The 144,179-nt window shown below is 42.1% G+C and overlaps 2 protein-coding genes and 2 long non-coding RNA genes across 5 annotated transcripts; 2 read left to right on the forward strand and 2 right to left on the reverse strand.

Moving 5' to 3' along the window:
• Positions 1-4,531: 4,531 nt before the first annotated feature.
• LOC144327958 (uncharacterized) lies at positions 4,532-5,706 on the reverse strand. The gene is made up of 2 exons (XR_013393134.1): positions 5,596-5,706; positions 4,532-5,343 (listed from the first exon to the last, which is right to left on the reverse strand). It is a non-coding gene; the product is annotated as an uncharacterized LOC144327958 (long non-coding RNA).
• Positions 5,707-5,992: 286 nt separating this feature from the next.
• Positions 5,993-33,166, forward strand: DHX36 (DEAH-box helicase 36). Its single transcript, XM_028731339.2, has 25 exons — positions 5,993-6,341; positions 8,446-8,564; positions 9,459-9,675; positions 10,464-10,502; positions 10,788-10,958; positions 11,043-11,122; positions 12,081-12,155; positions 12,331-12,497; positions 13,264-13,345; positions 13,499-13,639; positions 14,083-14,185; positions 16,164-16,251; positions 17,566-17,621; positions 18,497-18,561; positions 20,120-20,263; positions 22,505-22,622; positions 24,380-24,478; positions 26,406-26,579; positions 26,805-26,891; positions 28,284-28,367; positions 28,470-28,569; positions 28,657-28,747; positions 29,854-29,974; positions 30,723-30,875; positions 32,147-33,166. Exons 1-25 carry the CDS (start codon positions 6,117-6,119, stop codon positions 32,330-32,332), a joined length of 2,985 nt encoding a protein of 994 aa, XP_028587172.2. The 5' UTR covers positions 5,993-6,116; the 3' UTR covers positions 32,333-33,166.
• A 2,704-nt stretch (positions 33,167-35,870) lies between these two features.
• Positions 35,871-104,948, reverse strand: ARHGEF26 (Rho guanine nucleotide exchange factor 26). 2 transcript variants are annotated; one of them, XM_028731341.2, is made up of 16 exons: positions 104,734-104,948; positions 103,687-103,833; positions 101,590-102,703; positions 98,249-98,288; positions 91,925-92,070; positions 85,134-85,190; positions 80,476-80,636; positions 68,755-68,907; positions 66,751-66,880; positions 63,637-63,711; positions 58,297-58,386; positions 56,570-56,724; positions 48,516-48,725; positions 42,367-42,434; positions 41,624-41,728; positions 35,871-40,957 (listed from the first exon to the last, which is right to left on the reverse strand). In XM_028731341.2, exons 3-16 carry the CDS (start codon positions 102,652-102,654, stop codon positions 40,815-40,817), a joined length of 2,598 nt encoding a protein of 865 aa, XP_028587174.2. In that variant the 5' UTR covers positions 102,655-102,703; positions 103,687-103,833; positions 104,734-104,948; the 3' UTR covers positions 35,871-40,814. The 2 variants fall into 2 exon arrangements, with proteins under 2 accessions (XP_028587174.2, XP_028587173.2); XM_028731340.2 differs by lacking the exon at positions 103,687-103,833 and having other exon boundaries at positions 104,734-104,947.
• On the forward strand, positions 62,777-63,432 carry LOC144327957 (uncharacterized). Its single transcript, XR_013393133.1, has 2 exons — positions 62,777-62,915; positions 63,282-63,432. It is a non-coding gene; the product is annotated as an uncharacterized LOC144327957 (long non-coding RNA).
• Positions 104,949-144,179: the final 39,231 nt, after the last annotated feature.

Below are 144,179 nucleotides of genomic sequence, written 5' to 3' on the forward strand. Positions count from 1 at the left end.
TATAAGCAGTCTTCAGTAAATGCTGGACATTCAACAAGGACGAATCTCAACTGGAAGGGACTTCCATAAAATTGAGCCCACAATACTACACACATGGTTCCTGGCAATTCCCATCAGGGAACTTCTGTCAGGCCAAGCCAGCATGAAACTCCTCCTCCTCTTCTTCTTCTTTCTTCATACTTTTAAAATTCCCTATCCAAATATTCAATACTTTTTTACAGACCTTTTTTAAGCACTTTTTTACAGACCTGCCGATGCAAACCTATGCAGATAATGCACATAATCAGGAAATGTTTAAAATTCAATTACATTTGAAATTCAGTCATTAAATTTCAGTTTGCTGCATTTAGCACTTGACAGCCAATCTAGCCAGATGTTTAATTACATCAATGGGTCCTTGTAGTTTCAAAGGGAGATTTGTTAAACGTAGAGCTTTTGCTAACTGCCTCGTCTGAAAAGTCAGCAACCACTATGCCATTAATCAATTTAAGAGACTAAGAAAGAACAACATTACCATGGAAATGTAACTGTGTTCCTCTAACCACTGTTGTAATCATGAACTGAATCCAACATTTGCAGCTAAAACAACCTTTGGTGACAGATGCTAAGCAATGGAGGGAAAGGGAGACATTTGGCCTTCACGGAAATTGTCTTGAGAAAAGGACACTGCAATTTTGAGAGCTATTTGTGAAAATCTTTTGAAGAGCATCTTCAATTTACATAAGCAGAAGTGATGGCATAAATAACTAAAGCTGGATAGATAATATGTTATGGTTACCTAGGCAGCAAAAACATCTCTTGTGTTCTTCCCGGCATGGAAAAAGGACTTGGAAGAACAGCCCCAAAAGGCAGAAATTAACAATGAGTTCTACATCAAATTATTTCCAATATCACAAATTCTGTGGACACTCCCCTACCGCTTATTCGAAACACACACCAGATCACCTACATCTAGACTTGTGAAGAACACATTGAACTCCACATTCTGGGATTTACATGTTTCTAACGGGCATGTGTGTGTGCTACAGTCCCAGCACCAGTCTTCATTGGCATTTTCAGCATTAAATTAAACTGGTTGCCAATCTACTTGCCAATGCAAGGTTTTTGGGCAGCTTCTACAATCACCACACTATACATTTAAAGCATACAGCTTTCTCCAAAGACTCCTGGAAACTGTAGCTCATTAAGGTGCTGGGAATTGTAGCTCTGACGGATAAACTATGGTTTCCAGGAATTTTTGGAAGAAACCCTGTGCTATGATGTATGGTGTGGATGTAACTAGAACAGCAACAGGAAACACCTTACTCCATCCAGATACAGGTAAATTGAGCTCCACCTAGTGATTAAACTACAGTGGTACCTCTGGTTATGAACTTAATTCATTCTGGAGGTCGTTCTTAAGCTGAAACCGTTATTATCCTGAGGCGCGCTTTCGCTAATGGGGCTTCTCGCTGCGCACGTGCCTCTGGTGTGCAATTTCCATTTGCATCCTGGAGCAAAGTTCGCAACCAGGAGCAGCGGAGCTCGTAACCAGAAACGTTCGTAACCAGAGGTACCACTGCACATAATGACACTACCCACCACTCTGCTTCCATTTCCCAAGTAAAAACTTATGTCATGTAGTACAGTTTAATTTCTATATAAGAAGTATGGAGTCAATCTTGTCTGAAAATCATATTTGGGTTCTCTTACATGAAAGCTCTTTCTCGTCCACAAATGTATATAAATTATTATTATTATTATTATTTTATTTTTGGGTTTTCTGGCTTACAAACAATCACAAAGGAAACAGATAAGATGTAAATAAATCCCCTTTGATTTCCTTCCTCCCCTTTTGTGGGTCCTTATGTCAACCTTTTCTCCTGCATCTCATCTGTTAGTCCAGTTTCTATCAAATCTTTAATTAATCCATAGTCCAGCTTTTAACTACAAGTGTCATTATCAACCCTACTAATAATTTTACTTGTTTACAATAATTTTTAATAGACTATATATTTTCCCCATTCCTTATTAACATTTTGTTCTTCCTGATTCCCAATTCTTCTGGTCAATTTTGCCATTTCATCTTAGTACATTAGTTTAATCTGCAATTCTTCCCTGGTAGGGACTGTACTTTCTTTCCATCTCTGAGCTAACAAAGTCCAGGCAGCTTAGAATATTATTTTTAGTGAGGAGACAAATGACATTCTGCAGATTTGTAATGGCACACTTTCCTAAAGAAGTGTTACACAAGCTCTATTGTAATGAAAGCAGCATGGTGAAAATTGAAGGTGCTGGGAATTATAGCTTTGTGAGGGATAGACAACAGTTTCCAGGATTCCTGGGTGTGTATTTAAAATGTATGGTATGTATGTATGTATGTATGTATGTATGTATGTGTGAACAGACTGCAAAGTGGATTAAAATGTGCATACAGGGATGCAGTGAACACATATAAACACATGAGTATAATTTCCTGATAAGAAGCTGCTGAAATAATTAACTTAATCTGTTTTGTTATTTAAAGATTTATTTTTTTTACTCTTTCAGTTGAAGCCGAGAATGAGGAGATGAAGTCAGGATACTAGACAACAGGATATTACTACAAAGACTTCCAGCTTCTTTCTTCATGCCTCCCTTCTCACTGCCCCCCCCCCCCAATTCCTCTGGGGGATCAATCAGTGGTTTGAAAGTAGGGAAATGAAACAGTAGAAAAATATATTCAGAGCAATGCAAATATTGAATGATAAAACGGAGCCTTGTGCAATAAATGCTATTCAGCAGCCACTTACCAGCATCACAACATTAATCCCCAACACAACAAAAGGAGCACTAATTGCCATTAAAGCCCAGTAATTCCACTAATGATTTCAGAAAGAAAAACAAGACCATTTTTGGTATCTCACAGAGCTGGAATGAAATAAGCTGGATGAGATAGCAACTCAAGCAGTGCATAAAAGTCACAAAGATGTATATATAAAAGCAAAATAGGAAAAATATTCTTACTCTCCACCAGGTATCTTTGAAATATTTCAAATTCAACATTAAGCTGAAATTTAGATTCAGTGCTGTTTCCTTATGGACTGAAGTGTACAGACTTAAAATATTTTTTCATCTATGTATTTATTATTTACATAATTTATTTGCTGATAATAATCACAACAATAAAGTATAAAAACTAATATAGCAAATTATAACTGCAAAACAGCAAAAGCCAATTACAGTATTTACCACTCACCTGTCACAGCGGTGGGCGTGGGCTTCCCAAGGCTGGGTGACACCCCCCCCCATCGTTGTCTGCCCGCCCCCTTCCAGCTGGCCAATGGGCGGCTGGCAGGGCGAGGGGCGAGGGCCAGGTAGGGCAGGCTCCTGCCATCGTCCCAGTCGGTCTCTGGAGCGTCACCCATCCCTCCCTCTAATTTAATGCGTTTTCTTGCCGGCTAACCTTTCTTCCTAGGTCCGTGGACATTGCTACGGTCGCACGGTGGTTGGTGTTTCCCAGAGCTGGGAAGGAATTTTTCCCTGCTCTGCAGGTTTTGCCTTCCCCATAGCAACTGTCACAACTTTGGCAGTTTTAGGCCTTGGGCGGTATCCTATAGTCTATCTTTGGAATGGAGGGTGGCATTATTATGCATCCCCCATGTGGCGGCGTATGCAGGTTGGGGTGCTATATTGTCAACCCCTCTAGGGCTCATTAAAGACTAAAGGTTTTACCATAGCAGGTACTTTCATAGAAGAGAGAGAACTTTCTCAGACACATTAAGTTTTGTTCTATAGATGGGGTATAGAGATAAGCAGTGCATTTAGTAGTCTTACATAACCAAATGTGTACACTCCCCCATTTTAATCATGTGCGCCACTGGGGACAATACTTTGGACCTGTTGGATTTGGCTCTGGTACATGGAAGATTCTCCCTGAGATCATTAACAGCACAATCCTATGCTTGAGTACTACTCAGGCTAAGACCCACAAACAAAGCTTCCTTGTGCCTTGGATCCTAGCCTAAAACCACAGGTCATGCACTGTGTGCGTGTGTGTGTAGTTTTGCTGCAACAATGGCTCAGCATGTCTGGCTCTTAAATCAGAAGGTTGGCGGTTTGAGCCCACGCAGAGACTGCTGCATTGCAGGGGGTCGGACTAGATGATCCTCTGCGCTCCTTCCCGACTCTACAATTCTACGAAACAGACTAACAGCTCAATCCTAACCACGTTTTACTGAAGTCCTACTGAATACAATGTGGATTATTCCAAAATAAGTAGGGTCACCACTGCAGTCTGACATACCCACTCTTTAATTTAATTTAATTTCCTAGCCTAAAACCACAAAATGGCTACAGCCTGTATTATTATGATTGCTGCTATTACTCTTAAATGTGTTATAGAAAAATATGAGTGGTTGGCTTTTACAGCCTATATTATTATTATTATTGCTGTTATTACTATTAAATGTGTTATAGAAAAATAGGGGTGGTTGGCTTTTGCTGCCCAACTCCCCAAGGGACTGAGTCCCCTAAGTCTGATCGGTCAAAGATGAATGGATGGAGGCTGCAGTGAAAGCAAGGAAGATCTTTATTTTTCTGTTGCAACAGAGTTCCCTCCCCTCCTTGCAAGGAGGCAAGAGAGACCCAGAACCAAGAAGAAACATCTCTTTTATGGGTTTGCATTTTGACATCTAGTGACAGCATCTGGGAGGGTGGATACCAGGTTATTTATGGGGTGAATTTTTTAGTTAAAACTATAGCCCCAGAGGGGGGATATTGTTACAATATAGGAATTCTAAGGTCTTAAAGTATTAGCAAGACCCAGAATTAATGGGAAATCCAGTTTTAAAGAGTTTGGAATCATTAGCCACACAGAATAGGGTGGGGTCCCAAAAATCCACATCTCAGGTGCCAAAGGGCAGGGTCGGGAAGTATAAAGGACGGCTACCGTTTGCTACGCATGTTGGGAACCTGGAGGTGCCACAGCTTCCCAACATCCCTGGGCTGCAGCCAGGGCCGGATTTAGGTTTGATGAGGCCCTAAGCTCCTGAAGGTAATGGGGCCCTTTATGTCCAGCTGTCCTTTGTCAGCAACAAATTGTCGCTGTTTTTTGTGTTGAATATGTGCCATATGGTAATTTAGGGACGTAATAGGTATCTAAAGCCATTTGCACATAACAAAATATGTATTTTATCGAAGTACAGTGGTACCTCGGGTTAAGTACTTAATTCGTTCCAGAGGTCTGTTCTTAACCTGAAACTGTTCTTAACCCGAAGCACCACTTTAGTTATGGGGCTTCCTGCTGCCGCTGCTGCACAATTTCTGTTCTGAAGCAAAGTTCTTAACCTGAGATAATATTTCTGGGTTAGCGGAGTCTGTAACCTGAAGCGTATGCAACCACTGTAATGGTTGAACTGAAATACAATTAAGAAGTATACTAATAGTGAAATACTATTAAGAAGAAGTATATTAATAGTGTTTTTTATCTTATATTTTGTAAATGTACATCCAGGGTTTTTTTCCCTTTAAATTTTTTGGGGGCCCCCAAGAGAGTGGGGCCTTAAGCTATAGCTTTTGTAGCTTATACGTAAATCCGGCCCTGGCCGCAGCAGCCCTCAAGCAAGAAGTGCCCACCTCAGTCAGGGGCTGGAAGTAAAACTGCATTGTTATTTGCTGTGTTTTCAGCTGCTGCCTTGAAACGTTCGCTCTGTGAGGCTTCACCGTACACTGACGAGGCCAGCCGCCCCGGGTGGGACCGAAGGAACAGACGGCGAGCGGGACACACAAAGCGAAACAAAGTTCTAGAACGTTGGCTGGCCGCGCGAGGCGACCGTTGGCCCCGCGGCCGCCGTTTCGCGCACGCGCTCCTCCTCCGAAAGGGAAGCGCCCCTCTGAGCGCCCCCCACTTCCCTTCCCCTCTTCTTCCAGCGGTAGAGGAGGGGAAGGGAAGTGGGCGGGGAAAGAGAGAGACAGAGAGACTTAGAAAGGGAGAGCCTCACTCCACGTCTGCGCCTGCGCGTCAGCCAGAACGGAAGTGATTACGATTCGGCCGGGCCGGCTCAAGAGCCTCTCGAGGATTCCGCTTCCGGTTCCCTCTTAGCGTCTGCCGGCTCGGGAGACTCTCAGTACCTGGAGGCGGCGGCGGCGGCAGCAAGATGAGCTACGAGCACCGCCGGGATAGGGGCCGCGGGGGCGGGCCCCGCGCTTCGCAGTCGTCGTCGTCGTCGTCTGGCCGCGGCGGAGCGGGAGGCGGCGGAAGAGGTGGTGGCGGTGGCGGCGGCGGCCGGGGCCGACCCCCTCCGCACCTGAAGGGCCGCGAGATTGGCCTGTGGTACGCGCGGCGGCAGGGCGAGAAGAGCAAAGAGGCCGAGAGGCAGCAGGTGGGTGAGGGGGGAAGACTTCAGGGTGTCCAGCCTAACCCTTTGCGCCCCCAGGATGTGTAGTTGCGGGACCCCTGAGGGGGGTGTCGCTTGAGAGAAGAGGCCTCCAGTGAAGCCCTTCGTTCCTGAGGAATTTACCTGTCGGCACGCTCCTTTTGAAGGTGCCCACATCCAAGAGCTCCTGCCAACCTAGCAGTTCGAAAGCACGTCAAAGTGCAAGTAGATACATAGGTACCGCTCCAGCGGGAAGGTAAATGGCTTTAACATGCGCTGCTCTGGTTCGCCAGAAGCGGCTTAGTCATGCTGGCCACATGACCCGGAAGCTGTACGCTGGCTCCCTCGGCCAATAAAGCGAGATGAGCGCCGCAACCCCAGAGTCGGCCACGACTGAACCTAATGGTCAGGGATCCCTTTACCTTTACATCCAAGAGGCCCTTTGAAAGCTGGTGCGGCATGCCTGCCTATCTCGTTCTTCCTGAGCGCACTGGGGAACAATAATAATAATTTATTATTTATACCCCGCCCATCTGGCTGAGTTTCCCCAGCCACTCTGGGCGGCTCCCAATCGAGTGTTAAAAACAGTACAGCATTAAATATTAAAAACTTCCCTGAACAGGGCTGCCTTCAGATGTCTTTTAAAGATAGGATAGCTGCTTATTTCCTTCACATCTGATGGGAGGGCGTTCCACAGGGCGGGTGCCACTGTCCTCTGCCTGGTTCCCTGTAACTTGGCTTCTTGCAGTGAGGGAACCGCCAGAAGGCCCTTGGCGCTGGACCTCAGTGTCCAGGCAGAACGATGGGAGTGGGGACGCTCCTTCAGGTACACAGGGCCGTTTAGGGAAATAACAATATCATCATCATTTTAGTTGTATGCCGCCTTTCCATAGTTAAAACAATGCTCAAGGCGGCTTACAGCATGACAAGATTTGCATACCATAATTACCAGCATAAGAAAAGTTACAAACAGTAAATAAAACACACCAGAAAGTACACAGCCAGATGGAAAACAATTTCCACATAATTCATAAAATCTAAAACTAAGAATACAGCATTAATATCAATCACCGTTTAAAATGATATAGATAAAAATAAAAGCAATTTTAAAAACAAAAACGCAACCCTCTCTGCCCAGCAGCAGCAGCCCTTTATGGAGCTGTCAGGCCCCGCCCCAAGCCAGGTGGAAAGAAGCAGGGCAGGGCCCTTCAGGCTCCCAGCAAAAATAGAAAGACAACTCTTCTGCCCAGTCCTGTCCTCTGTCAGTTGGAGTGACTGGCCCAAGACGGTGAATCTCACCCCACTTTTTGCGAGGTTGGGGGTGTTGGACATCCAATTTCCCATCCTATCTGCCAAATGTGCGCATCCCCCCCTAACGGTAGCAGTTTCTGAGTCAACAGCAAGGGAAGCCCACTATAGAGGGCATTGCAGTAATCCTACCAAGGGTTGTATCCACTGCTGCATGAGTGGTGTCCTACTTCTGCAGCAGGGCTTATTGTTTTTTTTTCTCTCCCCGTGTATGCTCCAAATCTGCTCCAGTGAGCCTCTCAACTCTCTAAGGCATATTTTGAGGATCGGGGGTTTGGCTACAAGTTGAGGGGAAGGGGATGGCAGGTCGGACTTTTAAAATAGGTTTGAAGAATGTCCCGCAAACATGCCCCACAAGGCACATTTGTTGTGGCTGATGCCTTTCTCATTTGCATGATGCTTAAAGGAACCTCTTTGAGCATTGAGTAGTTGTATCCATGTATATGCCACCCAGGTGGGTATAAAATAAACAATAGCATTCATTTTCCTCACATGTATGTATGAAAGGAAATGTTCTTCCATATGGAGAAGATTTGTGTGCTGGTGTCCTGTGGTGTATGCTGTCAGAGAATTTTACTATGTGTTTCTGTTAGGGATACTGAAGACTTTCTCAACTTTGTACAGAACATTAAATTTAAAGTATAGTAGTAACTTGACATATCCTTAGTATTTAGAATATGTAGTCCTCCTTTTACAATATTGAGGAGTGTACGTCATTGAGATAATTGGAGCAAGATTTTTGACCATGGAGTATGTTATACTTTAAGATTTTGTTAAAATCCATTGTTCTTTCCATATATAGAGAGCTGTGGTGCGTATGGATGAGCGCAGAGAAGAACAGATTGTGCAGTTGCTGAACACTGTCCAGAGCAAAAATGAAAAAGAACAAGAAGCCATGTCTTGGTGGTCTGATGAAGAAGGGTAATAATATTTTTTGTTTCATGTCAAATCTTAGCAGTATGTTAGCAGTATGCAAACCAACTGAAGGGTAGTTTGCATTATAAAATAGTTAAACATGCCATGCTATGTTCTGTTTTACTATCAAACACTATAATAATTTGTATTCAGTTTCATTTGTTTTCGTGCTTAATATTCTTATGAACATCACAACAGTATTTCTAAATTGGGAAATAATTGACCATTTGGAATAATAATGACTAAAATACAGGCAACCCCCATTTTAGGCGCAACCAATATGTGCACAGCGCCAAATCTGGAAGTAGCCCGGAAATGTAACAAAAGAAATCACTAAAAGGTGGGTTAGGGGTGGAGTGGGTTGTTTGCAGGCTATTTCAGTTGCACACAATTTCACAATGATCTGGAATGCACCCCCTACACAAATCGGGTGTTGCCTGTAGCTAGTGACATTTATTGAGCTACTTTCATCTCAGGTTTTTGTTTTATCTTGCAACTTTGTGGCCTCTTGGGGATTATACAGCACAGGGTATAATTGGGATAGTACTGTGGCAAAATATCAGTGGTGTGGGAGGGAGGAAAATCCAGGCAAGCAGAGCAGTGAGTTCTAATTGTAGAGTTGGAAGAGACCACTAGGGTCATCTAGTCCAACCTCCTGCAATGCAGGCATCTTTTGCTCAACACGGGGCTCAAACCCACAGCCCTGAAATTAAGAGTCTCATGCTTTACCGACTGAGCTATCTGCTTGCCAGCTGCCACCTAAGTTGTTTACAGGATGGGATCACCTATTTACTCATAGCTGGACACAGGACTGTAGATCAAAGCTATGAATACCAAATTTATCTACTGATGTGTGTTTCTTAGAGCTGGATGACTTATGCTTAACCACACCTTTTCCAGGTACACAAAGGAGACCCCTCCAAAACCAAAGCCTGTTGTGGAAAAACCTGTTGTTGAGAGGGCGCCTAAAAGAACTAGACCAATATTGGAAAAAACATTCCTTGATCAAGATTCAGAATATCTCTTAGAAGAAAATAAACCTGATGTTGATTTAGATGAGCAACTTAAAGAAGAATTGAAAAAGAAAAAAACTGATTCCAGATATATTGAAATGCAGGTAGCCTCCAGAGAAGATTTTGGGGCATGTTGAGGGCAGGAGGGGAAGATGAAGCTCTACTGCGCTAGTGTATTTCCATTTGTACTATGCTAGATCTCTAATTGTATCTATCTCAATAGAAGTTTGCATAAATGCTTTTGGCTAGAAATTATAGATATCATTTATGAATTAATATATGTGGAAACCCTGAGTGGGTTTTTTTATGCTGTATTTCATCTGGTAGCCAAGATGATGAATATAGTGTAATCAATTGTGATCCGAATTAAATTATTGGGTATAATGGGCAGCCCAGTCATGTGGGCTTGCTGTCAAGAGCTCTGCACCAGCTTCTTATTTAGGTTATGAAGATGAACCAGATATATTTTTGTACACTGCCTTGGAATCTTCTGATGAAGGGCAGCTAATCATTCCCCCCCCCCCAAATAAATAATATTTTCATTCCATTTTTATCCCTACTGCAGTGAGAGGCACAGGAACTTTAAAAACCTGACTTTCCTCAAGGAACTTGCTTAGGAACACAGTCAGTGGTTGATATAGTTCTAGTTCCTCTTCTCCTTTAGTGGAAAAGGCAAGCGTTAATGTTGTGTTACAGCTGAAAACATTTATTATTAATATATATGATTCACAGCGTCTTAGATGGAACATTAACATGCTTTTAAAAAAAAATAGGTTGGTGCTTCAGTTCATAGCTTAACAGCATCACTAATCGTATTCAATTTGCTAACCAAATTTATAAATAACTATTAAAAGTATACTCTATTTTCACTTAATTTTTCTTTACTTTGCAGAGATTTCGTGAGAAGCTGCCTTCTTATGGAATGAGAAAGGTAAATGCATACCTTGAATATGAGCCTTTTTGTCTTAACTCAGATGGGCATTAAGATTTGGAAAAGAAAAATATTTGATTAAATGTTAAAAGGCAATGAGAATTTAGTGGAAAATGTCCGTGTGTCCTACTGTGTAGAGAAACACCGTTGAACAATTTCAGTCCCTGGTGTATTTTTTATAGAGTGGGTGATGTTCAGTGCATAATTGAATGAGGGCATGGAAGCATATCTCCACACAACAGAGTGATTACTGTGTGTTTCATTTTTTTGTTTTGTTTTTAATAGGAGCTTGTAAACATCATAAATAGCAGTCGGGTAACTGTTATAAGTGGGGAAACTGGCTGCGGAAAGACAACTCAAGTTACTCAGTTCATCTTGGATGACTATATTGAGCGAGGGAAGGGGTCTTCCTGCAGGATTGTATGTACTCAGCCTAGAAGGATCAGTGCTATCTCTGTAAGTGACATTTATATCTGTTCTGGGATAAAGTAACCATATTTACAAAGAAGAAAACATTAACAGATTTTCTTTAATGTTAAGGTAGCAGAGAGAGTTGCGGCAGAAAGAGCTGAAGTATGTGGTAATGGGAAGAGTACAGGATATCAAATTCGGCTTGAAAGGTACATGAGTATTTTCTTATTAGTTTTTATACTTGAAGAATGTCTATGCACAGACTAGAGTGAGCATATGTTTTTAGCATCCCTGCTGTGCTGTTACTTACCTAGGGGGTTCTCCTTCCACAGATGCAGCAATGTAACTTTTGGTGACAAAATTAGTAACCTGTTCTGTGAATGATTGTGTCAGCGCAAATGCTTATTGGCTGGGCTGTAAGATTTCATATGAGGTATTTGTGCATACAGCCATGCAGACAGAGCTCCATCTGATAAGCTGCACCATGGGAATGGTATTTTCATGTATTTTCAGGTGTTAATTATTCCACCTGGAATTTTGCTGTCACAAATTGTGGGTGTTGCCACAAATAGGAACACCTTACCACAAATATTTTTGAGGAATTGTTACAAATACAATACATTACCAAGTAGAGCACCAACCTGAGTTGTGATGTAAGTGGCCACCCACTTGCCTTTGAATCGACTGTCCTCACAAGACTTACTTTTCGCTGCAACTTTTATTCTGCTAAGCTGCTGTCAAGTTAAGCCTTATGTTCCTCTAGAAGTAATGTGTATATATAAAACAGGTGAGCAACCAAGAAAGAAGCAGTGGCATTTGTGTGTGTTGTTTGGATTAGCAACAACTTGTAAAATGGGTTAATTAAGCATTGTTGTGTCATACCTTAGACATTCTGTTTGTTGGCTGCATGCTGAGCCATGGTATATGAAGCCAAACTATGCATGCTTTCTCAGAAGTCCAGTTGACTTCAACTAAGCTTACTTCCAAATAAGTGTGTATAGAACTGCAGCTTTTATTTTTATATTGCACAACCAGACATTGGATGCTTGAATTGAGTGCAGCTGAAGGTGTACTGACTGTCATTATAACACTTAAAAGTATCTTCTGGCTTTTTCAAAAGCAATATCAAGAGGAACTGAAGTATTGTTTTTAATGGCTATCTTTCAGCCGGTTGCCAAGGAAACAAGGCTCAATTTTGTACTGCACAACAGGAATTGTCCTACAGTGGCTCCAGTCAGATAAGTATGTGTTTCTCTGTTTCAAAAAAATTTTTTGAATGCGTTTCCTCAAAGCTTTATCAGCAGCTGCTAATAGTTGTATTTGCTGTACTCATTTCTATTTATTTCATATCTGCTGATTAACATTTTGTTTCTTATAAACATGGGGGGTTATCAGTTCTGTACTTCTTTTGCTGTAGGGAGTTGGCCAGTGTTAGTCATGTAATCCTTGATGAAATCCATGAGAGAAATCTCCAATCAGATGTTTTAATGACCATAATCAAAGATCTGCTAAGTGTACGACTCGACTTGAAAGTCATATTGATGAGTGCTACGCTGAATGCCGAGAAGTTCTCAGACTATTTTGGTGCGTGAAATTATCTACATTTTTACAAGTGTAATAATCCCCTGTATTTTGCTATGAATGTTGTAAGCATCATAGTATAACAAAATACAGGTGTCTTCCTCCTTATGTTGGGGTTACATTCAAGGCTGCCACTGCTTTCCCACTTGCCAGCTGTTAGGCAGGGAGGCTGAGCAGCATCAATAAACCCCTCTGGGCTCGCTTCCACCACTTGCGGGTTTCAGGTATCGCACATGTGCGCAGTTGTGCAGAAGTGTGGAGTTGCCTGTACTTCTGAAAATAAATAGACAAAATAGATGCTGTTTATTTTTTAAATTTATCTCTGCATGAAATGAAATGCTGAATACTTGGCATTTTCATGTAATAGTTCTATGACACCTTAAAAGACACATACATATTGTGGTATAACTATTCTTTGTCAGAGTCAGTTTGTCAGGTGAAGTATCATGTTCTCTGTGCAATAAACATTTTGCTTTGCAACTTCAGTGACCAATATCTTTGACAGCATTTTGAACACCAAGGACATGCCAAGGATAATTTATACTCCACCCATCTGGCTGGGTTCCCAACAGCATTTTAAAAATAGAATCAAACATTAAAAACTTCCCTAAACATTCTAAGCCACTTTGGTTTTTCTAATAATGTTTTATTTTGTATAAGCTTCATGCTTCTAGCTTTCTGTAAGTTGTGTCTTGTATCTTGTTTTCAAGCATGATGCAGTTTGCTAAAATGTAGGTGATGTAATATATATTTTCCCCTTTTTATACAGACAGTTGTCCTATGATCCATATTCCTGGATTCACCTATCCTGTCAAGGAGTACCTTTTGGAAGATGTAATTGAGAAGCTACGGTTAGTGTGAAGACAATTCCTCTTAATTCCTTTTTTCATTGTGACACCAAAACTCAATATGAAGACTATATTGAGATATTTAGAATGATTAAAAAAATTTTTTTTTACTTAATATGCAAACATTATTACTGAATGCTATATTTATTTCTGAAGATACATTCCAGAAAATACGGATCGCAGACCACATTGGAAAAAGAGGTTTATGCAGGGGCACGTAAGCAGGCCAGAAAAGGAAGAAAAAGAAGAAATTTATCATGAGCAGTGGCCAGATTATTTGAAGAAGCTGAGAGGACGGTAGGGTTATTTTTCACTTTTGTACAGCTTTCAGATTTTTGTTACATATGTGACAGACACTTTATGGCTGCAATCCGAGCACTTTCTAGGGAGCAAACCATATTTGATGTTTTAATTTGCTGGAAGCCACCCAGAGTGGCTGGGGCAACCCAGCCAGATTGGTGATATATAAATATATTACTATTATTAAACACAGTGGAACTTCTGAATAAACATGCAGTTTATCTGTTTAAGAGAGACTGAGATTTGTTCAGGGCTTAAAAGCAAATAGGATCCAGTCTGTTCTGTTGTCTTCTTTCAGCAGTTTCTTCTGTTGATCTGTGTTTATTTTAACCAGTCTCCTTTTTTGCTGTTTGTATAAAACAAGAGCCTGTGTACTTGTGCTAAACTTAACTATAGCACATACGGTTAAAGAATGCTTTTTATTTGTACGTGATTTCTAGGTATTCAGAAAGTACAATTGATGCATTGGGAATGATGGATGATGAGAAAGTTGACCTTGATTTGATTGCAGCACTGATCAAATACATTGCTCTTGAAGAAGAGGTGAGTTTCAACTTGGCTAAATATGACTTCACTTTTTAAATTATTTCCTCTTAATTAGATTAGGTCAACCTAATTAAACTTAATTGATTCTAAATCTGCTAGATTTCAAGAGAAGAGACTTAAGCACTTACTACACTTAACCCTTACTAAAATAAATGGAACTTAAAAAGGCTTAAATTTGACTCATGCTCATCATAATTAAAAAACAATATAAGTTGGTGTTGGCTCTACGCAATGATTGTAGAGGAAAATTATTTTGTAAGGAATTGTTTTCTTGGAATTTTTGTAGGCAACTGTGCACTTGTGATGTGAGGCATATGAAATCACAGGGATTAATATAAAGTTCTTCTCCCTGTATGTGTTAATACTAATACATAAAGTTGTTTTCACTGTCTTTTTTAAAAATGTTTTTTATATGTTACAAGAGTTGATTATATGATTGAAGAATTATTAAACTATTGTTTGTTGTTGGCCATGGTCCTGTATCTTTGGCTCTAGTAAAGAAATATTCTGATTACCAGGCACAATCACTGCAGCACCACAATACTGCAAACGGGCTATGCTAATGTTGTTGTATTCCAGTTACATCATAGTAAAAATTCAAGCGTAGACTGGAATCTTAACTACAGTGGTACCTCTAGTTACGAACTTAAATTTGTTCCAGAGCTCCATTTTTAACCTGAAACTGTTCTTAGCTAGAGGTGTGCTTTTGCTAATGGGGCCTCTTGCTGCCTCTGCGCCACCGGCACATGATTTCCGTTCTCATCCTGGGGCAAAGTTCTCAACTCGAGGTAACTCTTCCAGGTTAGCGGAGTTTGTAACCTGAAGTGTTTGTAACCTGAGGCTTTTGTAACTCGAGGTACCACTGTACTCTGTTGACAAACAAGCAAAGACAACAGCTACAAATGTTTTTCTGTGCTTGTATGTTAAACTCAATACTGCACTAATCTTAGAGAAAAAAATGAGTAAATGCTTTTCAGAACCAAATCACACATCCTTTGGCTTCAACCGGATATTTCAATGTCTCTTGCTCCCAAGCAAACATTTCAGGGACTATAATTTTTGTTTTGTACTAAGTTCTAGCTTAATCCCATTTTATTTAACACCATAAGTTTTGAAAATAGAAGATACTATTTTAAGATAGTTTTTGAGCAATAATGTCTTTCATGTTGGTTCACATAATCAAATCGAGCATACGCAGATAATACTGCCTTCACGATTACCAATGCTTTCAATGGTATTTTGGCGCTTTGCTCTATTCTCTGATAAAATTGTGATAGTGACAGTAGTGGTACTGGGGGACAAAAGTTACTCAGAATCAAGTGTTTCTGCTGCATATAATTTTCAAATTGCAAATAATATTAAGAATGTGATTGCAAGGTTTTAGAAATACAAAAAATAAAGTTTACAGGTTGAACTGGATACAATACTTAATCCCTGGTTTGCTTGCACATATGAATCTGCCCCAGTGGGATAATCATGGCTTGTTTTTGGCTAACAAATCATGTTCTGAAACCCCATGGTTTAAAATTGGTGCATGAATCTTGGCTTATGTTAACTGTAGTCTGTCATTACATCCAAGTTCAGTACCCTGGTTTAATTCTAATTCGTTGTGTTGCCCCTTCCCTGCAACCGATCTGAGTGCACGGATGCGAGACTCAAACAAAACTACTTGGGCAGCTAAGAGTTTCCTGCTGGCATTTTCACAGACCTCTGTACCCTCCTCATCCTACAAGGCAACAGACTGCTTGCACCACTCACTTTGTAAACAAGCTGACTATTCAAAGAGGAGGTGAGACCCTGTGGAGGGGGCACAAATCAACATTAGGTGAAACAAACTAAATTTGTGAGCGGGATCCAAACTTCCTATATTGTGGCTTAACAACATGTCTGAACTTGGCCATGATGTGTGCTTTATGGGTTGAACTATGCATCCATGTTGGATAATCGATTTCTCCATTTACCTGTGTTCATGCAGGATGGTGCAATACTTGTATTTCTCCCTGGATGGGACAACATTAGCACTCTAAATGACCTTCTGATGTCTCAAGTTATGTTTAAGTCAGGTAAATCATCTTCTTTGATTGTCTTAAAATATTCTGCTGTAAACTAGAGGTTTTCTTTATAAACTGTTACCCAAACCCTCCCAGCACCTTTTGGCAGCACTATCAACACAGCATCATAGTGCCAACATAGTGCCAACATAGCTGCTGATGTTCACCATCCTAAGCAGATGCAAGTTGGCAGACAAGTTCAGAATTCAGCTACCCTTTTCAAATGAATGTTGGCCTACATTAAATAGTCTTATATTAGGATGAGCAGTTAAATTAGCCCTGTCAAGATGCTTCAGTAACACTTGGAGGGCAGGGTTCTCTGTCCCTAAAGCCTACTTGAACTTCTCTAGCTGCCATTCTGAGCCTCTGCCCCCTTCCTGTTGCCCTGCATCTTTCTCCTTTGCATGACTGCCAGAACCATAATTCCCACTGTCTTTCGTAAAAATGCATTTGAATGCAATGCAATGGTTGAACTGGCATCCCAACAGCCACTGCAGGGGACCAGTAAGTGATAGCATCTGGTCAGTTACAGTGTTGGCTGGTAAATCCCCCTAACTCAGGCATGGCCAAACTTGGCCCTCCAGCTGTTTAGGGACATTAGTCCTCTTAGCTGGGAAGATGGGAGTTGTAGTCCCAAAATAGCTGGAGGGCCAAGTTTGGCCATGCCTGCGAATAAATTGGTTACTGTTTAATAATAATAATAATAATAATAATAATAATTAATAATAATAAATTTTATTTATATCCCGCCCACCCCAGCCAAAGCTGGGCTCAGGGCGGCTAACAACAATCAAATAATGCAACATTCTAAAAACATTTCATTATAAAAATTAATTAAAATCAAATTGATGGCAACCATTACGCAAAAATGTCAAGGATAGCAGTCTCCATCCTTAATGTGGTTTTGCATGATGACATCGCACAAACATAACCCGCTGTGAAACAAATCTTTCAAGGATGTTGAGCTTTGTATTTGCTTTCAGAGCAGATAAGTTTATTTGGGTGAATAAATTTAAAATATTCAAAGGTTTAATTTTAATTTTACCTAACAAGCTGCTGACCTCAAAGACTTTTTCAGTTTAATGCTACAAGGCAATATTTAAGGCAAAATATAGAAAGGTTAGGAATTTTCTTTGTTATTGGCAAAATAAAATGAATAAATTAACTAGTGTTTTCAAAAATATTATTTGTAATGAGAATCTGTGGCTTCTTGAAGATATAATAACTGTACCTCATTTATATTCTTAAATTTTTTTAGATTTTTAGTTTTTCTTTTAAACTGAATTTTACTTAGAGTAATACCATAATGCCAATTTTATTTTTCAGATAGGTTTGTTATTATACCTCTGCATTCGTTGATGCCTACTGTTAACCAGACCCAGGTAAGTTTTATAATTAGCAGTGGTCGTTATTTTGGTATAGAGTATTCTAAATCTGCTTTCAGTTTTTAAAACTAAAGTAGAATGACTGCAACAGCTGTGCCTTCACATTACTTACTTGGTTGGATCCAGAGAAATGCTGGTGGAAATAATGGGTAGAAGATAACAGAACAAATATGCCTCTGATTTTCAGTCCCCACCCCATAACCCACCTTGTTTAGCAGGGTCTCACAACCCTTTAGTGAGGTATTTGGGGTGACTAGCGCTAAGATGAGGGAGGCAAGGAGGTCATATTCCATCCTCCCCAGTTCCCCCTGTTGTTTCTCTGAATTCAAGTGCATATGTTTATTTGTTGCCCAATCGTATTTATTATTTTAAGTAACATTAAAAAACTGATTTCAGTCTTACTAAGCAACAAGTAAGGAATCAGTTTTTCATATTGTGGAATCTCCATGTCCTTGGAAATTGGGACCAGAGTGTGGGCTCATGTGTAATAATAATAGTAATTTATTTATACCCCACCCATCTGGCTGGGTTTACCCAGCCACTCCCTATGATATAGAACACAATGTCTCAACTGGACTGTGCCATGCCTGTTAAAACATGGGACGCTTCAATCCGCCTGCTTTTCAAGAGATAGTATCCTTTATTCCAAATAACTGTTTTCTTCTTGGATTGCTGTTGTAATAATACCTTAATAAAATGTTTCAACTATCCATTAATGCTTAGTTGCTCTGGTGTTTAAATTTAGTGATGAGTATGTGCATGTTTTGATGAAATGAAAGAAATTAAATTAAGTAAACAAATTTTAGGATGAGAAAGAAATTTCTGGAACAAACACTTTTTCTCTTTCTGATTTTGTTTTTGTTTTTCTTTAGGTTTTTAAAAGGACCCCCCCTGGAGTCCGTAAAATTGTAATTGCTACCAACATCGCTGAGACTAGGTAAATCTTTATGCTTCTAGCAATTCTTGAAATTAACTTGTTGGCAAAAAATATTTTCATTAAAAGTGTAAATTAAAATGTTTAATTCTTTTATGTGGTGGAACGAGCAATAAAATAAATTAAAAATATGTACAGTGAAACTGCTTTTCCACTTTGGATTCATCATGTGGAAATTAATGTAGAATGCATATAATGTACAAGGGAAAGCAACACATTCTCTCATGGATATCAGAGGTCTCTTGAGTGCTACCCAATTAATCCGTTGAGTTTCTTTTTGAACGCTGGCACTTTTAAGCACAATGCCTGCAATGTTCCCCCCCCCTTTTTTTTCTTTGAAAGCGAAAGAGTTTTCAATCCTGGAGCCCAGTAAAAAAAGGGGGGGGGATAAAGGCCGAGGTAAACAATGTTTTTGCATTTTCCTTTTTGGAGAGGAAGAATAACAGAAAATGCAAGCAGGTATGGAAAGTGGAGGGGAGGCAAAATTAGAAAAAAATGCCTCAGTGCAGAGCAAGAGATCATGAGAAGATGTGCTTAGAGTTTAGACAGGAAGCGGACTGTGCCTCAAGAGGAGAGGATCAACAGCAAAGCCTTGCCTTGAAACTTTGGCATTTCCTGACTTGGAGCTGCAGGGGGAGCTGTATTCATTAAGAAAAACTGTTTGCAATATGATCAGCGGTTCCTTTTCGGCTTTTATAAATTGGCTTCAGCATTAAGCAATATGTGATGGCCTGTGGAATAAGTTAGGTGTCTAAACTGACCCTCATCCCTAAAACAGTGCACATGAAGCTAGGCAAAAGAAGTTATAACCCAGACTCTTCCCTCCTCAATATCCATTACACTGACAGTTTGAGGATTAGATAGGAGTGCTGCCTAGACTGGATTGCTTGTTAGAAAACCCCAAGGGCTAACAGTTTCCATTAAGCATGCTTACTGCTGATTATCCTAAGGCTCCAACCCAAAACATGCTTGCTTAAAAATAGAACTTATTTCCAGATTAGTATGCTTAATGTTGTTTTATGTAGCTAGTACTAAAACTGAAGTTAGACAAGTACCTGCTGTCTTGATGATTAGATCTAAAAACTTTCCCTTAAGTATGACCCAGTCATCTTATGGGCTATTAATGGTATCAATGTAAAAATTGGTTTATTGTTAGTGTTATTTTTTGTGTATTTTACCTCCTTTATCTTTTTGCACACTACTGCAGTAGTTTGTGGCTGTGAAGTGGTTTATGAATCTGTAAAATAATAATAATAATAACATAAGCATGTCCGCCGATAGTCTTAGCTTCTGACATGTTCAGTTAGTCTTGCTTCAGTCTGAGCATTTTTAGCTTTTTGGTTTTCTTGAAGACTTCACTCCTTGGTGGATCTGTGCTTGTTTTATGTAAGAAATAGCAAAACTGTAGCAAGTGGTAGTCTCTGTTCATTACGATTGATTGCAGTACAATTTGTGTGTTTTGTAAGGGGCAATTTCTTTTACAGATTGACGTAATCAATGCAGATTGTCTCTATTTGATGTCCAAAAGCTAACCATTTCTTCCTGCTTCCCATTTCTGCAGCATCACCATAGACGATGTGGTATACGTTATAGATGGAGGAAAGATAAAGGAAACTAACTTTGATACACAGAACAACATTAGCACGATGGCTGCAGAGTGGGTTAGCAAAGCAAACGCTAAGCAGAGGAAAGGTAGAGCAGGAAGGTAAGAGTAATCTATGGTAACAGAATGGACAGAAGCAGGGAAACCTTGGCTATTGCAATAATGAACATTTTCAAATATTTAATAATAATAAATTTATTATTTAAAGTTTACTTTAAAGACATTAACTTCCCCCCTCACTTTGCTGACTTTATTGATTAATCTGAAGCTTTTCCTTTAGTGACTTTATTTGCTGGCTTAGTTTTTTGTTTTGTTTTTTGCCCCTTTGATATTTGATTTCTATAGACTGAATAGCCAAAGTGGTATGGTGGAGCCCAATGCATTTTAGATTGGAGCATGAAAAGATTGGAGCATCCTCTTGTATCATCAAACCTTTGATAAAGGAGGCTCTAACCTGCAAAACCTCATACCAGAATACTTCTGTTAGCCTTTAAGCAGTTACATGAATTTCTTAGGGTTCTTTTTTTTAACTTCCATAGTCCAACACGACTGTTCTTCAGGGATTTAAACTTAGTTTTAGAAGTTAAAGTAGTTCAGCAGCACGATCTCTCTATTACAGTCTAAAAATACCATATAGAAAAAAATTATTCACTATCTTGACATTTGCATCGTTTGTATTTGTTGAACTCCTTCAAATAAAACCTTAAGACATAGGACTATAGGCACAGCACATATGCCTAGTTGATACGTATAGGTCTTGAAGCCCAATTTCCTCGCTCCCTATGTGGAGATGCTGTGTGAGCGGAGGTTGGGCTTTTGAACACAAAGAATTGGTGGTGAGTTAATGTACATGTAGAGGAACGCGGGTGGCGCTGTGGTCTAAACCACAGAACCTAGCGCTTGCTGATCAGAAGGTTGGCGGTTTGAATCCCCGCGATGGGGTGAGCTCCCGTTGTTTGGTCCCAACTCCTGCCCACCTAGCAGTTCGAAAGCACATCAACGTGCAAGTACGTAAATAGGTACCGCTCCGGCGGGAAGGTAAATGGCATTTCTGTGCACTGCTCTGGTTTGCCAGAAGCGGCTTAGTCATGCTGGCCACATGACCTGGAAGCTGTCTGGACAAACGCCGGCTCCCTTGGTCTATAGAGTGAGATGAGCGCCGCAACCCCAGAGTCGTCTGCGACTGGACCTAACGTTCAGGGGTACCTTTACCTTTAATGTACATGTAGTACAAATAAATCATGTCCTGTAGATTACTCTCTTAGCATGTTTTACTTAGTGCATTTCTCTAGATATTATCTACTTACCAGATAGTACGTAAAGAAAAAGAAAGTTCAGCATCACTATCCTTGAAAGTTTTCCTCCACAGTATTGCTACCTGAAAATTACTCCCACTAACTGTGGGAGTACTTAATATCTTCCCACATAATCACTTGGAAATGAATTTGCTTAGAACTCTGGTATTCAAGAGCATTGGTGAATACAGAAAAATGTGTAATAGGTGCATAGCCGTTTAGCTGCACAAAGTTGCTTCACTCAACAGTTGCCATTCTATCCTTTGTGAGACCAATCAGGCATAACCTTTCACTGCATTGCAGATTTGGTGCAATCCCATCCTTTAAGGTTATTGTCTCATACTGATTAAAGGGGAGTGCATTGTGGTCCTTAGTTTTCTATTGACATATGTCAGACTGTCAGGTAGATACATCACCCCTGCCCACACCATATTTGCATTTATTATTCCCTGTGCCATATATAAAAGGAAGCTGGTGTTGGTTTGGTAACATTTTCTTCATTTTGTTGCACCAGGCTGCTGTCCTTGATCAGATATGGCGAACATTCTTTAGCTCAAGGGATGTGTTCCCTTCCAGGGTTTCATTCCAGTGGCAATATTGGTCAGAGCCAAAAAGGGTGGAGCAACAACCATGACTCTTACCTTCTAACAGTAGGCTACATTTCAGCCATGCAGGAGCCAGAGGTTTATGCACACACATATTTGTGCACCTCTTCCTCTATCTTGGCACAGAACTCTTAAAGGGACGCATTCCAGCCAGGCAAAAGCACTCAAGGGGCAGAGTAATGCTGATGAGAGGTGTGGTTTGAGGTCCATATTAAGAGGTCTGGAGGGTCTCATTTTGTGCCTGTGCCTGGGGTTCCCCACCCCTGTCCTAGATTATTGCTTCTCTTTATAATTGCTTCTTGATGGTACGCTGAGCCATGGGGTCAGCACCTAAGCTTGTCCTTCTTTCATTGCAAGTTTTGCATAAAAGGTATACTGCTAAGCTGCTTTTACTTATAACACATCAATGTTACTACAGTGTCAAAATATTTAACTTCCTGCAGAGTCCAGCCTGGTAACTGCTACCACTTGTACAATGGTCTGCGTGCCAGTTTGTTAGACGATTATCAGTTGCCAGAAATCCTGAGGACACCTTTGGAAGAACTTTGTTTGCAAATCAAGGTAATATACATATTATATATACCCTGTTAGGGTAGCCTTTCTGGTAAAGGATTTTGCATCAAGCATAAAGATTTGGAGTTTGCTCAAGTAGTATTGATCCAGATGATATTACTTTAGTGGTTTCTATTGCCGTCTGTGGCAGATGGGATTCTGAGCTCATAAAAGAGGCTTCTCTTCCATATCTAGCAATGGATCTACATGGCCATATGAGCCCTGCAGTTCAGCAGGTTGCACTTTTGTCCATGTGCTTCTATTGTATGAAGTGAGGCCACGTGTGGCAAGGAGCAGAGCTCTTGCAACTACGTTGAGGCTGTGGAATGACCTCAGTGAGGATTGGTGTCAATCTTGTATGTTAGTCTTTCAGAGAGAGTGCAAAACCTGCTAGTTCAGAAGGGTGCTGCAAAGCACCATCTTGTTTCCCATGCTGTTTAACATCTACCTGAAGCCATTGGGAACAGTTATTAGGAAATTTGGGATGAGATGTCATGAATATGCTGATGATACCCCGTTCTCTGAAACATCAGAATCAAGGGAGGTACTGTATCTGGGGCTGCCCCTGAACAGGCAACCCTGTTTAGGGAAGTTTTTAATGTTTGATGTTTTGTCGTGTTTTTAATATTCTGTTGGGAGCCGCCTAGAGTGGCTGGGGAAACCCAGCCAGATGGGTGGGGTATTACTACTACTACTACTACTACTACTACTACTGCTACTACTACTACTACTATTACTATTACAATTATTATTATGGCCCGGAAGTTGCATGTATGCAGAATGTGTGGCTTAACTGCTCATTGGGACACTGTATTAGCATCGTATTATGCTGCTGTTGTAAGAATTGCACTGGTTGCCAATAAGCTACCAGGCTAAGTTCAGAGTGGTGGCTCCCCATACAAATATTGTCTCATTCTTTCTATACCCAACCAATCTCTGTGCTCTGCATGGTGTTGTAATCTGGCTTTGAGTGTTAGTAGTATCTCCCCTTTGGAAATACAGTGGTACCTCCAGTTGCAAACGGGATCCGTTCTGGAGTCCCGTTCACAATGTGAAAAGCCTGCAGCGCCATATCTGCGCATGTGCGTGGTGCGATTTGGCACTTGTGTGCATGCGCAAAGTGCAATTTAGCGCTACCGCGCATGCGCGAGCAGCGAAACCTGGAAGTAACCCTTTCCGGTACTTCGGGTTGCCATGGGACACAACCTGAAAAAACATAACATGAAGCAGATGTAACATGAGGTATGGCTATAATAATAATAATAATAATAATAATAATAATAATAATAATAATAATAATAATTATTTATATATATATATCCCAGCCGAAGCCGGGCTCGTAACTCCTTTACATATCAAATGGACAACATCTCTTGTCTTTTCAGCATCAGTTGAAGACTTCTTTTTCAACATGTCTTCTAAGTGGACATTAATGTCCGAGTTTTTATCTGCAACTGATTTGAAATTGTTTTTATATGTGAAGTTATCTTGTATATGAATTTATTATTACATTGTGAAATTGCTTAGAGAAGCTTCATTGAAAGTGATGCGTAAAATGAAATAATAATTCTAATTAATAATAATAGGTAGTAATAATAATTAGCAATAGGAGTCTCTTTTCTGTGGAACGCTATTGAAAGTTCTGTTCCTAACTGTTCATGCTTTTAAAAAATGAGTCAGTGGGAAAGCATTTGATTGATAATTCTGAAGGTGTTTTGCAATTTAGTTTGAGTTTATAAACAAGGATGAACTTTTTTTTCTTCCAGATCTTAAAGCTTGGAGGAATTGCCCATTTTCTGAGCAAACTGATGGATCCACCATCACGTGATGCTGTGTTGTTATCCATAAAAAATCTCATGCAGCTGGTAATTTTTTATTTATTTCCTGTACTAATATTTTATTTTAAGTAACCAATTTGTATAGTAGCCTTCTTCCATAGAACTTGGGCAGTTCACAACTTGTTCAGGCTTGAGAATGTTCATTCATGGTACAGTGGTGCCCCGCAAGACGAAATTAATTCGTTCCGCAATTTTTGTCGTCTGGCGAATTTTTCGTCTTGCGAAGCACGAAATCCCATAGGAATGCATTGAAAATCAATTAATGCGTTCCTATGGTAAAAAAAAGTCCAAACAAAGCCAAATTTGGTACAACAACAGTTTATTAACTGCTCTTTAAAGTCACACATACTGTAAAGAGCAGTTCAAAAATTGAAGGGAAAATAAATTAACTTTATAAACAAAACATGTCTTTGTTTTTAGACAAAGAAAACAAAGTCGCGAGACGTTTTCGTCTTGCGAAGCAAGCCCATAGGGGAAATTCATCTTGCGAGGCAAATCGAAAACGGAAAAACCTTTCGTCTAGCGAGTTTTTTGTCTTGCGAGGCATTCGTCTAGCGAGGTACCACTGTACTTAGAAATCATTCAGAAAACTGAGCAATTACAAATGTTTACTGTAGATATTGTCTAAGCTTTATGCATGATTTTAGCATCTAAGGCAAGGAAAACATCAAACACTTGAAGTCTTAATTTAATAAACTTCTTTTTGCACTAAGAAGTGTAGTTTAAACCTTAGTGCAATTTAAAATTGAACTTCACCAACCCAAATCAAATAATATCTAGTTTTGACTTGGAAAGTACTGTTTTTATAATTTTTCTGATGACGGATGTAACTAGAAAAATAAGGGCATTGAAATGGAATAAGATAATGAATTTTTACACTAGTTAAAGCACAATGGGCAGTGCATGCTCATTTTCCTGCAGTTGTTCAGTTGGTATTTTATTAAAATTCAAATAAGCTTTGAGAACAACAGTAAAAATCACCTATTATTATCATTATCATCATTATTATTATTCCCTGTCTTCTTCCCTGATGGGACTCAAAGCAACTTACAGACAAAAAGGAAAACTTCTAAAATAGAAAAATCAATCATTCAAATATAATTAAAACTATATACATACATAAATATGTATATCTGTTTAAAACATACTAATAATTACATTAAAAACATCATGGCACCAGCCCTTTAATTAAAAGCAGTCAATTCCTAAAACTCTGTTGAAACAAGAAATTCTGGTGCTCAGAATTTTGTGTCTTGATGATTTGCTAATTTGTGTGTACGTTCATTAATTAGGAGTTGTACATGGCATCTGGGTACTTTCAAAGCAAGCATCTTGCTGAGTGATAGAAAACTGAGGCAATGAGTCTAAAGACTTAGGGAGATTCTAACCGTGGATGGGGTTTCAGCACCCTCATCCTAGATACCTATCTGAGTTGTCTTCATGATTATTGCTCACAGTTTTCCTCAACCCTGTTTATTCCAGTACATACGCTACTCTTCTCTGCTGTCCCAACCTTATTGCTGAACATTGTAATTACCGTATTTTTCGCTCTATAAGGCGCACCAGACCACAAGACTTTTTGGAGGAGGAAGACAAGGGGAAAAAATATTCTGAATCTCAGAAGCCAGAACAGCAAGAGGGATCACTGCACAGTGAAAGCAGCAATCCCTCTTGCTGTTCTGGCTTCTGTGATAGCTGCGCAGCCTGCATTCGCTCCATAAGACGCACACACATTTCCCCTTACTTTTTAGGAGGGAAAAAGTGAGTCTTATAGAGCAAAAAAATACGGTATGTAAGCAGGCTGTGCTATTCTAAATAAATGTGAAACTAAATTTCACTGTACCTTAAAACTTAAGGGACAGCATTTAGGCTTCTTTAACATGGATTTCAACCAAATTCTGCTACTCTTTTTCATTGTTTATGTTCTTCCTTTTTTGTGTCTTCCCTTTAACAGAATGCCTTGGATAGGCAAGAAGAATTGACTCCCCTTGGAGTCCATTTGGCACGATTACCAGTGGAGCCACACATAGGAAAAATGATTCTCTTTGGAGCTTTATTCTGTTGCTTAGATCCTGTTCTCACTATTGCTGCCAGCCTCAGCTTCAAGGACCCTTTTGTCATTCCCTTGGTAAAGTATTTATAGAGAGCGTTAAAAGTAATTTTTGTTTAAATTCAAATTTTTCTTCTTTGAAGATGAAGCTTTTAATTTCAGAAAGATTTCCCCCCCTTGTAATATGCTATGTTTTAGTCTTACAGCAAATTGCACTTAGTTTTTCTTGGTTATATCTCCTGAGTCTGTCTTTCTTCTTTTTAATACACAGATTAGTCCAACTTTGTGTGTTTTTCTCTTAAGGGTAAAGAAAAAGTAGCAGACGCAAGAAGAAAGGAACTGTCAAAGAGTTCTAAAAGTGATCACCTCACCATTGTGAATGCTTTCAAGGTAGATAACGTGATCCATTGACCACCAGTGGTCTTCAAGTTTCATGGTGGTTCCCTGGCATTCCTGGGTATTTGTTTGAAGATGTGAGACAGCACATCCATTGCATGGAATAGTCATTTTCATTGCTGCTTTTATTAATATATTGTACAGTGGTACCTCGGGTTAAGTACTTAATTCGTTCCGGAGGTCCGTACTTAACCTGAAACTGTTCTTAACCTGAAGCACCACTTTAGCTAATGGGGCCTCCTGCTGCCGCTGCGCCGCCGGAGCCCGATTTCTGTTCTTATCCTGAAGCAAAGTTCTTAACCTGAAGCGCTATTTCTGGCTTAGTGGAGTGTGTAACCTGAAGCGTATGTAACCCGAGGTACCACTGTATACTGTTGCATTACAATTTGAATTCTATGGAATTACAATTCTTGCAACAGGCAGAGAAGTCCTTTAATGATCTGCCAAGACCCTCAGCGATTTTCAAGTTCTCCACGACGGGGTGAAGTTTAGGAAGCACTGTTCTAGTTGACAGGTGGTGGATTCACAGGGGGAACATAGTTTATTAAATAAATAGTATAAAGAGGATTCAAATATTAGCATAAGCAGCTCACGTTGCACAGAGATGAAATCTTCACGGTCCATACTTGATTTACTCGTAGTGGTGACAAACTAGGATTAAACCCAAGTATGCATTTAGTATGGAGATCATAGAATAATGGAATTGTATAGTTGGAAAGGACCCTGAGCGTCATCTAAGTCCAACCTCCTGCAATTCAGGAATCTCAACACTCCCCTTCCCATCCAATTTGAAGCCATTCTGGACCCTGTAACTAGAATTCGGGACCCTGCTTAGCTTCGCAAATGTGCTAGCAGTTTAACTGATGCACCACTAGGAGGGGGTTACTAGTAGGTTAGCTTTTTATTCCAAGTTTCATTGTTTTCTGCTATGATTTGCTCTAAACAATTTTAATATATGGGTCTAATTTTAATCTTATATCTCCTCCAACTTGCAGTTCATGAAGTGTTTCTTCCTCTTGTATTGGAGACTAGGATTAATTATTGCCGTTCTAGAGCTTTTCCCTTTACACACAGTGGAATAAGGAAGTGATATGAATGGTAGCTTCCTTTTAGCTGCTGAATTAGTTTTAATCTGGATGTGTTGGCTTAATACAGCTCTGAAAGGAATGAATGCACTCCATATTATTTTTTTAGGTCACTCTTATTGTGCCACTTCATATTTAACTTCTTTACTACTCTATAAAATGCTTTCTAATTCCATCTGGCATTCAAATCAGGAAGATATAAAAATCAGATTCAGTTCAGTTCCAGTTTTCCTTTAAAAGGACCTATACTAAATAATAATAATAATAATAATAATAATAATAATAATAATTGTGCTTTCAGGGTTGGGAAGAAGCCCAGCGACGTGGCTTCAGGTGTGAGAAGGATTATTGCTGGGAGTATTTTCTTTCTTCAAATACTCTGCAGGTAATCGTTGTTTGTCTCTAGCGAGAAAACGTACACTTTTGAAACAGATTTAGTTTGACATTATCTGTAAGAACAAATTGATCGATTCATGCTGTTCTCTAGATGCTGCGTAACATGAAAGGGCAGTTTGCTGAACATCTCCTTGCAGCTGGGTTTGTGAATAGTAGAAGCCCCAGAGATCCCAAATCCAACACGAACTCAGGTAAATTCTGAAGAGGAGCAATGCACCAGATACGCTTTCGGTTCTCCCTTTGTGAATTGTGATTCACTTGGCTGTTTTCTTTTCTAGACAATGAGAAGCTGCTCAAAGCTGTTATTTGTGCTGGCTTATATCCAAAGGTTGCAAAGATCCGAGCAAACTTCAGCAAAAAGAGAAAAATGTAAGGCTTTTTCTTCTCCATGCTCTTTTACCAAGAATGTGTGTGTGAATATATTAAACAAGGGTTTCTGCGTAGTTGGAAGAAGGCTGGAATATATTTTTCCTTGTGTTGCTAACTATGTAGTCTAGGAATACTTGAGTTCTGGGAGAGCATGTGATTATTTTCCCCCTCCTCCCCCTCCACATACTCAGGTGAGACAACAGATTGGGCAGGTGATACTTGGGTTAATTTTGGGATCCTGCAGCTCCAGGTGAACAGAAATTTTGTGGAGATCATCCCAAGTGAGAACCACAAATTTATTTATTAATTTTTTACACTGCTCTTTTGGCTAGAAGAGTCCATTGTGTCTGAAATAGTGGTCCTTTCTGTAAGGCATGCTTAGTACAATAACCAGATTGCTCGTTCCTATTTGAATTGAGCAAAATGTAATAGCATAGTTTTGCCACTAGGTGGAGCCACAAATAAAAATTTAAGACTGAATAAGCAGAGTTCTCTTGATCCCATCTCCACAATCTATGTTTTATTCGGTAGATGGCTAGCAAAAATAAATTGATTATATTTTGCTTTGATGCTAAGCCCTGGACTGGATAAGTCACTAATAATGATGATAGAAAATGGCTTTCTGTATATCACTTATTTTTCTCTTGTTTTGAAAATGTGTTGGGTTTCAAAAGGGAAATTGAAATGAGGATAGCATCATAGATAGGACAGTATAATTTTGCTTTCCCCATCACTGGGATTATCCTTTATGCAAGCAATATCTATGCTCAGAATGAAAAAGGGAATAGAGCACACAAATTGCAATGAAGTTCAACTGATAACCTTATTATTCTTTAATTAATATAACACAAATCTTTAAAGTAATCTGATATTGTAGTCTGATTTTGAAATGGAACTTTTTAAAGTCTAGATGCTTAAAATCCTTCTTGCTTTTCCTTTCAGTTCTTGCCTAAATATCTTGCAGCAATATCTAATTTAGAAATTGCTGATAGCCCTAATGGCACATTACAAGTCTCTTTTTGAAGAGCAGTTATCTTAAATCTTTGAACGTATGTGCATGCTATTCCTTTGTAGCTGAATTATAAGTGATTTGTCTGTGTCTTAAGGGTTAAAGTTTCCACTAAAACAGATGGAACGGTTTACATTCATCCCAAGTCTGTCAATGTTGAAGAGACAGAGTTCCATTACAACTGGCTTGTTTACCATTTGAAGATGAGGACAAGCAGCGTAAGTGAAAATTTATTTTGTATTGTTTTAAGCATAAATGTGGGTGTATTTTAAGTCTCTCCACAGTCTGTTCTGTTGAAGCAATTGCAGTCTTAGTTAGCTTAACTAGCCTGGTCTGTACGCAGCCCCACTCACTGCAGTTATCACTGCACTTTACAAGGGGCCTTTAAATGACAACTCCTGGTTGAGAGATGGTGGTGTTGGTAGCTTTTAATGCTTCATTCCTGTTCTGTGCCCTCCCTTCTCCCTCCTGCTGCCTGCTGCTCAGAGTGGAATTCTTCAGATTCTCATGTCCTCCATGCTTCTTGTGATCTTACGACTGTCATTCCAGAAGGAAGGAGAGCACATTGAGAAGCACAGTCCATGGAATGCAAAAGGGTGTAGTGTTTTGTTTTTTACAGGCCTAGGGATATCACATATTTTAGCTCTGCCTTATGACTACTCTTGTTTCTAGTCAAGGAAGAACAGCAAATCTTTGCTCAGCACTTGTTTATATGTAATGCAGCTAACTATGGGAGTGAAACCTTTCACAATTAAAATAATAATTGTCTTGGCTTCGCAAAACCTTGAACCTGAAGTGTTTTCCAGTGATTGCCACATTATTAATATTTCACTTCATAGGAACTACACACAAGTTTAAAACCAAGTAACTTGAGATCCCATTTTCAGTATGCACTGGAACATTCTCGTGCCCTATTTTGAACATGGTAACATAGTTTATATGTGCTGAATGCATTCCTTGTTACAGATATACCTGTACGATTGCACAGAAGTCTCTCCATACTGCCTTTTGTTCTTTGGGGGAGATATTTCTATTCAGAAGGACAAAGATCAGGATACAATTGCTGTGGATGAGTGGATTGTTTTTCAGTCTCCAGCAAGAATAGCACAGCTAGTGAAGGTGAGTGGGCTGCCCATTTCATTTTCAGATTTTCTTCTACACAAACAACCGCCCTGCTCCTGGAACAGCTTATATAGTATGGTGTTACGAAAACATTTCTTTCTTTCTTTTCTTTTTTTCTAAAAGTTAACATCTGCTTAGATTACCGTGTTGTAATTCCCTATAAAGTATAAACTTGAAAGATCTTTTCAGGCATCAGTCCTTTTCAAGCATTTCATTTTGGAGAGAACTGTCATTTTAGGATTTCACGTGAAATATGCTCTCCTTCCTTGCTGGGGGGGGGGGGGTGAATTAATCAACCAACAGGGAGATACTGCATTTATTTCTATGTGATATTTTCCTGCTCCACCAGATCTGTTTCCAGAAAAAGGCACTTGAAGTGGAGTAATCAGAGAGAATCAATGTTTAGATAAGCAGTGTACAGCCCTGTTCATTCAATCCCCCACCTGTACCTTGAGATAGATGAAGTACAACCAAGCACCAGATTTTAATGCCAGATGGATAGCTTTTTTCTGAAAGGGGTTGGGGAAGAAGTACAATAGGATCTTAAGACTAAAACATTTCACTTATTTTTCAAATATCAACCACCTTATGTTAAATTAAGACTGAACTTATCTCATTGATGTTCAAAAATAATTGCCTTTTTATTGTGTTTTATCTCATTTTTTTCACATTAGTCTTTTCTTGGCCTATATCAGCTGTTTTTATTGTTACTGTTAAAAAGTGCTATCAAGAGTGAAGTTGTAAATTTGAACAAGATGTGAAAATAGGCAGTTTAACTGAACCACAACTTCAACTATTATTTCAGCTTGAAAATGGGATTCTTTTAAAGACGTTGGGTTGTATCCAAATTCATTATTAAAGCAGATGCATTGAAATTAAGGGACAATGCTAACTTCCTTCCATTAATTTCAGTGGGCTTCCTCTGCATATAACTTAAGTTGGATACAACCCATTGACTCCTTTGGCAATTCTTTTTTTAATCTTTATGAGAAACTTACTTTGTTTCAAAGTGCCTTATACAGTACAGTTCTTGAATAACTCGAAACAGATAAAGCTGAACCTAAAGTAAGTTACATTTAACTGGACAGAAAAGAGCTAGTTAAATTTCCAAGAGGTTTGACACACATTCTTAGCAAAATGCAGAATAATGAAATACATACTTTCATTTCCAAGTATGTATTAAGTTTTTGACACTATAGAAAAATTGAATGACTTTCGAAACTTTCTGCTCTTGGTTTCTTTCTGAACCAACATCCTTTTATCCACAGGATTTGAAAAAAGAATTGGATGACCTTCTACAAGAGAAAATAGAAAACCCACACCCTGTGGACTGGAACAATACTAAATCAACTGACACTGCACTGCTGACAGCCATTATAGACTTAATCACAACACAGGAGAATGAAACTGCCAGAAACTCTGCCCCCCGTTTCCAGAGCGAAGAATATAGTTAACACTGTTCCTTTTGGCCGCTGAAGAGATGGCAGCTCTACTGGTTCATTGTTGACAGTTTATCTTTGGGCATCTTGGAATTTCATTTTTAGTATCGGTAGTTCATAACGGCTGTGTATGGCGTTCATTGTATAAAGTAGCTGTTTATCTAGTTGCCAGTGCTGCATAGTTGTATTCTGCATGTATGACGCTGCTTCTTGAGGACTGTAATTGTCAGGTAAAAAGCTGGATGAAACTGAACACGAACTGATCTTTTTTTTTTTTTTTACATTCTTCTGGTGTTTACACTGTTTTTCTGCTAACTGTGGAATTGCCACTTTAAGAAAAGTGATTCACGTTAGTAGCTAGAAGCCCCTTTTTGTCCATTAGCCTTTTATTTACATTCTGGGGTTACTAGTAAGAGCATGCTGCTGAGAGTGAAACAACCAAAGTCATCACCCCAAAGAGATGTACGAGGGCTGCTGTGTCAAAAGCATTGTCACATTTTAAATAAATGCTTGATGTTTAGATCTTTCTAAACATATGTACTCCTATTCATCTATGGGTCATAGGGTATTTGATGATACAGAAGCTACAGCTGCACATGCCTAGAGACCTGGGTAGATACTCTAAATACCAGCAATCAGCTTTGGAATGGGAGCAGGATTTAGACTCCAACCTAGACAAATAATGTAGTTTTGAGACGGGAGCTTGCAATAGGCTCTTTCATTCCAGTGGAGCTTAAGTGTACATGAACTGTACACTGAGTAGCTGTTTCAGTGATGCAAAGATTTTTTTGAGTTTCTTTTGGAATACTTTTATCAACTCATGTGTCTTTATTAAATGCCTATATGCTAGTCATTTTCATATGCACATTATTACTGCGTGCGCCGCATTGCTGTTTAAAATCGCAGGAACCTTCTGCAGGATCTGGAACTGGCAGCTTCTAGTTGAAGATTTCAAATTAATATTGAATAGAAAACATAAGCAAATGCAGAGCATTTCGTAAAACTCACACAGACAATATGTGGCTCGCTCACAGGACTGTTCCTAAACCAGTTACAAAAATGGTTGTCACAACACTTCACTGCCACCCCAAAATGTTCCTATAGGTTGCAATGGAAGTTTTAAATTTAGTTGTAGAAATATAACCAATGATTGCAGGGGTGATGTATACCAGGTTTTGTTGCTGAACATGTATATCTCTGATTTCCCACAGAAAATCTCTATTTTGATTTTAATAGACTAATTACATCAAATTGTCAAATTGATTTTCCTTAAAAGCAATGGCAAAATCTTGGGAACCCCATTTTACTAAACACCCTAATTTAGAAATCCGTTTAGTGAGTGATTAAGAACTCCCATTGGAGTTCATTCACCCAGTTTGGACTATTCTCTGTATAATATATATGTGTTTCTCCACTGGAACTGCTGGCTTGTCCCCACCCCACCCCCAGTTACTGATTTTTCTACCATTTAAAAATTCTGATAAAATTGATGTATCTTGATTAATGAACACATTGGCATTAAGTAGAGCTAATGCAATTAAATCTTTTTTGTTAAGATCTTGCTAATGAAAGAGAAATGAGCCAATAATCAGAAAGTACAGTGTGAGGCTTTTATTCAGACCAATTATGAAAAGCTTGTGCAGGCTTCTAATTAGCCAGATGGACTGTTTGTCTCCAAGGGGCATGTATGGAAACCTCTGTAAATTGCTGGTAGTTTCCCCCACAGGCTGCTGAAGTGCCACTAATCAACTTAGGTACATGAGCTAGCCATTTTCTGTGGGCAAGTAACGCTTGCACTCAGTTGCCTGAACTTCTTTAATAAATATTATCTGTCCGTAAGTGGTCATGCAACTGCTCAAGGCTACATGATTTTTCTATATGGAGATGAAACTGTGTGTGCTCTCTGGCGGAAGAAGAGATGCACGAATGGGCTTTTTCTTTGCATTAGGTAAGAGCGCTGCTGGAACAGATCAAAGGCCTAGCTAAACCCAATACCCTGTTCTCCCAGTGGCCAACCAGATGACTATGGTAAGCCTTGAAGTAGAAGCCAACACATGTATCGGCTTTCCTGATAGGTAAGTTTCAACCCAAGCACTGACGGTTGCTTGATTTGTTTTTGGATACAGAGTGCTGCAACTGAAAATGAAAACATACTTAAGATGCAATGTCTAAAATGCTGTTACAGTTCTATGACATCATCTACTCTGCATAATTATATTACTATATTAATTACTATATCCAGGGCATCACCAGTAGGTTATCTGCATATCACTTCCCTCTATTACTCAAGGTAGTGGTTAAATTGAGAAAGCGACAGAAGGCTTTTGTTCATTTGCCCATGCTCTGTATTATGTTGTTGTTGTTTAGTCGTGTCCGACTCTTCGTGACCCCATGGACCAGAGCACGCCAGGCACTCCTGTCTTCCACCGCCTCCCACAGTTTGGTCAGGCTCATGTTTGTAGCTTCGAGAACACTATCCAACCATCTCATCCTCTGTCCCCTTCTCCTTGTGCCCTCCATCTTTCCCAACATCAGGGTCTTTTCCAGGGAGTCTTCTCTTCTCATGAGGTGGCCAAAGTATTGGAGCCTCAACTTCACGATCTGTCCTTCCAGTGAGCACTCAGGGCTGATTTCCTTAAGAATGGATGCGTTTGATCTTCTTGCAGTCCATGGGACTCTCAAGAGTCTCCTCCAGCACCATAATTCAAAAGCATCAATTCTTCGGCGATCAGCCTTCTTTATGGTCCAGCTCTCACGTCCATACATCACTACTGGGAAAACCATGGCTTTAACTATACGGACCTTTGTTGGTAAGGTGATGTCTCTACTTTTTAAGATGTTGTCTAGATTTGCCATCGCCTTTCTCCCAAGGAGCAGGCGTCTTTTAATTTCGTGACTGCTGTCACCATCTGCAGTGATCATGGAGCCCAAGAACATAAAACAGGTGTCACAGGATGTCTTACAAAATATTTCCCATTTCACAAAGGCTAGTGCAGTAAGGATGACTGGCAATATTCATTCTACTACTGTTTTTGTAGGTGTTCTCATGGTCCAATTGTGTTACTGGAGAGTAGAATGCATAGCTTCTTTTAAAGAGTATTACTGCTTTTAAATACATGTGATTCTAAGTTAGAAGATGATGACTGTACCTATGTTAGTGTAGTATTTTCCATTATCTTCTGTCTTACTTTTAAGCTCTCTGTCCAATGTATTTTGTTAAAAGAAAAACATCAGAAGCCACAGACAGGTCATAAAATATTTACGTAGGGCTGGATCAATGAAATAGAAAAAAAATCACACCAAACATTTCACAATGATCACACTAAGCTGTTAGTAACTTGGCAATAGTGTTGAATGTGAAATATCAAAGAAGATTGCCTCTGGGCAGTATCTTGTGTGATTTTATCTTCGAGATAAACGCTCCAGGACTCAGTGTGTGAATGTTGACAGGGAAGGGTTAGTCTTCCCACCAAAAAACCCGAAACACCATTTTGACAGTGATGCATGAAAACAATTTAGCTGCCTCTATTTGTATTTCGATGCCTTAGTGAGATTGTTTTAGAGGGCAATGGAAGGGTTTCATATGCAGTGTGGGAAATAATTATAGTGGTTGTTGCAGTACTATACAAAATGAAATATTAAAGCTTTTTAAAAAACAAACCCACACACTGCTTTCCAATAGTGTTAAGAGTATGTTGTAACAGCACACTTATTTGAGTCAAAAGCAGCTGAGTGTTCTACTCAAAAGTCAGGAGAAATGTAGAATTCAGAATGACTTTTCATATATTATCTAAGACCAATCCTGTTTAGAGTTGTTAAAAGTTTACATAATGGGTGGTATCCAGCTATGTAAATTATTAGATTATCTATTGATTTAAGTGGGGCTACAAAGTTTGAGTATTATTCTGTATCTCCCCCTTCCCCAAGCATCTTTAGATTTGTGTGGGCTCAGCATGCTATGGGCCCAGACTCAAATTCCAGCTTGACTACATTACAATGGTTCAGGAAGGACACAAAGAGCAGCCGCTGTCCCAGAGCAGTTCAGTGCTGCAGCTGTATGGCCCAGTGTGATTTAAAACCATTCTCTTCTATTGTGTTAAAAGTCACTTGTGCCCTTGCTAAGAAAGTTATACCAGCCAAGAGTTCTGGCTTGGCAGTAATGAATCCAGAACCCCAACCTTTTTTTTTTTTTCTTTCAAAAAGCAGTGAGTGAATTGTAAGAGTGGCATCTTTTCCTCCTGGAATGTGGAAATATGCTCACCTCTCATCACCATGAACAAAATAGTAATGAGGTGTACATGCCACTTGTGTACCCTTGTACATGCAAATAATAGTGATTATCATAGATTTGTAGCGATGGAAGGGACAAAGAGGGTCATCTAGTCCAACCCCCTGCAATGCAGGAATCTTGCCCAATTTGGGGGGGGGGGGCTTGAACCCATGATAGTATCATGCTCTACCAACTGAGCTATGATGTGGGACTGAAAATTAATTAGTAACAATGAATTGATGCTAGCATAAAATTAAGCAATGTTGGCAGTTTCAAAGTTGTGTTTCAGGTTTTTCCAGGTTATGGTGCTTTGGACGTGCATATACTTTATTGATTTATGAACTGTGTGTGAAACAACAACACCGTCGTCAAACAAAAAAATCAAGTTATGCCTTTAACTGAATTAAAGCCAAACTTAAATTTCAATGACTTGGGTTCACCTTTACCCACTTTGAATTGCAGTCAGTGTATAGATTATTCATTGTATGCAAATACTTGGTAGATAGGTAGAAAAAGCAAATCCGGGCGTGGGGACAATAAAAGCATTCCCCAATAAAAGAATTAGCGGTTACCTTGACTTGTTAAATGTCTATACAAGATTCAAAGTAGTCTCATTCATCTTTCATTGGCCCGTTACCTTGAAATGTATTTCCAGAGAATGTACAGAATGGCGCTTAGCAAGTCACTCATTGGGTCCTTTTGGGAACAAAGTTTAGCTCCTGTGCAACGAGCAGTTCAGGTGTGAATACTGCTTGTGCATAACTGAAACTTGAGTGGTTACTTGGGTTAGTAATAATTTCTGCATTACGAAGGAAAAGAACTGCAGTCTTATGGATGGGCGTAGAAGCAGATTTATTTGCATGCAAAGTGATTAATGTATTGAAAGTAGTGCAAAGAACCCTACACAGGTTCCCACTCACAGCATTGCTTAAAATAAAGGCAATCGCAAAAGGCCGTTTCATTTCCACAACTTTTCCAAAAATGTACATGATTCCTTTGTACCCTTAGATACAACACTTGCCTTTATAACAGGGGCTCCAGCGCTTGTAACTAATACATGCTTCAGTAGAAACTAATGTGCAGGTTTAAACACTATTTGAATTCATTGTCTGGTTATGTCATGAATATTACAGTACTATTTTCCATCCATCTGAAAAAATGTCAAAAGATTTTACCACTGTTTGATTCCTGTAAAGTGAGAAATTACAAAGTTCCTTATAATACAAATGTAGAAAATGCCATGCTTATTTACATAAAAAGGAAACGCATTGCAAATGAATTCCTATTTATAAATTAATTACAAATGCAATTACAAATTAACTCTTATTTACATCTTCGTTTCACAAGAAATTCCTGCCAAGACTCCTAAGTGGAGATTTATCATGAGACATTCAGCAGGCAATGAAATCATAACATTTCCCCCTCTCCAGAGGGGCAGGGGGAGACAGTATACTATGGCTACAGTCTAGTAGCCTGAATCATAGGTAGCTAGCTGTGATGATGGGAGCAAGACTGCTTAAATAAAAAGCAACTGAGTTGCTCTAAATTAGGCAACACTTTGGAACATGGTCCTTGTGTCCAGTCACTTTAAAATCAATTCCTTGACTGCTTTCACTTCCTATTTTTTGCTTCATCCATGTGTACTAGTGTACTAGTATCCATTTCATAACAGTGCACTTAGAACCGCTAAATCCAGGGAAGGCAAACCTTACCAAGTCCACAGGCAAACCTTGTTACATAATATCTTCTAATGCCTCCCTTCAACAGCTTTTTGGGTGGGAAGGAACTGCTAGAACACGTTTTCAGTGAGGACTGAACTTGTTCCTCTATATTAATTTTGGTCTAAACACTTACCTTGGACGTAACATGGAAGTCAACAGTATTTCTAGCCTTGTAAATGTGTTTCTAAGAAAATGCTACGAGAGATAGAGAGCTGACTCTCCAGTGCCTGCTCCTCAATCCAGTTAACACGTGAGATGCTCTCGTGCTGTGCATTTGCCTGTCTGCCAATGTTCTGAGGCAAGCTTGGTGTTAGGCATGGTACAAAAATGTCACGTAACCTGTTGGTTCAACAAGGTGTTATTAAAAAATGGGAGGCGGGGAGAGAGGAAACACCTGCTCTGAAACTAAAATCCAGCATGCATGCTGATGTAGCACTAAGACCCAGCTGCTCTTGAAGGCTTTTTAGAAGTAGAAACCCCATTTATTCAATGAATAGGTGTAAAGGTAAAGGGACCCCTGACCATTAGGTCCAGTCGTGGCCGACTCTGGGGTTGCAGCGCTCATCTCGCTTTATTGGCCGAGGGAGCTGGCGTACAGCTTCTGGGTCATGTGGCCAGCATGACTAAGCCGCTTCTGGCGAAGCAGAGCAGTGCACGGAAACACCGTTTACCTTCCTGCCGGAGTGGTACCTATTTATCTACTTGCACTTTGACGTGCTTTCGAACTGCTAGGTTGGCAGGAGCAGGGACCGAGCAACGGGAGCTTACCCCGTCGCGGGGATTCGAACCACTGACCTTCTGATCAGCAAGTCCTAGGCTCTGTGGTTTAACCCACAGCGCAACCCGCATCCCCTAATGAATAGGTAAGAAGGACTTAATGCAGGATCTGCCTTCTCAATGCATTTTCTGAAGGGAGGGTTACTGCAGAAGAGCCCTTTGTTGCTAGCATTGTGAAAACAAAACCACCTACCCATGAGTCTGTTGCCTGGTAAGAATCCCAACAGTTGTCTAGCTTATTGAAAGGGCAGGGAATCTCAGGCCCAGAAACTCCAGCCTTCTCTTTCTGACCCTCAGGCCTCTTCCTAGTTACAAATTCTCCCCAGGCCACACTTCTCACTGGTCTTGCTTTATGCCCTCCTTGACTGCTTCTGGCTGGCTGGAATGTTTCCCTGAACTCTGATATTGCCTCTTGCTTGTCGAAAGGAGGACACAGAGCTGTATGTGTACAGACACCTCTATAAGGAGTGGTGTGAAGCAGGGCTCTGTTCTTGCTCCAACTCTTTGGCATATTCTCCCTGTTGCTCTCCTATGCCATCCGCTCGACTGAAGATGGAGTGTACTTCCATTCAAGGAGTGATGGGAATCCATTCAACCTGGCACGTCTACACACCAGGACAAAACTCTGGCAAGTCCTTATCCGAGAGGTGATGTTTGCAGACGACAAAGCTGGACAGTGCACTCAGGAGAAGCTCTACAGAGATTTGCCCAAACCTGCAGGCTGTTCAGCTTTACCATCAACTTGGCAAAGACCAATATCCTGGGTCAGGATATCACCAGCACCTCACGCATCAACATTGATGACCACACGCTTGAGGTGGTAGACATTTTTGCCTACCTGGGTTCCAGCATAGCCATCAACACTGAGCTGGACTGAGCTATGGCTCACCTCTCCAGAAGGGTATGGGAGGATGTGATGCTAACACCCAGTACCAAGACGAAGGTCTACCAGGCTTGCATATTGAGCATAATGCTTTATGGCATCGAGACATGGGCAATTTATACCCGCCAGAAGCGGCACCTCAACGCCTTCCATGTGCACTGCATCAGGAAGATTTGGTGCATCACATGGCAAGATGGAGTCTCAGACTTGTGAACTGTAGTGAAATCAACAGAGTGGACATTTAGCTGCACCCGTCACCTATTTCAACAGGCTTTAGATCTAGGTAATGCTCTGTAGATTCTACTCAATGGCTCTATCTGGACATCAAAAGATGCACATATCCAGCTGATTGAATCAAGATGTGGACCCCCAGCTAACGCCTGCTTTTGCACATTGGCCTCCCTTGATGACTGAGAAAATTATACAGAAATCAAAAGGGTCTAGCAATGAATGTAAAAGGGAAGATAAATTGAGCAGGTTCTAGAGCTGGTCTGTAAAACAAAGGAGGTGCATTCAAATTGATTCAAGACTTGTTAGTCCACTGTGATAATCCAAGGAAGTCATAATTCTATTAGGAACTCTTTATAAGTGTAAAATCGGGTTTTAATTAAAAGTGACTATTGGTTATAAAAAAGAAATAAAAAGTTCGACCTGTTACTGCTTTGTACTGAACAGCCCCACCAGCATGCAATTGCTTTTATGGCTGCTTCCATTCCTAATGACGACACCTATCTGTGAGTGGTTATTTTTACACGCTTCAACTAGAAAATGGCCATCTGGATGAGACCAAGAAGCCCCAGATGTTCCTTAGTGCAAACCCTAGAGAACAGATATGGCAGTGAGGGTCTATACGTTTGTTTCTAGGCCCAGCAAGCGTCCCATTCTTTCCATGTTCTTCTCAATTGTGGCTTGGCAAGTGATCTCCTTGGCACATTCCATTGGGAACCAGCCTCTCTCTCCGTCCCGCAATCGCTCGCCTTCATACCAACCTGAAATGTATAATGAAGTACTAAATATGATGCTTCTTTAAAACAGAAGGTCCCTGCTGGATCAGATCAAAGCTCTACTGATCCTACTACACAGGCCCACTCAGAAGGAAGTCAAACCGATTTCAATATGGCTTTCTCCCAGGAAAGTGGGTATACACTTATAACATTGAGTCAGTATCCCGCTTCACAGAGTGGCCAGCCAAATGTTTTTGATGTGCCCCCTTGCAAGTGTATTCAGTGATATGCTGATAATTGTTTGCTTTCTGATATTGTGGCCAATTGAAGCTATGTCTTTCCTTTGCAGTAATCATACCAATATATCGTAAGCAGGATACCAGTTTACCTAGGGTATAGGTCTCCACCAAGTAATGTGTGCAGTACATTGAAATGTGCAGAAAAATGCTTTATATTAAACAAAGAAACCTTACAAAAATGTTTGTATTAGGAGAAATTTGTGTTAAAATGCTTATAAATTTCATTGAGGACTTTCTTTTTTAAAAAAACACCCAAAAAACTGCATACTGATGTGGAAAACTGAACTGGACCGATTCACCCACCCCCAGGTCTCCTGTGGTTTAGCTTTAAGGCAGATGCTAAGTATCCTTGTGATGGTATGAAATGACTGTTTCCATTTACGGCAGCTAAGCAATAGGCAATTCTACTCACCATCATTAACTTTCTGAGAGACCAGAACTACATCAGCAACTTGGAGAGATAACTCATCTGATTGCTTCGCAGTGTATGATCTGATGACTTCTACCTGGGTTAGTGCTGAGAAGAGAGAATATTTATTGATCCACATGGTAAATCTAAGGGTAAGCTCAGTTTAAGTGATAACAAAAGACAAGCTGATTGCTTCCCAGCTCACTTTCCAGGAACCAAATGATTTGATAAAAAGGCATTGGTCAACAGCAGACAAACTACAATGGCTCTTTGACACATTTATATATATATTTTTAAAAAAAGAACTGCATTAAATGGAAAACCAATTTCAATCATGCCCCATTGATTACAACGGGACTTGATGTACCTAGTTGTCTGGATCATGAGTTTTAGAATTATTTTGAATTAGAACTTCTATATCTCCTCTGCCTCTTCTTTTTTAAAGGATTCAAACAAACATTTTACCAAGTAGTACGATAGAAAGAGACATCTTGCAATCACCCTTATTGGAGCATGCCTCTTTAATTCACCCAATTTTCCAGAGAGCTAACATGCTTTCTTTTTTGATAACACAAAAGAAAATGGTTCAGAGAGAATTATTAGATGATTACAGTTATGGTCCATCTCTTCCTCTCCCCAACAACAACAAAATACTGAAAGGCAACAGATTTACTTCTATGTTTTAAGATCTGTATAAAGTGCATCTCGTGTCAAAGCCCCGAAGAACAGTTTCACTGCTCACTTACTTGTCCGGTCCACGGTTCCTCTATCGCTGCTCTTCCCAAGTGCAGTAATCCAGCGAGCACGCTCATTCCTGGAAAAGGAGATGAAAGGTTGAAGTGTGTTTTTCAGTCGGCTGATATATGGCCCTTGTTGCACTCCCTGAACTCAAAGCCTCCCTCACTGTTATGGGAAAGTATATTCATCTTCTCTGAAGGCCTCTTTGTGTCTGTCTGTTGGGAAATCCCATTTCTACATGCAAAGCAAATGTTCAGCCACTGAGCTATGGCCCTTCCCTAGTAGACAACTCATATATTAACCTTAGGAATATGTCTTCTGAACTAGCTGACAGGGATACTGGGTGAGGCTTCTGAAACATAAGTGTTTTTTCTGGGCAGCAGAAGGAAACAAGCAGAATCTCACAATCCAGCATTTTACAGAGCTCTCTGCAAGCAAAGACATTTCAAATCTATGCCAGAGAATGCCCATCTTATTGACAAGGGTATATTAAAGCCCTGCAGTGCTCCAAACCCATATATTGTTAACAGAACAGCAGGATGGAGAAAATCGGAGTTGAAATAATTATTTTAGTTGAAGTATATACCTTTCCAAAGCAAAAAAAAATATCTAGGAGGCATTTTGATAACTGATGAAATGGCCAAGAATAATTTCCCACCAAACCATTCATACAAACGGCTAAGCTACGGTCTGTTTCAAAAGAACAGATTTAAAGACCTAGGCATGTCGTTATGCACTGGTACCACACAAAGCTTTTTTTCAGTGAAATGTAATCTTCAGTGCGACCACTGTGAAAGGGATTCTCACTTAGGTCATTCAACAGGAGAATACCTTTTCAGGAAAGTTATAGCCGCTTTTAAAATCCTGGAATCCCAGTTATATATCTATGGTGGTTTATGATGCATGTGAGACAGCTTGAGGTTCATTTTTCAGACCGGAAAGGGTATGAATGAATCCAGCAAACTCTTCAAAAACGAGCTATCGAGTCATACAAAGTTTCAGTACATAAAGAAAAAATTACTGAAAGGAAGGAACGATGAGACCAGCAGGAGCTACGGCAGAGCAACGGGAGCTCACCCCCATCGCATGCAAACGCTTGCATCCACCGCTGGCTTAAAAGATCTGAGTAGTTATCAAATGGAACCAAGGCTTGTGAAGTAACTTTTCTTCTTGCAACAAATTCATTTTTTTCAACTGAAGGAAGACATTTACATATTTAAAGGTTGGGCAGTTGTAGGAGACAACTACTGTAGATTCTGGCGTATTAGGCGACTGGGCGTATAAGACGGCCCCTCAACTTTTGCTGTTAAATTATAGAGTTTGGCCGAATGGTGAGGCATTTGGTGGGCGGAACTCCCTCCAGGAAAAGGCTATGAGCGGCCGCCTCGGCTTCCGCTGCCCTCACCTGTGGGGATGCCCAGCTCTTTGGAGCCCTGGCCAAAGCCGTGCACCACCTCGCCGCGGCAGGCTCTTCATGGCGCCCACGAGCCGAGTGAAGCCCCGCATGGCCACGGCGGAGGCTCCCATGGCAGCAGCAGGCGGGCGGGTGAGCGCAGCGCTTGGAAGGACTTTCCGTGGTGAGAGAGTGGCAGCTACGTCCCCTTCTGTGGGGAGGGAGGAGGAGCGACGGCAGAAGGGGCGCCTCTGCTCACCGGCTCCCTCTCCTCCTTCCCAACAGGTGGCTCTGCGTATAAAGGTAAAGGGACCCCTGACCATTAGGTCCAGTCACGGACGACTCTGGGGTTGCGGCACTCATCTCGCTTTATTGGCCGAGGGAGCCGGCGTACAGCTTCCGGGTCATGTGGCCAGCATGACTAAGCCGCTTCTGGCGAACCAGAGCAGCGCACGGAAACGCCGTTTACCTTCCCACTGGAGCAGTACCTATTTATCTACTTGCACTTCGATGTGCTTTCGAACTGCTTGGTTGGCAGAAGCAGAGACCGAGCAAAGGGAGCTCACCCTGTTGCGGGAATTTGAACCGGCGACCTTCTGATCGACAAGCCCTAGGCTATGTGGTTTAATCCACAGTACCACCCGCGTCCCGGCTCCACGTATACCCGGCGTATAAGACAACCCCCGACTTTGGGGGTGATTTTCCAGGGATTAAAATTCGTCTTGTACACCGGAACATATGGTATTTCCAGCAACTATTGCTCATGGGTTTGGAAACTGACTTTACTCCTGGAACCACAGAATTGTTGTGTTGCAAGGTATCATCTAGTCATCTAGTCCAGCCCCACTGCAATGCAGGAATCATATCTAAATCATCCACATGCTGCATCATTACACTTGCTATTCTAATATTGTTGCAGTATATAAGTGGTTTAATGTTGTAAGAAACAAGTACAATAAGAAATTTCAGGGCTACTTTAATTTCTGGAAAGAAAAATACTGTAAAACATCTTCGGCAAGACTTCATTATGGGCCATTGTGTAGATAACCCCCCCCCCCCTTAACCCCACAGTTTCCATGGAGACAGATACAATCTTTTGAGTTTTGTGGAAAGCTACTTGGATGCTTATGGTATCCCAAGGAATTTTCTTGAGTCAGGATCTGTACCACAGCAAACAAGATGTTTCTTGTTGCTATCGTCTACAACTGAACAATCTTTGAAACTTGGCCAGAAGAAAAAGGCTGACCCTCTTCCCCCTGAACTCCAGAGTTTTCCCCCAGGCTGTATCAAATTTTGCTAGACAGTTTCCATGGTTTCATCAAATCCGCTATTGACTACATGAACTACAGTGCTTAGCTAAAATGAAATATATTGCAAACAACAAAGCCCCAGAACAGCAATAACAAAATCCTGTACATGTTACAATTTTTAGCAATACAGTAATGTCATTGCTTAAACTGGGTCTATGTGGGGAATCTTTACATGGAGCAAAACAGAACCAGAAATTCAAACTGTCGCAGGACCACATTTTTATGACCAGTTTCTGTCAGGCTGAACTGAAGGATGCAAACCGATAGCTATTGGCTTGGTTGGGTAAATGGTCTAATCTAGGATTGTTGCTGTCATCGTTGATTAATTAAATTTGTATACCACTCTATACCCCTCTTTTTAAATTTTGCTTTTTATTATTAGCTATTCAATAAAACCTGGTTTTATTTTAAAATGTGTGTGTGGGGGGGTGTTATTGGGTTGTTCTTGTTTTTATTTTGATTGTGTATTCTGTGTTTTTATATTGTGATTTTACCCTGTGAGCCGCCCTGAGACCTGCGGGTACAGAGTGGTATCTAAATTTAATAATAATAAAAGTTTTCATTTCAGAAAAACGCTTTTTCTCAGTACAGTGGTACCTTCGGTTAAGTACTTAATTCGTTCCGGAGGTCCTTTCTTAACCTGAAACTGTTCTTAACCTGAAGCACCACTTTAGCTAATGGGGCCTCCTGCTGCTGCGTCGCTGGAGCACGATTTCTGTTCTCATCCTGAAGCAAAGTTCTTAACCCGAGGTACTATTTCTGGGTTAGCAGAGTCTGTAACCTGAAGCGTCTGTAACCTGAGGTACCACTGTATATACACAAACACACGGACATATTGTGATCACCTGACTTAGCTCTTCTATGACAATTTAACAACAGAGATGTTCCGTATTCAAGTAAATTAGCACGTGATAGATCTCAGGTGGAGAGAAATATCTCTCAGATTTAAGCTTATTAGTATTTAATGTGAAACTGACCAAAACTTGAATACTTCTCTTTCCCCTGCCTCTCCTTTTGGGTACTTAGTAGAAGCCACCCACACATCTCACATATGGAGAGGATATGGGACCAAACCACACAGCAAAAAACAACAACAAAAAACCCCAACTATGTATATTCATCTCCACTTTCTGGGCCTCCCTAGGAATGGTTAGGTTCCCTCATCAATGTAAACAGTTCCATAACATGGCTTCCAGATGTTTCATCTTGTGTGACTTTAAAAACGCAAACCTAAATGATTAAAAATAGGTATTAAAAATAATAAAGGGTGCCACTAACCACTGACTGGCTTGATTACAGATGAAAATGCAACTCCACTGAACAGTTGCTAGCAATCAAGAGTCTCCCCCCCCCCCCCCCCCACACTTCCAACATCTGATTCTGTAAAGGCCTCAAGAGATTCTCCACTATCTACTTCCTTTTCTTGCATTTTTTTTGGACTCAAATGCTGTGTTCAAAGAGCCATTCTGGCCTGAGATGCTGTTTCTGCACAGTGCTGATGTGTGGAAGTATTCTTCTGAAATCTCCACAACATGGATAGTTTAACACTCTGTGTCCTCCAGATATTGCTGGGCTCCAACTCCCATAAGCCCCATTCAGCATGAACAGTGATCAAGGATGATGGGAATTACCGTCCAGAAACACCAGAGGCAGGGGCACCTTGGCTTAGGCTTGCGTTTTGTGAGATAGACTTGAACTAGAGAAACTACATTCAAATCCTTTCTCAGCCAAAATGCTCATTGGATGACTTGAGCCCCTTACTGTCTCTCCGCCAAACCTATTTTTCATCTAAAAGAATAGAGTGGCCACCCAGTCATGTGCCCTTTCATATAAATTGAACACTGCATTAAGATGCCACAAGATTCACTTCCCCATGGCAAGTCAGGTTCTCCACATTCCTGCTTCTCTTGAAAAGGTTTCTTTCTGCCTCTTCCTTTCTTGCTTTAACATTTCACTGGCACAGGCAAGCTCGCTGTGAAAAACCTCTGCATTACGGAAAGAATCCTAAGCATCCTAATGCTTACTGAAGCAAAAAATATGAATGATACTTTACTGGTTGGTTATCAACAACTGCCTTGTCTATATGCTACATTAAACCAAAGTTTAAAATAAACCATGGCTAAATGTGAACAAGCAGTGTGCTGGTACATGCTGCTCAATTATTCCCACAGTGTCCCCACCGTTCCTGACGCAGTCTTTTTTGTTGCCCAAACCTGGGTCCTTGGTTTGTTTCCTCCAAACAAATGACAAGTGGTAACCAAGATTTGTTCTCAACTTACCACTCAGGGTTTGTTTGGAGGAAACAAACCACAAATCTGAGCTGTGGTGACATGACAAGTCAGACCACGACTGTTTTCATTTCCAGCACACCCACATAATACACACACACACACACACACACACACACACACACTCACATACCCTGCCACTCTTGGCGGCTTCTAACACAAGATTAAAAATACATTAAAACATCAGTCATTAAAAAACTTCCCTAAACAGGGCTGCCTTCAGATGTCTTCTAAACGTCAGATAGTTGTTTTGTTTCTTTGACATCTGGTGGGAGGGCGTTCCACAGGGCGGGTGCCACTACTGAGAAGGCCCTCTACCTGGTTCACTGTAGCCTTACTTCTTGCAGTGAGGGAACCGCCAGAAGGCCCTCGGAGCTGGACCTCAGTGTCCAGGCAGAACGATGGGGGTGGAGACGCTCCTTCAGGTATACTGGGCTGAGGCCATTTAGGAGAGCGGGAGCAGAGCATCCTGGGAACTGGAGCAGTGGACACCACCTGCTCAACTATCAAACCATAGTTTACTATGGTCTAATGTAACATGCAAACAAGGCTACTATCTGACATTTATGTTTCCGAGCACAATTCAAATTGTTGGTGCTGACCTTGAAAGCCCTAAACGGCTTGAGTCCTGTATACCTGAAGGAGCGCCTCCACCCCCATCTTTCAGCCCGGACACTGAGGTCTAGCTCCGAGGGCCTTCTGGTGGTTCCCTCAGTGTGAGAAATGAAGGTTCAGGGAACCAGGCATAAGGCCTGTGGGACGCCTTGTCATCAGATGTCAAGGAAATAAACAACTATTTGACTTTTAGAAAAAGATCTGTAGGCAGCTCTGTATAGGGAAGTTTTTAATGTTTGATGTTTTACTGCACTCTTAATATTTTGTTGGGCGCCTCACAGAGTGGCTGGGGCAACCAAGTTAGATGAGCAGCATATAAAAACAACAGCGACAAGCAGTCTTATGAAGTGAGGAAAGAGTTCGTTATTAGCTTATCAAATTTGTGGTTTTTCTGGCCAATGAAAATTCAGGCATATTTTACTATTTTACATTTCCTAGACAAAGGCCAGCAGAATCTTTAAAGAGACTAATAGAATAACTATACGTTCCAGTCAAATATATAGATGACCCGAAGTGAAAGACAGGTTGAGAAAAATGTGTTATTTACTTACTGAGTTTCAGTTCCCAGCAGGAGTTCAATCTTCTCTCCTGCATGGTTGTTTAGGACAGTTAATCTGAAGAGGTGATTTGCAGAAGTCTGCCGAGAGTAAAGAATAGGTGTGCTGTTTTTTACAGGAGAGGAATTCAGCTCTTCGCTGTCACACTGTTCAACTAACAGTTGATCCCTTAAGGAATAGTCTGTGACATTGTAGCTCTCTTCACTGCAAATACAAAAAGCGGGTAGAAGAGACAGACAATTGCTTAGAGTCAAAACGCTACTAAATGCACCAGGAAGTCATGTTCTGCAATAAAGCCAATCTCAGATTACAGTCCATTGCACATCATTATTCAGACATTTTCAGCCTTTCGGTAAAGGAAGAAGGAATACACACATTTGAATATTTACAAAGCACCTGCTTGTCAAGAAGACAAATGAAGTTAATGCTTAAGCCCTGGGGGGGAATATGTTCAATGATGAAGTTTACATGTATTTGATATTCTTTTGGTGTCAAAGGTTTTCCTAACTTTAATTGTAGGAAAGGATGAGACTAAGCTAACGTAAAAAGAAAAAAAGGGGGGGGGGGTGAACCGTAAGTTTTCCTAAGTTATTATTTTATTCTATTCTCCATGTGCCTCTTCCATTTGAGGTGAGATAATCATTATATAAAGGGAGAGGGGGTTTTCAGCCAGGGGGCAGAAAGCAGATATGGAATGCCCTCCCAAGGAAGATTTGCCTGGCCAGAACACTGCTGTCATTTAGGCACTAGGCCAGGGGTCTGCAACCTTTAAGACAAAAAGAGCCACTTGGACCCATTTCCGAAGGAAAAAAAACTGGGAGCCACAAAACTCGTCATTATAAAAATAACTTTTTTGTCGCTTTTTTTTAAAATTATTTCTTTGTTTGACCCCTCAGAATTACTCCTCCTCATAGAAATAAATGTTAAATTAACAAGTTACCTTTTTGTGTGTGTGTGTTCTTCACTCCCCTTCAAAACAGTGACCAGCGTACATGCCCCTTACAATGTAGCGGGCGGGCAGGCGGGAAGGTGACGTCGGGACGGTGCGTGACTAATGCACGAACCGCCCCCATGCGACGTCACAGCCAGTACAGCGCCCGCCACAGTGGGGAGTGTCGGGGCGCACAATGCGCCTCCTCCCCTCGCTAGTATCCGCCCCGGAGCCGCGGCAAAGGTGTAAAAGAGCCACATGCGGCTCCGGAGCCGCGGGTTGCTGACCCCTGCACTAGGCAAAAACATTATTTATTTATCCAGGCACTTTAACTAGTTAAGGAATTGGGATTCTTTCTTGAGACTTTATCCACGGCTTTTCCATGCATGTGTGTTTATTATATTGTTTGTTTTATGCTTGCATACTGCCCAGAAATCTAATATGATGTGTAAATGTCTTAAAACAAAAACATAATTTTTCTAATACTCAAAGCAGAATTCATAATTCCAGATACAGGAGAAACAACATTCCTTTCTTACTACGCTCTCACAGGCAGCTGAATGCTGAAAAGCCTAATCAAGGTTTCCTAAACTTGTGTCTCCAGTTGTTCTTGGACTACAATTCCCATCATCCCTGACCACTGGTCCTGCTAGCTAGGGGTGATGGGAGTTGTAGTCCCAAAACAGCTGGAGACCTATGTTTGGGAAACCCTGCAATACATCTACAGAAAAGTCTCACTAAATTCAGTGGGGCTTACTTCTGAATGAATGTATACAGTGGTACCTCTGGTTACGAACTTAATTTGTTCCGGAGATCCGTTCTTAAGCTGAAACCGTTGTTATCCTGAGGTGCACTTTTGCTAATGGGGCCTCCCTCTGGCGCGCGATTTCTGTTCGCATCCTGGGGCAAAGTTCACAACCAGGAGCAGCTACCTCCGGGTTAGCAGAGCTCGTAACTGGAAGCGTTCGTAACCAGAGGTACCACCGTATTGGAAATATCGGCACTATCCAACTCAGAGGAAACCAATTAAAGCCAATACAGTGCCTTTACTTAGATTCACTGGGTATGGTATCCAAAGCATTCATCCTGTTAGACTCATTGAATTGCAGAACTGGAAGGGATCCCTAAGGGTCATCTAGTCCAGTGCAAAAAAATTTCAATTTGCACAACTGAATTTCCTCCCCGTGTGCATTCCCTTTCCAAATCTGCTCCAGGGAGTTGGAGGAACTCCCAGAACAGATTTAGCTGTTCCATCAGCGCAAGCATTTGAGGTTGCCAAATGGAGTGGTCCTGCTTCTCTCCCCCCCCCCCCCCAGCGTGCTGTTCTGAGGGTTTTCCTAATCCCCTCCAAGTCATTTTGGGGGGCACAGGGACATGCTGTGGGAAGGTGTACTGTGCTAGCAGAAGTCCTTGCACAGATTCATTAGTAATTTTGGCTGGGGATGAAGACCTCATTCTTTATGGAATACTATTCTTATAATTTATGTGATTTCTCCCATTTGCGATGATCTTCTATGATGAGACTCCATCAGCAAACCCGACACAGCCCACTAAGTATGTGCATGAAAGCATGTCTGCAGCTATAGATCTAGGCAGACAGGGCTTCTCAAAAGCTCCTACCAAATATGTGATAGAAAAGTTGTGTTCAAGCTTGGTGGCGGACAAATTTAGCACTGCAAGTTGAAGAATTTTGTTTTTGCTGTGTGTGTTTTTTCACTTGGGGGAGACTGAAGATCCCTGGAAAAGACCCTCAGACTACAATGGGGAACAGGATGTTCATCTCCAGAACCATGAACTCACACATACACAACAGGATGTGTCATGCCATGAAGCTGAACTGAAACAAATATGAAGAAATGCTTTTGATAAAGCTTCTTTTTAACCAGCGCAGACAAGAGCTGAACTATAATAGTCTATTTTTACACCAATGCAGAACTTGCTACTTGGCGAAGTCCAACATAAGTGTCCTTATTCATCTCTTACTGGAACTTGTGGATGAAAGAGATGAAGCAACTTCAAAATGGGCAGTAAAATGCAAGAAGACAACGAAAGAATGAAGTTCTTATTGGATTAATGGATGAACAGCCTTGCCGGCTTTATGTACTGATTGGCAAATGTATTGGCTCGGTTACAGACACTGCAATGATTATTCCCATACAGAAATAATACCAGCCGTTCACATGGTCTTCTACCTGTGACTTATATCTAGTCTTGCGTTTTGCCATAGAATATTCTAAGTCGGCTCTAAGAAATCATCAACAATATAAATACACAAGAACACACAAACCTGAACCATGCAGTCTCAATACATCTTATAGACTAAGTAACTATCCCATAATCTTTCCCTCTACAGTTCAATGTGGCATATTGATACCAAAGTCAGAGATATATTGTCCAAATATGCAAAAATAGATAGTGTATGTGCAGCTCTTCTATGTCCATTAGTTGTTAATTACAGTCAACTGTTCAATAACACAAAATGAAACCCATTGATTTTTACAGTGGTACCTTGGATTAAGTACTTAATTTGTTCCGGAGGTCTGTTCTTAACCTGAAACTGTTCTTAACCTGAAGCACCACTTTAGCTAATGGGGCCTCCTGCTGCCGCCACGCCGCCGGAGCCCGATTTCTGTCCTTATCCTGAAGCAAAGTTCTTAACCTGAAGCACTATTTCTGGGTTAGCAGAGTGTGTAACCTGAAGCGTATGTAACCTGAAGCGTATGTAACCCGAGGTACCACTGTATTCCCTTCTAACATACCCAAGACCTGTAATTTCCCCCAAGTCTTAAAGGTATGGTAGCTTCAAACACTTATTGTGAGGTTCACCCCATCCACCCTCCCTGTAATCGAACATACTGTAAATCAAACTGCACCACTTCCAATATAGAGATTCGCTGATTAGCCATAACAAGAAAAATGATCTGGATAAAACTGCATTCAAATGGTTATTTTTTTCTGAAGAAAGTCGATTTCCTTTGGAATGAGAGGGCCTAGTTTTCAGAGGGTGGAGTTAGACTGTGTATGCAATGTAAACAAATATATCTATATAATCAATGCCAACTCCCTACTCCCACCCCTCTCAATAACCACTATTATGGGAGTACCTCTGGAGAAGATGACTAGCAGATGTTGTATGAAAATGGATATGGAATGAGAATGAATTCAGTGAGGAGAAAAATATTCCACTTCACTGAAACAGAATACTTGCATTCTGATGTGCTCCTTATATTCCAGTTTTTATCCGCACACATGCCAAAGAATGCAAGAACAGCTTCTCAAATAAAACACCTTTCCATTTTATTTATCGTTTCCTGTTTGTTGGGAAGTTATTTCATCAATAGATGCAAGGATCTGAAATGCATTTTCGCTACAGATTATTATTTTAAAGTATTATTTTTTGTTGCTCTGTTAACTTGGCAAGTCAAACTTTTTTAAGAAATCCAGGCATCCTTTTAATTGGGAAAGGGCTTTTTAATTATTTCAAATCTCTTCCTGGCGAGTGTAGCAGAAGTTCAGTTTTAGCTGGTAACTGTGGACAGGTAACATTCCAAAGTATTATTTGACCTTTGGCTGGCTTCACATTTCAGAAGTCCAGCTGCATTCCATTGCCAGAATTATCTCAGGAACTGACAAGCCACTAGACAGAGAGAGAATTTTAGTGGTATCCCGAGGGGATTGCAGGCCATGAAGTAAGAATATTTAATAACCACAGCGTCAAAAAAAATGTATCCCTTCCTTAAATGTGTGTGAACCAATTTGACAGGTATCTGTCTTGCTGTTAATGAGGATGCAGAGCAGCCTGAATGATTGTTAAAAAAAACAAAAACTGCTGTAAAATAGACAAAATATAACTGAGTACGTGAGGGGGTGGGGAATACATAGCGAACCAGGTCTAAAGAAGTATGTTCATACTTCACGGCAGGATTCTTCGCCTACATTCCTCTGGAAAATATGATTCTGCATTTGCATACCTCTCTGCCCAACATAACTTTCCCTATGGAATTATGCCCCCACCCCAGTTATTAGTTTCCAAGGTCTTTTTTTAGAACTCTTTTAAGGATGCTGCTCTTGTGTTCTGGTTCTTCTGAAATCATTACTGAAGAACACTTATAGCCCACTTAATACTTACCAAAAAAAAATAAATGGTGTACAAAATTCAATATGCAAGAAAAATATAGAACCATTTTGCTAATATATTGGAGTTCTCTGTTTGTGCATATATATGTGAGTGAGTGACTGTGTGTGAGAGAGAGAAATGAATGAATGAATGAATGAATGAATGAATGCTATATTATTTCTAGCCAAACTCTTTGGACAGCCCCACCCCACATATCTTGTTTGCACTATCCTTACTTATACATTCATCTTAGCATTCATGTCCAGGGAAGCAGTAAATGGGAGCTACTGTAGCTGCGTCTTCAGGTCCCTCAAGGGAGAGAAAGGCAGCTGTGACAGCTGTTCAGTGTCCAATCTCTGGGCCAGGAAGAGTAGATATCACTGCTGCAGCTGTTTTCTCCTGTTGATTAAAACCAAGTGAAGGCTGCATCCAGCAACCCTCTGCTCACGCAGCAGACTTCCATTTCCAGTTGGGCGACCCTCTGGAGCAGATTTAGGGGGTTTGCAGGGAGAGTAGAGGAAAGGAAAGTCCCACTGTGTGAGCGGCTGGATATAATCTCCAAGCTTTGTACTTTCAGGACCAAAGAAAGTTTAGTGTGGCGAGTGAGAGATGATGCCACTCATTTTCCTGACATGAATCAATTGCTATTCACTCCAGATAAGTAGCTAGTAAAGGTAAAGAGACCCCTGACCATTAGGTCAGTCATGACCGACTCTGGGGTTGCGGCGCTCATCTCACTTTATTGGCCAAGGGAGCCGGCGTACAGCTTCCGGGTCACATGGCCAGCATGACTAAGCCGCTTCTGGTGAACCAGAGCAGAGCACGGAAACGCCACTTTCCTTCCCGCAGGAGCGGTACCTCTTTATCTACTTGAACTTTGACGAGCTTTCGAACTGCTAGGTGGGCAGGAGCTGGGACCGAGCAACGGGAGCTCACCTCGTCGCGGGGATTCGAACCGCCGACCTTCTGATCGGCAAGTCCTAGGATCTGTCGTTTAACCCTCAGCGCCACCCGCGTCCCTTAGATAAGTAGCTAACTGCATCTAATTGCTACAGGTCTCTAACCCTGAAGCCCTAGGGTCCCTGAGAGGACATCCCAGGGGCAAAAGGAAGCATCAGATTGCTCTCTGTGTCTCTCAAGGCACAGAGAGAGGTCGAGCCTCAAATACGCTTTCTTCCAGCTGCTGTGAAAACCTCCATTGACCTATTGGCATTGTGGCGCCAATGTCAGTAGAACCAAGAAGGGAGATAATTATGTCAGCCTTGGAGCTGGCTTAGTGAAGTTCCCTCCCAATGTTCTCAAAGGATGTGGCATCAAAATAGCTTCCAGCTCCCTCTGTTTCCCCCACTTTAGTAGTGGAGCCTAAAAATATGAAATCACAATAAGTCTCAGACCCATCCCAAATTTACGTAACTATAAAAAATGTGTGTGAATTAATGACTTTAAAAGAAAACCCACCGTCTTTCCTCTGTGGCCTTACTTAGGAACAGACATATACAGGTTTGCAGCATGAATGTGCATTTTACCCCATTCCAAAGACGCAGGTTAGATAACTAATACAAATAAAATACCCCATTGAAGTAAGACACAAAAACAACAAGGCACCAACCTCCAACGCTAACAACAATTGAAGCGGTACTTCTCAAACATTTTGAAATGGAACCTGCCTGTAAACCAACTCAGACTTTCAAGACCCCATTTATAAACTAACTACACCTTTAGAGCCCCTATCGCATTAGTAGATGACACTGAGAAAGTTTATGTTGTATTTTTTTTCATTCTGGATGAAGCCTCTCCCTTAAAGGGGTCCTACAAAATAGGGTGGTGCTGCTGATCTGAAGAAAGAAAGAAAGAAAGAAAGAAAGAAAGAAAGAAAGAAAGAAAGAAAGAAAGAAGAAATTCTTCACTTCACAACCCACCCAGGAACAAATCATGACCCACAGTTCAAGAAGCGCAAGCGTAAAGAACCATCAGAGTATGTCTAAATGCTGCATTTTATCTTCTTATAGATGCTTAGTACTAAACCTGAGTAAATCTCATTGCTCGAATGCCTTTCAGCTTGCTTGCTCGATGTTAAGAGTTACATCTAATTCTTTTAATGATGTTATCTGGTATGCAAAGAATTTGCAATCTTCTTCTTTAAAATGTACACACAGTATTAACCCAGTGCTAAAAGTGGTCCTATCGACAAGACAATTCTGGCATGTACTTGCAATCTATGACTGGATTAATTTTACATCCAATCACCATCACCGGCTGAAGCTTACACCTGTAAGTCCAGTTGAATACACTGGATAAAATATTAAGTAGATAAAATATTTTAAAGGAGAGCAGGAGGCTGAAAAAGATGTACAAAGGAACGTGCATGAGTTGCCACATGTCTTTCAAGCATTACACATGTACTCTTCTCTTTACTCCCCTGAATGCCCCATACAATGTGCCCTAAATCCACATCTAAAAGAGGGAGAGCAGGCAGCTACCGTATTTTTCGCTCTATAGGGTGCACCCGACCATAGGACGCACCTTGTTTTAGAGGGGGGGAACAAGATAAAAAAATTCTCCCCCTCTCTGCTCAGCACCCCTTCAGCGAAGCGGCAGGAGAAACAGAGCCCCTTCCATTTCTCCTCCCGCTTGGCTGAAGGGGCGCTGCGCAGCTCTCCTTCTCTGCTGAAGCCAGGAGAGTCTTGTTCTCCCGGCTTCAGCAAAAGGAACCCGAAGCCTCCGGAGCGCAGCAGGACCTCCCGTTGCACTTCAGAGGCTTCAGGCGGCTATCCCTGAAGCCTTCAGAGCGCAGCGTGAGTTCGGCTTCCTTCGGCGGGAACTCGCGCTGCGCTCCAAAGGCTTATTGCTGAAGCCAAGGATCCTGCATTCGCTCCATAGGACGCACACACATTTCCCCTTAATTTTTGGAGGGGGAAAAGTGCATCCTATAGAGTGAAAAATATGGTATCTATCTATTTGTCCAGTGTAACAGACTCACGTATCCAGTGCAGCTCTTACCTTTTCTTTTTTGTGATAATGAGGACATCATTGAAGAGGAAGAAGTACACTTGTTGCTTAGAAGTCCTTTTAGAGAAAAGCCCAGTGTCTTCCACATACGCTATCAATTCACCTCTTTTCACTAGCCATCGGGAAGAAGAAACCAATGGAAATGGCTACAAAGTAAGGAAATTGCAATTAAGCCCCTAGTAAGATTTTGTGGTATGTTTTCCCCTTTCCCCCAGAGAGATGCGTGCACATTTATAATAATCTCTGAGCTCCTTCCAAACCTAGAGTTCTGAATACAAAAGGAAAGGAGGAATGCTCTAAAATAATTCCTGAAATAAGTAGTCCCTTCAGCTTTTCAAATACCACAATTAGATCAAACAATTTATAAATCATGCAATCTGGTTTACATCAAGAACAAAAGGCACCATCATAATGTAAACCAGCCCTGAGGGCTTTGGAGCGCTTTGTGGCAGGTTGAAAACTGCAAAAAGAAATAAATATCTAATAACATTTTAAAAACAACAACCACTCCTAAGTGAGAGTTTTCATTTGTCCATGATTAGCAAATGACTCAAAGTTTTCTTCTATATGAGCAAAGTATGTTTCTGATTTTGAACAGAAAATGTATGTATCTAGAAAATTTTTTCGAAGAGTGTGGACAGTATCCCAACTAAACAGTTATGCTATTGCAGCAACTTTCAGCTGTGCAAAACAGGTTTGCATTAACCATCAGTGTTCCAGCTGCATGGAGCAAACATGGTTCAAATAGGTTCCCTTTCTCTTCAGCCTCTCTGCTTGAAAGTTGACAAACAAGTCTTACCACTGTTAGCTCACTAAGCTACATCCTGGTTTCTCTGTATATTTAGAATTTTAACCAGGTTAGGAAACAGTCTGGGCTGCACTACCCACAGAAATGGGTTACGAGTGATAGCCAACTAAGTCAATTTCAGATGGTCTATTTATCTGAATATGACCGATATTAGTTATTGCTGTATGTCTGCCCTACGCTCCAAAATTCAAGCTAATTACAATTAAACAGATTTTGCCATTGTTTCACTGTACAAGCGTTTAGCATTGTGTGTGTGAGAGAGAGAGAGTGTGTTGTTTTAAACACACAACATTAAAGTTCTTTAGCTAGCAAAAACAAACACGCAGAAAGAGAAAACAATTATTTCCCGGATTCTTTATATTACACTGAGTAGGAATTATAGTACAGTCGTACCTTGGAAGTCGAATGGAATCCGTTCCAGAAGTCTGTTTGACTTCCAAAACGTTCGGAAGCCAAAGTACGGCTTCTGATTGGCTGCAGGAAGCTCCTGCAGCCAATAGGAAGCCACAGAAGTCGCATCAGACATCCGGGCTCCAAAGAATGTTCGCAAACCGCAACAGTCACTTCCGGGTTTGCAGTGTTTGGGATCCAAGGTACAACTGTATATGATTATCTGAGGCAAATGTTCAGGTAAGGGAATGTATGTGTTAAAAAAAAAACAACCAATCATTTTCCTGCTCAGTTTGAGTAACTAGACTTCCATCAGGAGATAAGTCCCTTGTTCTGCATGCTTCAAGCACCACTGCCGATTTCAGAATATCAACTTATTTGCCACCTCCTAGAACATCATATCAACAACCTCTAATTCCCCAGATAATAAACTGAGTTTACTCTAGCTGTGACAGCCCATCATTAAAACTAAGCAAAGGTTAAAGTTTGCACAACAGAAGTATGAAGGCAAATATCACACCTTGATTTTGAATTCCAGCTGGGAGTTGATAGTGTACATCATTTCTGTCCTTTCCATTGTTCGAGCACCTTCATTGCAGAGGCGAACCAACTGGGAAAGAAGAAATTTTATTCAACTGATGTTATTTATATCCATTAAGCTTTCTTGCTTCTCCGTACAGTGCACTATTTTTCAGAGATTCAGAACAGTGGAAAGCGAAAGGGCGGTCAAAGGGATTTGAAAAGCACTTACTTTACAGATAACTTATCACAAATTAGCCTTTCCTGCAAACAATTTATATTTTATTAAAAAGAACTGCTGTTCACATCAATTTTGAAAACACCGGGCTATAGCCACCCCTACCATTGCACAATTCCCTTTGCCTCTTCAGTCACAAACCACAACTCCTTTATGTTTCCTATGCAAAATTTAGAACCCTGATTATGTGTCACCTTGGTAAACATGTTTTCGAAACATGAATATGGGGTAGTAATTTGTAGGGAACAATCTTTGACCAGGACTGGGTGGTTCTTCTCTAGAAATATGCTTCTTGGGCTGTTTTCAGCCTTCAAACAGGCTTGCTTCCAGTCTCAAAGCACAGCTACAAAAAAGACAGTCTAGGAACATTTGCCAAGAAGAAATTATGGACAGTTTTAACTTCTCCCACTTTCTGATTTTCCCCTACAAGAACCCCCAGCAAGCCACAACATTAGCATTACAAGATAGACTATTTGTCTCATAACATGAAATTCTATCCTCAGTCATACTATAAAGAATAGCAGGTGAACATTTGGACACAAAATGTAGGGCATTTCAAGACAGAAACCAGAGTTGGCATCAATGTGCTCCATACACCCTGAGCTTGACTCAAGTATTCATCATTTCATTCTTTGTTCCATGACGTTAATTTATTCTTTTATCTACTGCTCAGACACGCTTGCAATGGGAAACATGGACCAAGCCACAGTGCAATGCCACTGTTACTTTAATATATGTGGATAACAAAGGGTACATTCTAGTCAATTTTAAGCACCTTGAAGCCCTGCTGACTTAACTTTGGCAGGATAAGACCTCGAGTAAGGAAGCATTGTGGGTTAAAGCACTTGTGCTGTTGCATTACATATAAGCCACATTAGCAAATCACAGCCACTTTTGTGTGTTTTTCAGAAGTTAGTAAGGTTTTAAAAAAGGTAACAAAGCCAAGTAGTCTGGTTCATACGTAACACAAAATTTTAATATGCTAAACTATGAGAATGAGCCTCACGTTCACACATTTTCCCCTCCCTTCTCATCCGCAAGCATGATCCTTGGTTCAAATCAGTGTTTCCAGCTGTTTGTGGCCTACACCTCCCGTCATCCCTAGGTAACAGGATGATGGGATTTGTAGACCCCCCCCAAAAAACAGCTGGAGACCCAAGTTTGGGAAACACTCGTTTAAGCGAACCAGATTTCTTTCATTGCATCTGAAGATGAATCATTGTTGTTGTTTTTTTTAAAAAAAAACTAGCTAAGGAAAAAATCAGGATCCCACTTTAGGCTCCTGCTTGTTCCTTTGTAGCCCCCCCCCCCCACTTACCCACACTGCATCTGCAGGCATGTACGATGTCATGTGTAGGGTGGCTGGGTGCACCAAAATGACCTCGTGAGCCAAATGGGAAGGGCTAGAAGGCCAGGTTTGGCCCACAGGCTACTCCTGATTTAAACTTACCAGCCTGTCCTTTTCAGATGAAGCAACAGCCAGCCATTAGTTTAAAAATGGAAGTGGATGCTTTCCCCTCTCCTCTCCTCTTCCAGTGCAGCCATGAAGTGACTGGAAGCAGATGAACCCAAGGCTTGCCCATGATTGTCTTCATATCATTTTTGTTTAGAACAGGCACCCCCAAATTCGGCCCCCCAGATGTTTTGGGACTACGATTCCCATCATCTCTGACAACTGGTCCTGTTAGCTAGGGATGATGGGAGTTGCAATCCCAAAACATCTGGCGGGCCGAGTTTTGGGGATGCCTGGTTTAGAATTACATATGAACCAAGCCAGTGATACCTTTTAAAAATAAAGGTGCCTAATCAAGTTTTGTAATTAATATTGGGCATTTAACTAACACTTGCAATACCACTGGTGTCTCCTGAAGACCTTTTTATGCCAACAGGCCTATGCTGCTTTTAAAATTTCTTGATTAGAATTACATTTTAATGATTAGTTTATATTGTTTTGTGGTGCTTTATTGTGTGTATTTGCACACCTCTTTGACATTTTACACAAGTTGGCAGTATGCAAATACTTTTATAAATCATCGTGAGGAACAGAAAACGGTTTTTTTTTGGGGGGGGGGAATGGGAAGTTTGTAAGATTTTCTCTTTCGTTCTCCCCCCCCCCCAAAGCAATGATCAAAACTCCTGAACCACAATAGTGTAGGCCATCGACTCACACTGTTTCCCAGATATAGTTCCACAAAAAGCATCATTAAGAAAGATATTGGTGGTGAGCACTATTGCCTTTGCCAATACTCGCTACAACACAATAAAGCAAGTGATTTCTATATACGTCCCTATTATGGCTTTACAGACCTACCCTACTCTATTTTCAGGGGAGAAGGAATCCACCTGGAGCTTCTGCGATAGAAAGCAGTTACGTTAGCAATTTCTATTTCTAGCGATTTTGTGTGTAGGAGGCATATTAAGCTATTTTCTCCCTAGTAGCCAATGAATTCAGTGCAAGTAATGAGTAATTTGGAGAAGATGAAGATAAAGACTTTTTAAAAAGGCCCTAAGGGTATATTCTGCCTGAGAACTATTTGGCAAACTGTTAGCAAGCCATCAGAAGCATTTTTTATGAGCCAAAGATAAAAGTCAGGCTTATCAGTGGTAATTTAGTGACAACCTCACAGGGTGAAGCAGTACTAGGCAAGGAAAATGGAATTTCTTCTCCTCTTTCCTGGTCTGAATTTTATGCACATCACTCTGCTGTCCTCACAGTTAACTCTCACAATATTGCCTGCATAATATTAACTTGCAACATCAGCATGCAAAGCTTGTCCCTCAATAACCGTATCTGATTTAACCAATTTCCATATTTCTCCCCCCAACCCCCGTAACATTACTTTTTGCTTTTTGCTTTCTAAATCTCACTGTTTTAAAAAGTGGAAATTTGCCTGCATATTAACAACTTAAGTGTAGTCCAGAATGCACATAGCCTTAGGCAAAGTCCAACTTTAAAAAGTTGGAATGCATATATCCAAAACATAAAAACCTAGCCCTTTCTGATGTGTCTATATTCTGATGTACCTATTTTATTCTTTTCTTTCTTAATGTTTTACTGATTTTGTTGTTGTAATAAACAATTAACTATCCCAAAGTCTTCACCTACTGTTCTTACTTTTTGATCCACAAGCAAAATGGGAAGGGAGAAAACAGGACAGGATGGGGGAAGCTGTGGGGCATTTGCTCAGGCTATATATGAATGAGGAAAAATAAGGTAGATAAAATAAGGTAGAATGAGGAAAAATAAAGTAGAGCGAGATATGTAGAAGTCAGGCTGCATGTGAAGGAAGCTCCTCTTTACTAATGCAGCTGTTGAAATCCACCATATTTTGGGTGCCCCTAAGAAGGTAATATAGCTAAGGCTCTATAAATTCACTCATATACTTCCTAGTAGTGAGTACCCTGGTATATTCAGCAAAACACGGCTTGCAGGAGAGAAACCACACCTCCTTTCAGTGGCGTAGCAACCCACACCGGCACCTGGGGTGGATCCAAGTTGTTGAGCTTAAAACAGTCACAAAATGGTGGAAGATCAAGGCAGTTGGGCAAAAACCAGCTGGCAATTACTGACATCATATTCTGTTGATATTAAATCCATCATTGGAAATTGCTAAATTCTTCGCCAGCCTTCTCCTTGTGACAAGCTTTCGTCCCACTAAGTACAGACATTTGCTCCGGAGGTACTGTGACTCAGCCTCCCCAGTGTAGGCAAAATTTGCAGATCCAGGGGCTCTAACAATGGGAAACGTTTTTCCTTTATCCCTTACCATTGTCACAGGCCTCTAAAAATTTCTACCCTTCTTCTGTAACTCATTCTCCCTTTCTTTTATACTCAACTTGTGCCCTATTCCCTCCCCCAAATCAGTGCACATTTCTCTCCCTCTCATTCTTTACATTTCCTACCCACTAAAAAAGCCTCTCACTCTTTTCCTCTTCCTTTTCGTTCTGCATTTAAAATCATACTAATTACAATTAGTAATATTAGCCTTTAATATCAGTTTCTAATTTTACTTCAACACCTCTTCTGGCTCTTTTCATTCAGAGGAAGGAGAATTTCCTTCCTGCCTCCTCCCGGCTGAATTTTTCTCTCTGCTACATTTATTCAGCATGCAAGGAGTTTCTGGTGCTGGCACTGGTCCAATCGAAAGGCTGTGATACAGCCAGGAGACTATTAAAGGCAAATGACAAGACACACGACATGCAGTGGCACTGAGGTCTGCATGAAAGTGACTCAGGATCCACAAATGGTGGAAATTTGCCAGGTACCAAAATATGTGGAACGGTGGCTTTTGCTGAATGAGTTTTAGATATGAGCCTTGAGTGTTGTTCTTTCTCCAGAACAACTGGGACAGACAAGAGTCTCAATTATCCCGGGTTAAGCAGTTCAGAGGGACGTGGGTGGCGCTGTGGGTTAAACCACAGAGCCTAGGACTTGTCGATCAGAAGGTCGGCAGTTTAAATCCATGCGACGGGCTGAGCTCCCGTTGCTCGGTCCCTGCTCCTGCCAACCTAGCAGTTTGAAAGCACGTCAAAGTGCAAGTAGATAAATAGGTACCACTCCAGCAGGAAGGTAAATGGCGTTTCCGTGCTCTGCTCTGGTTCGCCAGAAGCGGCTTAGTCATGCTGGCCACATGACCCGGAAGCTGTACGCCGGCTCCCTCGGCCAATAAAGCGAGATGAGCGCCGCAACCCCAGAGTCGGTCACGACTGGACCTAATGGTCAGGGGCCCCTTTACCTTTACCTTAAGCAGTTCAGAACATCAAAGATTCAGGCCACTGACATTACAATAATGGCATACTGATTTAGTTAAGCATTTCAGCCATAAATAAACCTATGTTAAAAATTATTTACACCAAGAGCCATGTTGTTCTCCATTTCCAGCTTTGTAATGGACTTTTTTTTATAAAAAAAAAACCATTAATAGAAATGTCTCATGTAATTCTGATGGAAATGTAGCTGCATGGAATGTACGTAGGTGTTGTGGTCCACAGCTCAGCAAGTCTTACTTCAAGTAAGTGTGCATGATTGGGCTTCAGCTGAAACATCAAAAAGTTATACGGAAAGTTTGGACGATGGATACAGAACAGAGGATCTAAACCTACCTTGCTTACGTCTTTTAAAGCTCGTTTGCAAGCTTCGTATTTTGGTGACTCTTTGGGCGTTTTCTGGCAAATAGTCTGAAACAAGGAGTAAGCCTATTTAGAGGGGTGTAAATTAAGGTTCACAGTGATATGGCATTTCATATTGCATTTGCACAAAGCTGAAAAGTTCAATATTGCAGGGCATGTGTGGGGAATTTCTCGCCCTCCAGATGATGCTGAAGTGCAACTCCCATCATTCCTAGCCATTGGCCATGCCTGCTACTGCTGCTGGGAGTTGAAGTGCAGCAACACAATGAGGGCCAAAGATCTCCCAAGATCTGTTTTCAGGAATCAAAATGTACCACCACCCAGATGACCAATGGGAACATGGCAAGGTATGTTGTTATTTTTTTCCAGGAGTTACCATTAATTTGAAACTCAGTCTCAATACTTGATAAGAGGGAAGGATTACCTTCTGATTGACTAAGGGAAGTGGTTGGACCCCTGGGTGACAAGGGAGTCAAAGGTGGTAGTAAAGGAGAATTGCAGAAAAAGCTGAATGAACTCTTCACATCTGTCTTCACAATGAAATATACAGTGCATATCCCAGGGCCTGAACTAACTTCTGCAGGAAGGGAGTCTGAGGCACCCAGTGGTGACAACAGATTAAGATCTAGGCCTAATGGAGAAAAGCTGGCAAATCACTGAGTCGAGATGGTACCCATCCAGAAATCCTCAAATACTTCCAATGCCTCTGAATACTACCTGTTGGGAATTGCAGGTGGGGCAGGGTGCTCTTGTGCTCTTATCCTGCTTTCAGACTTCTCACAAGTATATGGATGGCCACTGTGAGAACAGGATGCTTAACTAAATGTGCCATTGGCCTGATCCAGCAAACTCTTATGTTCTTACCTCTAACCAGGAAGAAGTCCCCCAAACCCCATTTTCAGTTATACTTAACACACTTCCCTCCCTTCCTTTCTACTTCCGAGATGGAAATGCCTCCTTCCCATCCCAATGCCAACTCTAACAAGAAACTGATTCCAAGTATTTCATTAGCGAAGCACCAATTCAGAACTTCTGAGATAGCAAATGTAATTCAAAAATTTCTCTTTCTGAGGAACGCCATAAAAGTAAAAGGAGTCTGATCGTTACATCAACATTTTGTAGACTTGCTTTCATTAGCAAGCTATGAAAACAAAGCAAAACCAAAGCAAACATCCTGCACTGATATGTTTCTAATGACGAGGGGGACGTAGTATGTTTTTTTGTGAGAGAAGCCAAAACGCTATATTAAACAGTTCCCTTGCAGTATGTTGCTTTTACAGGTGGAATGCAGTTCGGAGAATAATGATTCCTGAATTGCTGGCACACAGACCAGAGCAAAATTAATTACAACAAAAAGGTCTTCATGAAGAACAGGCCTAGTGCTGACTGGTATAGAGAGTTATGGAGGCAGGAGATCCAACTCCTGCTGAGCCACTCAGAACTTTGCAGTTTTGATTTTGCCTCTGTCGTTAAGCAGGGACAGTAGTAAAGTTTTTGAAGTAAAGAGGGTATCAACTTTGTGAAACACTTGATCCTTTTAAAAGTTTAATGTATTGCCATCACAATTATGCCAAAGCTGAAATTATTGCATAGGCTGCTAAATAGCTTCTGAGCTAAGTTCAAAGTGCTGGTACACGTGTGCAAATCCATATACAGCTCTGATGTCAGAATCAGGCCTTCATTGTAGCAGCACCTACCTGAACTCCCTCCTATGTCAGACAAGTGTCTTATTCTGGTACCTGTTGGAGATGTTCCTCTTCTTCTAAGCAAATACAAATTTCAGCTCTTTCTGTTTGCTATATGCAATCAATTTTAAATACTCTGAAGTGTCTGGATGAGGATTTATTTTGGGAAACAGCTCTCAACGAAACATTTTTTTCACTTCAAGTGTTAAGGCTGAAACCCTGATGCGCAGCAATTTATTTAAAAAAGGGAATGTTAACAATTAAGATGACTAAGAACTATATTTTAGATTTCTTAAATTTGACTGCCTTTTACATAAGTTCTCAACAGAGTGCTTTCACAGAAGTAAATTACTGCTTTCTCCTAATTACATCCTAGTTGATGGAGCATTACTTTAGACATATGACAACTGGTTTAAAATTGACTATTTTTTACTTGAAACTGTTATGAAAACTTATTTCATATAATTTCCCCTCTTAAACTGAGAATTGTTTTGCAACGTTCAGCTATAAAAGCCATTGCTTCAGTATTTTACAAGTAAATACAGTGGTACCTCTGGTTACGAACTTAATTCGTTCTGGAGGTCTGTTCTTAACCTGAAACTGTTCTTAACCTGAGGTACCACTTTAGCTAATGGGGCCTCCTGCTGCTGCTACCGCGCCACCGCCACACGATTTCTGTTCTCATCCTGAGGTAAAGTTCTTAACCGGAGGTACTACTTCCAGGTTAGTGGAGTCTGTAACCCAAGGTGTTTCTAACCTGAGGTACCACTGCAATGGCATTCCAATAATAATAATAATAAAGTCCCAGCATAAAAAGAATTTTGCTGGATGAGGTCAAAGGCCTATCAAGGCCGCCATCTTGTTTCCCACAGTGGGCAACCAGATGCCTATAGGAAGCCCTCAAGCAGGCAATAATCCTGTCCCACAGTTGTTCCTAACTGGTATTGAGAAGCATGGTGCATCTGAGCATGGAGTTATGACCATCATGACAAGTAACTATTGATAGTCATCCTTCATCAAAGAAACATCAAATACAGGGAAAGAAGTAAGGCCCATTACTGGCAAGAGTGCAGGGAAAACAATGACTGCAATCCAACGCACAGTTAATATACCAAAATCCCAGAGAGGTTGATGGGACCTAGGCTGCCCAGCAGAAAGTGTCCCTCAGACCAGTGATCACATGCCTGAGCAGACATCAGGTGTTAACAATGTCCAAATCAGGGCACCCGGTGCAATGGACACTCATGCCAAAAATGAATAGGAAAACCTAGACTTTTTCTTAACAACAAAGCCATCAACTGTAAAGAAAAGCTGAGCTAAAATGGTGGTGGCAGCAGCCAAAGCATGGTTTCTAAAACCAACTTTAAATACAGATATACAGTTTGAAATATGCCGCTCTTACATCCATCAGCAGCGGAAGTCGCGTGACCCTTTGCATTGGGAGAATGAGGAAAGAAATCATAGGCAAGTTTCTGCATTCTTCTTGGGACTCAATCCGCGACAATACTTCCTTGAATGCTGGATTTGTAGCCCTAACCAAAAACAACAATAATTTTAAAGAGAGAATTAATTTAGAAGTTACTTATGAATCCTATGAATTTTTTGTTCGGTTGTTTGTCAGGTACTTTCCCAGAAACTGTACTGATGCTTTTCTGTGCCTAAGATTCCCCAACCTCGTGTGGACAATGCTGAGCTTGGTGGGCCCATGGTCTGACTTAGAATAAGGAAGCTTCCTATGTTTCTACACATGGAAATGCATCATGAAACAGTAGGCACTGCTTCTCCTGTGTCACTGATAGGAACTAAGGAACACAGAAAGATCCCTTACACTGAGTCCATCAAGCTCTGTACTGTCTACTATGGCTGGCAGATGCTCTTCGAGCTTTCAGACAGAGGTCTCTTCCCAGCCCAATCTTTAGACGTTGGAAACGATGCCTGGGACCTCCTGCCTGCAAAGCACATTGCTCTGCCAATGAGCGCTGGTTCTTCATCCACCAAATTCCTCAACTACTTTCCTCTCTTGTTTGTTACAGGACAAATTCACAAGAGGCTGAGGGGAAAGGTGAGCAAGAGGACGGACTGGTGAAGAAATGGGGTTTGAGGATCAGCAGCTGGAAACTCCTTCAATGCCTTTTTGCATCTATTTTTGCACCATTTTGCATCTATAGAAACCATTTACAGGCAAGGAACATGCAACTCTATGGCCACATTCAAATTTCTGCTCAATAAGCAGAAACTCATATGAATGAGTTTTTAGCCTACGTGCACAGACCCTTCGTTCTTCCCTTTGCCTAAACCAGTAAACAAACCAGGAACTCCTTCCTTCCATTAGCTATGGTGTCCCATTCCACCCAAACTGGAAAAGTGTTGTTAGCAGCTTCAGAACAAGGCAGGGATAGTCAACTGTGGTTTCAAGCTGGCTAAATATCCCAACTTTTGTTCTGAAGCTATTAACTAGAAACTTGTTCCAGTTTAGTAAAATACAGTTCATTGAAGAACTTTGGAGTTTGCTTGCCATTTTCGGACAAAGGGCTTGTTCATGCTTTGGCATATTAAGTCAAAATATTATCATCTGAAATCTCCTGTGTGTGTGTGTGTGTGTAATCAATCTCTCAAATCTCCAGTAATAACATTAAATGCAGGATTTGAGCAAAATCAAGATCTCTGCAGCTAGTGCAACCCACCTCCCGCCGTGACTTCTGCTGAATGAAGCAGAACATATTAAGGAACTATGAATTATGAATAATGTTAACTGCCTAATTCAGACCTTGTCCTTTTAAGTTGCAAACATTTGAATTAAAAGGACTATTTCATTTATCAGGGAAAGCAAACTTCAGGCCCAGGTGGAAACGTGGTCCTCCAGAACTCTCTACAGTGGTACCTTGGTTCTCGAACTTAATCCGTTCCGGGAGTCCGTTCAACTCCTGAAACTGCTCAAAAACCAAGGAGCAGCTTCCAATTGGTTGAAGGAGCTTCTTGCACTCAAGTGGAAGCCACGTTGGACGTTCAGCTTCTGAAAAACGTTCGCAAACCAGAACACTTACTTCTGGGTTTGTGGCATCTGGGAGCCGATTTGTTCAGCAACTAAGCCATTTGGGAACCAAGGTTTGACTGTATATGGTCCCTGAGACTCTCCCGAGGCTATACTCTTTACTTGCCCTACCCTTTGGCCTCCTTGAGTGTTTTTGCCTGTCTGGAATATGCTGCTAACTCTTATAATGCTTCTTTGCTAGTCTTGGAATTACCCGATAGTAGAAACGTAAAATTTACATTTGTTGCTTTGCCTTTGGCTCTACTCACCACACCCATGTGGCCCCACTGGACGATTTTACAGAAGGAAATGGGCTCATCGGGATAAAAAAAAGATTGTATACCCATGATATAAATAGCAACTTCAATTACTTACAGTAGTTTCTGGAGTGTTCGCTGCTGGTAGACTTCATTTGTGCAATATTTCACATAAGGGTCAAAGGTTGATGCAGTATGCTTTTCCACAATATCACTGATATCATCTATGAAGATATTATTCTGATGCCTTGCTTCAAGCTCTCTAAAGAACCTAAAATGGAACAGAGCAAATTTACAAAACATAATTTATCAGTATATTATCTGAAAGGCTAAGAGGTCTTTAAGCGACTTCATAACCAAATAATTATATGCTGCAGTACAGAGATAACTAGAACAGCCTACAGAATCTCATGCCAGAGCCATGACCTGTGTCTTTCTCTGAAAATAATACATATGCTTTTATTGCCAGTAGAAATTGGTGTCCGTGTGTGTGTGTGTGTGTGTGTGTGTGTGAGAGAGAGAGAGAGAGAGAGAGAGAGAGAGAGAATGGAAGATAAATGAATAACCTACTGCAATACAGATGACAAGCCAACATATTTCACTGACTACATTACAAGGAACTGAACCAAAAGGAACGTAGGACTATGAATTCGTTTTGAATAAAGGAAAGCTTAAACTGAATGGAGCCCATTCCTTGCTTATTTGTACCATTTGAGATGGGCATGGGAGATTAGCTGCCTTGAGTGGCAACAGGAACAAGTAGCTACTCTTGGCAGCTTCCACCCACCCCCACCCCATGCTCCAGATGCTGTATTGTTTTCATGCACTGTTCTCCCCCACCAAAAAAAGGTAGTTACCATTTCCCCCAAAAATGTACAAAAATGACACAATGTATAGCAAAGATAGCTTATGTAGCGAAGTTGAATTTGAATTACAAAACTAATGAAATTGTAATGAATTTATATCAAAGTTGTAATGAATATGAATGGCATACTGAAACAGACTGAATTTTTTTGCACACCTCTAGTTCAAGCAATATACCCATTGTATTGCTTCTATGTAAAAATGAAAATATAGAAGGTGTAAAGTATTCATGAATCGTATAAACTGAACTGCTAATGCATTCAAGATTTTTATGATAAACAGATCCAAATGGAGATGAAATCATGTTTTCTATAAAATGTTGCATACTTTCTATGCTATTTTATTCACAGTGAAAATATAAAGTCCTCAACTAATATAAACACCATGCAGAAATTTGAATGTAAGTGTTCCACTCAAATGTAACTTCACAGCACTTATCTAGAGAACATGATGTGTCTACTTCCTATGTTTCCGCTACTGTAAAAAAAGAACCATGAAATTTATTCTCTGTAGCCAAGTGGACTTTTTATACCTTTATTCCTATTATTTCCTTGAAGTGAAGACTGCTGTTACTGCAAGCCAAGGTTTGGTTTGTGGCTTCGCTGGATTCTAATCTTTGAAATATCTGGTTATGTGTTATTTCTTATATTACTTATTGCATGCTGCTATTTGTAGGTTTTTTAAGTAATTGAATTTATATCAATATATAACTCCTGGGCAACTATTTGTGTTAAGTTGTGGGTGAACATATCAGACGACACAGCGATTCTTCAAGCAGCTCTTGTTTATTCACAGGCCAGGACAGAACTGAACTGAAGGGCTCAGTCAGCCTGCTTATATAGAGCTCCAGTACCACATTACTGTAACAACTTTCTAAAACTATCCAATCATTGAACGTCACTTTTGATCCTTCATTTGCATAACTATCTACAGTATCCATCCAATCACTGAACGTCACTTTCGATCCTTCATTTGCATAACTATCTACAGTACCCCCTGCTGGCCCAGGGTCAGAACTTCAGTACATAACAATTTATATGTTACTTAAATAGTGGGAGAGCAAGCCACAACTTGGCACCAAGCCAAATATTAAGTACAAGGAGCTGAACAGTGACCTGTTTTTGCTGCCCATGACTGCAATAATGATGATGATGATGATGATGATGATGATGATGTATAGTCAAGCACCAAATCCACAAGTTGTGTTTAGTGAATTACTGCTGTTTTTGGAAGGAAGAGCCACAGCTCAATGGTAGAACATCTGATTTACATGCAGAAGGTCCCAGGTTCAAACCCTAGCAATTCCTGGTAGAACTGGAAGAAACTCCAATCTGAAACCCTGGAGAGCCACTGCCAATCAATTTAGACAACACTGAACTAGATAGTCCCATGTTATTACTCGGTATAAGGCAGCTTCCTGTATTTAGGAGAACCTTTAAAAGAAACCCAGGTGTTATGGGTTCCAGAAGAGTACTGCTGTTTTCAGTTCTACAGTGACTTGATAATTTCCCAATGGTAGTAGGATGGCCTTACCAGAGCATCCAGAGCAGCTTCAGTAGCAAAGGATCAAAGCTGCCATATGAATGAGAGCAGTTGTTGATGCAGAATTTTTCGTTTCCCAGCTTTTGCCCACAGATTTGCACCCTAACCACACAGACTCCACTTGTCACCCCAGACAGCAGGCTACTCCAGTACCACAGATCTATGAGTGGGAGACCTGTTTGTGTATGTAGATTGCATTTGGTAGATCTAAGCCAACCATGACCAAACTTGACCCTCCAGCTGTTTTGGGACTACAGTTCCCATCATCCCTGACCACTGCTCCTGTTAGCTAGGGATGATGGTAGTTATAGTCCCAAAACAGCTGGAGGGCCAAATTTGACCATGCCTGACTAAAGCAAACAACCGAACGTTTTGAACTATCACTTTGGCATATGCTCTATTGGCAAAAATTTGCTTACACTGGAGAAGAAATTGGTTTCATTATTTGACATTTTATGATCTGAAGACATGTTTGACATTCAAACAATTGTGAATTTAAAGCACAACTATCCTGGCTATAAAATTTATGTAATGTCTTCAGAGAGGAACAGTTTGTAGGAAGTTGAGATTAAGTCAGGAAAGCACAGGATAAATAATCTTTTCTCTTAAAGTAATTTGGTGCATCTAAACATTGGTTAATAGTTCAAAAATGTACATAAACCTTTTATCTGTAAAGCTAAAATAAAGCTTCATATATTTCCTCACAGGAAAGATCAGCAATTTGGTTGGGGATAAGATATCGTAATAACGCTTATGGGTCCATTTAAAATTGAGTCTAAAGCCCTTTTAACAATGCAAAGGGATTCCTTTAAGTGCTTTCCTCTTATCACTAAGAAGGTTATGAGATTAATTTAAGTTTAAACTAAACAAGTTCATGACAGCATATTCTTTTCCCATCTATCTCCTCATTAAAATAAATATCTGCTGTGCAATAATCTAATCTAACTCATTCTGCTTATTCCCATGATGCTCCATTGACCCATCTAAAATGTATACACGGCTCTTTTGCTCTCACTAGTCAAAGAAAAGTTGAGTTTTAATCAATCTTTCTTGCCCAATGAGAAAGTGAGGTCTCTCTGAAAATGTTTTCTACTTTAATTAGCCAGCTCTTGCTGAAGGGCTTTACCATGGAGTCAATATGTTGCTCTGCAAGTTCTTTTCAATTAAGACCAATGCAGAGGCCTCAGTGTTTTATTGGGTCCAACGGAACTTAAAGCAGAAACGCAACTGTATCTGAAGCACATGGTTCTGATCCAGCATTTCCTTGCATAAATAAGATCTTGGCTGCATGCACAAAACTCCACATTCACAAACTTATCTCTACAGTATCAAAAACGGTTTGGAGCAACTTCTCCCACTGCAGTAAAGAGGGCTGTGTCAGCCACTGGACCATAGTATGCTGTTTCTGAACAAGAGATGGCTTTCAACAACTAATGTCATAGTCATTCTACAGCATATGCACTGGGTGAGCCAGCAAAGCTGTTATGGGTCTTGTATCTAGCCCTCCCTCTGAAAGACTGGAGTCTGCAGGTGCTAATGTATCCCATTTTGTTTAACCCACCTGGGAAACCCCTGCAGCACTCTCGTTGCATATTGTTCACATGTCTCCAGTGTCAACCTCCAAATAATGATGCAGAAAAGGAGGGATAAAATGTGCAGACTCCCTCTGAAAGACTGGAGTCTGCAGGTGCTAATGTATCCCATTTTGTTTAACCCACCTGGGAAACCCCTGCAGCACTCTCGTTGCATATTGTTCACATGTCTCCAGTGTCAACCTCCAAATAATGATGCAGAAAAGGAGGGAGAAAATGTGCATCCTTATAATCACCTGGGTAAAGTTGATCTGAATTTTACAGAGAGGGAGGGAGCTGTCATTTTTGGCATCTGATACTAGAAGGCTTCCAGATCTTTCTGGACACCAGTTCCTATCAGCCCCAGCCAGCAATCATATCAGCCAAATGATTGCTGACCATTGGCCATGCAAGCTGGGACTGATGGGAACTGGTGTCCAGAAAGATCTGAAGGGCTACAGTATCAGAGTATACATCCGTAGGTCCATAGGTTTCCCACCCCTATCCCCCACCCCCATGATACTGTGTGGCTCCATCTTTAAAAGGTACTGTTGAGAGAAGCTGCTTATGGGAGTTCAGTTCCTAACAGGAAGTTTAGGGCCAACAAAAATAAAAGCAAGTGTTTTCAAAAGGGTACATTCATGAGTATAATGCTCTGCAAGAACCAGGTGTCTACTATTTATGGTTGCCTGTCACAAGTCATCTGTCATGTGCTAGGGACATGTCCAAAGCACATGGTGAACTAAGTGATGGGCTTCAGAATGGAAACTTTGGTTCAAAAGAAAATGAAAACAGGTTGGCATTTGTTGTAACTTCATACACTTTATAACAACTGATTAAAACTGTCAACCCTTCTTCCAAGACCTTTGGTGAACTTTCGTTCTGTTTATAAATTCTCTTTTTCCTTGCTTTCATGTGGGCCTCTTATGTTGCAACACTCCATGATACAGTCCACACAGAAAAAGCAGCCTTCTCATTATACACTAACGATGTACAACGCTTAAGTTCTATAAAACGACCACAAATGGCTTCCTTTTTACAAATTCAATTGAAAGACCCAAATTTAATACAGCCTGTATACACAGAAACTTATTTCTGCACCCAAATCCCAATTGCAGGGTCAAAGCGAAAGTGTACAAGGTGTTTGTTTTTTTAAAATGAACATAAAATTCCATTCAGTTCCAGCTGGTAAGCGATTCTTCTTATGCACCAAAAAATAATCAATGCAAGAAGACCTGGCAAAGTTACGCCGAAGGCTGCACTTTTTCAAATATATTTAACATGACCAGCTGATGACATATTTCACAATACTTATCTAAACCTAACAGGAATGGAATATTTATCTACTTTCATGCTATACCACTTATACAATTCAGTTGCAACTTGGTGGTGTTATGCTCAATTTAGAAAACTAAAAGTGGCTCAACAAAAGTGTTATTTAAAAACACACACCTAACCATAAAATGGTACTAGGTACAGCAGCTACTAAATTATCTGCCTTAGTTAAAGCATGGATTCAAATTCCTAGGACTCATCTGTACATATTACACAGTAAACGGGATAAAAGCAAGAGGTTTTTCTGAACTTTGTTCCCAGTAACAGAGCAATGGAGGTGGAGCTGGTTTCCATAACAACCTTTTTCACCATGTGACAAAAGCTTTTCTTTTACGACACATGATCGTATTGCAATCCTAATCCCTACTGAAAGCACTTTGATAAAACATAATAACCTTTGTCAGAACACCTTTGTACACTCTGAAATGTTTTCAAAGGAAGCACAAAATTACAAGCCAGAAACATTAGTAAACAACTGAAACAATTGTTTTTACTATTTCTCCTCTTAACACATGGCACATTTGCCATGGTGTCTGTGCACGTTTGTGTTAACGATGTGAAATAATTATATAACTAAAACATCCGTGCAAAAGGTGCACTGTCATTATCTAAATAATTAGTAACTCTGATTATTTCAGATAATTTTGCAAATAGTTCAGCAACTTGTCACTGAGACTGAACGGTCAGCTAGATTAGCATGGTTAGCTTCCCAACCACATGTAACATTCATTTGTCTTGGATAATTAAACTACCAACACTAGACTTTAGCTATTTAAATGGAGCTGGCAATCTTATTAAGTAGAATTAGGACACTGCAGAAATATAAACAGAGAAAGCCACGGAGATCTGAGGAGGGAGAGTTCATGATGGATGAACTGCTTTTCCATCTCTAGGTTTGTTTGTTTTTAATTCCCCTTCTATTTACCACAATGAGGGTAAACGGATGATGCCACTCCAGAGCTGGCAAAAGTTTTCCGGCTGGTTTGTCAGGGAAAACCAAGGTTTTCCAGAAGCCACCTGCTCCATTCAACCCCTGAGCAACCAAGAAGCAGTGAATCTCCTTCTCCGACTGCCTCCCTGTCTGACGACAACAGAAAAGTTCAGCAGCCTCCACAGTTGCCCTCTCCAGGAAACCTGGGATTGCTCCCTAAAAGATATATGAAAAAGATTTGTAACAGTGCTTACTGTCAACAACAGTAAGTATGGGAAACACGTGAAAAGGCTAGAGAAAGTGAAAGGGAGTGCTGAGGAGAAAGCAGGCATTTGAAAGAAGCGATGGTAATTATCAGTTTAGAGGAAACTCCAGTCCTTGCAGGGTGAAGAAGGATCGCTGCAAGCTCAGGAAACTACGGAGCGGTGATTCTATCACCACATTAACATGCAGAGTTTAACATGCCAATCATGCCTGTGGAAGCAAACATAGTTGACATACCTTAAGCTACACCATTGAAGCTTTTTATTTTTAAAGCAGAGACTGGGAACCTGCTTTCCGCCAGATGTTGCACTACAACCTTGGCTAGTGGCCAAGTTAGCTAGGACTGATTTTCTGGAGTCCAGCAATATTTGGAGGGCCACAGGTTCCAAATACTCAGTTTAAACTGTACACTTAGAAAGGAGAGCACCACTTTAATTCAGATTCAATTTAATCTGTCACCTTCTTGCTTTCTTTACAAGATACCAAAAAATCTTCAGTGGAGGTCAATGAATAAGTGTGTCAAGTTTAACGCTTCAAACGTCAAGCAAACATCCAACCCACATAGCTAAATATTAATCTCTCACCAAGTTGATTTAAGCAAGATAGTTTTTGGGCCCTGCACAAGCAAAACCTCAACACGTGGATAACTTGTGCAAAAGAAAATATGCAAGACAGAATTGTTTTGGGCACTTCATTTTTGACATCGCAGGTGTAATTTAACTGAAGTTAAAACTGGAACCGAGCCAAAAGCTTGCCGCTTTTGTTTTGCTGGGAGATTATTGTGAAAGAGAATAAAGTGCCCTCTGACCATTCTGGTACACAGCAGCAATGCCACCAGAAGGAAGTCAGGATCTGCAGTGATGTGCCTCCCTGCTAGCCACTACTGTGTAATCCCATACTCTGGTAGCTGCCCTGGGCTCCTTTGGAAGAAAGGGCACTATATAAATTTAATTAATAAATAAGACAGTTTGCACTCCAAACTACAGCTACAACCAAAAGGGGGAATATGGGGGAGGGAGTCCCCAAACAGCAGATTAATTGAGGAGGGGGAGACAGCAAGTGCACATCCAGCATCATCAATAAAGCTCACGTATCAGTGCCTGCAACAATGGCCACAAGCAGCCCACAGCCAGACAAAGACAAGAGCCACACAACAATGAGGACATGCCACCGGCACACAAATCCTGCATCACAACACCCAACATTAAAGCGACTCCATAAAGCCCCCACTCCGTAAGCTGCAGTGACCTAGCCAGCAGCAACCCTGCTATTGCCACTACCCAGGCTAGAATGGAGGGCTGGTGTTTGCATCTCCTGATGCTGCTCACAAGCACAGTTTTAGAGCACAACGCAGAGGAAAGGAAGAGGAGCCTACACAACACACAGCATCCACAACACCCACGAGCTGAAGGGTCAGCACACAGTCCTCCTTAGAAAAAGGGTTCAAGACCAAACCAGGGAGTAAAAGACTCTTCCAGCAAGTCACCGAAGTAGGAATAGGTCATGAAACAAGGGGTGGCCAGGTACACTTGCCCTGGTCCTCGGAGTGCTAAACTGGCCAGGGCCAGGGATCTGCCATTTTTGTCTGAGCTTATAATTTATTCTAAGAAGAATCCTGCTCTGGACCCCATCATCTGCATATTTTGTTAACAACTGATGGGCTACCTAGAAAAACTTCACAGATCCTAATGACCTGGACAAATAGTATTTCCTTTCAAAGAAGCAAACACTGTCTTTCTGTAGCTAGGTGTAGGGTAGGACAGAGATGAACCGATAAGGCACAATGAGGTAACTGTCCATTACGGAAGATGCCAAATGAAATGTTATCCTGTACAACAAGTTTCCACTAACAGAAGGTAAACAGTAACTCAACTGATTAAGCACTGCAGCATTAGTCAGTGCCTGAGGACAAATATTATACTGTAGTTGTTGCAACTAGAGAACTTGATGTACTTAAACCATATCATACCCTTTTCTGTATTTCACAGAAAAGGCTAATTTTCTGTGCAAGGTAGGTGAAGGGGCTCTTTGTTATGTAATAATCAGACATTTGGTCTTATATGGTACTGTCAATCAAGCAGTCACAGAGAAAACATAGGATGCTGTGGAATATGGGCTTTGTTTCCACAAGTTAATTATGTAAACCACGTAGAAAAGCTTCCTTTTGTTTGTTTGGAATCTACTGAAAGTGACCATCAGTCCTAGTATTTTGAGAATGAAGAGCAAATATTTATCTCTATTCACATTGTTTTAAATTAATATTAAAATCACTTACAGTGCAACTGTTTTACTCAGAGTAAACCCAGTGAAATTAATGAACATGGCTTGGCTAGGCCCATGAATTTCAATAAATCTGCCTCTGAGTAAAATGTAGTTCAACACACACTTTGTTGATTTTACATTTATTTATTTGTTTTCACATTACTTTGTAAGCCAAACAAATGTCAGAAAGACAGAAATACATATCTTAAAAAACCCCAGAGAAAACAAATAATTCCCTCTATAAAACCAAGACAAAACCTATAATCTAAAAAGAGAAATAGCCATATTCAATTAATAGCGCAGTCATGAAACTATCATGCCACCTAACACGGATGGTATGAACATTTCACATCAGTGTAAATTTCACGAATCGTGGTATTTATTTATTTTCTAAGATTTATATCCCGCCTTACTTCCATCATGCAGTCTGCAGGCAGTCACCCATCCAGGTACAGTGGAACCTCAGTTTTTGAACGTAATCTGTTCCAGAAGACCATTCGACTTCTAAAACGTTCATAACTGAAAACTCAATATGGAAGCCTCAATACAATAGGGAAGCTCAAAATGGAAGCCGCGTAGCACATTCGGCTGCTGAAAATCGTTCGCAAACCGGAGCAGTTACTTCTGGGTTTTCAGTGTTCAAAAGCCGAAACGTTCAACTACAGAGGCGTTCGGTAACCACGGTTCCACTGTACTACCAGAGCCCTGACCTCTACTATTGGAATCTCTATCATCTGGCAGACAAAAAGATCCATGTTCAAGCCCTACTTCAGCCATGAACTACCAGATTGGCAGCTCTAGCTAATTCACTTACTTTAAGCTTCAGTCCCCCACCTGTCAAATCAGAACAATCAATAGTTCTTTTGTGGTTAAAGAGTGTGAAGTTCTTTGCATAGTGTAGTGTAGGATGTTATGGAAATGACAGATAAAATGCCAATGTATTGTCAGCACTGCAGTCGGTGTTCCTCAACCTTCTGCCTGTCCAGATGTTGGAACTACAATTCCCATCAGCCCAATAGAAAGGGATGGTGGGAGCTGTAATCCAAAACATCTGTAAGGCACCAGCTGGAAGAAGACTGTTTTAGGATGATATGACTTTTTAAATACCAGTACCGGGTAGCATAAACACTGATCCGTTCTTAACAAATAGTATCTATTATATTTGCTATATATCACTAAATACACTACAGCAAACCATACTTCCGCCATTTCTTTTGATGACAGAAACACTGGAGAAAGCTGTGAAGAAGAAAAATTGCTCTTAGAACAAGAGAGCCATTTTGGCTGCAGCCACGGCACTGGAAAAAAATTAATAGTGCAGCGACATTAAGCTAATGAAGTTCAACTGCAAGTCAAACAGGAACCCAAAATATTTGGACTCAGGAAAGACAAGAGTAGCAAGATAAAGTTATGGGATGCTGTGTGGCTTAATGTGAAAAGCCTGGGACTGAAAACACAGGAATCAACTGTTTGGAATTTATTGTGTTTCCTCTAAGTAGTGTCTTGCTTCTCTTCTATGGATGGAGACACTTGACTGTTTATCTATCTCTATCTATCTATCATCTATCAAATTTACAACCTACCCTTCCTCCCAAAGTAGTCCAGGGCATCAAATACACCTGTGATACAAAATACAATAAAAACAAAATAAAAACCCTCAGAGATATTGACTAGATTTAAATTAAGGCAAGTTTTGGACACCTGGCATAACCAGATTTTATGCCTTAAAATGATGGGACTTCGTGTGACCATTTTTTCCACCACAAGACATGAATCCACTACTCAAAGGCTAATAATAATCACATATTAATTTTCATATTCTTATCTTCCATATCTATACAAAACAATACAAGTAATGTATGGGGGAAAGAAAGATAATGTTCCTAGAATCAAGCTATCTCGTTCAATACACAGTAAAAGATGATGCATGTTTACTCAGAAGTAAGTCCCAAAATGTTTGGTGGGCTTACTATGCTGGGTGTTTTTGGTATGACAGCCTAAACTATCTATCCCACTAAACATCAATGGCCCATAAAACAAGAAAGAGTAAATCTGAAGTACTGTCCAGAAAAGATTAGAAATGCACAGGGATTTATACACACTCAGTTTAGATCACAAAGAAGCAACAACTAATTCCCCAAACTTGTTTTGAAACAAGAGAGTCAACAAGTATAAACATTTCACAACCACGATTTTTTCAAGTTGCTGTAATGCAACTGAATCACTGACAACAGGGGTTTAACTTGGGTGAATCTTGTTCCCACACATCTCTAAATGCTTAGAAACTACTCTTTGCTTGATTCCAAACCAGAAGAGATATGGAGATTCCAAACCAGAAATGCCTTAATTAAAGAGATCTGTCAAAGCTTTTAACATTGTTCAGATTTTGCAGGAAATCACCTGCCAATTTTCACAGCAACACATTAGTAATCCATTGTTAAAGGACATGTGCAACATATACACAGCCTTTTTTAAAAAAGAAAACAATCTCTTAAAATATCTTTCAGGGCAATGATATATATCACAACACAACTTCAAAGATCAATCATTTTTAAAGTATTGCATTCCATTTTAAGAAACAAGACAATCCCTAGCTTAAAGATGCAATTCCGCAGGCCTATGTCCTATTGATTTCAACAGGATTTAACCCACAGCGCCACACGCGTCCCTTATTCTTCCTTAGATTAAACTAAATGCAGTAAGAAAGAATTAGCAATGATAACTGCCAACCGTAATAACACAAGATGGATTCAAAAGGCATTACAGGCATCACATGATCAAAGCATGCAGTGGTCATGACCACCCCCTCCCCACAATCCAAACATTCAGATGGCATTTGAAAAGGCTCTACATGCATAGAGCCCATTCACACATTGGCCAAATGTATGATCTTCCAGAGGACACGGCGGGCTACATGCAGTGGAAGCTCATGGAACCTTGCATCCCCTCACACATTCTTTCAAAGCATGGGTGTGGGAGGATATCTGAACTTCCCTTAACAACATGAAAGTGTATAACAGTTCCTGGGCATAAACAGAATAAAGGGGAAGGACCTCTGTTTAAAACTTACCTCTTGCTTGCTTCACAGACATCCGCAATATTGGAAAAAAGGTGATGGCTTTCTGTTTTGGTCATTGTAGTGCCCAGTTCTTTGGAGTTCTTAAACATCCGGATCAGGATTTCCAGACTGAGCAAGTATGAATGTTCTGAAGATATAACTTCAAATATAGCCTGCATGTGAGAAGGGGGAGGAGACACACACACACACATACACAGGTCACTTCTTTTAGCTTTAGGATGCGAAAATCCAGGATCAAAACCCTCCTGAAGCAATGAAGTTCATGGGATGGTTATGAGCAGGATTTTATGACCTGGTTGAGATATATAACTATCTCGCTTGAATGAACCGTGATTTATGGGGTTGAGAACTTAGCATAGTGCCTGTGTGAACAGATCCTGCTTTCATAGTTTGTTGGCAGTGATTAAAACACATTTTCCCCAGTCTGGATATAATGGAAATTGGGTGAACAAACTTCAAGAATCTTGCATTGAGGCATATGCAAGAAGGGAGGATTGTATGTGGCCACAATGCTTGTATTTGGTCCAATAAACCATGGTCAGTTATCAGATCAAGATCTTTGCGCCTGAATTGGACCAACCTCGCAGGCTAACCCTCACAAAGAACAAAACTGGCAATAATGTTAAAGTAACTGTTATACGCAAAGTGCTTGAGAAATCAGTATTAGCAAATAGCACCAACTACAAATGTTTGCAAAAATTAAAAAGCTGCCATTTATAAAATATATGTTTGCTCTTTGTAGCCCAAGCAAAAGTCCCCCCATTATTATTTTAACGACAAAAATAAGGGGGGGGGGGAATCGTGGTTTTTATTAGGAAACCTTGTATAAGCAAAAGCCCCAATTAATGAAAAAAGAAACCCTGCATAGTTGAAGATTCAGCTCCTTGAAAGCAGTGGAAACTGAGAAGCAGCTTTGCCAGATACTTTTGCAAAAGGTCAGCTGGCTGAAAAGGAGATGGGCTGGTCTCCAGAATGCACACGCAGGCCTCCCACACAAGCCTTCCCAACCCACATTTCTTCTCTTTACTCTGGCAAATCCTACACAGCACTGCCTATCAGCCTCTTCCCCCAGCTTCTTTCCTTCAGTTAGCTGAATGCCTAAAACAGAGTACCTGAGAAGGAGGCTTGATTCAAGTATTATTTGACTACTTATCTGTATACCACCACCAGTGTGCGTGGTGGTACACTGGCAGTGCACTAGTGTACAGGACAGGCCCCCTGCCCCAAAGAGCTTACAATCTGAAATCTGACATGGGGAAACAACACAGGGTGGGTAGGGAGCTGCAGGGGTAGGAGACCATGAAATTATTTCTGTTACACATACTTAAAAGCTGATTGCACGTTTATTAACTAGCATGACCCTATTAATGTAAAATATTATCTGGTGCTTCTATACCCACTAGTTAGGAATTCTAATGATTGAGCAGTATATAAATACCTTAAATAAATAAAATGCACATGTTGTTGTTGTTTGCAATGGGACGTATCAGTTGGGATAATGATGTGGCTTCTGTTTTGTTTTTACGAATCCCTCAAGTTATGACTTGGAAAACGCAATGATACATATTCTACTTTGTATAACTTAACTGGAGGAAGAAGCCACAGTGCTATCACTCAGGCTTCCCACTAATCATCTTGTCCCCAAATTTATGCTGCACTCACAGGCAATTTGTTGCTTTGGCTGCAAAGGGCTTGCCTAAAGAGAGCAGCCGAGTTCTGTAACTAATTTGCTCTGGTGTGTGTGTGTGTGTGTGTGTGTGTGTGTGTGTGTGTTTGTTTCAGAGAAAGGACACCAGAGCCCTCGTCTTCAATGCTATTTAAGAATTCTTTGTTCCCAGTTCCATCACAGCCCTCATTGATTCCTTTCAAGCTAAGAAATTCAAGGCGAGGCACAGCAGTTTTTTTGAAAGTGAATATGAGATATGGGTTGGACACTTATACATTCTAGCAAAGCATACAATGAAAAGAAGTTTTCGATTACCCCGATTTCAGAATACTTCAAAACGATCATCTCAAAACACCCAAACAAGGAACGTTTAAACTCATGCATAATCTAGTGACACTAATCTGAGATGAAGAATGATAATGCATTTGCCAATTACTATTTCTTACTCAAGACAAGTGACAGTCCCCATGAGTGACAGTGTGAAATGTAGTTATCATTCATTTGCACGGCATCAATACAAACAGATGTGTGAAGCTTGATAGCTTATGCATGCTTTGTGGAGCTCTTTAGAGACCAAATGTATACAAATGCTTTGTATGTGGCCCTGCTGGAGAAGCAGATGCATTCAAGGATAGAATGTGATAATGGTTTAACGGGGAAGATAGATATGTATTCCATCTCCATCCTCTTTAGTTCAGCCTATTTATTTCTCCTTGGCTTTGTACATTATTTAGTATGTTGCATTAATAAACTGCAACAACACACATTGTCCAACACAACCCATTATGTGTGGTTTTTTTTTTTTAAAAACACACCTTACTTAATAATTTCACCCTCTGTCCTGTTTAATAGCTGCCTTTAAAAAGACATTTCTTTAACTATGCCTGCAGCTTAAACAAACCACTCACCTAAGTGAAATGGCACCAAAGTCCTGACTATCACCAATGTATCCTTTTTCCCCTCTTTGGGAAACTCAACCTTGAAGGTACTTCCTGATTTACCGAGACAGAATGGGTTCATTTCTCACTGGCACTTATTCTGTCCTCAAGGGGGGGCTCAAGGGGGGGGACAGCATTCATTTCAGCATCTCTTCTTGCTCTTGCCCTCAGAAGAATGTAGGCTAAGTGACTAAGGGAAGAGCACAAGATACAAACCAGGATGGCAAGGGTTAAAATCAGTGGACAGCAGGTGATGGCAGATGTAGCACAACAGGCTAACATTGGAGGCAGAGTGCAGCTGGCAGTGGAGGACCGGCACTTCCCAGATGAGCATGAAAGGGCGGCTAATGTTGGCATGAGATGCTACCTTAACAATGGAAAACCAGGCATGCACTGGACAGAAACCGTGATTTTCTTTGCTGCTCTGAGCCCCGAAGGCACAAGAGAGGTAACTACCAGTGCAGTTGCTTGTTACCACATTGTATTTGGAACTGACAACAGCAAGTCCCATGACCGCAAAGAGGAAAGGTTTCCAGGCCCACATCTGTCCCAGTTTCCTTCAACTGCCAAATTGCTCATAACCACCATTCATCAGAAAGTCTTCCAAGCCCTCTGAATCTCAAGTTGATTTTCCTGCCTGTTTTTTTAAAAAATCTACTACACATTCTACAGGCCTTACATCTCTCGCCCCCCTGGAATCCTATAAGTATCTCTGTGAGCTTCTTTTGCCCTGATCTGTAGCTTATTATTATTATTTCATTTATACCCTGCCCATCCGGCTGGGTTTCCCCAGCCACTCTCAGAACACAGCTCCCAACAGAACACTAAAAACAGAATAAAACTTCAAACATTAAAAACTTCCCTGAACAGGGCTGCCTTCAGATGTCTTCTAAAAGTCAGATTGTTGTTTATTTCCTTGATATCTGATAAGAGGGTGTTCCACAGGGTGGCCCTCTGCCTGGTTCCCTGTAATCTCACTTCTCTCAGTGAGGGAACCGCCAGAAGGCCCTTGGCGCTGAACCTCAGTGTCCAGGCTGAATGATGGGGGCATAGCTGTCAACTTTCCCCTTTTCTTGCGAGGAATCCTATTCGGAAACGTTGACAGCTATGGATGGGGGTGGAGACGCTCCTTCAGGTATAGCTGAAGTGAACTGCCCTGTCCTCTGGCTGTTGCCTAGCAAGTGCTAACGGTGCAAACAAAAGCAGATTTATTTATTTACTTACTTCCCAGTTTACACGTAGACTGGACTTATTTCTAAGAAGGATCTTCAGATCCTTCCTTGTGATCTTTCACTGAACAGGCAGTGCTGATCTGAGGATCAGCCCTCTTCAGGTGACAGATCAAACCCATAACAGCTAGAGGAGATTATCCACATTTATCAAGGGGTACAGCAGTAGCCTCTAATGGGCTGAGGAGAAGAAAACAGGAAGCTTTTAAGGGTCATTCATCCTGTTCTGTTTTGAAGACATCAGGTAGGACGAAGAGGTCCTATGTGTGGAATTCTGCACACGGAACATTCCTGCTCATGGGAATAGGGGTGATGATTTCCCCCTAATCCCCTGCAGCCCACAGAATTTTGCACAGGAGGGTTGAAGGGTCATCTGGGACAGTGTGAAAATCACCTCCCCAATTTTTTCTAGGGGCAGCAACCTATGCTGGGGTGCCACTCCTTCTGCAAATGGAAGGAGCTCTTCCTTTCACAAGTATAGCTCAGAAAGCAAACGGAGAACTGAACAGACAGGTGGTTATGAGTAGGGCTGAAGAGACTGCTTATTTCAGATATTGGGCATGTTCACAACATTTGCATATTATTATTATTATTTATTGCATTTATAGATAAATTACCCACTTGCCTTCTATGCAAGCTGCAAAACCCCAGCTGGTCTGTATCAAAAGTTAGATTTCTACTATAATTTAGTTCACAGAAATGGAACAGAAAAGTGTACAACAACATTTTTTTTAAGTTTTCCTCCAGAAAGCATGCATAAAAGGATGACAAGCTTATGAAGTAATGAATAAACTGTGGCTATAATAATTAAGGTACCTCTTGCCTTTTCCTTTCTTCTTGGCTGATGCTCTGGTATAGCCCATTCTTCTTCACCTGAAATAAATGATTAACAATTTACATATATTTTTGCAATACACATTTTTCTCCTCCATTGTTTTTCATCAGTAATTGACTGAAATTTTCCTTTGGTTGGGCCCAAATTTCATTTGGATGGACCCCATTCAAAACAAGGCATGAACCCATTTCCCAGACATAGGAACCACCAACATCCACCTTCTCAGGTTTTAGTCACAGCTTATTGGCACCCACCTAGACCAACTCCAGGCGCTGGTTCAGCACCTGAACAGCACCACCCAATTCAATGGAGACATACAACTAAGTGCCATCAGCATACTGCTGACAAATCACCCCAATCCCATGATAATGGCACTCAATGGTTTCATATATATGTTAAGCTGCATGCAAAATAGAATTTCTTCTTGCACGATCCCACAGCACAGTCACCATGAGGCTGAGGAAAAGTCATCCAATGCTATTCTCTGACCCCCGTCCTGCAAAAGTAGGAGCATAACCACTGTAGAAGACAACACCCCTATACTATCAGGAAGCATCATTCAAAGATAAAGTTAAAAAGGTTCATTTCAGCAACTTCTCATTCTGCAATATAGAACTTTATGACCGACTGTCTTATGAAGGCTCTTTCAACGAAGGAAAGATGTAAAAGAAAATGAAATAAAACAAAACAAACAGGAAATGATCTGTTTCAATATTAAGAATAAAGAATTTATGAAAGTAGCTGCAGCACTCAGGAGTGGAAATATTCCTGCAATGTTTTTACACATGAAGAGAAAGAAGTTAGTGGTTGCCTCCAAAATACGGTCCAGAATGTCCCTCCTTTTCCCCCTATTACATCCTGCGATAAAATGGCAGAATATCTGCTTCACTTTAGAACACTTTGGCATTAACACTGTGCTTAACTCTGTGCCAACAGAGGTATTCAGCCAGCGAACCTTTGCTTTTCTATCCAGGATGAAAAACTGAGTACGTACCTGTAGTTCCAAAACAATCTCAAAATACAAGTTTGGCCTGAACGTACAGGCTAGCACATGTTCAAAATGTCAGGTTAATTAATCAACAATTTGAGACATTAAACTGTGCTTACAAAAATGAAAGTTTTAGATTTAACAAATCATTGTTTATACATATATAGAAGCAGAACTTCACAGTAGGTTTACCTAGATTATTGGTGAAAGCATGCCCATTCTACAGCCACTGAAGGAAATACCTGTATAGTTGTGATTTTCTTCTAACAGTTTTATCTGAGCAGTGATGTGTGATACTGATTTGCACATGCCCCACTCCCCAGCTGGTTTCTTCCTTCCAGTTGGGACTTGTTTCCTGTGTACGAGCCTGACCAGAGACACTCAGAAGTGTGCACAATAAGTATCCATGTGTACATCAAAACATACAAATAGAACTAAAAAAAGAAAAAGAAAAAAGCATTTCCTGATCTATGCATAAAAAGCAACATCTGAGAGATGGAGAACATGTCCAACTTCCATCAGCCCAAGCCAGCATGGCCAATTGCCAGGGATCATGGGAGTTGTAGTCCACTAACACCTGTATGACTTTTTGTTGAGTCAGGAGGAAGCGGAGGTTTCAGCAGATGTTAAGATACGGACCCATCCAAAAGATTCAAAGTCCAAAAGGACAACAGTGTTTTTCTTGACCTTTAAATCTTTAATACAGTGGTACCTCGGTTTACGAACTTAATCTGTTCCAGAAGTCCATTCTTAAACCAAAACCGTTCTTAAACCGAAGCGCACTTTCCCTAATGAGGCCTCCTGCTGCCGGTGCCCTTACACCGTTGGGCTTCTGTTCTTAGACAGAGGTAAAGTTCACAAACCAGGACACTACTTCCAGTTTTGCGGAGTTCGTAAACCGAATAGTTCGTAAACAGGGCTGTTCTTAAACTGAGGTACCACTGTAACCGAAGACCTGAACACCTCAAGCAACACCGCTATCTACCTCAATGACCCTGCTGCTTGGCCATCCTCCAAATTAAAATGTACAAAAGGGGCAGCGTAAGCTCACAGGCAGAACCCACCAGGCGTTTGTGGCTTTGCACCTGCACAGCCCTGACCTTGCTGCAGCCTCATCCCTTCTGGTAAGCAGCAGCACCATTGCTGCCAGGAAGCTACTGCTGCACCTCTGGCTCCACCAAGTGACCCATTCCTAGCCTTGGGGGCCTCTTGGGCCAAAAGGCAGCATAGAAAGAAACTCTTTAACAGGACAGACATGTATCCAATAAATATAATTTTAAAAGTACCGGGTATTCAGCTAACGTCTACTCAGAGCCAACCTAATGGAATAAATGATCATGACTAACTTAGGTACATTAATTTCAACAACTCTACAGGCAGGCCCCGCCCCACCCCATTGACACGCTTTCAATACGTGCGTGACTGTGTATACGCGCATCACGCCGAATCCAGAAGTGACCTGGAAATGTCAGAAGGATGTCAATGAAACATCACTAAAAGGGCGGAAGGGAGGTGGAGTGTTTGCCAGCTTTTTCAATGGGTTTCAATTACAGTGGTACCTCTGGATGCAAACGGGATCTGTTCCGGAGCCCCGTTCGCATCCTGAGCAGAACGCAACCCGTGTCTGCGCGGGTTGCGATTCGCTGCTTCTGTGCATGATGTCATTTTGAGCATCTGCGCATGCACGAGTGGCAAAACCTGGAAGCAACCCGTTCCGTTACTTCCGGGTCGCCGTAGAACACAACCTGAAAACGCTCAACATGAAGCACATTTAACCCGAGGTATGACTGTATACACAATTTCACCAACACACACGGTGCCCTGGGACATAACTCACAGACTCTGAGTGTTAGCTGAATACAATCCACTGAAAAGGAGTGGGTGCTTAAATGGTTATTTTTAGACTTATGAAAAGAACTGAGTTTGCCAGTGTATTACAACACACGTTTACTCAAAATTAAGTTCCACTGAGTCCACTAGTGCTCCTAGGAAATTCGGTATAGAATTGCAGTCCAATCACAGGAATGCAGTACACATTTTAGTTCTGTTTATAATCTAGCCCAGTGGGTTCCTTTCAACTTAATACTGTGGAGTATTTTAACTTCCACATTTCGAGTGTAAGTATCACACACAGTTCTCTCTAGCTCAACTGGTCGAATGAAGCTATTAACGTTCAGCATCATTTAAAAACATTCTAATATCATTTCCACTTCACTTCCCATATAGACTTACAGCTCATGTAATCTCTCATACACAAGTTATCCTCCATTTATTGCGTGCTGTGAATGGGGCATAGTAGCATTTATTAGTTCTCCAGTTATAGCCACAGAACTGTAAACAAAGAGGGCTTTAAAAAGTGGGGTGGGGAGGGAATGCTTTAACTGTATCATGTCTCAGAGGCCTCGGAATTGTTTTCAAAAGACTTTCTGTTCCCATTCAATGCTGCTTTTTCCATCAAGTCAATTAAGTAGAAAGAAGCAAACAGCTATATTAAACATATTGCATGAAAACAGCAGCACAGTGGTAAAACATGTGAAGAGATTTGGGTTCAACTGGTCAGCCTCCACCCAAACAACCCTTTCCATACTCTGAGATTGGTTTTAATACTTTTGAGATCCTTATGTGAGATCAATTAAGATCAGCGAGCACAAGGGAAATGTCCTTTTCTGTAGCGGCACCACACCTCTAGAATGCTAGCCATGTGCAGTGTATTTACACAGGTTTTGATACTTTTATTGTTGTAGCTGTACTGCATTGTATTTTAACTGGGAACACACATACACACCTCATTTAAAGCCAACCCGGAAGTCTAAAGGCAACACTAAAATATTTTAAATAAAGACACATCTGCTCATAACTAGGGTGAGGTCCTAATTTCAGTAGATTCCCCTCCTCCATACGCAGGCCTCATGCCGCACATCTTGTTCCTATTAAGCCCCTTGATGTTTTTTGGAGGAGGTGCGTTAATTATGCTACTGTAGTAGTGAACGGACTAGAAAGATCTGTTCCAGAAGCAGAAGTCCACTTGCAGTTCTTAGGATCCCAAAAAATATTTACATTTGCACACATGAACACAAATGATGTGCATATCATTAGTTGTTTTCCACTAACTTTCATTCAGAGTAGACCCACTGAAACGAATGGACCCAATGTTTTCATCGCAACATTTTCCTAGAATCGTAGTATTTTGAGTTGGAAGGGACATTAAGGGTCATCTAGTCCAACCCCTTGCAATGCAGGAATCTCAACTAAAGCATTCATGACAGGTAGCCATCCAACCTCTCCTTGAAACCCTCCAATGAAGCAGAATCTGCCACCTCCCAAGGGAGTCTGTTCCACTGTCGAACAGCTCTTACCGTCAAAAAGTTCTTGCTGATGTTGCATCAGAATTTCCTTCCTAGTAACTTGAATCCATTGGTTCAGGTCCTACCCTCCAGAGCAGCAGAAACAAGTTTGCTCCCTCTTCCATGGGACATCATGTGATATCATATCTCCTCTCCGTCTCCTGTTCTCCAGGCTAAACATATCAAACTCCCTCAACCATTCCTCATAAGGCTTGGTTTCCAGACCCCTGCTCATCTCAGTCACCCTCCACTGAACACATTCCAGCTTGTCAATATCCTTCTTAAATTGTGGTGCCCAGAACTGGACACAGTTCCCCAGGTGTGGTCTGACCAAGGCCAGATTTTATTATGAACAGATGAGTAGCAGTTTGCTTTCTCCATTCATTCACAACATTAACGTGTCATTTCACAAGAGGAGTTGCCGTAATGCATGGGGGTTTCCGCTCATCAGCTGATCACACAAAATCACGCTCTTTGTATTAATTGTCAATGCCAGTGCAATGCAGAGTTGAGGCTTTCCTTTCCATCTCAGTAACATAGAAGCCTTATGATCTTGCTCCAAGCAACTACAGCTATTGCAGAATTTATGATCCACCAAACCAAAATGCACTCCACCAGCTGTATATAGTGCCAAACTAAGATCTCAGCAAATCTTCTGGCTTTAGTCCTTGCCTTAAAACTGTAAGAATGACGTGCAGAGGATGGGAGAGACTTCCAGGCACCTTTTAGTCCACAAAACATGACTTGTGGGCTGTCATGTGGCTTCTTGTATCATGCACTGTGTAGGTCTGACTGTGAAACATGATTTAAATGAACCCCCCAAGCATCACTGAATGGGTTCCCAAGGATTCATGTAATTTATCCCCATCTGATTGCTTCCTTGAAATTCTACTATATCAAATAATTCAAATAAGACACACTAAATATAGCCATTTGCCACCATTAAAAAAACTGAGGACAATTCTTCACAGGGAGTGAAGTCATGAACCTGTTCTTTCCTTGCATTCACTTATTTTAATAATAAGAATAAATGCTTACTGCTAAAAGCTGTTGCAAAGTTTTAAAATCATATACAAGAAGCCAACCACAAACCTCTTGAGTGTTTAATTAAATTGCACTTGTAACCATAGCAGACTACAGCACACAAACAAAAAAGAGAACTTTGACCTCTTGCAGTTTTCTTCTGCTTAACTGTTTCCTTATCTGTGAAACTGCAGGGAAGCTAATATCTCTAGCCTATCATAGGTGCAATTCTAATGCCATTATCTCAACCCTGGGTTCACACATGTGGCAACTGCACATGTGGCAACAGAGGTCTTCCTCCGCACCTGCAGGGTCCCCTCCACCCCTCTGAAATTAGGCTTGAAAGAAGCCTTAGACAGTGCAATAGATTGTGGTGTGTGCTTGGTTGGGATGGTGGGGGTAGAATGATGCCCACAACGTTTTCTCTAGCATGTAAATTTTCGCTCAAAGAAAGTTGGCGACTTCTGCCTTAAGTGGCATGGCTGTTGCTTCAGCACGGTCAGTTCCCACGCTGCTCTAGTAATGTGGAGCCTGCCAATACCTCAGGTGATATAACATGGTTGCTTCCCATTACAGAATTCCAATCCCCATGGAATGGTCTGATGAGCAGCCACGTGAAAGTACCAACCACAGTGCTAAAATATTGCTTGGTACTATGCCAACATGCAGCCTTGGGCTCGAACACTCTCTTCTCTCCTCCTCCAGCAGACAGAGAAGATAAGAAAGTGACTCACCTGGTGGGGTGGAGCTGCAGAAATATTCTCCTAGCAGCACTGCAGCTTACCAGAGGGGCAAGGTGGCAAAAAGGTCAAGGCCCATGTAGTCCCAACCACCCCATCCTTACACAGTGATGCTGCTGCTTTGAGGCTATTGCTATGGCTCCACTCTGGTACATACACGTATTACAAACGATGATTTGCAGAGAGCCAGTGTTTGTCTGTGCTGGCGTGTTGTGAGACCTAAATTTCCCGCAGAACGACATTAGAATAAACAAGCCTCTTTGCTTATCCTCTCCATTTTCAAGATACTTATTTTCATTAATTCTCTCCATATGGCTATTTTACTGAACATGCTCTAAGGGTTGCCCCCTTCCCTGCAATTTAAATTCCAAAGCAGAGGGATCCTGAAGTCCTAACACAGTTGGCGACTTGTGGTTTGCTTGCATAAAAAAGGGAAAAACCCATAAGGCAAACGAAATTAGGAATGCAAGTCTAGCAGCTGTACCTTTTTACCAATTACAACCATTGGGTATTAGCTGCATACCCATAAACACTTCACTTCAGGAAGTAGTTCTGAGGGCAAACGATAAGCTATAAAATGTTGGGTTGAAAAGGACACTGGGAGATAAAAGAGACTGGCTTATAAGCACTGCTGCATTCCAGTTTGGCTTCGGGCTATTTAACATTATGACACTTACCGCAGACAACTGACTCCATGTTGATCTCAGAGGTTTGTACTGAATAACTATTTTTTCATCTGACTTCTGTTCTTTCAATTCTACCTCTTCATCAGAATCTATATCCAGAGCCTTTTCTTTGTAGTTCTGATACAACACAGCATTTTCTACAATAGCACAAAAAAGAAATTGATTTAAGGAGAGGTTCTAAGTAACATTATTATGAATATGCCTCTCAAACTCTACGGACAAAGATAGAGGCTTGTTCAGGACAATGGGAGAGCATAGCACATATTAAAGTAACAATAGATCACTGTACCACCAAAAAGATGCCTTCCACCCGAATTCAATAATAGCCTGTGTTCTTTGTTAAGGAAAAACCAGAAACACTTTTATTACGGTATTTGAGAGCTTGCGCTTAATAGAATACGAAATGTTAGGGTGAAAGACACCTGATTTAACTAGTTAATAAACTAGGCTCTGGGTGTTTCCAAGTAAGCACACAATTAAAAAGCAGGGATTTCGTTTTAAGTAAGGACTCTAGTCCTCAGGACAGTAAAGGTGGGCTTGAAACATGTGCATGCAGAGTGTGATAACATCTCAGGGAAATTCCCAGGAAACGAACTTTGATGCCACACATTTATTCTCCCCCTGCCCCACAGATGATAGTGGAAACACCCAAAACAAACAAAAAAATATGCATGATAAGCAATCTGGTGTGCATTTGCTTGAGCTGAATAATTTACACAGGTTATTAAATACAGCTCTCCTTGATTTTATTTTAAATGCAGATAATATAGTAACCTAATAAGGAAACAGGGACGCTGGTGGCGCTGTGGGTTAAAGCCTCAGCGCCTAGGACTTGCCGATTGAAAGGTCGGCGGTTCGAATCCCTGCAGCGGGGTGCGCTCCCGTTGCTCGGTCCCAGCACCTGCCAACCTAGCAGTTCGAAAGCACCCCTGGGTGCAAGTAGATAAATAGGGACCGCTTACTAGCGGGAAGGTAAACGGCGTTCCGTGTGCTGCGCTGGCTCGCCAGATGCAGCTTGTCACGCTGGCCACGTGACCCGGAAGTGTCTCCGGACAGCGCTGGCCCCCAGCATATAGAGTGAGATGGGCGCACAACCCTAGTGTCTGTCAAGACTGGCCCGTATGGGCAGGGGTACCTTTACCTTTTACCTTAATAAGGAAAGCTAACGGTCCAATAATTTATTAATCTCATAGTAACTTGCTGCAAACCACTAGCTGCATAATCAAATGGAAGTGTTACCGTAAATGAAAACTAGTAGTTTTAAGGCCTAAGCGCCTAAAATTCTCTACCAGAAATACCAACTACTGAAGCTGCAAAACCTGAATTCTGGCACCAGTATATATTACAGTGGTACCCCGAGTTACAAACGCCTCAGGTTACAAATGCTTCAGGTTACAAACTCCGCTAACCTGGAAGAGTTACCTCAAGTTGAGAACTTTGCCCCAGAATGAGAACGGAAATCATGTGCCGGTGGCGCAGCGGCAGCAAGAGGCCCCATTAGCGAAAGCACGCCTCTAGTTAAGAAGAGTTTCAGGTTCCGGAATGAATTTAAGTTTGTAACTAGAGGTACCACTGTACTGAATATATTAACTTAATCTAGTTTAGTCTATTATTTCATTTATTTATTCTGACTGCAAATTCAAAGCAGCTTTTGAGTTCTGTTTTCAAAGTATTTAAAACTTGTTCCGTTATTTTGTTAGGAGTCAAGGAGATAAGGTTGACATACAACATATTTAGGAGGGGAGGTTGCAAGAGCACCATGCCTGGAATCTATGCCATCCTTCAGAAGGAAGGGCTGGATACAAATTCAATAAACAATAATAAAGAAGGCATTCCACTGCCCTTAATGCTGGAAGACCTCTCAGCCTTTTATCCAGCATCCCAAATAATTATGCAATAAATGCATAAGGAATCCCTTTCCCCAAATAATTTCTCCATGCATTTCAACGGAGGTACAACATAGCTGTCAACGTTTCCCTTATTTAAAGGGAAATTCCCTTATTCCGAATAGGATTCCTCACAAGAAAAGGGAAAAGTTGACAGCTATGCAACACTATAAGCTGCAAAGGAAGCCTATACACATTATCAAGCCTCTTCCACTGAAGTGAAAGGAAAGTTTAAAAGCCACTAACCAGAGTTTCCCAATTTCAGCAGAACTGGTTAACTGCAATTTGCTGACTTGTATGCCCACACACATGAAGGGAGGAGAAAAGTGGTTGCTTGCAGGCAGTGGCGGAGGGAAGCCGCTTGTGTGCCTGGGGCAGCGCGCCCAGGGGCGCTACACGCCGCCCACAGGGGCAAGGGCGGGGCGAGCCGCCCAAAGGGGTGGGACACACCATGGGGCCTCCAGAGTCTGCCTGCCTCCTCCCCCTCAGCCACCTTACAGCTGGGGGGGAGGCAGTGGGCAGACCGTTTGGGCAGCGCAGAGCCTGCGCACGCCCAAGCCACCGCATTGCTCCCAGGAGAGACGCGTGGCTCAGGCACACTGCAGGCCCCGCGCTGCTGCCCGGCATTTTGGCAACCCCCCCAAGTGGTGACACCCAGAGTTGCCCGCACTCACCGCACTCTCCTTCCTCCGCCCCTGCTTGCAGGTGCCTAAAGTTCACACATATCTTAGTTTTCAAAGATAAAATTTGGCAGTCCAAATGAGGCCCTTACGTCTAAAACACCTTAATCAGTCACTTACGATAGAAAAATAACTAAAGGTACTTAATTTTATTTCTCATCTGCTTTTCCATAAGATCACCAGCAAGGCAATTTACTTGCCATAAACAGTCAATAACGGCTATAGCTCAATGGTAGATCATCTGCTCTGCGTGTGGAACGTCTCAGGTTCAATATCCCCACATCTCCAGGTAGCTCTGAAAAGAGGGCCCTTGCCTGAAACCCTGGAGAGCCACTGCCAGTTAGCGCAGCGAGGTAAACCAATCGTCTTGACTCAGCTTCCTAATCGGAAATACTGATATCAATATCAATACTGATATTTTCTGCACATGGAAACTTTGAGAAAACAATTAATTTTTTACTCTCTGCCTATATTCAAGGAGATAATAACAAGTTCTTCTATGGCAGAACTCAGCACTACTAGCAAGAAAATGTTATTGTAAACGCCTCCTTGTGGTTTCAGACCCTTACCACTAATGAACCATTCTGGTCACAGAAGCAAGGCCTCCACCCTATGCAACATAGAAGTTACTGCCATTGCTAACAAGAGTCAGAGGGCTTTAAACTACTGCCAATTCTCCTTTTAAATAAATTTTTAAAAAATTCCTCTAAGCCCATGGTCTGGTTCCAAACATCTGGTCTGCAAAAGGATTGAATTTAGCACTGGGTTTTCACACTTTCGCTGCCATCATATATTAAAGCAGAGGTGGTGAACCTCTGTCAGGCTTAGGGACACAGTTCCTCATATGAAAGCTTCTGAGGGCTGCATGCCAGTGGTGAAAGCAGCCAAGTAGGTGGAGCGAGAGTTCGATTCTTACTTTTCCATAGTAGGCTACATGCCAACCACGCCAGAGGTTTCTACATTTACCTCCAGCCCCTTCTCTGCATCCAGGCAAACAGGAAGCATTACCCTAAATTCATTCCTGCTACTCAACAGTACTCAAGGAGAGCATGGAGCAGGACTGGTGAGAGGTGTAGCCTAGGAAGTTGGAAAGGCCTGAGGAGAATCGCAAGGCCCAAGAGCAAGGCTTGGAAGCCCACATTCAGGCCCAAGGCCTGAGGTGCCCCTATATTAATGCGACAAAACAGCTGAAGAATAAAATTCAAGAGGGAATGATGACGCTTTCTGTTCTGAGGCATAATACGGACCCACAACGGTGGGAAATTCAGAAAAGGCCACATAAAACAATTATAAAGTTGGAAGACAAGACATGGCCAAAGAATGGAATGGGTACAGATTATAAAGAGAACCAAGTTCTTATTCTTGTTGTTGTTTTTAACTTTACAATGGATATCCTGAGTAAGAACAAATAAGTTTACATTAAGGCTGCAACTTAAATCCCTAAGCCACTGCAGTGGTCCCTCACCCCACAAACAGATCCACCAGCCCCCAAAACAGGGTGCTTCAGTGGCAGGGAAGCTCTGAGCCAGTTCAAGGGCCATCAATTGATGGCACTGTGACCTGCTGGTACATCAGTTCCAGGCTGGCATAGCTGAAGTAGCGTTTTGCCTGCATCCCACCCTCCGCCCTGGCTGGAGTGATCGATGAGGCTGTGGGTGTGAAGGCAATCCTATGCACATTTACTTGGGAGTAAACCTCTGGGGACTCTGTAGGAGCTACCTCTCAGTATTTTTGCATAAGATGAGGATATGTGTGTTTTCATCCATCACTGCTCTCCCTTTATTTGTTTTCTTTGTTGAGTGGAGGGAGCAACTGAACTAGACCCTCTCAGTGGCCACAAACTCACTTCTTTCAGTTTCCTATGTCACGTTTCTAGCTGTTGTGCCCTTTACAGTTTAGCTTGAAAGCCACCCTAGAGATTATAAAGTATGGGAAAATACGTATCATACATAAATACATAATGATGGAAACAGCAAATGGCTTAAAGCAGGCATGTCCAAACTCCGTTTTGGGGCCTTAATCCGGCCCGCCATTCGGTTTAATCCGGCCCCTGTGGCAGTTTATTTCCTGGGGTAAAATTCTAAAAAAAAAAACCTCAACAACTTTAATGCTAAAAGAAGCTCAACAACTCCAACCTTAAAAAAAGCAACTTTGGGGTAAAATCTTAAAAAAAGGTCAACAGCTTTGGTCAGCCCTTTGGTTGGCCCCCACAGCCCTTCACTTCATCAAATCTGGCCCTCTTTGAAAAAAGTTTGAACACCACTGGCTTAAAGGCTCTGCCAAACAACTGAACCATTGTCCAGTAGTCCAAAAGGCATAACCAGTTGATTAACATCATAGAATGGAACATGGTGTTGTTTCAAAAGTAATGAGAACTGAAGCACTGCAAGAAGGAACTAGATCAAAATTGATACTGAAAGCTGAATGAGGAAAAACAGGCTGGTTGAAGTTGTGACAGAGCCAGAGTGAAATATAGCACAGGTAAAAGTTCTGAAAAGTAAACCATCACTACGCTTGAAATTTTTGAATAGGTCCAGCCCACAAACAAAAGCAAAGGGTAGTATTCAACTGAGTTTTTCTCGGGGAGAAATCCATTGAAATTAACGGCCATGACTAAGTTAGGTCCATTAATTTCCATGGGTCTGCTCTGAGAAAAACCTAGCTGAATACCACCTGAAGTGACCAACGAAATGGTATGGAAGAGCAAAAGGCAATGGTGATGGCAAACAGATCTTCATGATAGACTTTAGGGCAAATGCAATAAAGGGGAGGAGTTAATGCAGAGGTATTTTACTATAGCCAAGACAGTATTTATAAAGAAGCAACTGTGATATTTATTTGTTCAATTATGAGTCACCTACATCCAGGGTTCAAAATTAGCAGGGCACAAGGCGCATTTAGCACCGAAAGATTCTCCATTTGCAGGCACCTCAAAAAGTCTGGGCACCATTCTTTTGTGCCTGGCTGACACTCAAGGATTAATGAAATGTATGTGCTTTGAAGCCTCAAAGTATAGGTTAAGGATAGACAATATGTTAAGGAGTTTAACAATAAAGAGTAGAGTGTTTTGAAAACTGAAATTTGGTGCCAATATTTTTATTGTAAACAGCAAATTAAACATGTATTAACAATTTCTGTTACAAATGTGAAATTAACAATTTGCCACTTATGTGAATTGCATATTAGTTCATTCTTATCAAAATAATAAAAAGTGTTGCCAATGGCGACTAGACATTCTGTTTTGGCGCCCACAACCCAGGTCCCAAGAGCCATTTAGCTCCTAGCTTTTCTATCCAGGTTTCTAAGACTGCCTGCATCATATTATCTAAGCCAACTTACAACAAAAACATTGAACAACAACATTCACAAAGCAGGAACTATCAACAATAAACTGCAACATTTGACAAGAGAGGCAAAGAAACACAAATTTGGGCACTTTTGAAATTGCCTATTTTGCAAAAGTTGATTTCACAATCACAAGCTTCCGAAACATCAATACAATGTTGGAAAACTCTGCAGGTGCATACAATCCCATTTACTTTTAGGCCTACCTCAACAAGCTGAACTCATTGGAGGTCTTTTTAAAATAAATAAATAAATACCTTTTTTAAAAAACAAAACAAAAACCCATATTAAAGACAATTTAGTTGTACGTGATTTTGCTTAAAACACACAACTCATTTGGCTCAGTTTCTTCATACATGCTTTTTTGAGGTTTCACACCAAATTGTCCAAAAAAGTGTTCTTACCGTCTCCATCAAAGGTCCCTTGTCCTTTTGGCATTTTCTTCTAAGATTATTTTAAAAGAGAGGAGAGAAAGGAAAAGCAAACCAGTGAAAACAAGAATGTTCAGCAAGTAGCAAAAAAAACCCTAAAACTGAGTTCATTACGTTTTTCATAAAAGTAAGTTCAAATAAGATACATCAGATTATTTACTTTAAGAAATGCCACTTCCCTTCCTGTTACAGGCTGGATCATCAAGTCATGTCAGAAGTCAGCCATCTCAACAAGTCTATAATGTTTGTGGCCCTCAATTAGACCCTTTCAGGGGGAAATGTGCACACGCTCTTGCTATCTTCACTAAAATTAACAGAAATCTGAAAATGGGGGAGGTTCGCGTATATACCAGATTACATCACATGATGCATTTTAGTAATGAATTTTCTATCTCTAAATGGAATAAACTCCATTTTAAAAAACAACAACATAGAAATATTTCCATTTAGTAAACATGCAAGTGACTTCATTTGTTTGGAACAGTCTTTAAAGTCAATGGCATTTGTCTAAGGCAGGCAAGGTTGTCTCCCATTTGCTGTAGAACAGTTTCCTCTAGTGTAGCCTTTGCATCAATCTGCTGCCCTGCATATGCCACTGGACTACAATTCCCATCAACCCCAGCCAGAATGGTCAAGGATGACGGGAGCTGCCTTCCAAAGTGTTTGGGGGCACCAGGCTAAGAAAGGCTGCTCTTGAGCAATGGTTTATAGATGTTTTGCTGATGGCCACTTCACAAGATAATCCACTTAAATAGGTGTACACTAGTGTAAAAACAACCAACTATGTATATCACCATGAATGCAAAATAATTAAGTGTCCACTCTGCTACATGGGCATGTGTTTAGATGCAGGACCCCTAATTATGGTTAGCCCTTGAGTGCTTCACTATGCAATTTTAAGGCACCCTGCAGAAATTTTAATCAAATGTTTGTTATTAAATGTATCCAGGACCCATAAGGTAGGGTGCAAATTAAAAACATCAAAATTATGATACGTTCAGGCAATCAAAGTTTTCCGCATCATCTTAAACATTCCTTTAGCAGCATCTTAATGCATCATTATCTAGACACAATATAATTAAGCCTGAAATCTTATGACATTTACCTGGGACATAAATCCACTGTGTGAACAGGCTGCAAGGCTATTACTCAAACATATTTAAAATGGGGATTAAATTAAGCATTCTACTTCAGCAAAGACATTAGAGTAAAATGACTACTATAAATGCTGCTTATACATAACTGCTGTTTACATATGTTTAACCTAACTTTCCTCATTAGACTTCTCAATGGTTTAGCTTAGGTGCAAAAGCAGTGTTATGCAAATGCTGCCTGCATATAGAATTATTTCCTTTGTTCACATACAAAGGGATGTGGTAAGTGGGGTACAGGTGACAAACCTGTATTCAGCGGTAAGTAATGGATGAGAAGCAGCTATTGGTTCCTGTTTCTGTATTCTTGTCTACAGGATGGATTTAAAGGGTTAGATCATCTGGGCACATTTATGCCCTGCAATGTCCCCCATTCAACAGTTCCAAGTAGTCCTTGCCAATAAGATCAGTGCTGCCTGCTCAATCTGCACAGGCTAATGCACTGGAGAAAGAAGAGTACCTGCACCTCTCTCTTTTTTTTGCAGCTTTTGGGTATGTCATTGTACTTGACCCATGTGATTCACAAACAAGTGTGACTGAAGTGCAGTTACGTAGATCATACTGCCACAGAGGAGTCCAACAAAGCAAGACCCAGTGCAGTACAATAGTCAGAGCGACAGCAAGCCTCTACCCACCCACCTTGCTTCAGCACTGAGCAAAAATGCCCCCCTCTCTCCCCTGCTCCAATGCCTGCTGCATTTCAGACACACAGCACAAGGCCAGGAGCAGAAGGGGTTCCGGGTGACAACCAGTTTTCAATTGAATAACTAAAGCCAGCCAAGATTCGTCAACCTGTGTATGAAAAATAATTCACAATGGGTTTCTTCCCACCAACTTCACAAATGAAGCAGCACATCTTAATGTGCCCCTTTAAGAAATAATTTCAAAGGGTCATATTACAGCCTTGGCCCTCCAGATGTTTTGAGACTACAAATCCCATCATCCTGACCTCTGGTCCTGCTAGCTAGGGATCATGGGAGTTGTAGGCCAAAAACATCTGGAGGGCCGAGGTTGAGGAAGCCTGGTCATATTATGTCAAAGAACTTCCTTGGCTCGACAGAATAGGTACTGATGCTGCAATTACACTACAGCTCAAAAGAGGATAAAAATGTTACAAAAAATCTCCCCCACTCTAAGAAGATGGCATTCATGTTTGAGTTCTGTTTGCTTTCTGTTCCTATCATCGCTGCAAAGTTGAGAACCACAGCATTCAAGTGCTGGATGGAGAAGACTATGCAGGAAGAAAAGGAAGTGCCCATTTGTTCCCCAGCTGGTGCTAATAAACTGAAGGCAGCTGGACACAAGCAGCAGCAAAACACACGAGTCACAATACAGAGCTGACCCTGGAGAACGCACTACCCCTCCTTGCTACAAAGCCTCCAACTTCCTTAGAATTCAAAAACCCTTCTATGGAGCAGGTTAATTTCCCATTCTGCTTCCAGCATGGATCAGTCATTCGTTCATGTGTGGGAAGGAGAGAGCAATTACGGTATTCTGTCCAGAGACAGTTGCACCTGCCAATATTCTCCACCATACCAATGAGCCAATATAGCTCACAGAGGGATATAAACCTGACAACCTTAACACTAAGCTGCCTTATACAGTGAGATCACTGGGCCACTTTGCTTAGTATTTTTGGTGAGGACTTGAAGCTGCTTTCAGACAAACAGGAGTTTTCCCCAGCCCTACCTAGAAATACCATTGACAGAACACAGGACCTTCACAGATGCTCCACACCTGAAGTATGTCCGTTTCCTGTGGAAACGTCAGATTGCATCCAATATTACTTTTATTTAGAGTAGACCCATTGAAATCAATGACCAACCTAGGTCCATTGATTTCCAAACAGAACTTAGTTCACTACAACCCATAATTTCTGTCTGCAGACTTGCATCTTCCCTTCATGCTTGATGGTGTGTTCAACACACTAAACATAAATTCAGACTATAGGATGGATTACCACTGAATTTACCATGAGCAAATCGCTATCTCTCACCTATATCACAGGGTTGGTATGAAGTTAACACACTACTTTAAACTGCTTGAAGGATAGCAGGGATGCAAATTTTGCGTACAAATAAAACACATTTCCCCCCCCCCCATTTTTAAAACCTACATATCATTGCAACTCATTAACAAAGCAAGTTTCATCAATTTCCTTACCTTTATTCTTCCTAAGCTAGAGAATTTCTCCTTATCTTCCACAACCGCCTTCAGAACTGGCTGGGACATTCTGTTTTTTGTCTTAAAGCTGGCACTGCTGTCAAAGTCAATGCCACTCACAACAGCCCGCCGATAGGAAGTAGACCTCAAACTACGTTTCAGCATCCCTGGGCTGTCCACATCCGCTTCTGCTTCTTCACCTCCACCAGCTACCAAAGGCAACCCAAGGGTCTCCACCATGCTACGGACCTTGAGAACCCTCCTGCTTGGTTCCACATTCTGGCTATTAGCTTTGTTGGTTACTTTTATTTCAGTAGCCAAACTCTTGGGGATGATCTGCTGCTTCCCCACTTTCAACGCAGCAGGACTGTGCGTACTCAGAACCACGGGCGGCGTTTCTGCAAGCTCATTCTGATTTGACGGCAGTCTTTGGAGAGGCAGATGCTGCTGTTCCAAGGGAGCAGACAGGCAAACAGATGCCTTCTCTGAGCTTTTAGGAAGCTGGCTGGGTTGCAATGCTGAGGCGGTGGATGTGTTGTTATTTGGCGAATGCACGATTTCCGTAGGCGACAATCCAAGGCTTGATGAGAAAACAATTTGTTCCTTCTCTGGACAAAGTGCTGCTCGATTGGAAATCCTCCCTGGGTGAGCTAGCTTGCTGCTTCCTGAATTTATAGGACCACTGGCTGTAAAATTTATAGAATTATTTGAAACCATTTTCAGGACTTGGGGTGACTGGTCAGAAAGGCTAGGGGAGAGAGCCTTATGTTCCGGAAACCGAACCTTTCCATTTGGCACAGAACCAAGGCCGCAGCTGAAAAGCAAAGGGCTCCTTTGAATGGATCTGCTGTCCAGAGAAGTAATTATAGTTTCATCAGGCTGAGTTAAAGTAAACGTATCCTTGTCTTCCACGGGGAAATCTGTGAAGAGAACCCCAGTGGAGCTCTGATAAGACTGAGGCCTGGGTTTGTTCTTTGTGTGCAAATGGGTCTGGTGGGCTGACCTCCTCCTCCACAGTGGTGCAATGTTGTTGTTGGAAAAGTCCACTTCATTTGGGCCGTCCATAACCAAGGGCTACGGTCAACCCAACATTGGGAGAGGAATGCAGACGGCCCTTTTTAACAAGAAAACAGAAGCAAGTAAAACTTCAATCATTCAGTAGCCTGATACACACATAACACAAAACTATTACAATTAGGTATGAACCTTACCTAGCATCTTATATGTGATTTGTTTACTACCAACAAACCACAATCGGAAGCAATGGTTTGCTGTTGGCTTAGAAATATTGGTTTGTTTTAACTACGGCATGGCATTATGTCTGAACCCAGCACCCTTCCTTAACCATGGTTTGTTTGAGCAACCCAGGCACCACTTGGCTGGCAATGTGGTGAAAGGTAAAGGTGGAAGCATTTAAAGCAAGTGCAAGATCCAGCTTAATTTTAAAAACCTGCAGAGTAGGGAGTTTCTTATCCTACATGTACATTAGCTGTTGAACAACAAAGCAGAGGAACTATTCAATTACAGAAGTAGAACACTTGCCAAGAATAATTTAGTATAGGTGGTTGCTGCCATGGTGGTTCTAGAAACAGAAAACAGGTAAAGTTATTGTTTTTGTTGGACCATACAGATAAAGAATTCTCCATCTTTCCTACATGCAAAGCCCTCCAAAGAATATTTCCTGCAATTAAAGCACTCTGAATGGTATTTTATGAAGTTCTGAAGGCAGAGTGAGATTACAGCAGGCATGCAATCCGTTTCACTTTTTTCAACATGCACCTATGGCCCATAGGTGCATCTTGGGGTAAGGTGCAAGGAGGGAGTCTGCACAAGGAAAAAAACAAACAAACCAGGGCCTGGGCACATGGTGAAACAAGCAAAACTATTCCATCACTCAGCATTCCTAACCATCAACCCATTTAACACATGTGAAAATAGCCCAGCAGCTGGAGGCAAATCCAGGTCATGAATTGATGACTGGGGGGAAAGGAGGGTGGAGCTACTTAAAAACTAGGGCTGGGGTCCAAAGACACACTTAAAATGTTTTTTTAAAAAAAAATAAAAGAGCAGCAGACCACCATGAACATCAGAAACTACTTCCAAAACTCCTCCGGGTCTTTAAAAGGCTTTCCAGACACTGCAAATGAGGCTCCTACAGCCAAGCAGCAGAAGTTAAAATGAGAACGGAGTGGCACAGTTCCTTAGTTCCTGCCTCAAGTTCAGGTCAAAAGCTTGATCTCCAACCTGATAAGAAAACAAGGAAGTGCAGTGACACTTATCACACAGGAGGAACTTCTGCAAGCCAACTCCTACTGATGCATTTGACGAAGCAAGTGCTCGCCTTCAAAAACTCACACCAAAACTAATGTGCTGGGTATTTTTTTTAAGGTTGCAGCAGCTAAGAAGCACAGTCCCCATGCAGCCCGTTTACTAAGAAGCAAGTCCCCACACTGAGCCCGGGCAGAAATCCTGAGTGCCTGTTTGCTTGGAAATAAGCCTCGCAGAACGTAATGGGCTTTCCTTCCTCCGAGTGCATATATGGAAGAGGAAAGAAAGCCCATTAAATGCCGCGAGGCTTGTTTCCATGCACGGAGTTGTCCTCCTCAAAAGCGAACCCTCCACCAAGTACCCGCCACCGGAGGCGAGGAGGGAGTTATGAGCCACTTAACTCCCCTGAACTGGATTGTCACCGGCTATTGGCATGCGGGCTTCCTCGCGCGCTGTGATCTTTTTGAAGACTTCCGAGATGAAAAGAGATCACACCTTTCTCTAAAAAAGAAAAGAAAGGCCGCCGCGCTCTTTCACCTCCTGGGCTCTGCTGGAATTCCCACGCCTTTCTCCTCAGCTTCCATGCAGAGCCCCTGGCCCCGTTCCCACCGCCCCCTTCTCTTAGCATTCTCGCGGGCTTTGTATGTTCTTTCCCGCCCGGCTCCTGCGACCTCCCCACCGAGGTGGCGACGGCGGCGCGGAGTTGCGAAGAGAGGCCAACTCAACTAAGGCAAAACTTTTCTCTTCTTTTCCACAGGTACGAGAGGAGAGCGCGGGACTACTCCCTGCCTGCGCCACGGAGGTCCCAACCGAGCGCACGGTCCCCGCGGCGCTTTCCCGCCAAGCGCCCCACCCAAACGAAGCGCAGCCGCTCACCTCATTTCGGCGTGCGCGCGAGGCCAGGGCGCTCTCGGTCGGCGCGCCCGTCCGCCCCACCTGCAAAAACAGAAGCTCCCTCCGCGCCGTGTCTCCTTCTCCCAGGACTGAGGCGGCGAGGGAGTCCCGACGCGGAGCCAGAGCGCACCGCCCGGCGGGAACTTGACCTGCCTGCCTGCCCGCCCGCCCCAGCGCCGCCGCGGTACCTTCGGCCCCCCTCCTCTGCCCTTAGCGCCGCCTCCCCGCTGCCCTTAGCGCCGCCCTCGCCGTCCGGCCGAGCGGCGAAAGGCGAGGCTGCCTCCCCGCGGGCGCGCGGCCAGATGGCGCCGCGGCCGTTGCCAAGGTCCCGGCAGCAGCCGCTTGGATTTGCATGCGAAGGGCTGAGCCCTGGCGTCGGAGCAGAGGCGCGGGAAGGGCCGCCGAGGGCGTGCGAACAGCCCCCTGCCCCGCCGGAGCGTCCGGGTAGAGCGCGCGGAAATGTGAGGATGGGGGCTTTCGGGTCCACAAGTGGCTTGAGCCTTTCCCAAAGAGCCTCACGATTTAGAATTAAGTCATGAGTAAGGGGCGCGGGTGGCGCTGTGGGTTAAACCAGAGCCTAGGGCTTGCCGATCAGAAGGTCGGCTGTTCGAATCCCCGCGACGGGGTGAGCTCCCGTTGCTTGGTCCCTGCTCCTGCCAACCTAGCAGTTCGAAAGCACAAAAGTGCAAGTAGATAAATAGGTACCGCTCTGGCAGGAAGGTAAACAGTGTTTCCGTGCACTGCTCTGGTTCGCCAGAAGCGGCTTAGCCACATGACCCGGAAGCTGTACGCCGGCTCCCTCGGCCAATAAAGCGAGATGAGTGTCGCAACCCCAGAGTCGGCCACGACTGGACCTAATGGTCAGCGGTCCCTTTACCTTTACTTAAGGAACCTGTGTCTCTCCATCTTGCTGGGGGAACACTGACTGAACTGGGTTCATGCTTACATGGATACCTGGATGTTGTGATTCCTTTAAGGCAAGGGGGGGGGTCGGTGAGTAGGTCAACCTTTGGCCTTCCAGATATTTGCTGAACTTCATCCATCCCCGACTATTGGCTGGGGGGCTGATGGGAGTTGTAGTTCAGCCACATCTGGAGTGCCTTGGTTGACTATCCACCCCTGCTTTAAGAGGAACAACTAGCACCTGGAATTGAAAGGGGGGGAAATAAGCTTTGTACACCCAACCAACCATTGGCCCCAATGTGTAGTGTTTGTAGGGAAGGGGGATTAGAAGGAACCCCCCCCCCCATGGCCATTGGAATGCCTTGGCTGCTTCCAAGTGCCCTAGGACAAAAGTCCCTTTGGGGGCTTCAATTTCCAAGGGGCTACATGTCAGTGATGGATGTGGCCTGTGGGCTACCAAGCACAACACTCAAACACGTGTATAGTACATACATACGGCACATACCATACATGCATACACACACAGAGAGAGATCTAACTGATGATCTCCAACTTCAGTTCTGTAACACCAAGGTTGCAGGTTCAATCCCCGTTTGGGACAGCTGCATTGCAGGGGGTTGGATTAGATGATCCTCAGGGTCCCTTCCAACTCTTTGTGTGGCTATTGCTGTCATTTCTGCTTCCAAAAATAAGCTTAAGACAAACACTGCAGAAAGGATAGAACTATTTGGTCATAATACCAGAGGAAATAAACAGGAGCGTTGCTGGCAATCTTTATAAATCACATAAGCATGGAAGTCTGTGGTTTGAGGGATGTCGCAATTTCACAAGGATTTGGTACACAGTGTGACTTCAAGGAGAAGAAAAACATCTTAGGTAATAAACACAATGATCAAGCCTTCTGCTTCTCACATACTCCGCAAGAGACTCCCTACTCATGTCTCAGCATCTCCCTGTTGCCAGTTGCAGTCATTAGAGGACAGGCAGATTTGTCAACTCTTTTTCTTTCCCAGGGCTCTTGCTAGCCAGAATTCCAGTAGGTGATGTTTCTCTCACTCACTGAATTTCATATGACAAATTCCTAAGAGTCCTGCCTACGTCTGTTAAAGGCACCAGATTCTTAGAGGATATTTCATCTATCTTAACAGTACGGAGGCAAGATCCTGTTCCTGAGGCAGTGCCTGCAGTTGCAACTCTGTAGAGCAGGGGTAGGGAACCTGTTTCAGACCAAAAACTGCATTTCCTCATGGAGAATCTTTAGGAAGCTACATGGCAGTGGTGGGTGGGGGCAACTGATAGCCAGTGTGCACATTAAAATGTTCAGGCACCTTCTCTCACAGTTTGTAAATAAGAAGTAATGCCAAAAACATAATTACAGGATTTAACTTAGTACAGGAAAAAGGAAATGCAGTTACTGTTCATTTAGCTTTAGAACCAATCCTTTCCCTAAGGGTGAATATGGCTGGCATTTCTTTTCTCACTTGCTGTCTCAACAGCTGTTGATTATTCCAGTTTTAGGGAAGTAGCAGAAAGCTAGACTACATAGATCTTTATGCTTGCCCAGAGATTTTTCAGCTGGAACTTACCAGAACTGAGTTCTGGTACCTCTCAGATGGGCACCATTGCCATTATAAGAGAACAAGGGAGGCGTTCATGGTGAATTCTGGCACCTCTTTTTCTAGAAAAATAGCACTGGTCTTGCCTTACTTTTTTGTGGCTGCAGCAGATTGTGGGCATAGGCTTCTCCTCAACACTCAGCCTTCCCATTTAAACACCAATCAGTGTCATTAACAATACACCAAGGATAGGGAAACTGTCCCCTCAAACATTGCTGGACTCCTGCTAAATGCTTTTAGGATGCTCTAAATGCTTTTTAATGTTTTTAGGTCATTTTAATTGTAATTTAAAATGTTTTATTTTAATTAAATTGTATTGTTTTAACATTTTGATCCTTTGGGGTGAAGGGTGGGATACAAATTTAATAAATGAATAAATACTCATTCCTCCAACCCTGACCATTAGTCACGTTGGCTGGGTTTGATGAGAGTCAGACTAACAACATGTGCATCTGCTCCTTCTCCATGGTGCTCAAGAAAGTGAGTCCAAAAAGGACATAACTAATCCTGCGGTCTACAGTTGTAATCCAGTGTTAAGTTATGTAGTTTTCCGACTCATTTTCCTGGAGTGCTGTAGAGAAAGAGCAGATTGTATAAACCAAAATTTCAAGGAAGCCACGATGATCATTATGCTTCGGTCCAAGGTTGGAGGAGCAGGGGGAAAAAAGGCTGGCTAAGCATCCTTGAATCCAGGGATCATTCTTCCTACCATAAAAAAGTGAGATAAACGCAGCAATGGGCCCTATATATTCCTTTGAAGATGGTTGTCTGGATGCCTGACAGTTCTCTGATAATAGCCAGCACCAAATGAACCCCTAGATGAGTGAATTCTGGTTGCTCCCTATTCTAATTGAACACAAGAAAAGGAGAGGGTTCATCTCTGTGACCCACTCAACACAGAATTTTTGGTTAAATTGAGAGTGAAATATATTATTACTTTCAACCACTTCTACTTTGTCCTTGCTTCTAGCAGATCGAGATAACCAGGTAACAGCAAAAACTGCAAAAAAAGATCTATTATTTGATTATTGATGTAAACCTCCAGAATGTATTTTGTATAGTTAAGTTTTTACCTCAATCTTCAGTACATTATGTTTTATTTTATTGCTATGGCTAGTGGCTGATGCAAACAAAGATTCTTCTTTCCTCTCTGTCTTATTACTGTCATACATAGGGTACCTTTTACAGTAATTTTACATGTTTCCTGTTCAGAGTCAAGAGTTACGTATGTCTCTGCTTGATTAAACCTGGAACTAGCTGTTCAAGGAAGAACATCCTAATTTATAAACTGTAGAAGATTGGGTGAAAGAAAGGGAGTATAATATATGGACTAGGCATGCCAAGGTCTTCCCTATTACCGGGTAATTATTCAGCTGTGTGCCTTTATGTTAAACTCAAGAATGAAGATTTCTTAGAATGCCCTGGTTGGTCATGGAATAAGGCAAATCACCTTTAATTAGTACATAGTTAAAAGTTGTTATATGTCCTGATAAAATGTTGAGATGTTTTAAGCTGAAGTATAGTGCCAAACTCAGGACCGGGTGGAATTCACCTATAGTGGCAGTGCTCCCTCTAGCAGCTGGGATGGAGTATTGGGCACAAGAGACTGGTGAATTAGCTCTGGGACGTAGGCTGACTTTTACACAGTAAGAAACCTGGGTTTGTCACTGGGAATACACCTGGCAGGGAACTGTAATCAATCCTAGCTCTCTCATGACTGTATATATTCATTTGCCAACATGTGTTTGGACGATTCACATGCTACATTGTTTGGTACATCTAAAACCATAATGTGAAGAAGAGGCCAAAAGTTCCAGTAGGAGTAGAAAACTCCGTACCATGAAGTTAGGCTATCTATCAGGTCCTTTTTAAACTCTGGAAGTGTTAGATTCAAAGCCTTCCAGAGTATATATTCTTCTTTGCATCTGGGAGTTAGTTCCATTCCTGAGTTTCATGCAAAGACATTATTTTGGAACATGCTGCACATGCCTTCTGTTTATTGCTGTTAATCTTGGCTTGCACCTTCGAGTTTCCTGCCACCAGAATTCATTCTGAAATATTTAGGTCATTGTTTCTGAAACTGAGCTTAAAAGGAAAACTGCTAAAGCGAGTGCACACTAGCCAATCCTTCGGTATAGGTATTGCCAATTTCCTTGTGCTTGGGCAAAGGGCCCTCTGTGAGGAGGAGTTTGCTTTTTGCTGCGAATTTCAACCTCAAAACATACACGCACCAAAAGCTTTGGAACAAAGACTTGGGAGCACAGCCAATCCGCCCTTCGGTATACAATAGTAATTCAATATCAAACGTTATCTGAGAAGTGAAAAATGCGAAGCTTAAAAATGAATTGGAAGTAGTTTCTTCGGAAACTTAGAATCAAAGAGTTGTAGAACTGGAATGGGTCCCAAGGGCCATCTAGTCCAACCCCCTGCAATGCAGGAATCACAACTAAAGCATCCTCGACAGATGGCAGGCCAACCTGAGCTTAAAAGACTCCAGTGAAGGAAAGTCCACCTTCACTGTTACTGTTGTTTTGAATTTTATCGTATTATCATCTTAGTGGGTAACGTGAACTGCTGTTCTAAAGAATGCTTTCTTATAGGGCAGAAAAATGGGTTTATAGAACCAAGGGGGCAGTGGTCCAAAAAAAATTGGGAACCACTGCTTTAGATAGTCATATGTTTCCCATAACGCGGGACCTTTTCATCTCTCAAGCTTTCCTCCTATGTGGAAAACACCATCTACTGCCAGACAGCAGTGACAAGTTTGCTCTGGGCAACTTTGACACAGGCAGTTGAGGATTGGGCAGAAAGGATATTATATTGGATGAAACAATGAAAATTAAACCAGCTTTTCCCAAACTTGGGTCTCCAGCTGTTTTTGAACTACAGCTCTCATCATCACTAGCTGGCAGGACCAGTGGCCAGGGATGTTGGGAATTATAGTTCAAAAACAGCTGCAAAACCAAGTTTGGGCAACACTGGTTTAAACTGTAAGCTCCTCAGTGCAGGGACCTCTATCTCCCTACCTTGCCGTTCTCAGTCAAGAGACATTTCCTTAAAAGGAAATTTCTGATTTGATAGTGGCAATATCAAGGGCAGTCTATTTGAATGAAAGAAGTTAATAATACAATCAGCCTGAAAGCAATTCAAAGCTAATGAACATGAGGACTGTGTTTGGAATATTCTTATAATAGGAAGTACTTAGCTGTGTCCTTGGAGTCAGTCCAAGCTTTTTAAAACCTCTTTGAAATGGGAGATTTTTGTTTTTCGTTACGTATTTGGCTATCTAAGATGATAAATCAGTACTTTAAGGCTCTCTCTCTTTCTCTGATCCTCTTTTACCTTCCAAAACAAATTGCAAATAAATAGCCAATTAGCTCTGTGGTTAAATCTGTAGGTACTTATTTTAATCTCTGTAACTATGTCCTTTAATTTACATGGGAGAGGGGGAGGAACTGTTACATTGCAAACAAGAGCCAGCCTTTTGGCAAGTCTCTAGACTTACTAGGCACAATTCCACCTTAGGCAGAAACTCAAAGATAGATCAGGCTCTGTATTGTGATTGCTTTCAGCAGTATCTTTTCTTATCGGCATTATTACTCAATAAGATACAGTGGGGCGGCATCCCTTCCTTGCACAGCAGATTTCACTCTTGCAAATGCCAGCTGAGATCTGTCTCTACCCACCACTCACTTCCTGTTCATCCTCTTTTCTTGCACTTACGTTATTAATGAGATCATGCTAAGAGTCCTGCTGAATCAGGCCAAAGGCACATCCTGTTGCCAACCTATAGGAATCCCGTTAGCAGGACCTGAATGCTACAACACTTTCCCCACTTGTGATTTCCAGCAACTGGTACAGTCCCTCCAAGTGTCCCAATTTTCCAGGGACAGTCGGATTTACAGAAGCTGTCCCAGTTTCTGATTTGATGCTAGAATGCCCCGCTTTTCCTTAGGATGTCCCTGTTTTTATCAGAGAAATGTTGGAGGGTAATAGGATGTCCTCAGGGGTTTTTTCACTGATGGAACTTGCCAGAGCTCAGTTCTGGCGCCTCTCTTGTGGGCACCATTGCCATTATAAGAGAAGAAGGGAGGTGTTCATGGTGAGTTCTGGCACCACTTTTTCTGGAAAAATAGCACTGGACGTCCATATTTTCATCTGGGAAATGTTGGAGGGTATGGAATAGGATGCCCCTATTTTCATCTGGGAAATGTTGGAGGGTATGCCAGGGGTATTCTGAAGGCAGAACATAACCTTCGTGGCTGATAGCCCTCAGCACTTACTGTTATATTAAAGAAAGTGAAAAATGTGTTTCTGCTGTCTTTTTTCAAAAAAAATATAGCTTTCAAAGCTTGAGGCATTTCTTTCTGTCCTTGTCCATTTCTAGTCGCATATCTCCAACCATAACAAAAGCCACAGGAACTTAGAAATAAGGTTTTATATCCAGATTGCATGCTTATTGTCACTGACATTGGAGTGAAAACGATTAAACTCAAGTTCTGTTGATTTCAATGGGAATGCATTGGAACGAACTTGGTCTGAATCCAGGGTCAGCATCCTTGTCACTAGCAAAAGCCCCAAACAATTACAGGTATCCCACTTTCGGTACCTGAAACCTTTTGACCCAGCTGTTGTTATTTATTTATGACATTTATATACTGCTATGTCCACACACAGAAGATGTCAAAGCGGTTTACAGCAATGGAACATAAACTGTAAAATAAGAACCACAGAAAAAGTTTAAAACTTGCCAGAGGTCTGACCTCATTGTTTGCAGAGGTCTTTTGAGATTAAGCCAAGGACTGTGTAAAATCCAGTCAACGGCTGCAGGTTGCCCACTGCTCTGGAACATAGATGAGTAAATGACTTAAGTACCTAGTCTCCAGAATCTATTGAAGGCTGAAGCAAAACAGGCTTGCGTCAGATCAATTGCCTGGATGGGATACTTTCTAGAAGTCACTTGTTTGCCACTTTGAATTCCATGATGGAAGATGCATGAGATATATAAGAAAGCAAGACAATGAATAAACAAATGAACACACATTCAATCCTACTTGCAATACGGTATACAGAACAAGGAATGCATGCTGTCAGGCTACCAGAGGCAGCGATGGAGTTCACGCCATACAGAAGCTTAATTTAAACTTGTTCTTGCTGCAAAAATATGATGTTAGTGAGAGGCCAGAGATAGGACACCAGGAACAAGGAGCAATGTCTGAAGAGCATTTGCTACTCGTGTATATGCATACATGACAGATTGCTGTGTCTGCTGTAAATACAAATTAGGGAACCAGAAGTGCAAGGGGACCTAAACAAAGGGGCCTAAAGAAATGAAGGGGTGCCAATCCTCCCATTTTTCAAAACAGACAAGGTCTTTCATGGTGTAGAAAGAAGGTGGAGAAAAGAGACCCAGACAAAGAACACTTGGGGTACCCCTACTGAGTAAATATGCATAGGACCGAGCCGCAACTGTTAGCATTTACACAACTGTGTCCCTATTTTCATCTCTTAAAAACATGTCACGTGGGGTATGTTGAGAACAGCATCTGACTCAAGAACGTTTGGAGATAAAATGCCACATATGCTTCGAATGATCCCCAATGTAGCTCAGCCCCAAGACACGATAAGCATTTTAAAAGCGGGTTGCAGAACGAAACAACGAACCAGAGAGAAAGCGCATGTGAGACATTGTCTGCCATAGTCTGGGAGAGTTTGTGGTTGCTACTGGAAACGGGGGTGAGGGGGGGAAAGCTTTGGAAGTGGGCAGAACAATATCTGGACGGGGTCAGGGCTGCCTTGCCATTGAGAGGTCTCGTTTTCTGGGCCTGGTCTCCCCCCCCCCCAGCCCTCCCTCTCTCTTTGTATGCAGAGAGCACATGAGATGACTGTGCAAGGGAGAAAAGAAGGGGAAACCCATTTGTATTGGTAGCAGTGCCAATAAGACACTTGCAATCCCGTTTTTTTAAAAAAATAAAATAAGATGCATCACCTTTTGCTTTCATAAAGCACCTCATTTTGGGAACACCCAATGTATGGAAGCTAAATGTTGGAAGATGACAGAAAGTACTTCTTCATGTAAAAGGTAATGGGACCCCTGACCGTTATGTCCAGTCGCGGACGACTCTGGGGTTGCGGCGCTCATCTCGCTTTATTGGCCGAGGGAGCTGGCATACAGCTTCCAGGTCATGTGGCCAGCATGACTAAGCCGCTTCTGGCGAACCAGAGCAGTGCACGGAAACGCCGTTTACCTTCCCGCTGGAGTGGTACCTATTTATCTACTTGCACTTTGACGTGCTTTTGAACTGCTAGGTGGGCAGGAGCAGGGACTGAGAAATGGGAACTCACCCTGTCGCAGGGATTTGAACCACTGACCTTCTTGTCGGCAAGCCCTAGGCTCTGGGGTTTAACTCACAGCGCCACCCGCATCCCTTACTTCTCCATGTAACGCTTAGTTAAACTATGGAATTCGCTCCCACATGAGGCAGTGATGGCCACCAACTTGGATGCCCTTAAAGAGGATTGGGCAAATTCACAGAGGAGGAGAGGGCTATAGTCTCCCAGCTTATTTAACTTATATGCAGAATACATCATGCGAAAGGCTGGGCTGGATGAATCCCAAGCCGAAATTAAGATTGCCGGAAGAAATACCAACAACCTCAGATATGCAGATGACACAACCTTGATGGCAGAAAGTGAGGAGGAATTAAAGAACATTTTAATGAGGGTGAAAGAGGAGAGTGCAAAATATGGTCTGAAGCTCAACATCAAAAAAACGAAGATCATGGCCACTGGTCCCATCACCTCCTGGCAAATAGAAGGGGAAGAAATGGAGGCAGTGAGAGATTTTACTTTCTTGGGCTCCATGATCACTGCAGATGGTGACAGCAGCCACGAAATTAAAAGATGCTGGCTTCTTGGGAGAAAAGCAATGACAAACCTAGACAGCATCTTAAAAAGCAGAGACATCACCTTGCCGACAAAAATCTGTAGTTAAAGACATGGTTTTCCCAGTAGTGATGTATGGAAGTGAGAGCTGGACCATCAAGAAGGCTGATCGCTGAAGAATTTATGCTTTTGAATTATGGTCCTGGAGGAGGCTCTTGAGAGTCCCATGGAATGCAAGAAGATCAAACCTATCCATTCTTAAGGAAATCAGCCCTGAGTGCTCACTGGAAGGACAGGTCATGAAGCTGAGACTCCAATACTTTGGCCACCTCATGAGAAGTGAAGACTCCCTGGAAAAGACCTGATGTTGGGAAAGATTGAGGGCACAAGGAGAAGGGGACGACAGAGGACGAGATGGTTGGACAGTGTTCTCGAAGCTACGAACTGCGGGAAGCAGTGGAAGACAGGAGTACCTGGCGTGCTCTGGTCCATGGGCTCATGAAGAGTCAGACATGACTAAACAACAACAAAAAAGCCTTGATGGCTGTGCTCTGCCTCCATGGTTGGGAGGCAGTAATGCTTCTGAAGAACAGTTCTGGAAATCACAGAAGGGAGGATTGCTGTTGTGATTGAGTCCTGCTTGCAGGTTTCCCACAGGCATCTGGATGGCCATTGTGTGAGGAGGAGGAGGCCCTAGATCGGCCATTGGCCTGATCCAGCAAACACTTCTTGCATTCTGTTTTTAGATCACTTTCTAATAGTTAACATAAGATGAGCCCTACTCTAGATCAGAACAAAGGCCTACCTAGTTTAGGGCTGCCATACGTCCAGATTTTCCCAGGCATTGCTGGGATTTCAAAGGCGGAATTGATGTCCGGGAGGAATTTCCGAAAGGCGGTGCTTTGACCTGGATCCTAACAACAACAACAACAACAATAATAATAATTTATCATTTATTCCCCACCCATCTGGCTGGGTTTCCCCAGCCACTTTGGACGGCTCCCAACAGAATACATAAAAAAGCGACAAAACATCAAACATTAAAAACTTCCCTGTACAATGCTGCCTTCAGATGTCTTCTAAAAGTCAGATACAGTCGTACCTCGGGTTACGTACGCTTCAGGTTATATACGCTTCAGGTTACAGACTCCGTTAACCCAGAAATATTACCTCGGGTTAAGAACTTTGCTTCAGGATGAGAACAGAAATCGTGCTCCGGTGGCACGGCGGCAGCAGGAGGCCCCATTAGCTAAAGTGGTGCTTTAGGTTAAGAACAGTTTCAGGTTAAGAACAGACCTCCAGAACGAATTAAGTTCGTAACCTGAGGCACCTCTGTAGTTTTTTATTTCCTTGACATCTGATGGGAGGGCGTTCCACAGGGCGGGCGCCACTACCAAGAAGGCCCTCGGCCTGTTTCCCTTTAGTTTCACTTCTTGCAGTGAGGGAACCGCCAGAACCGCCAAAGCTGGACCTCGGAGCTGGACTTAGAGGTTTGTCTAAAAACAGCTCAACTGGTTCTTGATTTTACTTTTTGAAATATGGCAACCCTAACCTAGTTGAACATTCTGTTATCACATTGGCTGGCCAGATGCTTATGGAAAACCCACAAACTCTCTCTCTCCTCTCCCAAGTTCTGTTCCCCAGCAACTGGTATGAAACTGGAAGAAATATACGGCCATCATGACATGGAAATATTTCATGGAAATATCTTGGGTCTTGTGGTGCAGTGGTTGCGTTAATACATTTCACTAGTATGCCTGTCAACTGCCTGCTAAGTGGGACATCCCAGCTTCTGGTTGGATCCTGGTATTGTCCCAAATTAAATGAAAGAACATGACTAAGAGGTCTATTAATTTCAGTGGGTCTGAGTGAAACTTAACTGAATGTCACTCACTGAAATTAATGAACCTTAGTCAGTCATGCCTATTAACCTCAGTAGGTCTACTTTGAGTAGGGTTGGCACTGGATGCAACCCTGTGTCTTCCAACTGTGTCAATAATAAAAGAAATGCACTTGGAGAATAACTTTGTAAAAACAATAACAAGCAGCAGCATCTGATTGTTTAAAAACTAGGAAGATTAAACAGAGCTGAAGATTGCTTTAAGAGAGATTTGCTGTCTCTTGTGTGATATGGGGGGGAGAGACTGTTTTCCTGTGCCTTTACTCTTTGCCTGGCAGTGGCCCAACTTGAACATAGTTGATTTAATTAAAGAGTGGCAACCAATATTCCTATGCCCCTTGGCTGTATAGTCTGACTTTGCTTCTGAATTAACATCTCCACTTGATTAAAAATGGGATGTCAAGAAAGCCAAGTTGGATCTTTAAACACACACAGAGGCACACACCTTTCAACCCGTATTTCATAAAGAGCTGTAAAATTTGGCTGCATGTTGTGTTGTGTGTTTTATCTGTGTTTCTCATTTAATCAGTAAGAAAAACTCACACTACATTCCATGCTAGGGGCAATGCCAGTTGAGTTTTTCTGCTGTTTATCTATTTTCCAATAGTGGGCAAAACATTCGTAATGTGATCTCTTAAACCATTGCTGCAAGCAGTCAATTATCTGCTGCTCAGGTCAATGGGACTGCTGGAATCCCATCACCCCTTTAAACATAAAGAGTTCTGCTGGAAGACATCTCCATTTTAAATTCTGTGTGGTCCAAGTCTGGTTTCAAGAACCATAAGTAAAAATGGTAAAAGGTAAAGGACCCCTGGATGGTTAAGTCCAGTCAAAGGCTACTATGGCGTTGCAGCGCTCATCTCACTTTTGGGCCGAGGGAGCCAACATTTGTCCACAGACAGCTTTCTGGGTCATGTGGCCAGCAGGACTAAACCGCTTCTGGCACAACGGAACACCATGACGGAAACCAGAGTGCATGGGAACACCATTTACCTTCCCACCACAGCAGTGCCTATTTATCTACTTGCACTGGCGTGCTTTCGAACTGCTAGGTTGGGAGGAGCTGGGACAGAGCAACAGGAGCTTACCCTTTTGCAGGGATTTGAACCACCGACCTTCTGATCGGCAAGCCCAAGAGGCTCAGTGGTTTAGACCAGAATGCCACCCGCTTCCCACCCAGAACCATAAGTAGAGAGAGAGAGCATCAGGGGCCTTGAAGTTGCCTATCAACAGTTGCCACCTAGACTGCAACCTGTGCAGGCACCAAAGTCACAGTCTTCCCTAGTGTGGTGAAATATGGGTTGTATTCCTATTTAAATTACAGATTTCATTTCTAGATTTGCACCTAAACATATAAATTCACGTGTGCTGATTTTAAGCAAATCTTTTTTTTGGGGGGGGGGGGTGATGCATTTCTTCTTTTTCACCGATGAGCAAGTGATTTCCCTAGCTCAGTGGTTCTGCAGTGAGAAGATCACTGCTGGCCGTTTTGCTTATTGGAAAGGCAACTTGACCACGGTTATGTCTGCCAGGGAGTACTATGGTTCAAAGTTAACTGCTTATTTAACTCCCTGGGGTTTCCTTTCTATGGTGGCCCATATAGGCTGGCGGCCTGGCCAGCCAATTGTGCACCAAATTTACCCCAGTTGTGGAGTAATGCACAGTGGTTGCTTTCAGATTTTAGGGCAAGGCCCACTAACCCTTTGGGTCATTTGGGCGCATTGCAAGTCAGAGAAATGGATGTGTTTACCGCTTGCACATGCCACAACCATGCACTCGCACTCATTATCCCTCCCTTGAAGCAAATTGACTTTGAAACCCCACAGAAAAAGTCCTGAAACTGTTTTGCCCCTCCCAAATTGACCTCAAATATTTCTCTGCAAGGTTGAAGGAAAATGGAAAAGCCTCCCCATTGTCTTTTTCCTCACAAATCCTGTCTTAAGGGTATGTCTGTGTATGAATAGGGTGAGCCTGTGACCTGCCTCAGGAACTAAGTATTTGTCATTGCAAAAGACTGGCCAGGCTCCCCAGGGTATCCAATCAAGTAACCATTAACAGGTAACCTGCCAGACAGGAGATAAACAACGCACTCAGATTTCTGTTGTAGACCGCCCTTTCTGTGATGTAGGTATGATGTATCTGGGGGGTGGTCTTGAGCTCCACCCCTTTCTGTGATATATGTATGATGTATGGAGGGGTGGTCTTGAGCTCCAGGGCAGGGAATTTAAAATGTCTATACGTATAAGGGCAGGCACACCTTTGTTCAGGGTCCTCCTCCTTTCAGGGTCCTCTTCCTCCTCCCTGTTGCAACAGTTTCAATAAAGATCAGGCTTACTAGCTGCTTTGCTTCTCAATAGTCTCTGTTTGGCCTGTTATTTTCTCTGACTGATGGAGAACCCACAAAGGACTCTATAAGGGCTCTTGTGTCCCCCATAAGGGAATAAGGGCAGATTTTTGTTTATTACATTTCCCTTCACCCCAACCCTAATGGAGGGTGACTCTGGGTTCTGAAATCTTCAGAAAAATCACCCACATGCAAGACTTACACTTTTTGGGGAGGTGGGGGGATTTTTTCTTGTGGTCAAAGTGAAGAGGTTTTCTTTCAAGCCTAATTCCATCTCTGGATGTGGATTGAAGATGTTCCTGGGGTGCAGTTTCTTGTAGGAGAGAAACAATGCAGGTTAGCTAAATGCAGTTCCTTATCTTCTTGAGTGCTGGGTAGTCATTCTATTCTTTTCTCCAACCTTACTAGGTTGTTCTTCCTGTAAAACCCCCTGCTTCTTCCTGATTCAAGTGGACCTGAATACAATTCAAATGGGCTGCACACCCACAATATATTTATATGCAACAACAACAGCAACAACAGAACCTGGAGGAAACAACTAATTACAATTATAGTTCAATTGTGAAACTTCAAGGTCTTCAAATTCTTGATTCTGAGAAACTAAGCGTGATGCCAGCAAAGATTTCTATTCTTTCTTTGTTTTCTTTTTCTTTAAAAGAGACTGTAAAAGGGGATTTTTTTTTTTTGAAGTCTAAACAGTAAACTAGCAAGTGCATGGGAGCTGCAGAACATGCATAATAGCCTCAATTCAAGCAGAAGAAAAACTCAGCATGGTTTTCTTTTGGGGTTGATTTTATTTCATTTTAAATTAAAATATGCGATGAAAAGCTCTTTTCCAAGCTAAGTGAAGCTGGAGTTTGCATTTCCAACCAAACAAGCAAGCCCCTTTTGGATCAACAAAAAAGACCTTAAAAATCTCTCTCTTAAAAAAAATAAAAAAATCTGCTTCCCACAAAGTCCTACAGTCTGAGCCATCATTTCACTTACATAAGCTTTCAGTTTTGCCTATTTGATTTCCCTTCAGCGAACAGCCTGCTTCTTATAGAAAGAATTGGAACTGAATCACTGAAAAAAGTGCTATTTAGAATAGATATTATAAAGTAAACCAAATACATTGAAAATGAGATCCATGCTGAGTAATGGAAAAAATAAATGGAAAAGGGGGGGGGGAGAGAGATCAAGAAAACCATTTATATGATGGAGAAATATTTTATCAAAAGGTAGTAACACATCTTTCTTTAGCTGAAATGAGAGACAGTGATGATAGTGCAGTGACAGTAATAGTAGTAGTAATCATCATCACCACCATCATCATAATAATAGATGCAGAAATCTACCAGCAGAAGTTGTGGGCAAAAGCATTTTCTGCGTCCTCTTCTTCCCACCATGCTCCAGAGCTCCTCCCCCCCCCAAAAAAAACCCATGTGGTGTAGTGATTAGAGTGTTAGACTAGGACCTAGAAGTCCAAACTCAGTTATGAAGCTCTCTGGGTGAAATTGGGCTGTCACTCACTCTAAGTCTAACCTACGTCACAGAATTGTTGTGAAGATAAAATGGGGAGGAGCTGGCTCCTAGTGGCAAAGCAACTCCCCCCCCCCCCAATGTTGTTTTTTGAGGAAGTTGGGCCCCCTCAATGTTCAGTGGGTGTTCGGCTCCACCCTCCCGGCTCTTTGTGATGTTGCATGTGTGCATGACTTCAGGACATCGTGGGATGTTGTGTGTCGTCAGGAGGTAGCGTTGGGTCCCCTCAATCATCTTGAGAAGATGGCACCTCTGCTTCTAAACCATTTAGGGCTTTTTAGGTAATAACAAGCACTGTGACTTTGGCTCAGAACATATTGCAAATGGAAAATAAAGATGTAATATAATGTGTTCTGATAAGTGGACTCACAGCTGTCCATGGAGGTGCAGGTCAATTCTGTGTCTACCAGCTCCCCCTGGTACACAGACTGAGACCCTACCTGCATGCAGACTGTCTCACCAGAGTTATCTCCCGCTTGGACTACTGCAATGCGCTCTGCATGGAGCTACCTTTGAAGGTGACCCAGAAACTGCAACTAATCCAGAATGCGGCAGCTAGATTGGTGACTGGGAGTGGCCGTCAAGACCATATAACACAGGTCCTGAAAGACCTACATTGGCTCCCAGTACATTTCCAAGCACAATTCAAAGTTTTGGTGCTCACCATTAAAGCCCTAAACAGCCTCGGCCCAGTATACCTGAAGGAGCGTCTCCACCCCTACTGTTCAGGCTGGGCACTGAGGTCCAGCTCAGAAGGCCTTCTGGTTCCCTCACTGCGAGAAGTGAGGTTACAGGGAACCAGGCAGAGGGCCTTCTTGATAGTGGCATGCCCTCCCATCAGATGTCAAGGAAATAAAGAACTGACTTTTAGAAGACATCTGAAGGCAGCCCTGCTTAGGGAAGTTTTTAATGTTTGATGTTTTATCGTGTTTTTAATATTCTGCTGGGAGCCGCCCAGAGTGGCTGGGGAAACCCAGCCAGATAGGCGGGGTAAATAATAAATAATAATAATTATTATTATATGAACACCCACACTGCAGACCTGATCCTTGAAAGAGAATGCAAACCTACCCAGCACAGACCACAACTCAGGGACTGTATGGACTGGTTTTCCCACTGACCAAAAAAGCATTTCTATTATGCCTCGTCTTATTAGCTGACATCCAATCCATCACTGCACCCAGACAAACATTCAGGACCTCAGCACATTCCTCAGCATCAGAAGAAAAGTAGAATATATCACGAATGTAATGTCTCAGGTTATATAGAGATGAAATGCAGCTGATTCAGCCACAGATTCAAACATTGTTCTTTCACGTGGTGATGAGAACTTTTCCTGATTGTTACCACAGACATTCATAGATGCCTGAAAGAACGAAAGAAGTATCACCATAGCAATTTGACTTTCAGGTTTGAAGCCACTGAATATTCAGTTCTCCTAGATTTCCCCCTTGACACCATGTGTATCTGTACATTCATTACTAGGATCAACAATATGCATAAAAACCTCAGCACATAATCAATCTGCATTTTCCTCTTTCTATGAAGAGCAAGAACAGATGTTTAATGAAAACTCTCTTGGCTAATTACGGCTCTGGGTTACATCTAGGCAATATTAATGAAAGTAACTGAGAGCCAAACAATAAGAATCTTTCAATGAGCCCAGTGCCATAGCCTTTGTAAAGAAAATTTACCATTGACCTGAAGCAAAGTTTGGAAATGTTCCCAGATAGGGAGCATGAAATTGACATGTAATGGGGGGATGCTGATTGTTACATTATGATTTAGTACTTGAAGTTATGTCAGTTTTTAAAAAACCCACAAGAGTCTCTAAGTAAGTATGGGGGCACCTCCTCCATCCATTGTTTTTCAGCAGGGAGAAAAGAAACATTTGAGAATTATTTTGCATTTCAGGATTTAACCACTATGCCTTTCCTACAGGAAGAACAGCATTGCAGCAGAAACTGATGGTGCTCAACTGAAATAAGCAACAATCCCGTTTTAAAGAATTGGGATTTTCCAGAACAGTGCTGAAATTTGAACTTGTTCTTTTTTTTTAGGTTTATAATTTTGTATCTGGTGTTTGAACTGGGAATATGCTATATTCCAATCCCCTAGCGATATAAAAATGATTAAAGTTGGCGCTTTCCTTCTGATGATAAGCTGGTTCAAACACTTGCAAGAGTCTGCATGTAACACTCCTTTCCTCGTGTTCCAGCAGTTGTCACATGGAAGGAACAGTTAAGAATGAAAGGAAGAGGAAAGGAAAGGAAGAAATATTTTTTATTTCTGCTTGTTAAGCTGTTTTACAGTCAACTTTTCACCAGGCACAGTGGATGAAACTGATAGAATCTATTCTTTTTCACTGATAGTAGTGGAAACTTCAAAGCAGACAGAATTTCCTCCCCATTTCACCTACTATGCATCCTCAACCAGAGCTTGTTACTCTGGCACCAGTGACGTGTCTTTGAAGCTGTCACTAAGGTTATCAAGGGCAAAAATGGAAGATAAAATGCGGGGGAAATATCTGCTCTCACAAAAGCCTTTGGGAACACACATGTGTTTCCTCAGAACTTATTCTAAAGGCAGTTAGATTTTATTTTTTATTTTTGAGGAAAGTGTTCAATAGCATTGCTGGTGGGAGGTGGCACATAGCTTGCTTGGGGTGAACAACGTAGCACGAATTCAAATCATGTGTGATTATTCTCCAGTGGCACACATTTCCCTGGATAACTAACTGATCCCGCACCATGAAAAACTGCTGTTTCTATGTTAAATTTAACCTTAAAACCGTACAATGCGGCTTTCGACAGAATGCACACAATGCAGAACCGTATGTAAATGATCAGACATCAATTGAATAACAGACTACCTAGTGGCTTCCATTGGATTCAGAATAATTTGAAATCTTGAGGTGACATGGGCTGCCTCAGCTGGCTTTTTGGCTTGATGGGGATGGAAGCAGGATTTGTGCTAGGTTTCATAACTCAAAGCAGGGTTTACTTGAAGCACTTTGTGGCACTTCACCAATCCAGACCTATCTGCCTGTAATTTGGTAGGCTTTCTTCCACTCCGGAAGGGCTGCTGAGCCTGCAAATTTAACTCTTTTCTGTCACAAGGAAAAAAATTATGGACAGTTTCGATACCAAATTGTGAATTGAAACGGGGTGGGGTGAAGCAGACTCGATACATACCCATGCTTTATATATTTTGGTTTTATTTTTAGGTTTGTATTTGTTCAACAGTGATCTATGATTGTGTATGGACAGTGCGCATTGTCACCAAATCCTGCTTGGTAACATTGTAGTTCTAGAGCAGGTGATGCTGTGGTCTAAACCACTGAGCCTCTGGGGCTTGCTGATCAGAAGGTTGGTGGTTCAAATCCCTGTGACAAGGTGAGCTCCTGTTGCTCTGTCTCAGCTCCTGCCAGCCTAGCAGTTTGAAAGCATGCCAGTGCAAGTAGATAAATAGGTACCACTGTGGAGGGAAGGTAAATGGCATTTCCGTGCGCTCTGATTTCCGTCACGGTGTTTGGTTGCACCAGTAGCAGTTTAGTCCTGCTGGCCACATGACCCGGAAAGCTGTCTGTGGACAAACGCCAGCTCCCTTGGCCTGAAAGCAAGATGAGTGCCGCAACCTTATAGTTACCTTTGACTGGACTTAACTGTCCAGGGGTCCTTTACCTCTACCTTTTACCTTCTAGACTGTTTTGATTCCAAATAGTGAATTCAAGTGGGATGGGATGAGGCAGACTCAAATAGGACCCAACAGAAATCTGGCAGCCTCTGCAGCACCTCAGACCTAGGCAGGCTCCTTACCCTAGTGCCAAATCCGGATCCAAATGGAATCTTGTTATCCTATGATGGCTTTGTATCAACAGAAAACACTTCCACTTGTGTAGGTCCAGGGGCATGTTTTTTGCCTAACCTCCCTTGCCTACTGAAATCTTCTACAATCTACACCATACCCTCTGCTGTTTTCTAGGGTCACCTTGTCCTCAGGATCAGCTTGTCTTCGGGATCAGTGGGTGGAAGTAGGTAGAGGTGAACTGAAGAAGACTGGTTGACCTGCCTTGCACAAATTACTTTACACAAGCACAAGAGCACTCGTGGATAGAACCTCAGCCACTTTTCTGTTCCTCTACCACCAGCAATTTAAAGCATTGAAAAACAGAGTTGTATTATCACCTAACTCTATGAACAAATAATAAAGAATGGCAACCAATTTATAATGAATTTATTTCACCTTTGTCGTTTGTCTTTAAATCTTACAATAGACTATTGTTATAAATCATTAAATGGTTCTCTTTAACAAGCATGTATGCAAAAGGTACAAACCCCGCAGTTTTACAAAAAGAAGAAAAGATTTCATAGCGATTAAGAAAGTTCTACTGAAATCACTGCCATGACTTCCATGCCATGTGTTAAGAATCAGGGTGCAAGATTGAAAGAGAGAATGAAACCCTTATTGAGAAGAGAGACTGGAAAATGTTAAAGGCTGAGAATTGACTGGTGGCCAAAAAGCATGCCGAGTGGAAAAACAGACATGGGGATTTGCAAGGACTTGGCAGGCACTTGCTGGAGGAGATGCCAAGAGAGAACACACAAAGTGAGTGAAAAGAGTCAGGGCTTATAAAAGGAGATAGAAGAAAGGGGAGACATTGGAAGGATGGACAGAGCAAAAGCAGGAAAGCTCCAAATCCTCCAGGCTTTCGATTAAAAAATGCAAGATAAAAATAGATGGAAAGCCCAACATATTCAGCCAAAAGGCCAAGGAAATAGCTTCAGGGACTTACATTTGCAATGGAGTTGGCCACTGTGGAGATCTGTCTGGAGAGCGACATATCAGCCATCCAGACTTATTTTCGGCTAGTGTTGGGTACAGTTCCACTCTTTGAACCAGTCAGTCCTCAGGCGTGAAAAGGATGTGTTCCTCATTGAAGATGTTCCCCAGAGAGGTTTAAAAACAGAGACTGGTTCTTGCATTCCTTTGAAGCATTGATACATGCATGCATCAGTGTCAGAGGGAATCTTGGGTGTGGGTAAAGAATTCGGGACTGTCTGTGGGATGGGACCATGTCCCCGCAGTGAGTTGAAGTTTTACTTGCTTGTCACCACCTGCTGGCCGTATATTTCATAAACAATCTCCCTTTGCCAGCGATATAATGATATTTATTTCAACACCAGTAGCCTCACAATAAAGTTGCTCAACCATTTTCCTGGAGCCTTTAAGTTTAAATGAACCTCATGCAAAAAAAGAGCTGCCATTTGAAACTGTTGGCTGCATCTACATTGACGAAAGTGAGGAGTATATTGGCAGAACAGCCATGTTACCTATTGCTTTATTCATTTGTTCATTTATTTAAACAATTTATATACCCAGCAAGTATATAAAAGTCTCCAAGTGGTTTTGAAAGATACACTACATAAACAAATCAAAAATCAGCTAAATCTGTAAAATCAAATTGCAATTAAACTGCCTGATAGAATTAAACAAAAGTATTTGGTAGGCACCAGAAGTTCAGTAGGGAGAGGGCCTGTTTGACCTTAACTAGAAGGGAGTTCCATAAAACTAGGCCCACAATACTGAGCACAGGGTTCCTGGTGGATACATGCAGTATATTTGCATACCTTCTAATTATTCCCGATGCAAAATCAGGATGGGTGTTTTCCAGGACATGCTGTCAGGTGAATCACATGACCTGCACCTTGCTCTTGCCCTGACAAAAACACTTTTTTGGGGGGGGGGGAGATCTTACTTAATAATAATTTATTATTTCTACCCCTCCCATCTGGCTGGGTTTTGCCAGCCACTCTGGGCGGCTTTTAACAGAACATTTAAAAAAGAATAAAACTTCAAACATTAAAAACTTCCCTAAACAGATGTCTTCTAAAAGTTGAATAGTTGTTTATTTCCTTGACATCTAATGGGAAGGCATTCCACAGGGCGGGTGCCACTACATAGAAGGTGAGGGTACTGCCAGAAGGCCCTCTGCGCTGGACCTCAGTTTCCAGGCTGAACAATGGGGGTGGAGATGCTCCTTCAGGTATACTGGGCCGAGGCCGTTTAGGGCTTTAAATTGGCCCTTTGAATTGGGCTCAGAAACATACTGGGAGCTAATGTAGGTCTTTCAGGACCAGTGTTATATGGTCTTGGTGGCCACTCCCAGTCACCAGTTTTGCTGCCACATTCTGAATTAGTTGTAGTTTCTGGGTCACCTTCAAAGGTAGCCCCTCGTAGAACATGTTGCAGTAGTCCAAGCAGGAGATAACTAGAGCATGCACTACTCTGGCGAGACAGCCTGCGGACAGGTAGGGTCTCAGCCTGCGTACCAGATGGAGCTGGTAAACAGCTGCCCTGGACATAGAATTGACCTGCGCATCCATGGACAGCTGTGAGTCCAAAATGACTCCTGGTCCTTCAGGGGCACAGTTACCCCATTCAGGACCAGGGAGTCCTCTACAACTGCCCGCCCCCTGTCCCCCCAAAACAGTACTTCTCTTAGCCAGTGTGGTGTAGTGGTTAAGAGCGGTAGTCTCCTAATCTGGGGAACCGGGTTCGCGTCTCCGCTCCTCCACATGCAGCTGCTGGGTGACCTTGGGCCAGTCACACTTCTGTGAAGTCTCTCAGCCCCACTCACCTCACAGAGTGTTTGTTGTGGGGGAGGAAGGGAAAGGAGAATGTTAGCCGCTTTGAGACTCCTTAAAGGGAGTGAAAGGCGGGATATCAAATCCAAACTCTTCTTCTTCTCTTCTAGCTGCTATCCATCCTCCAACCACCTCCAGGAACTCACACAGGACATTCACCGCCTTCACTGATTCTGATTTAAAAGATAGGTAGAGCTGGGTATAATCTGCATACTGATGAATACCCAGCCCAAACCCCGTGATGATCTTTACCAGCAGCTTCATATAAATGTTAAAAAGCATGGGGGAGAGGATGGAACCCTGAGGCACCCCACAAGTGAGAGCCCAGGGGTCTGAACACTCATCCCCCAACACCACTTTCTGGACACGGCCCAGGAGAAAGGAGCGGAACCACTGTATATCAGTGCCCCCAGCTCCTTTAGACGGTCCTGAAGGATGTCATGATTGATGGTATCGATGGCATCCACAAATGTGCATTTTTGGGGAGATGTGCAAGATTGCGGCCCTGAAAAAGGTGTGTGAGATTACGGCACCCAAAATGGCCAACCGAGCTCTCGTGAGAGAAAACGGGATGTCCTGTTTCCCTGCCAGGGCACTTGCATTTGCACCATAGGTGATCACTAACAATGACTCCCCCCAAGACCTCAGTGATCAGGCAGGGATATAAGGGATTAGGCAGTCTTTTATTTAGTAAATTCATTCCCCGCTCCATGAACATATAGGTGCTCAGGGCAAATGACAGTCAAAAACAGATGTAGAGGCACTTCCAGACTGCCAGTATATTTGGGTGGGGTTCACTCATGCAGGCCTTATGATGTCAGGGACTGGACAGAGGAGGGATGGTGGAGACCGCCTCCCCAACCTGACCCTTCCAGAGAAGAGGAAGACAGTTTAGATTTATAACAGTGGCTTGCGGGAGGTCACAGCTCAGAGGCAGATGAGAGGGGAAATTGGGAGATAATGGGAGAGGAGGAGGAGGCAGAGCCAGAGCAGCTGGCTGACATGTTATCCCTGGAAAGCATTCCAGACCCACCATCTCCCAGAACCCGGTGAGCATTGAAAGTAGGAGATCAAAGGGCTCAGAGACAGATGGCCCTAAGCAGCAACTGTAAGGTGGGTGATGCTTTTGACGAATGAGGAAGTAGGAGAGATGGGGTGGTGGTGGTAGAGATTTACTCGGAGCAACGACATTACTCCAAGAGGTAGCATGTCTAAGCTGCTCTCTGTGAATACTGAATAAACAATAACTTTCCTTGTCTTATCCATTCCTGTCAATGTACCATAGGGGTTTGGATCCTCTGACACCTGACACATCCACACTTCCATCTGCCCCGTAATTTCTAGGCATGAATCCAAGAGGTTATTCTTTTGTCCTACCGATTTTCCAGGAAAAAAACCACTGTTTACTGATGAATTGGAACAAATGTCCATCACCTGTGGCAAATTCAGGTCACTCAGTGATGGGGAAATGCACTGGAAAGGGCAGCATAATGACATCTGGGCGGAATTTCACTAAATTTGGAAAATGCCTGGGAAAATCCAGGCAAGGTGGGGTGGTGGTGGTGTAATCCACAAAAAATACCCCCAAAGGCCCCAAACTCAACCACTTTGTCTGGATGTTCACTTTGGGGAATATAGCAGCCCTAGATAACACTAGCTTTCATACATTGCCTTAAAGGTAAAGGTAAAGGTACCCCTGCCCGTACGGGCCAGTCTTGACAGACTCTGGGGTTGTGCGCCCATCTCACTCAAGAGGCCGGGGGCCAGCGCTGTCCGGAGACACTTCCGGGTCACGTGGCCAGCGTGACAAGCTGCATCTGGCGAGCCAGCGCAGCACACGGAAACATCGTTTACCTTCCCGCCAGTAAGCGGTCCCTATTTATCTACTTGCACCCGGGGGTGCTTTCGAACTGCTAGGTTGGCAGGCGCTGGGACCGAGCAGCGGGAGCGCACCCCGCCACGGGGATTCGAACCGCCGACCTTTCGATCAGCAAGCCCTAGGCGCTGAGGCTTTTACCCACAGCGCCACCCGCGTCCCATACATTGCCTTACATCCCCACAAACAAATTAAGATGGATGCTCAATAAACAGGTCTTTGGCTAACTAACATCTTGGGGAAGAAGAATGGAAAAACAATACATTCGGAAGTGAGCCATGGAAAGCTGTGCTTGCTCTTTTGCTTTACTCCCACTGGCTAATAGAAGGCACCATTGTTTTCCGAGCTGTTTTCATGACATACTTTTGTTTCAGTGGAGGCCTTGTTGAGAAACATGTGCAGCCTGAATTGGACAGGATGTGACAGAATCCCACCCGAAAATAGTGACAGTCTGGAAGCCCCCTTAGAGAAAGATGCAGAAAGAAGCGGGAAACTCTTCCATTGTGGAACAGACTCTGTCTCTGGTGACAGAGTCCATGCTTTGCATTCAAAAGGTCTCCAGATACATCTGGAAAGGCCTTCTTTCTCTAGAGAGGTGATCTGCTGATACCAGATCATGTAAACAATGCTAGGTTATTTGTGTGTGCGCTGTTTGTAATTGTTTTTAAAAACTTGTTTTATAATATTTTGCACATCGCCTTGGAACATATCTGAAAGGCAATTAATAAACAAGAGCACTAATGAAGGGTTGTTGTTTCTGTTTGTTACTATGTTGAGTATTTTTGAGTTTTTATATTGCAAACCACCCTGTGTTCCTCAGATGAAGGGCAGAATGGGAATACAGTGGAACCTCGGGTTGCGGACGTAATCTGTGACAGAGGCACATCTGCAACCCACAGCGTTCATAACTTGTAGTGCCACATGATGCAATTTGACGCTTCTGCGCATGCGCAAAGCACGATCGGCGAAATCCGGAAGTAACCCTTTCCGGTACTTCTGAGTTTCCTGCGGTCCACAACCTGAAAACACGTAACCCGAAGCGTTTGTAACCCGAGGTACCACTGTATAAAAAATGCTGCTGCTACTACAGCAACAACAGCAACAACATAGGCAGCAATAATAATAGCAATGACAATAGCAATGAATAATAATAAGGTTGCCCTGGAAACAATATATTTGGGCTTTAATGCATCCCTTTCTTCTGCATGAAGCTGCACCCAACATCAGTTTGCTCATACCAATCCAGATGCAGACCTCACACCTGCTCGGCAAAAGCACTTCAGCTCATGTAATCGGAGGTAACCAATTTTCAACGATGCCCCCTAATTACTGCAGCCCTCTGTGCCATCTCCCATTTTGTTTCAGGCGGTTTTCCAGCCCCCTGAAGCAGCTTTTACTTTTGAGAGCAGGGTGGCACACTTAATTGGGCAGGGGGATTGGCAGAAAACAAATGCCTTGACTTGCGTTAGCATAAACATTTTCTACTAAGGCAGAGTGTGCCTTGGCCAAAGGCCTGGTGGAACAGCTCTGTCTTGCAGGCCCTGCAGAAAGATGTCAAGTCCTGCAGGGCCCTAGTCTCTTGTGACAGAGCGTTCCACCAGATCGGGACCACAGCCGAAAAAGCCTTGGCTCTGGTTGAGGCCAGCCTAACCTCCCTGTGGCCCGGGACCTCCAAGATGTTTTTGTTTGAAGACCCAAAGATCCTCTGTGGGACGTACCAGGAGAGGCGGTCCCACAAAGCCTCGCCCCCACCTCCCCCTCAGCTGTAGGGCGGCTGAGGGAGAGGCGGCGGGCAGACGCAAGCCCCACACTGCCGTTTCAGGCAGCACAAAGCCTGCAGGCACCCAAGCCACCACGCAGGCCCCGCGGTAAGTGCCAGCCCCTGTGGTGTGGCACCCAGTGCCAGCCACGTTTCGTTGCATTTGTTGACTGAACTAAAAAGTTTTGAGAGCCCCAATTTTTATTTTTATTTTAAAAACTCTTATTTTTGCCATTTTGTCACCCACCCACCCTCAGTGATGACATGTGGGGTGGCCCGCACCCACCGCACCCTCTTCCTACACCACTGCCTCAGTCATGGGAGTTGTAGGCTGCAACATCTGGAAGGCACTAGGTACCGAGGCAAATCCACATCTGGATACAACCCGTATATTCCAGAACAAATGTTTTTAGGTGTTTGTTGTTTGACTCTTACCCAGGGGTTCAGAAAGCTAAAAAATGGGAACGGTCTCTTGAAAAAGAATATTTCACGGGGAAGAATTGAATAGTAGAGAAACATCTCATTGAGCCTAGATAATATTATTGCTGATATATCACAGACTTCTACTAAGTGTAAAGTATAGACCACAATTGAGTAAATATTTCTCCCAAAGTGTTAGAATGCCACAAGTAATTTAGTAACAAAATCCAACATGTGTTATTTTTATGTGATATCCTATATTTACACAAAGGCATCCATTTACAACATACCATGTTATTATTTGTGGGGCAAAAATTTGTAAGAAAAAGTCTAGCCCCAAAGGAGGGATATTGTGATAGAAATTTTGAGGTCTTAGATATATGGTAATGTTCATAAGTGTACCAACCAAGCACGTACATAGATCAGTACAGACTGACCTGGAACCATTTTTGATTCCCAAACTGTCCCAAAGTGACCAAATGTTTTATCTGCAAGGTCAAGGAAAATGGAAAAGCCTCCCCATTGTATTTTCCTTAACAAATCCTGTCTTAAGGGTATGTCTGTGTTTGAATAGGGTGTAAGCCGGTGACATGGCCCAGGAACTAAGTATTTATCATTACAAAAGACTGGCCAGGCTCCCCAGGCAATCTAATCAAGTAACCTGCCAGACAGGAGATAAACAACAACAGGGGAAAAACAACATTCAAATTTCTGTTTTAGACCGCCTTTTTTGTGATGTAGGTGTGATGTATCTGGAGGGTGGTCTTAGGTTACACCCCTTCTGTGATGTATGTATGATGTTTCTGGGGGTGGTCTTGATCTACAGGGTGGCAATTTCAAAAGTCTTTATAAGGCCTTGCGTGCCATTGTTCTGGGTTCCTCCTCCTCTCCTGCGGGTGAAGGGAGCACCCTGTTGCAACAGATTAATAAAGATCAAGCTTACTAGCTGCTTTGCTTCTCAATATTCTCTGGTTGGCCTCTGTTATTTTCTCCTACCAATAGGGAACCGATGGAAGGACTCTGTATGGGCTCTTGGATACCCCATAAAGGAAAAGGGCAATTTTTGTTTACAACAACATAAAATATGCGTCTTTCACAGGGTGAAATCCAATGGGGTCCCATCTATGAGTCGAGATTCCCATCCCTCTCCTTGGCACTGCAGTTCCACATACACTCACTAAATCTACTCTGGAAGTTTCAAAGACCATCTGTGTAAAGTTGGGAGGCTGCGGGGATGAGGAGAGGAAAGGGAAATCTCATTATAAACGTGGAAGTCCATTTACTTGACCCTGGATGGTGCTTTCAAGTTTTATTTGTTTTCCATTTTCCGTTTTTAGTTGCATTACAACTCAGAAGCAATTTCTCTGATTATATCTTCCTACCTTGTCCTTTTCAAGAAACAAGCAAACATTTGCTCCATTGACATTCCAAGGCAAGATCTGCAGGCTCAAGATACAATGGCTTACCCGTTATTGCTTTAGAAGTGCTTTTGAGAAGAATTGCAATCCTATACGCTAGGCCTTGGCTGGGGCTGATGGGAGTTGTAGTCCAAAAATATCTGGAGGACACTAGGTTGAGGAGGACTACTATAGACACTTAATGGGGAGTAAGTCCCACTGAATTCAATGCAAAGATCTTCTGAGTAGACGTGTATAGGACTGCACTGCAAGTCACAAAGTTTCAAGTTTTTGGTGCATAGCAAATTACTCCACAAGTTTACCCATTAAATTAGAAAATGATAAGCTCGGTTGCAGACTATCATTCAAATGCTTCATCTATATTCCTTCAGGGTAGGAATTTAAAATATTCATTGAATGCAATGTTGTTTTGTGTTATTTAACTCCTTTGCCCTCAACTCACAATTCCCCTCAGGAATAGCTTCTGCTCTTGCTGGTGTAATTACTCCAACTGCCACTAGAAAGAGCTGTTTATCTTATTTTTAACCATTGAAATGTTTAAGCCTCTGGTTACAGAGGTGTTAATAGGCTGGTAATTATAAGGAATGTTCATGGCAGGAGAAAAGCTTTTCGTTTTGGGGAGGGAGGGGGAAAATCCTATTAAAACTGTAACGATGTTGAAAAGTGTAAGGAGGTTTTACTCTCTTTTCAAAAAACACAGTACAATAACTGTTGCTGTTTGCCTCTTGAGAATCGCAAAGGGAGAGGGTACCAGAGAGGGCTGACAAACGAGGAGTGTTCATGTGGTTTTGACTGCTCCGACACAGAAATAATCACTGCCAGCAGCCTAGTGGGTGGGAAAACACTCTAGGGCTGAAAAAGTATTGTAATAAAAATACTGCTTAAAAAATCCTGGAGATGATAGCTTTGCCACGGGACAGGAAGATCTCGCAAGAATGTTTACAGAGATTATTATTTTGCTCAAGTGAAGGAGTCTTGGTGACTTCAGAAAATGCAACATATTTGGAATGCTTGCAGATATTAAGCCTGATATAAGTGCATCAGTGGAAGGCATTGATGTTTATTTCCTTTTTGACCATGGGTTCTGGCTATGCTGCAGCCTTTAGTGCATGCCTTGGTTTTCATATGATAGGTAAAGGTAAAGGGACCCCTGACCATTAGGTCCAGTCGTGACCGACTCTGGGGTTACGGCGCTCATCTCGCTTTATTGGCCGAGGGAGCCGGCGTGCAGGTTCCGGGTCATGTGGCCAGCATGACTAAGCCGCTTCTGGCGAACCAGAGCAGCGCACGGAAACGCCGTTTACCTTCCCGCCGGAGTGGTACCTATTTATCTACTTGCACTTTGACGTGCTTTCGAACTGCTAGGTTGGCAGGAGCAGGGACCGAGCAACAGGAGCTCACCCCATCGCGGGGAATCAAACCGCTGACCTTCTGATCGGCAAATCCTAGGCTCTGTGGTTTAACCCACAGCGCCATCCGTGTCCCTTTTCATATGATATCATTGCCCAAATGACATCCTTCCTTTATATTTGCAGCAGTGGTGGATGGCATGGGGGAGCTGCAGTTCTCGCTTGACCTCCGGACAGCTGAGTCACTGCTGCTTACTGAAAAGGAGAGCGGGAGGCAGTTGGGAGGTTGGTGTGGTACAAATGAGACTTACCACAAAATGGAATGCTCCTGTTCAGGGTTCCACCCATATCTTCCCCCACCATCCTACCATGGTGGTACCAGCATTCTTTGACCAGTGAGCCTGCTCAGTTCTCATTGGTTCCTCTATTAAGGTTTTTTTTTCTGTTGGAAAAAGAAGCCCACTTCTACAAACCGTTGGGTTCCCCAAGCCCGTTGATCTCTCTCTCTCTCTTTTTGTTGGCGGCATCATTTTCATGACAGATGACACCCCCTTCTCCACCAGGGAGGAAGAGGTGAGGGAAGATCTACATTAAGAAAATGGCGTGTGGGAGAGAGATCGACATCAGGATCTGCTGCTCCAGTAGATCCTGCCACCTGAGGCAATCCCTTCACCTTGCCTCATGGGTGGACCAGGCCTGGAAACAGGACTACACCTGAAGAAGCGATGGCTACTGCTTGGACGATAACAGCCTTAAGCTGATCAACAGAGTACATGAAGTGTTACAGGGAATCTATTGTGTGTCTCTTAAGGTCACTGAAATAAGCCCTGCTTCAGGTGCATCCGCTATTTTGAGATTCATAAGTGGTTAGTATACCAGGGGCTTCTCAGTATTGGCACCATCCTTGTTGAATTCTTTGCACAAGAACGCCTGCATCATTCCTGAGTCCTGACCACTGGTCTTGCTAGGGATGATGGGAGTTGTAGTCCAAAAACAGATGGAGACCCAAGTTTGGGAAGCACTGGTCTATGCATTTATCTATCCCTATTTACAGCCATTGACATTACTGGCCATCTCCACATCTTGCGGTAGTGAGTTTCAGAGTATAGCTAGGTGTAAACTTCCTTTTGCTTGTCCTGAGTCTCCCACTAATTCAGCTTCCCTGGATGACTTTTCATTGAGTTCTAGTATTATGACAGAGGAAAGGAAACTTCCCCTCCTGCCATATAGAATTGCCAGATTGCCTTAAGCTACAATGCTGATGGACTACCCCCTCCATCTCCAGTATGGTACATATAAATTACTTTTCAAAAAATTGTGATATGCTAGGATTGCCTCCTCCTTCATGGACACTGCCTTGTCATGTCGAAGGGGTTTGAATAACTCAGAGAAGCTATGAGCTATGCCGTGCAGGGCCACCCAAGATGGACAGGTCATAGTGGAGAGTTTTGACCAAATGTGATCCACCTGGAGCAGGAATCGGCCTTACAAATAGCGGGGGAGAGAAGGCAAGCAAAATGCGAGGGAGATAGTGAAAGATACAGAGAACTAAATACAGATTTCCAAAAAGTAGCAAGGAGAGACAAGAGGGCCTTCTTAAATGAGCAATGCAAAGAAATAGAGGAAAACAATAGAATGGGAAAAACCAGAGATCTGTTCAAGAAAATTGGAGATATGAAAGGAACATTTTGTACAAAGATTACCATAATAAAGGCAAAAGTGGTAAGGACCTAACAGAAGCAGAAGACATCAAGAAGATGTGGCAAGAATACACAGAGGAATTATACCAGAAAGATATGGATGGCTTGTACACCCCAGGTAGTGTGGTTGCTGACCTTGAGTCAGACATCCTGGAGAGTGAAGTCAAATGGGCCTTAGAAAGCACTGCTAATAACAAAGCCAGTGGAAGTGATGATATTTCAGCTGAACTATTTAAAATTTTAAAATATTATGCTTTTAAGGTGCTACACTCAATATGCCTCATGAGAAGAGAAGACTCCCTGGAAAAGACCCTGATGTTGGGAAAGATGGAGGGCACAAGGAGAAGGGGATGACAGAGGACGAGATGGTTGGACAGTGTTCTCGAAGCTACCAGCATGAGTTTGACCAAACTGCGGGAGGCAGTGGAAGACAGGAGTGCCTGGCGTGCTCTGGTCCATGGGGTCACGAAGAGTTGGACATGACTAAATGACTAAACAACAACAACAAACAACAGGATTGCCTCACTGACTAGGACGCGAGGTGCACACAGCATCAGCACAGGATTCCAATAAATATTCTGGCTCCAATAAAAGAAATCTTATCAAGTATCAGGAGGATTAGGGTATGTGTATGTTAATTGCATTTGGTTGCCATCAGGCAAGAAATCTAAATAGGGCAGTTGGGAATATTCTGAGGCAATGATGTGGTGACTCACTTTGAGCGTCTGTTATGGCAACATGAGCGAGATATAGTAAACGGGTATTTTGCAAAAAGGCAATAATAATGGGGATAATATTGATCCCCCCTACTTATTTTCTTCACTTTTCATCCATGGGGCCATCAGTGGAAAGATAAGAACCTTGAAATACCTAATGAATCCAGTGCTGATTACTATTTTCTTTTAACGGAAGAAATGCCACACTCTCCTTAATCTTGTGGAAGCAGACTAGTGCTTGCTGATCCATAGGCTATCAGACCGTGTGAGCTGAAGAGGCACTGTAAAATCAGACGTGGCAGATGTATCTTCATAATGTAGTTTGTAATGGTCCAGTGGTGCAGCTGCTAGCCTTAAACGGCTGGGGAGAGGAACACATCTGAAAAATTCACAGAGAATTCCAAAAATAAAACCTTGTGCTCGAGAGTGTTCCCAAAAGATGCACGCGAAATCTGCTTTAAAGATGGCTGACATTATTTTTGCCGCAGATGCTGTTTGTGTAGGGCTGCCATACGTCCGGATTTTCCCAGAATCGGTCCATGAAATGGTGTCCGGGTGGATTTTTGCCGAATTGGCAAAATGTCCGGGGAAACCCGGACATACAGCAAGTAGAGTGATCTCACTTTTGGGAATATGGCAACCCTATAGCAAAACCATCACAGTGTTATATGGCCAGGCAGGCAGGCAGGCAGTCCAGTAACCTGAGACAGCAGCCCTCTTTAGGCATTCAGTGTGAATGCTTGGAAGGGTAATTGTGGATCCTGCATTCATGAGACGCGCTCCCTGGCCAAACCACAGAATCATAGAAGTGTAAGGTTGGAAAGGACTCAAGAGTCATCTAGTCTGAACCCCCTGCAATCCATGTCCGGCATTTATCTGAAGGGGGATGCCTCAATCATGGGTGGGCTTTCCAACAAGGGAACAAGCTCTCTGACTGACCAGTGTTTCTGTTCACATGTTGGAAATTTCATGCCTGAGAAAGGGAGCCCCTGCAGATGAATCCTGATGTGCTTTCGAACTGCTAGGTTGGCAGAAGCAGGGACCAAGCAACGGGAGCTCATCCCGTCGTGGGGATTCGAACCACCGACCTTCTGATCAGCAAGCCCTAGGCTCTGTGTTTTAGACCACAGCGCCACCCAGCTTAAGCCAGCACTGAGGGCTGGGGGAAGGGTGTCAAATGGCCTCACACATGACAGCATATTACCAAGGTCCACTCCTGCTCTAGATACCCCAAGATCCCAAGGAGAAAGAGCTCTCCTCTCTGCTTCTGGAGGCCTTAGGCCAAATAAGCCAAATTACACAGAAGCCAACATGACCAAAGAAGCAAGGCTTAACCCAAACACACCAAAAACAAAGAGGCAGATAGATAGGTTCTTAACAACCATTAAAAGATCAGCACAGCACGAAGTTCCTGGGGTTCTTGCACAATTTGGGCAGGCCTTTAAGGGAATTCGCTTGCGCACTGATGTTTCAGGCTGGGTCAGGTTGTCTGTATGGCAAGTGATGCCATTTGTGTTTGCCTGAAGAGCCAAAAATCACGGTGACATGCAAGCAACATAGAGTTCGCTTGCTTTCTCCCTCCCTATCAGTAGTCTTACAAACAACAGATGGCTTAAAAAAAATGAAAAATCCTACAGGATCAAATACCACCCACATCCTAAAGCTGCCTCCTTTGAAACATGTTGCGGTGTAGCTGGAAATGTGATGCTGAAGAATATGAATGGGATAAACCGTTCCCAGTAGAAAGCTCTAAGAGATAGATGCCAGGATCTGCTTGACAAATAGCTTCAGCCTTAATAATAAAAAAGCAAGCCCTGAAATATGAGCAGCATGCCAAATCCACAGGAACCACAAGCTTCTCTGTTTTAGTAATTCAGCCTTCTATTTTAGAGATAGTATACCCAGCACAGAAACCTTCAAACTGAACTTCTGGAACTTCTCATCGGAGTCCAGGTATTCTTTTGACATCTTTTGGCACCTTGTTGTGATTAAAAGCGCTCAACATCTTGCCATCTGTGGAAGCCTCCCTTGGAAATCAGGCATAAGGCTGTACATATGGATAAGGATGAGTCAAAACTGTTTTAGCAAGATGCAAATGCTGCAGCTGAACGGGGCCCTGAGTGGTGGAGTCTACCTGGGAGAATGTTTAACAGGGAAAGTTTAAAAGAGGAGATTTGGCTGCAAAATGCAAGTACTGTAGAAAAAAAGCAAGTGCATAGAGACAATATGTATTACCCCCTAATGTTATTGTTGTTGTTGTTGCTATTACAGTGGTACCTCAGGTTAAGCACTTCATTCGTTCCGGAGGCCCGTATTTAACCTGAAACTGTTCTTAACCTGAAGCACCACTTTAGCTAATGGGGCCTCCTGCTGCCGCCGCACCGCCGGAGCACAATTTCTGTTCTCATCCTGAAGCAAAGTTCTCAACCTGAAGCACTATTTCTGGGTTAGCGGAGTCTGTAACCTGAAGTGTATGTAACCTGAGGTACCACTGTATTTACCAGTCCTTCACCCTAAGGTTCCAGGGCAAATTGCAACAATTAAAACACATTCTGTGCCAATTCAGTTTCTATTAGGGCTGCCAGACACCCAGAATTCCCTGGACATATCAGGGATTCGTCCGTCGGAAATAGCGCCTGGACAGGATTTCCGAAAACAGGTAGAAATGTCCGGGGAAAACCAGGTGTATGGCAATCCATGTCAGAAGTGATGATTTTTTTGGTGAAAAACTACAATTTTCTTTTTCTTTTTTTTTTTTTTTGGAGATTTTGCAAAAGAAGCTCAACAACCTTTGGGTCTGGATTCTCACTTTTTGAAATATGGCAACCCTAGTTTCTGTGTGAATTAGGATATGAAAATAGAAATGCCAAAACAGATAGATGGAAATAGACATTTTCATGGGGGGGGGGGGCGGCGGCGGATCTGATCCACAAATTACATTTGTCCCAGTCTCTTGAAAAGAGAAGCAATACATTGTTTACTTTCCTATTCACATTTGAAACAACACTATTATTTTTTTTATTTTCCTTAGCTCATTGTTATTAGCCATTGTCTCAATATGTTTATGCCTCAAAGGCTGTAAAGTTGCTAAGAGATGAGAATTGTCCTCATTAGTTCGAATAGGCAACTATCAATTATAGACCATTTCAGGGATAAAGAAATTATTTCTGTCGTCATGTTGTCATGCTTCACAGCAAGAGCTCGCCAAAATGACAAATGCTTGTATTTTATTTATTTATTTATTTAACATATTATTGTTCCATCTTTCAGTCTCTGGAGGCCTCAAAGATGGCTTATAACAAAATTTGCTATTTTAATGTATTGCTTTTTAATTAAGTAGTTTGTTGTTTATTTTATGTATTTTTTATTGCAGATGTTAAATAATGGCTTTTATTAGCTACTTTTTGCGGCTGGAAAAGATGTGATATAAATATTTAAAGTGAAAGAAAGAAAGAACAAACAAACAAAATCTGAAACAGCCCTACTAATATCCATAAATATTAGACTGTGGCTGTACTCATATACCTAAGCATAGGAGCCAACTCCTAGGGGGCCAAGGGGACTTCAGCCCCCACAATAAAATATTTGAGGGGGCAGGGGCCCCCCCAAAGTTAATGGATATTCCCATTCAAATGGTGTGTATGCACTGCGTCTTGTGATCGATTATGTGGGGTGGGGCTTACCTGGGCCCCCACAATATTTTATTCAAGTTGGCAACCCTGTACCCAAGCAAGCCCCACTGGATTTAATGCAATTCACCATGCATAGGATTGGCTCCCCTTAACACAAAAATCAGACTAATCTTCAGACGTATTTACCGACGGCTCGGGCAAATAAGATGGTTTTAATTTACTATCTAAAAGATGAAAGAGATAGGGTTGTGTCCAATGTTAGTCGTGCTCAGAAATTAATGGACATGACTAACTGAGATTTACCTTGAGTAAAACTTATTTGGGTATAATTCATAATGCAAGACCAAAAACAACTCTGGATAAGGTTCTCTCCAGATGGAACAATACCCCATGTTAGCAATTTAAGTCAGTTAACTTAAATGGTTCTGCTTTATTGCTCTCCTTAGAAGTGAAACTGCTGCTGCTGAAAGGGCCAGAGACCACCTTTGCTCCCTGATTTGCTGGCCTGATTCCACCTGACCAGGTGTGTATGTGAGTGCAGACTGACTCTAGCTACAAAAGCTGCTTCTGAAGGGGCGGGCCAGAAGTCATCTTACCTGTGTATCCTGCTGGACCTGCCATTCGGGATGCTGAGAGACTATTGGCAATGGGCTGTGGTTTAGAAATTTTTGTTGAGGTCAAGATATTGGAGGTGCTTAATTTTTGCAGCAGAGACATCACCTTGCCGACAAAGGTCCGTATGGTAAAAGCTATGGTTTTCCCAGTAGTGATGTATGGAAGTGAGAGCTGGACCATAAAGAAGGCTGATCGCCGAAGAATTGATGCTTTTGAATTATGGTGCTGGAGGAGACTCTTGAGAAGGGGATGGCAGAGGACAAGATGGTTGGACAGTGTTCTCGAAGCTACCAGCATGAGTTTGACCAAAATGCAGGAGGCAGTGGAAGACAGGAGTGCCTAGCGTGCTCTGGTCTATGGGGGTCACGAAGGGTTGGACATGGCTAAACGACTAAACAACAACAACAATTTTTGCTGTTATTGGTATGATGCTTTTCTATCTTTATTAGACTTTATTATTTATTATGTGGGGATTGTTTAATTTTATTGTATACCGATTGTGACGTTCTCATTTATTGTTTGTAGCTACTTAAATGTTATGTTTCTGTAATTGTGTAAATCTTTTGATGTTGTAAGTCTGGTTTATCTATGGAATGGCAGCACACAAATAAGCAATGATGCTGATGATGCTTTGAGCATGATTTAGTTGATTATTACCTGGGAAGTCATAAGAGAGAAGGCCTTAGTTTTCAGGTTGTCACTACCTTCACTTCAAATCTGGAGGAACGTGAAATAGGACTTTCAATCAACGGATATTGTTATGTACTGAGGTGAATAGGATCCAAACTGCAGCAGTCTGATTGGTCCTAGAACAATAGGATCCAAAATGCAGCAGTCTGATTGGTCCTAGAACAATAGAATCCAAAATGCAGCAGTCTGATTGGTCCTAGAACAATAGGATCCAGAATGCAGCAGTCTGATTGGTCCACAGGTGCCACCCAATCCAGCTCCAGGTGGAAGTGAATCCGCAACCTGATTGGCCTACAGAAGAATCCCGGAATTAGCCAATCGCGTGGGGCCCATTGTGTAAATAATGTATATAAAGCAGACACTTTGGGGGAACTTCCATTCCTCACTACTATGAGCTGAATAAACAGCATGAAATCCACACTTGACTCCAAGTATATTTCACTGGCGATGAAGGTGGGATTCCGCTGAGCTGACCACCACGCACAGCACCGCAGCACCGCAGCACTGCCACCTGCCGCACCGCTGCCTTGCACCGTGTATCCCGGCTTCAGCTCCGGGACGCAAGGAACTCAGAATGGCAACAGACAGCAGCTTCTTACCATTCAACCCAGCCTCAGGAGACTGGAAAGCATCAAAATAATTTCGAATGGGGAAAGACTTCAGCAGAGTTAAGCTCTATAACTTGGACCTCAACTTTACACTGGTGATTTGTATGCTGCCTCCAAAGAGGAATTGTGCCACCCAAAAAAGGGGTACCTTCCAATAGATGGCTGTGCTCTGAAAAACAGGACTGGCAATGCACTTCCCTGACTTCTCTGAGCCTTGGCCTTTCCCATTTTAGAAATTAAATTGATGTCTGCCTGGGTTTTCACACTGAAAAGTAAGTTGCTTGCAGAAGCATTTTTGCCTTTGTCTCAGGAAGGAGACGGTCTTATTTCTTAATTTCACCACAAAGCGGCACTGAAGCAATTTATTTGCAGATGTCACTTTAAAGTGAGCCTTGCAAATGCTTTGTGACAGCCAGCTATTGGTTTGTTTGTTTGTTTTGTGAAGCTCGAGTCACTGTTATTAATTACTCCTTGAATAGAAAGTAATGACCCTGTTAAGGTGTGTGCGATCTATTTCCATGCAGCAGGCCGGTGGCCCCCGACTCTCTTACTCAGCGAATGTGCTTTTTATGAAGCGCATCTCTTCTTCGCAATTCTAAATGTTCCTTGAAAACAGCTGGGTATAAAAATGAAGATCACAGCCTGCAGTCCAAAGAGCGAGGAAGCCATAATTTACCGAAATGACCAAACAAAGGCTGATGTTTACGAGCAGTTTACCTCAATTGGGATATTTCATAGCCCCTTAGATGCTGTCTAACAACCTTGAAGATATTTCAGGTCTCTCTAGGCTCAGCGGGAGGGGCCAATGAAATTTCCAATAAGTTGCAAAGCTACATGTGTTATTCATTTAACCATGAGAATCTCTACATGTCAACTAAAAAATGAGTCCCAATGAGTTCAGCAGACCTTCCACCCACATGCAAGTGGATTGCAGCCTAAATATCAGGATTGTACCATGAACTCTGAGGTCTCCTGGCCAGGTAAAGGACCCCTGGATGGTTAAGTCCAGTTGAATTTGATTATGGGGTGTGGTGCTCATCTCTGCTTTCAGGCCAAGGGAGCCAGTGTTTGTCCGCAGACAGCTTTCTGGGTCATGTGGCCAGTATGACTAAACTGCTTCTGGCACAACGGAACACCGTGATGGAAGCCAGAGCTCACGACAAGCCATTTACCTTCCTGCGACAGTGGTACCTATTTATCTACTCACGCTGGTAGTGCCACCCGCGTCCCTTTCACAGCCAAACCCAACTGGAGTCAATGAAATGTTCACCAAGATGGTTTGAGAGCTATTACTACCATCACCACCATCATGAGTGGCAGCCAGGGAGGGATGTTGCAGTGACATCTGTCACCCCATTAATGGTGGTGCTGCTTGGCAGCAGGGAAAAAGTTGGGAGCAAAGCAGCAGTGAGGCTGGTGCTGTGCAAACCAACCCCATTGGGTTCCATCATGTAAAAAAGAAACCAGAGAGCAGGTTGTTGCAGAGGTAACTTTGCCATTCGTTTTAACCATCGTTAAGTGGGATGGGGTGACTCTTAATCCTGCCCCCTACTCTTTCTTCCCTCTTGGTTTGTGTAATCCTATAATCTCTGCTGCTCTGAATTTCCCCTTTCTTTTGTATTCAGCACCAACTGTGGGTAGTATTAATGCTAGCCATTGGTTTAGTTTAAGTCTGAAACTCACATCTACCCATGGTTTAAACGTGGCTTGAAGTTAAGACTGGATCTAGACACATCAAAGACACATCAAAGAAGCGTTTCCATTAAACGCTTCATAAAGGGAAATCCCGTTGGCGAAAGATGGGACTCCACAGCGCCATCTTGTGTCACCGTGTTATATAAAACGGTTTTTCTTTACTAATGTAGCTGAGTCCTAACTTTGGTTTGTGTTCAGCTCGGTGCAGATATAACCATAAGCCGAGTTAAGAAAGGAAGGGAGGGATTTGAGTGAAAGAGGCAAGGGGGAAATAAGAGAATGGACTGTGCAAGCCTGAAGGGTGGTCCTTAACCCAGACTTTGCCCTCCAGGTGTAACTCCCATCAAACCCAGCCTGCATAGCCACAGTAGCTGGGGCTAATGGGGAGCTGTAGTTGAAAACATCTGGAGGGCATCAGGTTGGGGACCGCTGTCTTAGCCACTGTTGTGAAATGTTAGGGTTGCATTGAGCAACTGCAGAATATTTAACAAGTCCAAGGGCACGTCAGACGTTTTTTGGTGGAGAAAAGCTTTGCTTATGCTCCAGCTCTTCAGAAACAAAGCATGAATAATGCAGGAGGCTCAAGTAGAATTGTGCAGAAAACACAAACCCATTCATGTCTAAAACAAACACCAGTAGTTCAGTCGCTCATCCTCCCCCCCTTCCCCCCCATCAACAGCATATAAATAAGATTATCCGCCTCCTCACACGAGCCCCTTAAATGGTCCACTGAGTTGTTAGAGGTTGCATCATCGCGTCAATAAGATCACTATCCATTTATCTATCTATTTATTTCCAAAAGGGGTTATTTTTTGCATGGTATACCATCTTTTCTGAAAAGTATCTAATTGGCTTTGGGGTCAGATGGAAGTCTCTAAATAGACGCACCCAGCAAAAGATCATTAACATGTTTAAGTCCCTGATCTAATTTGAACATGACCACCCTCATGGTGCTCCTGGTTTCTCGTAGTTCTTATTAATTTATTTTTAAATACTCTTCTTAAGTAAATATCAAATACAAGACAGATTTTCTTATGAGGACGGTATTTCCTTTGTATTGCCATACAGAAAGATTTATCTAAGCCAGGGGTAGCTAACTTGGAACCGTCCAGATGTTGTGAGCTACAATTCTCA

Source organism: Podarcis muralis, chromosome 6 (genome assembly GCF_964188315.1).
Source record: "Podarcis muralis chromosome 6, rPodMur119.hap1.1, whole genome shotgun sequence".
NCBI classification, from domain to species: domain Eukaryota; kingdom Metazoa; phylum Chordata; class Lepidosauria; order Squamata; family Lacertidae; genus Podarcis; species Podarcis muralis.

Bases quoted from the DNA above. Each gene is read 5' to 3' on its own strand.
- DHX36 (XM_028731339.2), top strand. From the start codon at position 6,117: ATGAGCTACGAGCACCGCCGGGATAGGGGCCGCGGGGGCGGGCCCCGC. The intron at 8,565-9,458 runs GTAATAATATTT...CACCTTTTCCAG, and splicing joins TGGTGGTCTGATGAAGAAGG to GTACACAAAGGAGACCCCTC. The intron at 12,156-12,330 runs GTATGTGTTTCT...CTTTTGCTGTAG, and splicing joins CAGTGGCTCCAGTCAGATAA to GGAGTTGGCCAGTGTTAGTC.
- ARHGEF26 (XM_028731341.2), bottom strand. From the start codon at position 102,654: ATGGACGGCCCAAATGAAGTGGACTTTTCCAACAACAACATTGCACCA. The intron at 98,289-101,589 runs GTAAGGAAATTG...AAATAATCTTAG, and splicing joins CTAGCTTAGGAAGAATAAAG to AAGAAAATGCCAAAAGGACA. The intron at 40,958-41,623 runs GTGAGTAGAATT...TATACATTTCAG, and splicing joins CTCTCAGAAAGTTAATGATG to GTTGGTATGAAGGCGAGCGA.